The sequence below is a fragment of the Lepisosteus oculatus genome, chromosome 11 (assembly GCF_040954835.1).
Source record: "Lepisosteus oculatus isolate fLepOcu1 chromosome 11, fLepOcu1.hap2, whole genome shotgun sequence".
Classification (NCBI taxonomy): Eukaryota; Metazoa; Chordata; class Actinopteri; order Semionotiformes; family Lepisosteidae; genus Lepisosteus; species Lepisosteus oculatus.
The window spans coordinates 25691835-25836013 of record NC_090706.1 but is presented as its reverse complement, the minus strand read 5'-3'; the positions used below and the strand labels follow the sequence as shown (position 1 = coordinate 25836013).

At 38.0% G+C, this 144179-nt stretch overlaps 7 protein-coding genes across 14 annotated transcripts; 4 read left to right on the top strand and 3 right to left on the bottom strand.

The window, feature by feature from the left end:
* The first annotated feature begins 39380 nt into the window (after positions 1 to 39380).
* On the top strand, positions 39381 to 44466 carry nudcd2 (NudC domain containing 2). Its single transcript, XM_006631873.3, has 4 exons — positions 39381 to 39718; positions 40134 to 40182; positions 40565 to 40716; positions 43433 to 44466. Exons 1-4 carry the CDS (start codon positions 39530 to 39532, stop codon positions 43514 to 43516), a joined length of 474 nt encoding a protein of 157 aa, XP_006631936.2. The 5' UTR covers positions 39381 to 39529; the 3' UTR covers positions 43517 to 44466.
* A 579-nt stretch (positions 44467 to 45045) lies between these two features.
* Positions 45046 to 55157, bottom strand: ccng1 (cyclin G1). 2 transcript variants are annotated; one of them, XM_015349465.2, is made up of 7 exons: positions 55137 to 55157; positions 50126 to 50386; positions 49433 to 49686; positions 49080 to 49158; positions 48288 to 48386; positions 47103 to 47310; positions 45046 to 46846 (listed from the first exon to the last, which is right to left on the bottom strand). In XM_015349465.2, the coding sequence occupies exons 2-6, from the start codon at positions 50384 to 50386 to the stop codon at positions 47119 to 47121; spliced, it is 885 nt and encodes a 294-aa protein (XP_015204951.1). In that variant the 5' UTR covers positions 55137 to 55157; the 3' UTR covers positions 45046 to 46846; positions 47103 to 47118. The 2 variants fall into 2 exon arrangements, with proteins under 2 accessions (XP_015204951.1, XP_006631876.1); XM_006631813.3 differs by lacking the exon at positions 55137 to 55157 and adding an exon at positions 51054 to 51275.
* Positions 55158 to 57629: 2472 nt separating this feature from the next.
* Positions 57630 to 87771, bottom strand: septin8a (septin 8a). 5 transcript variants are annotated; one of them, XM_015349461.2, is made up of 10 exons: positions 87466 to 87771; positions 80212 to 80326; positions 78485 to 78680; positions 76880 to 77066; positions 74867 to 75028; positions 73921 to 74017; positions 71434 to 71602; positions 70466 to 70598; positions 69915 to 70105; positions 57630 to 59677 (listed from the first exon to the last, which is right to left on the bottom strand). In XM_015349461.2, the coding sequence occupies exons 1-10, from the start codon at positions 87493 to 87495 to the stop codon at positions 59512 to 59514; spliced, it is 1446 nt and encodes a 481-aa protein (XP_015204947.1). In that variant the 5' UTR covers positions 87496 to 87771; the 3' UTR covers positions 57630 to 59511. The 5 variants fall into 5 exon arrangements, with proteins under 5 accessions (XP_015204947.1, XP_015204948.1, XP_015204949.1 ...); XM_015349462.2 differs by having other exon boundaries at positions 57630 to 59674; XM_015349463.2 differs by lacking the exon at positions 87466 to 87771 and adding an exon at positions 80743 to 80850.
* Positions 87772 to 88820: 1049 nt separating this feature from the next.
* Positions 88821 to 92212, top strand: sowahab (sosondowah ankyrin repeat domain family member Ab). Its single transcript, XM_015349430.2, has one exon. The coding sequence runs from the start codon at positions 88978 to 88980 to the stop codon at positions 90613 to 90615; it is 1638 nt and encodes a 545-aa protein (XP_015204916.2). The 5' UTR covers positions 88821 to 88977; the 3' UTR covers positions 90616 to 92212.
* Positions 92213 to 95846: 3634 nt separating this feature from the next.
* Positions 95847 to 136194, bottom strand: shroom1 (shroom family member 1). Of its 3 annotated transcripts, XM_015349616.2 has the most exons (9): positions 135992 to 136194; positions 132275 to 132324; positions 107293 to 110033; positions 106755 to 106807; positions 102866 to 103519; positions 101631 to 102188; positions 101172 to 101322; positions 100545 to 100817; positions 95847 to 98374 (listed from the first exon to the last, which is right to left on the bottom strand). In XM_015349616.2, the coding sequence occupies exons 3-9, from the start codon at positions 109885 to 109887 to the stop codon at positions 98120 to 98122; spliced, it is 4539 nt and encodes a 1512-aa protein (XP_015205102.2). In that variant the 5' UTR covers positions 109888 to 110033; positions 132275 to 132324; positions 135992 to 136194; the 3' UTR covers positions 95847 to 98119. The 3 variants fall into 3 exon arrangements, with proteins under 3 accessions (XP_015205102.2, XP_015205103.2, XP_006631934.2); XM_015349617.2 differs by lacking the exon at positions 132275 to 132324; XM_006631871.3 differs by lacking the exons at positions 132275 to 132324; positions 135992 to 136194 and adding an exon at positions 130768 to 131024.
* A 126-nt stretch (positions 136195 to 136320) lies between these two features.
* Positions 136321 to 138894, top strand: gdf9 (growth differentiation factor 9). The gene is made up of 2 exons (XM_006631870.3): positions 136321 to 136716; positions 137154 to 138894. Exons 1-2 carry the CDS (start codon positions 136368 to 136370, stop codon positions 138086 to 138088), a joined length of 1284 nt encoding a protein of 427 aa, XP_006631933.2. The 5' UTR covers positions 136321 to 136367; the 3' UTR covers positions 138089 to 138894.
* Positions 138895 to 141627: 2733 nt separating this feature from the next.
* uqcrq (ubiquinol-cytochrome c reductase, complex III subunit VII) lies at positions 141628 to 143175 on the top strand. Its single transcript, XM_006631810.3, has 3 exons — positions 141628 to 141734; positions 142537 to 142707; positions 142987 to 143175. The coding sequence occupies exons 2-3, from the start codon at positions 142554 to 142556 to the stop codon at positions 143079 to 143081; spliced, it is 249 nt and encodes an 82-aa protein (XP_006631873.1). The 5' UTR covers positions 141628 to 141734; positions 142537 to 142553; the 3' UTR covers positions 143082 to 143175.
* Positions 143176 to 144179: the final 1004 nt, after the last annotated feature.

The following is a 144179-nucleotide window of genomic DNA, read 5'->3' as shown; positions in this document are numbered from 1 at the left end:
ATGTGACTTAACCTGTTGAATATAAAGCCTGGTAAAAATCAAGAAAGAAACCCACAGAAAGGAGCTAATATGCTGTGCTCTATCAAGTGAGCAATACCTCTGTGTGACTGGTTTGCTAGAGCTTGTAATAGGTCAGTCCACATTTTTACCATCTTCGATGCTCAATGCCAGAAATTTCAAACTTGGTCAAATATTACATTTGGGCAGTCTGTCAATGACTGGCCATGATCTGTGAGGCTACGTGTCACAAAGTCACACCAAAATCATGAAATGCTAATCAGTATTGATGAATTGAACTGTCTCATCAATAAAATGTCAGCAAGCAAATGTCAATACTGATATGTGAAAGACTGTCATTATCCTAATTACATGCTTCTTTTCAATTGCTGAAAAGTGATAACCTTTCTTGACACTAAGTATATACAGTGTCAGCAATATTTTAAAACTTCTGTGACTACCACTTCTTTCCAGTTCCATTACTGCAAGAATATTAGATTAGTTTCAGAGGAGAATAATCCAGTTTGGGATTTGTGGTGTAGAAAACATACTCCACACCTATCACACACCCACTGTTGTCAAACTGGAAGGCCTAACATCAGGCAGCATAAATATTGAATACATTGGGAGCAGAAGCAGAGAATGCCTCAGATTAAATAAAGTCCTGTACTTATTAAAATTATTTTATTTTTTTTTAAAGGATGACTTTTACATTGCAAGCCTAGGGTTTGTATACATAACACATCCAGTGCTGTTTTTGTTGAAGTAAATAAGCTGTTTGTTCACCTAATGTATAGTTTCTGTTTCTTTCTAAACTATAAGTTTAGAATAGATGATAAAGTTACAGATACTAGAATATATAAACCTAAATACATATTTATATAATAAATGCTTAAATGCAAACAATATATGTGACCTTTACATTAAGCCTTAGATGCATACTCTTAAACAATTAAGAAGATCTGCATAAATTATTAAATCTAAACGCTATAGTCTAATTTCAGTGAATGGCTGAAAAAAAGCAATATGTTCTGCTTAAATTCAAGTACCATAACATCAATCATAATGATAATTTTTTGTCATGGCTGTGAACAGTACTGTGCAATAATATAAATTATTCCAATTTCTGCAAACTTGGTGTGAGCATGAAAGCCTTATGAGCTAATGCTGCTCCATCATTGATTCACTTTCAGTGATGTCCAGACACTAATTGGGAATATGAGTGCTATGGGAATTCATTATTATGTCCAAAGCAGTGAAAGTATAATAGGAACCTGAACAAAAGAAAATTAGTAAATAGTCAAATAAGATTAGAGAACAAATATATTCTGGCATGGTGCTCTGTGTCCAAGTAAGATAAATGCAACACATTCTCATCACATTTAATCATAACAGTAGCAGGTGCTAAAAGAGGATGAAAAATCAGACTTTCCTTGAAACAGGGAAGAGGACTCTCTATCTAAGGAGAGGGGAAAGCTTGCTTAAACTGTTTAAAGATTCCTTCATTATCTGAGGTTTTGATAAATGACTCAACTTACATGATCCTTTATTCAATACAAGTACTAGCAGAGCTTGTGGCCTATTCTGTGCAAAGCTTTTGTAGAAAATAAGGATGTGGTCAGTGTATAGTACTGGCTGCCACAAGTGCCTGCACAGAAAAAAGCTCACTCTCCCACACTCTGACCTAATTAATCTTTTTAGCACAGAGAAAAATAAGCTAAGATGCTATCTTCTAAGTATAGGTGTTGCCAAACCTAAAATGTATAGCATGTCTGGAAATGTTTGACAGTGAAAGTGGAACATCTGATGCAATTAATATTATGATGATATTTCGTTACAGCAACACCACTGCCTCTGCGTCTTCTGAGAACATACAACAGCTTTTATTTATTACTGATGCTCTGTCTGGTCTGTTGTTGGTACATATCTTGAGATACTGTACTTTAAGATACAGAAGCTTCTACTCCTGTGTCCAGGGAAAGCTAATAAACTTCTGCTCTGATCCCTCCTGAGAGAGACAGCGCACTTTCTAAGGCTGCCTTATGCAGGAATACAATGGGATCAGTCACACCAGAAATCAAAGCATGTGCAGTAAGAATTCTGAACTCACAAGGCTTGCAGCCTGACTGGAAAATAGCATGTTAAAATTGTAAAGGCATGCCTAATGAGGAAATAAGAGCACATGAATAATATGGACTGCACAGCTGAATGCAGCATGCTGTTGGGAACAGCTTTGTATAAATGTTTCCAACTGCTGTTGTCTTCTGCTTTTCAATTGAATTTCACCAAACATTTTACATCCCTCTACACTGAATATTCCAAGAGTCCCAGCATAAGCAAAAGGGCTGAGTACAAGCTGATCCTATACTAGTGTCACTTGGAAAAAAGTAACATAGGCATCTTTTTCAGAAAGTAGCAAGTTCCGAACTCACGCTGAGAAACCTGTAATTTATTGTGATAAGACTGGAGGACCTCAGCAAAACCTAACAAATTGCACTGAATTATCAGATGGATAATCTAAACAGGAGCAGCACAGTGCAATTGAGGCTTTGCTGCTTCGCAGAGCTGGGTCCCTGGGTTTAATTCCTAGGCTGCTATCTGGGTGGAGTTTACACGTTCTGTCCATGTTAGTGTTTCCGCTGGAGATCCTGATGTGCATGTGTGTGTGTCTGTGTCTACCCTATGGTGGACTGATGACCCATCCAAGGTGTATCCTGGACTTCGCACCCATTGCTTGTCATATAGGCTCCGGCTCAGTCCGTCAGGGATCGGAGTAGCATCTCTTGAAAAGATGTAGGACAACATTCACATCTCATTACTGTAGCTGCTTTAAAAGGGATCTAACATGGAACTTTCCCTCACTGAAGAAAGTGGAGCTGATATACTGCAAATGCATCATCAATCATTTCAACAAAAAAGTGATCACATAGTGTAACACAGCATTCATACCACATAAATGCTTGTATGAAATTAATATCGGGTTGTTAATATCAGTACAAAGTTAGAGATTTGCAAGCAGACTGCAGCAGCACTGAGCTATAGTTTCTATTGTACTGTAACACGGTATACTCAAAAGTCAGATTTACACTTACCTAACAGTTCTGTCATTAAAACTGATTACATTCATACACATTTAATTAGAACAAATTCAATTTAACACAGCTGAAATGCATTTAAAAGCTTTTAAAATATCAGGAGTGTAGTCCTGATATTTTTTGTCTGGCAAATGAAGAAAAAGAAAGATGTTTAGAGGTTACATCGATAACAGAAATGTTTGGAATTTACAGCAAACAGATTCCTTAACTCTAATGGAATCTAATTATGACTAATATAAACTGATATTAATAATTCAACCCTTAAGCCCCACTTTAACAAAAGAAATTGAAACAGTTACTGTGCCAGGTGTGTTACACTCTGACAGTAATTCAGTTATACCTCACCTTTCCCTGTGCAACAATAATCTGAAAGCTGATTCAAACTTCCACCCATTTAAATGTGAATAAATCTCTGTGTTAAAATGAAGGTCAGTGACCTCACTGCTTAACTCAAGAGCCTCATCACCTAGAATGTCTGAGTGAACACAGTTCATCTTTTTAATTAGCATCGACCTAGCCCCCTTCCAGATATGGCTCGAAGGAAGGTGTTTAATTTCTGAAACACCTGCTTTATCTTCACTTGACTTAGGGGCAGCGGTGACTTCATTTATCACCTCTTCATTATGAACTGTCTGGAGAAGAAAAGGGGAACCATAAATCACATTTCTGCAACTACCTGTACGACAATCTGCAACAAAAATCTTCTGTTAAATAGGTGAATAACAAATAAGAGAAGCAGTAAGAAAATGCTGGTATATAAACATTAAGATTAGTTCCTCTACCACACACCTTTCTTTGAGTCGATCTACAGTACCTGTATGCCATTATTCTGATATAGTAAACCATAGCACAACACAGTGTGTACTGTGTCCTCCAAATTTATACAATGGACACTAGACACTGGCCAATGTAGTGAAAAGTGAGAGATTCAGTTTCAGGAGCTCTCTGACCTTAACCACAATATTGCATGCCATGCTGCATGTTTTCTGTGTATTACTTTCCTTTTATGCCCCCGGGAGAAAATAGATGACTGGGGGATTCTTTATAGCTTCCAAAGAGCAGAAGGTTACTGCAGAATTTTATAAGTAATTTCTTAGAGGTGTGAATAAATGTGAACCTGGAATTCTCCTTATTATCTATGACAAATACAACTCTACTCTGTGCAATTCTGTTATGATTGCTGTATAACATTATCACACTGGGGCCCTGGGTTCAGTTCCTGTAATGCTATCTGCATGAGGTTTGTATGTTCCCTCTGTGTTCACATGGATTTCCTCTTGGTGAACCAATTTCCTCACAAATCCAAAAACACACTTAATTGGTGCATAGGGAAAATTGGCCCCGGTATTAATATGTGCTTTTCTGTATCTGTGTGTGGCTTCCCTGCGATGGACTGGCATCCCGTCTATGGCGTACACTGCCTTGCTCCTGTTGCCCGTTTCCATCCCTACCACAACCCTATGTGAGATAAAGCAATTAGAAAATTGATGGATGGAGTATTACAGTCCTTTAGGTGAGAGTCATTATTCAATCCATAACTCATTCATTGTTATATGAGGGGTATGAATAAATCAGGAGGGCACTGTATATATAAACATCTGAAATGAATAAAGCAGACAAGCTGCTCATGTCAAAGTGGAAGCACCTCAGGTGAAGAATGACTTTTGTTAACATGCCTCTGGCTGCAGCAGACTTTCTTTCTCCCTGTTATCCAGCTTCACCACACATGCTCCTGATTGACCACACATGCTCCTGTTTGGCTGCCATTAGAGCCTGCTTGATTTAATATTAGTGCCTCTATTTTAGGTCAACCGTACAAAATGCACAAAGCAGTGAACTTGTGAATTAGCAATGATATTGAGCTGAACTGGAAAGGGGTATTGCAAACAGACAATATTTGCCTTTCTTTCTTAGCAGGTACATTCTACAAATCATGGCAAAAACGTAGATTCTTTGCTATTGGATGATATAATGATTTTCATGAAGCAGGTTTAGTTCTTTCTACACCAGAGTGACCTGTGGCTCTTTGAAACAGGTTTTCTTTTCAACTCAGATCTTACAGGTGTAAATATACATGTAAAAGACCTCTTTGGATGAGTTTACCAACTTCTCCCAGCTCTTCAGGTGCTAGTGTTTTCAAAAGAAAGCCTGCAGATACATTGAATCACCTTGCATTAGAAACAAGCTATATTTCTTTCTTTACACTTCTTCTGTAACGAAAGCATTCTTTCCGGACCCTATGCAGACGACACAATCCAGGGTTCAGTGAGAATACACGAGGGGAAAAAGGCATGCAGGAAGCGGGGATGAAAACGGGGGCATGTCCATGAAGTGCTGGTGGTCGGGGGAGGTGTGGCCAAGGCAAACGATCGAAAACTGAGTCCAATGCAAAATCCTGGACGAAAGCAAAAGGTCCAAATCCGGGCGGTCCATCCAAAACTGACGATTAAAAACGGGAACAGGAACAGGAACTTAAAACCATAACGGAGCCAGGCACATCCAGGTCCTGGGCTCGCACGATACGGGAACCAATAAAGAGCCCCGAACTGAGTGGGCTGGAAGGTGGCTGGAAAAAGGCTGGAACAAAATAAGGTCTGAAGTGAAAGAGCCAGAGCGCCCTTAAGGAGGAGAGACTACAATTGTGACATCTTGATATAATCATTACAAATGGTGGTTATTGATGAAAAGTATGATGCCACAACAACGTCTTAGTTAGAAAGAAGTAATAAGTAGAATACACAGAGAAAGGTCCACCAAGGTTGCAGGTAATGAAGCATTAAAAATATATTTTAGTACAGATCAAATAAGATGAGTTGCAACAACTAAAATGAACAGGCTGATGAACAAATAAATGAAAAGTAAAGATGGTGAATTCTGCAAAATCAAAAGTATCCGTTGATTACACTGTCATTTCTCTCAAATTAATTTCATGCACTTGGGATTGACACTCCTTTGTGGACTGCGCACTGCGAATCCATTAGTAGTCTCAAGCAGAAGAAAGGCGAGCTGGATTGAAATATTTAATAAAAAATTAAATTGGTAGAGAGCAAAAAAAAGAACTCTAATCACATTCATGCCTCCTTTCCATAAACAATCTTGGCAAGTGCTGAAAGTCTCCAATAATTGCAAAGAAAATGCTATAAGAAACTTCATCTTGCACCTCTGCCCCATTTATCAATTTATCTGGGACTGTATTTCTGACATAAAATAAACAAAGCAGCACATTTTCCTACCGAGAATGCTCCTCACGAGGATATTCAATTATTTAATCTTTTACAGAACCTTTTTATTAACCTGTGTAACTGTCCCTGTCAATTTATGGGTAAAAAGGTCATTCTCTATCTTTACTTTAAGTTAGCATTAGATGCTTCTAGATAAATCAAAGTGACTCTTAGACCAGAAAAAGCTCAAGCCTCAAGATAAGATATGAACAGTGACTATGGTATATCTAGGAGAAAAACATTTGTTTTCAGTCAATTCATTTCTCAGTCATTAATTAAATGGTCATTAATACTTTTACTTCAGGTTCATTTCATTATGCACAATAAAATCTTGATTAAAACAATTTCCACAAATTATCAGAAAAATCAATATACTAAGCTGTGGGAAATTTTGTTCTGTGTTGGGACTTCATAGCTTTCCTTTCTTACACACTGATTGGGATCCTACAAAGGATCTTATAGAATGCAGTAAAGGGTCTTGTACAAGATTCTATTGATCCTGAGTGTGTTCCTTTTGCATGATCGTACAAGATTTTAAGCAGGGTATGGCACAGTTTTCTGTACATAATCCCTACAAGTAAATTCAGGGAAAGCAGACGTAGTAAATTTCACATGGACAGCTGCAGTACTGAAATGCTGCTTAGATGAAGCAAAGCAGCCATGTAAAAGGTATATGCATTCATACAAAAATTGAGTCACATAAAAACCATTGGAATTGTGATTCATGTGTTTTTATATGTTATGTGGATTGTCACAGGTTCCCACAGTGTCTTTAATTAACCCCTGTGTTCTGGTTTAATTATTTTGTTTAATAATGCTTTATAAATAACTCTCTAATCATTGTATCCACCCTGATGAGCAAAAACCTTACTACCTGTCACAATAGGGAATACATTTTTATATTCTTTAGAGACTGCCTTTCTATCAATCCTTTTTACCCATCGGGTTTGACATGACCAAATTTAATCCTGGATACAGGCACAGCTCTGATGGACAAAGCAAAACAAGAGAAGATGGACTCCACAAAACGCAATGGTCAGCGTGGAATATTTCATTAAAAAATGGAAGAAGCCAGCAGTTTTACCCAAGAATAGCGGAAACTAAAAATTCCAGAGTGAGTGGAATGTACGGGAAATTATGTACTTGGAACAAGCAGATGGGAGAGCAATGAAAAGGTAAAAACATTCTGGCAAAGAAAAGACATGACATAATACAGTTTAAATAAAGCTTGAAGGGAAGCACATTCTATTTTCAGTGCCGCATGTCTTTTTGAGAGTGAAGCAAGATAGCTCTCATGAATATAAATAACGGATCATGGCAAAGGGTTAAGAAAGCTGACACTGATCTGAGAAAGACTTTTTCCAGCAGGGTTACAACACTGTCTCTAGCTCCTGTGATCCCTCTTGGTCTGACTCTGTGTCGTCTTGCAAAATAGTGAATTCCCCAAACTCTTCTCACTCACTGGTTTCACTGCAGCCCTGAGCAAATCAAACATTCACTTTTTGTCCCCGTTCATAGCTTATGGTTTTCAAGCAGCCTTCTTTTTTCCCTTTTGAATTAATTTTCAGATTAATCTTCAGGAGCATTGATTCGCTTCTGAATTTTTTCCCCCTGGTCTCCCCAGTGAATTGTGTTGTGCTAATTGAGCCTGTGAAGCGTTGCCGATACCTGCCAGGAATAACATGCGTTTTAAAGTTACAGAGTCTGACACTTAGACTAATACAGCTCCTGCTGTCTTTCCTATTTTGAAACTCATTTACCCTTGCCTTTTACAGTCAGTGAATTTAAACAGAGTTTGAAAAAAATACAATGAAGTTACACCCCACATATTTTAGACTGAACACAAAACCTTTGATCTGCTTGTAAAACTTTCCCAGTTCCCAAATACAGGAGATATTTTTTTTGCAATGACAATGCAGTATTCCAAAGAAATAGAACACATTGCTAAAATGTGACCTCTAATGTTTTATTGACATTTGTTTGTCATAAACCTACTCATCTCCAACACTAAGTAGCTCTAGTTATAGCAGTTTTACTGATTAAAAGCTTCCCTTTTATTAGGAAACATAAGTGTGAATTTAAAAAGACCAGAATAGGATTACCAAACAGATGGTTTCGAAGTTTTACATGGAACTATGATATTTCTGTCCATTAAAAAAAAAACATTGCCAATCATCAAAACAGATGGAACTGAGAAACTAAAACTTAACTTCAACCAATTATGTCAGCAGTCACTTCTACAAATGGTGGTTGCAATTATTTTAGTTTTTTTTCTGGACTTTGAAGTTTCTGATCAGACTGATTTTTTCTCATCCCCAAAGTATAAAGATTGGACTTCCAAGTTCATTATTTTATCAAGACTGGCTACAATTTCTTTGCCTCCTCCTTTAATTTAAACCCCTTTTTAAGACTGCAGTAGAGAGTTTTTTCCTCAAGGTTGCCTTGGTTTTACGAAGCCTGTTTTTTTTAAACGAGTTTGGAACCCAGGAAAGGAATAAAGATGTGCTAACTCCAGCTAATCAGATCCTTATGATATTCCTAACAGCCTGTGTGTGTCAGAACAGATGTGTGTTTAAATTGTCTCTTCTTTTAAGTCCAGTGTAATCAAGTCAAGTCAGAAGTGATACAATGTCTCCATTTTGCATTCTTTCAAGTGTCAGCTAAGCCAGAGATCCGGAGACAGCACTGTACAGCACTCTTAGTCCTCTTCTCTGTTGTCTTACCTCTCTCCCCTGACATCTCAGCACCTGGCTTGACATGTGACTCTTTCCTCTGCTGCTTCTTTTTTCTCCTTTCTGTTTGCCTCAATCCACATGCCTTGACACTCTTTGTTTTGCCTCTCCAGATAAAGATTTTTGGAATAACATGAAGCCGCTATTAAAAGTAGCTGTAGACTTAATTAGCCTAACTTTGAAGCGAAAAGGCTGCTGTCAGTGGTGTGCGAAAGCTGCAAACTAAAGTTCATGCCAAAAATCTTCACCCGCGGGGGTAGATGAGGGCAACGTTTTCTGAAATCATTACAGAGACTTCCTTTCTTGTTTTGTAAAAGCTTGCTTACAGAGAGAGAGTATATGAGGATTTCATATAGTTTAGTTTGCTTCTTTCTTTTTTTTCACTTGCTTGAACTGGAATTTGTATGGACATCCAGATATTTCATTTTGAAATAAAGTACTTACATGGCTTCCTTTAAGGAACACTAGATCTCATTTCTCTTTATATAACTCGTTTGAAGAACCTGAAAGGCTTATGCTGACTTTTGAATCATGCAGGAGGCACAGTGTGTGAATTAAATTAACTCAAGTTAAGCATGCACTGCTGCTGCCATCTACTGAACAACCAGGAACTGCATTGCAGCTGGCTTGCATCAAGATTCCAAGTAATATTTCAAATAAACCACAACATTTCTGGCTTTTTAAGTGAAACCTCTCTTAGGTTCTCTAGGATATAATATTAATGCAAACCGTGAAGGATAAAGTAGAATAGAAAAAATACTAACACCGCCCTAAAACAAATTGCATGTAAATGTTACATAGTGCACCCATCTGAACATAGCCCATATTTACAATGATGACACTAATTCTTAACTGTGGCTTGGGAGCCCAGCAGCACTGAATGTTATCCTTATATGAGCTTTAAGTCTAGTAGCAGCTGTCTTCTGCCAATTAGGAAGCACATGATGAGCACTCATCTCTCCTGCCCATAGCAAGTATTCAAGCTTAGCAGAATAGCTAGTATGCTATTCTATGCTAATCTGCCTGTGGATAAGAATGCAGCCAGCCCCGTAGTAATCAATTTAGACTTAAATATGAGCTAAATGAACTTTGGGCGAAAACGTAATAATCCGATGGACATCTTTGGGTCACAGGTTTCAAATCATAGATTTACTTCCAACCAATTTTTATTTTCCTTTTACCGTGTTCCATTTGTCATGAACCTACCAGAAAGTTGCATTTGTTTTTGTTCTTCGGAGGGCTCCATCAAAAAACTTCACCTTTTACACCAGTCAAAGCACCTTCATTCTTTCATCTGTTAAAGATGTGCAGTGTCTCTTTGCTTTCTCTAGGATTCCAGATTCGAAAGCTATAAATTCAATTATGATTGCATGAGTCATTCAGCATCTTTTTTTTACACAGAGTCTGGTACAGTTCATGAGAAGATAAATGTCCTTTATCTTAATTAACTGATAGCACTTGATGTGCTCATTATTGGAACACACCTGTCCAAAAGCACAAAGGCAGGAAAATAAATTGTTCAACAAATTGTCAGATAATTGGAGTGAAGAAAGTACTAGTAGTTTAATGTTATACTTGTAGCCTGATCTAGACAGATTTCCAAAGTCAAGAAGGTGGGCCTGGTAAGTAAGATAAGATCACTTTATTGATCATTTACAATTTCTGGTATTAGGAATTTGTCTTTTTGCATACCCCATCTTGCACTCCATGAGACACACAGAGAGGGAGAGAAGCTTGGGGTCAGAGCGCAGGGTCAGCCATTTATAAGGCACCAATGGAGCAGTTGGGGTTAAGGACCTTGCTCAGGGGCCCAATGGAGTAGGATTCCTCTGCTGGCTGCGGGATACGAACCAGCAACCTTCTAGCCACAGGCGCAGATCCTAAGCCACAGAGCCACTGTACCATACTCAGAATGGAATGGAAACCAAGGAAAATGAAGTTGCTGCTTCCTTTGAAGCAGAAATTCAAAATCCAGTGCCACAGTGTGGTGACTGGGGACATTGTGCTGGAGGAGGTAATAATAATAATTGCTTATACTTATATAGCGCTTTTCTGAACACTCCACTCAAAGCGCTTTACAGGTAACTGAGACTCCCCTAAAGCACCACCAATGTGCAGCATCCACCTGGATGCTCACCACCCATCAGCACAGTTCTCTCAACACACTATCAGTGGGAAGGAGAACAGCGATGAAGCTGATTTATAGATGGGGATTATTAGGAGGCCATGACTGGTAAAGGCCAAATGTGAAATTTGGCCAGGACACCAGGGTAATACCCCTACTCTTTTCGAGAAATGCCCTGGGATTTTTAATGACCAGGACCTTGGTTTTACATCTCATCTGAAGGATTGTGCCTTTTTACAGTATAGTGTCCCCGTCACAATACTGGGGCATTAGGACCCATACAGACCATAGGGTGAGCGCCCCCTATTGGCCCTACTAACCCCACTTCAGGCAGCAGCCGTAGTCTTTCCCAGGAGGTCTCCCATCCAAGTACTGAGCAGGCTCACACCTGCTGAGCTTCAGTGGGTTACCAGTTGTGAGTTGTAGGATGATATGACTGCTGGTCCTTTAGATGAGACATTAAACAGGGGCTGTCAATTCTTAGTCCTTGACAGCCAGTATGTTAGCAGGTTTCATTCCAACTCAGCTCTTAGCAAGATAAATCAGTTAGTTACTGGCATGACTGGATCAATTTAACTGTTTCTCACAGTTGTTCGGGTGCTGCTGTAATAACAAACTAAGACAAACAGCCCTGTATTATACCTACATTCAGGGCTGACAACCCTAGTTTCCTGGCTGAATTCACAATCCATCTTCCCAGAATTACACCAGAATACTATTGCTAAAACAATTGAATACAGGAGGGAATTTTGAGAAATGTCTCCACTTGATCTGCTGTGCAATGAGGCCATATAGAGTGCATAGTAGTACGTGATCATGTCACCCAGGTATGTGCTACAATTCAGTACTGGAAGGCATGGGTCTGCCCTGTTTGTAAATCTCTATGAGATCCTTTGGAATGAAAAGCACTGTATTATCACAAGATATGATATTATTATTCCACTTTTACTCCTATGAAAATAAAAGATAAATAAAACAGTATCCTATTCAGGCAGAGTGCATAAGATTTAAAACATGTATTGTCTACACTAAATTACTTCCTTCAAGATGTTCAAACTCTTAAATTTTGTAGTAATGCCACAAGTGGCCAATGTTTTACCAGATTAAAGACATCTGTGTCTACCGTAGCTTAGATCTTTGCTCTGCTTCAGTCTCAGAAGCTAACAACACTGAACATGATATCTAAGATCTCCAAGGACAATCTGATCAAGAAACAGGTGCTGATGTCACCCTTACTTCTGGGCCAGGATGTTTACAGCAATATGAAAGTTGAAAAATAAACACTCTCTAGGCTGGGGCCCTTGTAAAGAAGTTATTGAAACTCTTTTTGTAGGAAATTTCTCCTCCAATCCAATCCTTTGACCAGACCAGTAGTCTTCACCTTACAGGTTATGACAGCTTTTGAACAGATTGTGAAAAATAAGACTGTGGCAAAGATACAGGATCAGATACAAGGCAGGCAGGGGTGCTGGAGATACCGTGTGGAAGATACAATATGCCTTCTTAACCTTGTCCCCCAGCATCATGAAGAACATAAGACTCACGCTGGGTTGCTAGGTTGTGGATTTTTTCAGCATTTAATTATCTTCAGCTTTATTTTCTGTCAACTAAGCTATTGCATAATTTTGCTGTTGATCTTAATCTTGTCAGCTGGGTGATCGATTTCCTTACAGACTCAGAGGGTTAGAGTCAACAATGCTTTGTCTAATAAGATGCATTCCTACTCTGGTTCCTCCCAAAGATGTGTATTGTCTCTCTTACTCTTTGCTCTGTGTACAAATGATTGTAAGAGTTATCACCAGTGAAGACACTAAATAAAAGTTGCAGATGACTCTATTATTGTTAATTTGTTGCCAGCAGATGAGTGGGCTCATGGGCCGGTTGTAGACCGGTTTGTCACTTGGTGTGAAAACTATTTGAAGTGGAATGTCTTTAAGACTAAAAACATAGCAAGTGATTTTGGAAAAAACCCTCAGACCCCCACTCAAACCTTCATCAGGGGTGAATCAGTGGAGATGTTAGATAAACATAACTCTTTGGGAACTACTATGGACTGCTGTTTTTGAAAAAAGGGCTACAGGGTCTTAAGGAAGCTTAAAAACTTTGATCATTGGTTGTTGGTCATTTTTATTTAATCTTAACTTTTACCTGATTTGCTTGTTTGGGAATCTGAGGATTAAGAACAAACAGGGGAGTATTGTCAAACTGTCAGAAAGCCTTTCGTGCTGATCTTTCAGCCCCAGCCCACACCATCAGTTTCACGTTTTGTGTAAGGCATATTGCATTCTAGAGGACCCTTCACACCTTTTGTTCAATGAATTCCATGTTTATGTGTATCATTTGTTTATGTGTTTTGCTTATATTGTATGCCTATTGTAGTGTGCTCTCACGAGGCATCAGTTCTGTAGGGTTTGGGCATTTACGGGGACAATTATTAATTGTAGTTGTAAATCACAAAATGGTTCTTTTAATGGCTTTAAAATCCAACCTTGCGATATAAGTCAAACAACGCACACACACAGGTACCAATACATGAGGATACATTTATTAATACATAGAATATGCATATAAACCTAACAGATCTTATCGTGAGGGTTATCAGAATACAAAAGATATATATTCATTCAGTTACAAAGAGTTACATATATCAAGAGGACATACATTCAGTATATCATCCATTTAGACCGTTTCATAAATTAACTTGGTAATAACTTCTATATTAGATACTCAAAACAAGTACATAACTCTTAGGAATTAAATTGATATCAACTGGTTGGGATAACAATTGAATTCTTGAGCAGTAATGCAGTGAAGTTGAATACTCATCCAATCTCTGGGGATTCAGATCTCCTGTGGGATCTCTGGCTCCGTGCCAGGCTGTGCTGTGCGGCTTGCAATGGTGCGCTGCTGATGCTCTCTGAAGACCGGCTTGTTAGTTTTGGCTGAAACTAGCAAGAGTTTGTGCACAGGAGAAAAGATGACTGTGGGTCCCAGCAGATCAGGAAGAGGACCGGTTCGTTCCTGATGAAGCACTAGTTCTGAATAGTTCCGACCTGTTCACGATGGTAACCTCGGGAGGATCCTCTGGTTACTCTCTGGCAACCTCCGCTCTAGACTCTTAGAACAAAGCAAAGTTCTGGTACTCGGACACACTGGGCGTTCCATGGCTGTCCGGGCTGAGTCTCATGATAGTCAGTAGGCTCGCTGCAAGAATGTCCTGCCTTTGGGAGTCTTTCTGCTCCTGGGCCGTCTTGCCCTGGAATTCACTTACTCTGCCCTGAGTCACTTACTCTTGACACCTAGGAATGCAGTCCAGATGTCCATCTGGCACTCCCTAGACAGATAGGCACCAATGGATGACCATTGATCATGATAGCTAAGTGCATCCTCATTTGGGAGCTGTCCCTTATCAGCCTGCATGAATAGTTTCTCTGTGGCTGCACCACAGAGATGAAGAGAGCGATGGGGCCTCATTTGGGAAAGCACAGCAACACTTAATTCCTGTATTTTAATAAGCCTTGCCGCTACATATCCCCCCTTTTTGAAGGTCACGAGGTCCTGAGGCATTGTTGCCTTCAAAACAAAACAGTGTTAAGTGATGTCCCTTGTCATTAGAACATTAACCTTAAATGTCCACATTACTCTTCGAGAATTCATACCGGAACCAGCATTGGATACAAACATGATGAATAACATCTGGAGTATGTATAAACAAGGTAGGAGACATCATCTCAGTCTAGGAATTACACATCAGGAAGTTCACTGTCAATATCTGATACCTCTTTAGTAGGCAGATATTTGGGAAGAAGTAACTTCCTTTCTTTTGACATGCTACCCTTGACTCATTTGTGCTACCCGGAGTCCATCTTGATGTAAGAGTACAGCATTCAGAGTACACTGTCAGTCATGATCCAGCTACCCAGCAGCAGTGTTACAATAACACCGGTTCCTGTTCCCAGACCCCTGATAAACCACAACACCTGTGTTGGGCACCTGCTAGAGTGGTTTGGAGGTTTGTTCCATTAAAACGAACTAACTACCTGTACCTCTTCAGGGCTTACTGTTTCTTGGATTTCTATCCAATTCAATAGTTTGGCCCCTGAAGGCCTCAAGACCTCAAGTTTGGTCTTATATTGTCTGGTTCCAGACCATACAGTGTTAAGTCCAAGATGCACTATGGCCTCCTCGGGAACTTGCAGGAAACTGTTTTGATTAGGTAGCTGCATTGTGGTAGCTGTATCATGCCTGTCACAAGTCATAGTGACAGTTAAATTCGGTGTGCTAACCAGCCATTTACTTCCCACCTGCTCTTCATGGGGTTCCCTCTGCCCGTTAGTAGCTTTACACCCTTCATTAGTGAATCATTTAGACACAGCCAATGGATAGCTTTGGTAGCCATACCCATCTCAAGACTTGGAACCGAATTCAATCTTGGATTGCCTTCTGGGTTAGCTACGAACGATGGGGTGGTTAACGTCACATGCTCCTCCTCATTCCTACTGAGAAGAGTGGAATCAAGTGGGTTGGGAATTGTGCCATGGCTAGACTGGCTACAGTGGCACTAAGCTCCTTTAACAGGTCTTGTGTCAACATTCTGACCTGTTGCACACAAGCATAATCCCACTGTATAACATTCCTGTATTTTAATAAGCCTTGCTGCTACACTATATATTTTATATATGTATGTGAGTGTAACAACCTTAATCATTTTTGGTAAATGTATAGATAGATAGATAGATAGATAGATAGATAGATAGATAGATAGATAGATAGATAGATAGATAGATAGATAGATAGATAGATAGATAGATAGATAATAATACTTTAATAATTTGGGGAGTATAAAGAGGGGGAATAGCATAAATCAAATAAAAGAAATGAGTCTAATGTTTCTTTACCCACACTCAGGCTGTCAGCTGCGTTATTTAAAACACATAGACCTTTGAAATGTCACTTTGAACAGCAGCAAAAAGTCTATACACAGGCTAAAAAGCTGAATAATGTGCATTAAGTTAGAGAGCATGTCTGTTGTGTGCGGTATACATTTACACAATTTGGTTGAATGGGTTGTTATGACCCTGATTATCCCAAGTGGCAGTGAATGAAATCAGTTAGCCCCCAGATGCAGTGCAGTATTGCAGTACAATGGACTGACAAGACTGCCTGGAACAGCCAGTCTACATTACCCATGATAGATGACTACAAAAGCTCATTTTTGTCTGACAGAAAAAAATGGTGGTTATGAAAGTCAGCGCAACACTCAGTGCCTTTAGTTATTAGCTTCCCCTTGAGTGCAATGGTGTTTAAGACCAATAAATCTGTCAATGACTGTCTCTTGGGTGTTGCTTTAACAGAGACATTGTCCGAAAACATACCTGGAAGGTTTTAAAACCTAGAAAATGTGCTTAATATCATGTTGAGGAACTACAAGCCTGCCACAAGCCTGGTAAGAATACATTTGAATTTCAGCCCCATACAAAACATATATATTTATATTTTTAAATAATTCATGTCTTCAGCAGAGAAAAGCCAAAAGAAAAAAGACACAGGCTTCACAAACGTGCAAGAGTGAAAAGACTGCATTGCAGAGAGTATCAGGGGTCATGACGATGTGTTTGAGAAAGACCGACAAACTACACCAGTCAGAGAAGCAGAGTCCTGGGAGAGTGGAAAGGTTTGCATGAGGGAAGAGAGAAAGCAGTCTAGTTCAGTATGCTCCATGGTGAAACAAATGACAAGTGAGCTGTCTGCTGTAAGCCTGAGAAGGCCTAGAAGTGACGTGGGAGAGTTCAGGATTTATACTCTACTATTGCACAGCCTGGAAATCCACCCTTAGGAAGGAGACACTTGGAAGCTGTTATATCTAAAGCCGAAATGTCAGCTTGTGAGTGTAAAGTGACAGGATCATGTCACCAGCAATACACTGTAAGGCTGGGAGGACATCACTGTGACACAAAGGGCTAGAAAGCATTCAGTACATGGCATATTTCTCCAAAGCTTGGCGAATTTAAAGTTTAAGTCTTGATGGCATTATAGTATTCTAACCAAGGGCTTATTGTCTTTAAGGCCAATGTGCTTTGGCTCAGTGAACCCTGTGAAGATCAATACCATCTGTCAATGACACACCAGGGTGAATGTTACCATATTCTGGACACATCAAGCACAGGCTCACCTTAGAAGAGCCAACATTCTCATTAAGCACTTATAAACAGTGTCAAAGAAAACTCAGTCTTCACCCGGGTTAGGAGATTGTCAAACAGAGATCTTTAATTCAATCTGCTAAAGGGGAGCATATCACAGAGGAAGAGGTTCCCCTAGCACTCAAGACATGCTCACTGGACTGAAGTTATACTTTCCTTTTTATACATTAAAAGTAGGCAAGACTTTAACATATCAAAGGAACCCAAGGGAAAGGGGAAGTGTCAGAAGTCAGACAAACAGGACAGGAAGATGCCATTTGGCATCCTGCAATCTGTTTAATTTCTCTGGCTGGCTGAATACAAGGGTGTGAAGAATCACAGGCTTTAGTTGCAGAAAGACAGTGGTCTTAGGTGCAGACAGAAAACCTTTCCCAAGCATAGTCACTTTCTTGACCATTTCTACATTAATAAATGCTTTGTTTTCAGATCATTATGCTTTACAATTAGTTCCTTACTTTACCGTACATAAGAACTTAAGAAGAGTTACAGAAGCCATTAGGTCCATTCAGCCCACTTAGCACTTTGTAGTTAATTGATCTGAGGGTCTTACCCAGCTGTTTCTTGAAAGACACCAGGGTATCTGCTTCAACCACATGGCTGGATGGCTTTTTCCTCACTCCTGCAACCAAGTGCATTCTGTTCTCAGTTTCAAATACACTTAAAACATCGTTTCCACTTCTATCCTATGATCTTCTTCCAAGATTTCACTTCTAGGATAAACAGAGACAGTTTTTCTAAGCCGTGTTCAATATTTCTTTTTTTAATTTGAATCACCTATTTATTTATATTGGTCCAAATATACTGCATATTTTTGTATTGAATAAAAATACTTCAACGTTGAATGGAGCCAGTTCTATATGGATGAAAATGTATGGATGTGTTGTACAGAATGTTTGTATAATTAATGAATAGTAAGGTTACAGGTCTAGATGTGAGAGCTCCTTTTCCAAAAACTGAAAATCCTTTTCCAGATGTTGAAGGAACCATATACAATACATTTAGTACATTTCTGGTGCATTTCTGTTGCATGTATAACATTAGAAAATTCTTCAAGATGAGAAAATTCCTTTGAAGGCATTTTTAGCTGTAAATGTGTTATATAGGATATTCCATTATGCATAAAATCATATCCCTATACTTTCAATATAAAATCACATTTTATTTCTAAAACTAATTAATAATGCATTGGTTGCATTTACAGTATATAGCACTTTTCATCCCAAAGGATTCCAAAAAACATATATTGGAGCGGACCCACATTAAAGAAATATAGGTTTGGACATTCGGGTCCAAAGAGCTGAGCACCACCTACTGCCCCAGCAATACCACATATAGCAGCAACCTGTTTTTTCTCGGTGGTCTCACATCTGAGTACTGACCAGGCCCAGCTGTGCTTAGCTTCTGTCATCTGATAAGACCCAGTCACAAGGTATTAATACTGCTTCCTCATCAAACAGCTTAATTTATCACATGCAAATGCTAAATTGAGGGTTGATGTAAGATTCAGAAAAATTGTAAGTTTGGAAGCTCAAGACTTTTATAGACATTTATAGTCATTTATACTGGTGTTATCATGGATTTATTCTGGCATTGTCACCACCAGGACATAGTCATGTTCAATGAGCCTTCTACAGCAACTGAAATACTTAAATCAACAATGGCTAACACTAGCCTCACTGGTAGATTCCCAACAATAACATAATACATGATATTTAAAGTCAATTGAACTACTCTGACATCAATCTAACAGAATTTGGCACAAAATCTCACAAAACACCAGCATGGGATGGCAAGAATACTGTAATAACAAGGGACCACACCCACTGTAAACGATTTCAAAGAGGGAGATGAAGCCTAAATCTAAATGAACATTTAAAGATGTACATTATCAACATGTAGACTATAAAAGTCAAAATGGTTTTTGCTCGATTAGTGATTATTTGATGTGAATTAACATTAAAGAAAGCTTTTCTAATACTTTTCAGAAAGTGTAATAATACCAAAACAGGTTCATAAAGTAAAACAAAACTGATGAAAGAAGGGCATGCTAAATTCTATAGTCATGCAATGTTTACATTCTCAAATCATTTATCGCCAGACCCATTAAGAGACAGTTTGGAAAAAGCATCAGAGCAAAAACATGTCAGTCTAGCAAAAGTCAGAAAAACACAGTCGTGGAACACTAAACCTCCGCCCAAAATAGTGCTACACTATTTTAGGGCATAAACCTAGAGGCTCAAATGTCTCTTTGCATTAATGGAATTTTATGCAAAGGGATCCCAGGTTCTTAGCCATTGCCATATCGTATCATCATCACCATTAGACCCAGCAAGTAAATAAAATGCATGCAACTTTACCATCTCAGATGCAACATCTGCTCTGCCAAAAGCCATGATTAGCACTTTCAGGTCTAAAAAGCTTTAACGTGAAACTGTAGGAGAATAGTACCAGCAGGTGACCTCATAATTAGTTTAATCTTCTGTCAGCTGCTGGTTCTCTGCTTTAAATTGCATTGTTCATAGCCCAGCAAATGTGCCAAGTGCACATACTGTACAGTGCCTGTTCAGACTAGCAACAATTTCAGCTTGTTACCAGTGAGAATACCCTTTAAAAGCACTCAGCTCTTTTTGTTTTCATTTTGGCTACTCTATCTCAGTCATTTCCGGTTCACTTATGTGTCTGAAAAGAGCACTTTAAGTTTTATTCATAGGTTTTTCAAAATACCTAGAACATTACTCAGGAACAGTCTTGTCCATATGAACTAGCCAAGTATCATATTTATCCAAGCCAGAACTGAGTGAATAAGCTGTAGGTGAGCTTTGATTTTGAAACCTATAAACAATAAGTATACACTGTTTCTAGAATGATCACGATGGTAACCTTTTTCTGTCTTACTTAAAGAGCTCTTTTAAAAGTATATAATGTTTTTGTTTAAAAAATCAATGCTTAGATTAGATCATAATAGAGTAAGATTATTTCACAATATTAATGCCCTTATATTTTATTATATGAATAATAATAGATTAATTGGCATCCCATCCAGGGTGTACCTTGCCTTGTGCTGGTTGCTTGCCGGGATGAACACCAGCTCCTCCCTGTGACCCTGAATTAGATTTTAAAAACTAGACAGATATATATATTGTTGTATTATTGTTGTATTATCTTCATTACTGTCTTACACTGCCTTTACTACAAGTATAAAATAAACCTAACAGGTGCTCTCGGGCAGGCTAAAAAATTAAAACTTCAGGGTTTTTTTATTTCAACACTCCTGAACCCACACAACACACACACACTATTTCTTTGCAGTCTTGAGCAATCAATGTTTAATTTGCATGTTAACACGAAATCATTCAAGCAGAAGAAATATTTATTTAGAATTGAAAGTCTCACACCAGCTGATCTGAAAGCCATTTTTGTGGCAGGTTGCATTAGGGACATCCTTGTCACATCCTGCACATTCTGCAGTTCTTTGTTAATCGGATTTAAGACTGATACTTAAAGCAGTTACTTTTGCTGCACGTAGGGATGAACTACAGTGCATTTTATTAGATATCCATTTACGAAGCAATAAAACTCCTAATCAGCTAACAAATGGGTGGATTACATGTAATTAAAATAAAAGTGATGCAAATGGTAAACAGCATAAATATCAGAGACTGTCTTGTTATTTATCTTGCTTTTAATTACCTACTGGTCAATTATTTTTAATTCTGAAGCGAATTAATGTTTCAATTGAATTAAATTACACTTAAACAAATGTTAAATTGAGCTACCTATTGCGCTTACTGGCTTCAGACAACCAAGATATACAACTGCTTCCACAGTGATTAAAGCATGTAAATAAAGAGCAAAGCTCGCTTTGCTGTTAAGGAGATACTATGCTAGTATCTTCTTTTATGACAAACTCATAAACCTTTTTTGTAGTGTGCAAAAAGAAACATTAGCATACAAATATGCCAAACAATCTCTTTTAGATCTACAAGTAACTTAGAATTCTTGGAATCTTTTTATTTAACAAAATATATCATGTATTATAAAAGCACATGAATGGAATGAGTGTAGTTTTAATGCAGCTGGCATTGAGGGCTCCTACGGTATGTGCCAATACAGATAACATACAACTGACCAGTCTGCTCAAATAAATCACTATGTGCAAGCTGAGCAAACACTTGCTTGTGACAAAGGCGTATGTTACTTTCCAACAGGCATGCATTATAATTTGTATTTACATACAAAATTTTAAACTGAAAAAATAACACCAAGGCTAGTTTTTCTACTCAATAATTTAATATTCTTTCATCAACCCATGGCCCTTCCTTGAGAGGTTTGTTCTGCTGCACACACAGAAACCTGGTTAATGACAGTGATTGATACACACTTCAGGAAAATTTTTTTAAAAAAACTCCAGGGACATCCCGATCCTAGGACATCAGTCATTTACAATGTACAGTAATCTGAGGAAATCCAGGAGCAGATTAAAACCCAGTGTTACTGAGGAGGCTGAAAGCTACAGACTGCAGAGGCACTTGATGGAAAATGATTCAAACTGCAGGAGAGTTTAAAGTACTTTCTTCAGGTTGTCTACAAATTGAAAAGCAGTTTCTGAAGATGAAGTGCTGAGATTGCAGTTGGCAATAGGACGATTCTATCAACTCAACTGGCTTTTTCAGGTGTTGAATCCCACAAGCAAAAGGCTAGCCACTTCACCAAATCTCCCCTTGCCTGACTAATCAGTTCAGAACAGTGCAGTGGCCCCTATTAGTAAATGTTTGATATGCTCTCAAGAGGTAAAAAAAAAGATCTCTTAGAGGCAAGTTTGAGCATTCTTTATTAGTAGTGCGAATTATAAATTTCAAAGAACATTTCTTCCTTCTTGGATGATGATTAGCTACTGGTCAGCTATTTCAGGTTTTGAGTTAATTAGAGCTATAATTAGATCACAGGGCACTCTTTTCTCAATCCTTTTAATTACCCTGTTGATAATTTGATGCAAGTTCTCAAAAACTTCTCAAAATAAAGACTTTTATTAATTAAAAAGTTGTTAAATCTACACAAATTTATTGTAGATCTTAATGAAGCAATTTTTAAAATTCCAAGGGTGGCTAATCATAGTTCATCAAGCTGATTGTTTCATGACACTATACAATCCCTGACACAGGCCATTAGAAAGCAATCGCAGCTTTGGAACCCAGTTGGTGAACCGAACTATGGCTCATTAAACTCCACAACTCAGCTCAATTTAAACAAAACAATTTTCTGTCCCCCTAAGACTGGAAACATCAAAGTTCCTTCTTAAGGAATTCTTTGAAATTAAAATGTTTTTGCTAATGTCCATAACACAAAAATTTCAAATACAGTACTGATGAATGTGGAGACAGATTTTGTGTAAAACATCTCTGCATGGTATTCTGAAGTCTAGTTTCTTGTTACATGTAAAAAAATGCCAAAAGTCCTGCTTGATTTTAAAAGGTGTCATTATCCTCTTTTAATATGAATTCTCAAGCATTCTCATTAGCCCTTATTTAGTTACAGGAGAAACTACAAACCGTGGGAACTCCATTGAAACTTCACTATAAGATACATAATTTAAAAATGGAATAAAAGAAAGCAATATTTACATTTTCAAATGTTTTTAAATGTTAAAACATTTGTCTCCATTTCACAAGTTGAGATACATACAGTAGTCCAGCAGTGTAATACCACAGTTCTATTCTATACAATATTTTGTATTAAGATACACCAGGATTGCCACCATGTAGCCTGATTTTATCATGTCTCAGAAGCTAAGAAACATGGGGCTTGATCAGTACTGGAATGGGAGAAACTCAGATTGCTGCTAAAAGTGGAGCTGGTGGGCTAATAGAGAACACCTTTTCCTCTGGGCCAGAACATCCAAATCAATGCTCCAGTATTGCACATGGGGATGCTGTGTTGCAGGAGGTGTGTTTAACAGTTAAAAATAAAGAACATATTTTTAATGTTAACATACAGTAAACATTACAAATATGAAAGTATTAGAGACATATTTTATGCAAGGCCTTCCAGTCTGCCAAAATATGGCATGTGGAAGTACTGCTGACAATCCTTAAGAATTCCACGATGAAAAATCTACTTGAATTTGTTTCTCTTAAATTCTGTGAAGAGCTAAAGGGAGGAGTATCTTGATACTTCTGTTTATTATTGGGAACACTGATTACACCATGTTCATATTTGTTTAGCAAACATATCTTTGCACATTCACATTGTGAAGATTCTAAAAAAAAAGAAGAGCTTGAGGTCCCTTCAGAATGACTTCACAGTATCCCGAGGATTTTTGACAGTCAGATTCTTTTCGGGGTCCAAATTCAAGGGTGAAGAAAAAGCACACCATTGCTTTGTACACCAGCTTTAAAAGAAGTGTCCTTGTCTTTGATCTCTTTGACTCCCCTTCAATAAGACTTCTGTAGCAGTTCTTGTGGTTATCACATGAATCTCATTCCTTTCAAATCACTTCTTGTGCCTTTCGGAGGATTTACCCAGCACCGCTTAATTGATGTAAATAGGGATAAAGCTGTCAGATGAAAGATGTCCTTTTCTTTGTAAGAAGGCTGTTTAACCACAAGTGATCTTCAGCAGTGCTTTCTTTTGAGAGATTCAAATGACACTTTTTATGCAATTTCTAAATAAATGTATGTTATTAATTGGATTATTTATATCTGGCATGCACAGGCATGCTGGAACAAATTAATCTGAATATTGTATATACTATATTGCAACCACAAAGCTAATTTGTATTTTCAGACCTTTTTGCTTATACTTGATTAGTATTTTCTTTATAAAACAATTGCAGTTCTTGGCACACCCGTGACCTGGTATTTGTCACTACATGAATCAGAAGCACCTCCTATGGGGACTGCACATTAAACCTAGTTGACCACTGCTGAACATCCTAACAGCCTACTCCCCTTTCCTCCTCTACTTTCACATTAAATGGAACCAGAGCATGAAAAATTATCTGAATTCAATGTAGTACTTTTTATTTTTATGGTCTTTTTCTGCTTGGTGAGAAAGAACTAATTTCTAATTAAATCCCTTTGAAATTTCATGAGGAAAAAGGTAAACTCCAGCCCCTCGAGCTGCCATCACATTATTTCTGTTATTCGTATTTGGTACTGAACAAGAGCAAAGCATTACCATCACCTTTTTCTGGTGAGAGAATTGCTCAGGCTCATTTCCTTATTTTCTCCCATTGTACAAAATGAAATTGGAAATAATCCAATCTCTCAGAAAATAATAGCAACCAAAACGCAGTCTGTCAGCACTGAACTGCTATTAAAAATCAAATAAAAAAGACATATTTATGAGAAAATTAGAATTTTGTAGAACAAACAAGCACCAGAATGCAAGTGCAAATGGAAATCAAGGTTCATAGAAATGCAAGTTAAGATGATGAACTCAGATTAGTATTCTGAATCTAAGATGAAGTCACACTTCCTAGTGCCAGCTAAATAACACAACAATCAGAGGGAAATTATCCCACAGAATAGGGAAATATTCCATGCAAGTGGCTCAGGGGGTGAACAGAAACTGTTCAATATTTATTGTAATTAGCTTTTGGTTTCATGTCTATATGTTAACAGGCCTTCTGCTGTATTACTCTGCCATGAGTCTATTCAACAGAAATGTCTCTAAAGCATAAGGACCAAAAAGCAGTCCATCACAGCAAAGATTCCCGGTCTGCTCCTCAGAATAATATTATTGCTCTGTGATCACTTCAGGGTCTCTTTAAGACAACTTGTGAGCTTTGAACAGTGTACAATCAAGTACAGCAGTATAACTGATTGCAGTGGAAAATGTCCATCTTTGAGTAAAGAAGAAAGAGTAAAGATTCTAATCAGGACACAATGTGGGATAAAATAATGTTTGTTTTAATACAGAAGTAAACCTGGTAACACAGAAAGAGAGAATCTGAGTGTGTTCGATATTCAACACATTATCACAAACATTATTCATGGACTTACAACATGTTAGAACACGTGCTGTAGGTGAGAAGAAATTTTAGCAGCACCCTTAATAAAACCGCTCTGTAACACACTCTAAAAACAGATCAGAAGGGAAACAGATCCCACATACATTCTGGAATTTCTCTATGTTCTCAATTCTCATCCAATGTGTTTAATTCCCAACCCAATCCCATACTTACATTTCCTTTCACAGTTTGTCAGTGTGTGACATTCTCTTTTCATTCCTGCTTCATTCCTCCATACCACAGACTTCTAACTCTCGCAGGTACAGCACTACGTGTCCTCAACATAAACTTTATGGGATAAAAGTGCATTTCCAGAGGTATTTCTTGCCAACGTGAAAAGTGAAGAGAAATGACACAATTTGGATAGAGTAAAACATGGTTTGTGAATTCATAACCGTCTATTTGGCAATAGCTTAATCATTCTAATGCTTGAAAGCATTCAATTCTACACAATGTTCCGGTTAAACCTGCAAACATGGGCAAAATTACCGTGGTCATTACATAAATCTAAGTGAATGAAATCCAACTATTCACAATGGATTGGAAAGCCTAAACAATAACATGTTCTAATCCAATACCAAAAATCACGCTTTTATATAATGCTATACTGAAGTAGTTTCGTCAAATAGTCAAAACATACAGTAGATCCAAAAGTGTAACATGTAACAGAATTCAATGTTTCAGGCTGTACCCTTTGTGGGCCACAGTTGATCAAAAATATATAACCATTTACTCTACAAATGATTAAAAAATACATAACTACAGCACTACATAATTTAGTTTCTACATGTCACACAGTTTTATTTTCCATCAAGCAAAAGCAATTTCAACTGCTTTTATCAAGGGAACCAGAACCTGTTTTCACTGTGCTGGCGTGAGGTGGGAGTGAAAAGCCATTTTTGTTGGCATGCTAAAACATCTATGGCACTGCTGAGCGAGCATATGGACAAGGCCTTGACGTGAACCAGCATGACAACATGACCAGAATGGAGTCGCGTTGAACCTATTTAAGGCAGATGTGTAGGAGGGAAAGCTGAAGGAGTGGAGGAAAAAAAAGGCAACTAATGGAACAAGCAGTATGCATGGATGCTCCTGGAGTGAGTGTCGGAGAAGGAAGCAAAGGGAATTTGGGAAAGGGTTCCTATTTTTTCTAGTCCTTATTTATACTCCTTTTAAAGAAAAAATGTCAGTAATGTCAGCCACTCGATCATGGCCGTGTCATGGGTTCGAGCCTGACAGTGACTGGGATTCCACAACTGGACCAGTGCCACCAGAGGCAGAGGTGGAAGAGTCTTCCAGCGGAACACCACCTACTACAACCCCTAAGGTTTCCTCCCAGATTATACACACACACAGTCAAAAAAGAAAAACCTGCATTTTAGGTTTAGAATCTGTGGGTTATTAATGGGACCACATGTAAGCAGTTTTTTGTGTATATTGCAAAAAAGTTACTAAATCTCTAAACAGTTCCAGATAAAACTCAGAAACTTCATGCAATTAGCATGCAAAGGCTAAGAAACACATTCCAATGTCATGACAAATGTAGCAAAGCAATGTGGTTTATATATTATTGGAAGTATCAATTAGCAAGTGTCCAGGAGGATAGTTGCCATTACTGAAGTTGATTGGTTATGCGAGTTCCACCATGGTGATCAGGTGGCTATATTGGTTTACACAGAAATCTCATTTCAGCGTAGTGTAATTGCATTGGCACCAGAATGATCCCTACTTGACTTTGGAAGAACCTGGCCAAATGGTTTTTATGTTCCAGGATGCCATTTGCCAAGCATTTTGCTTTCCCATTGTGAGCATAAGAAGTATGGCTGCAACTTGTTGCAAAGCTGAAGAAGGTTTAAACCTTTCAATTGATTCAATCGATTCATCAGTTCCCAGTGTTTTCAAGAACTTGGGTCAGGCCACCATTTTCATTGAAACAGGACCCCAGTGTTTGTCACAAATATTATGGCTTGTGTCCCTGTATGCCATATGACGTAGATCAGCAACCTAATCAGTTACAAACAATTATTTTAATCCTTATTGGCTTCCACTTTTAGGATTGCTACATATGCAGAATTTGGGGTTTTCCACATCATTGTTTTGTTTACTTTTTAGCATCACTGTGTTTTGGGTTTGCGCTTATTTTTCTGAGCTGCTGTGTAACAATGTCATTATTATAATTTGATCATCTGATGAAATCAAATAACACAGAGTGGAGGAATATTTGAGCCACAGAATTGTGCCATTGTGTTAGTATGTGTGTTGCTTGTATCATAGCTCTGCCTAAACACTATGATGCGTTTCTGGTGATAGTAAAATAAAACTGTGCACCTGTTTCTTAGATTTACAATCAGAATTACAAATCAGATAGGAAACCTTCTGGCAAAATACATAAAAAGGTATTAAAGAAAAAAAACTGTTAAACAGGTGGGAAAAAATATTATTGGTAATTAAAAGAAAACAAGACTTCCTTTAGAGTACAAAATACATTCAAGTACTGTATTATATGAACTATATTTGAAATGCAATTTATAGTTGACATATTGAATCATTTGATTGTACATCTTGGAATGAAATTTGTATTTGAAAAGAATCAGAAGCTTGTAAGCTTTTTTAAACATGCCATTCATGTGTCATTCAGGTAATAAATAAAAGTAATAAATTCTCTTGGTGGCATTAGTATTTGTGGCAGTAAATTATAGCCATACCAGACAATTCCTACATGCAACATCCTTTCAGTTTTCTTGGGAAGCTCAGATTATATTGCAAATTGCAAACAGGGTTCATTTGAACTGTGAACCAAAATGTGGAAATTTGCAGATAAATAAATAATAAACAAAAATGAAAGGGGGTAATGGAAATTTGCTGAGATGAAAGCCAGTTTGGCATGTTACCCCTAAGTAATTGATTCCTTAAGGACTGCACAGACTTGTTTTCCACTCAGGTACAGCGAGAAGGGCATTTTATGAGTGTAAATTAGCATTAGTCCCTGAAGTAATGACTACCATTTCGTGCACAAGCCTGCATATTCACTGGGCACAAACAGCATCAAGACAGAGATGTACAGTACACTCAGTAGAACAATGTTCTTTGCTTTGACCTCTGTAAGCCTGAGACTGTGAATGAGACAGATCTAATGTCAAATGTCTTTAGCTGCATATTTAGCTGCCAGTGATACTTGTAAGAATGTGCACGTTTCTCAGCAGAACACAACAGTATGTCTCTTTACTTGTCAAAGGCCCAGTATTGAAAAGGAATGAGTGTTTGGGGATGGGTTGAGGAGTGCTTGCAGACACTTCAGAGAAAGCTCTCAGTAGGCTTTTTCACACCATGCCCAATTTCCCCTACTGTTTCAGTCACTTCACAGAACTATCATAATTTCAAATTATTAAGTATGATATACATAAAGGGTGTTTTTAAAACAAATGGAAATGCAACATGTTTCATCGCAGCAGGGGCTCTAGGAAACCAGTTCTAAACAGCTCTACCTGCAAGGCAAGTATTGATTGGCCTCTTTTCACATTTCGAGCATTGTGGGTAAAAAGCTTAACACGGATACACAAGTCTCCATGGACAAATGGAAAGTAGGTTAACTTGCATTGACAAAGACAACAGATAGGACAGCTTGTCCTTTGAAAAAGTGAACTAAATTAACCAGACAGTGAACATCCATTTCTACATATGATTCCCTATGGAGAGTTAAACAATGTCATCTATTGTGTTAGCATCCGGACAGCTGAAGTACTCTCACTCATACAAAAGGCCTTGCTTGATGTATTTCAGAGGCATTCAAACAGTGAAGCACAAAAACCTTTAATACCCCACGAATGCCATTTATTATTGGAGCAGCCTGCCTCTCAGATGGAGAAAAAAATAACAGGGAGAAAAAAGTGTCCGTGGAATACAACTGTAGAATTCATTCAGTTACTTCCAGCACATTTCTGACATTGTGAACATCTCAAGAAGTAACATTGTTTGCCTAAATTCATTTAATTGACCATCATCATTTGGTGTTACAAATTAAAATATATGAATGAGTTATGTTGTAAGTGTTTAGTGTATAGTTTTATTCAATGCAATGCTTTATGATCCCAGTGGCTCCAGGAGATGAGTGAGGAATAGAGTGAAAGGCCTCACAGTGTTTCTTTAATTCAGATGGTTTCTGTAACATTCTTGCTGGTTCATTAATACTACTGAAGTAGGATTACAAGCTTCCATTTGAAACCTTTGTTTGTAATGCATTATCAAAAGTCATAAAAGTAGGGGCTTGTCATATCTGTCCAAATTTAATTTCCCCCCTTAATTCAATTGGTGATGTACCTTCTCACTAGTTCACCTGATCTGCTGTATGGTATAATGGCTGCCAAATGTCAACCAGGTTTGAAACACCTTGGGATTCTTTAATGTGAAAAGCATTATGTAAATGCAAATGGTTATTGTTATTGTTGTTAACATTATTATTAAATATGATTAAATGTAGGACATAAGAAAATGCACAAACAAGAGAAGGCCCTTCAATTCATTATTGGCAGCAGCCATATCACCCTGCAACTCACAACTGGCAACCCACTGAAGCTCAGCAGGTGTGAGTCTGGTCAGTACCTGGATGGGAGACCTCCTGGAAAAAACTAAGGTTGCTACTGGAAGAGGTGTTAGTGGGATCAGCAGGGGGTGCTCACTCTGCAGTCTGTGTGGGTCTTAATGCCCCAGCATTGTAATGGGGACACTAGACTGTGAAATAGGCGCCGTACTTTGTAGGTCCATAAAACTGAGGACCTGACTCTCTGTGGTCATTGAAAATCCCTGGGCATTTCTTGAAAAGTGTAGGGGTGTAACCTTGGTGTCCTGGCCAAATTTCCCATTGGCCTTTACCAATCATGGCCTCCTAATAATTTTCATCTATGAATTGGTTTCCTCACTCTGTTCTCCTTCCCACCGATAGCTGATGTGTGTTGAGCATACTGTGCACACTATCATCCACCTCATTTGTATGTTAGTAACTATTTCATCTGAGGATCTCTTCCAGGTGTCTGTTGAAAGAAGCCATGGAATCAGTGTTACGGAATGTTATCCACAATATACCCATGTGTTGTGGGTAAGCCATTCCATTCACCCACAACTCTTTGCATAAAGAAGTGCCTCCTGTGTTTATATTTGGGAAAATACTCAGAGGAATAAGGCCATTTATTATTTCCATGTTTTTAAGTTGAAGAACAAGAAATCTATCCACTGAAAATCAACTGCACAGTCACACTTCATGCCAAACACAAACATACTACAGCCAACACAACATTAAATGCACAAGATATTATTGGATGAGCCAGGCTCTTCTGTTGCCCAATTCATCACACTGTTCAGCCATTTGAAACATATTCAATTCTAATCCTTTCTATTCTCTCAACTATTTCAATATATTTTGTTAGGTGTCACACTTTTTAAAAGTTGTTTTTTTTTTAAAGTGGGCATACACTTAAAAGCTACTGCATTAAGAACTGTGGATATGTTTTCCTTTCGGAGACAAATTGCCCATTTTATCACAATCCAATCAAGTCATAGCATTTATCACAAGCAAAAAAAAACTGAGGCTGCTTCTTTAATTGTTCTGGCTAATTTAGCTCAGAGCTTCAGGGATAGAAAGAGGCAAAAAGCTGGCCTTCTTCTGTTCAGTTTTATTGTTTTTTTCATCTGGCTGTTAATATCTAAGAGTTAAATAAATAGAAGACTGAGAAATAAGTTTTGGGCTTTTTTATTGGCTATGAAAGCATGCTGTTAAGTGATTAAATGATATATATAAAATAAGAAAAACGTTTTTCCTATTGAGGTGAGAATACACACATGCTTAAAAGCATATGAACCTTTCTTCCACATGAAAACTTTCACATCTAAGACAAATTAATTTTTTAAAAAAACTTTTTATTGAGCCCCAATATTTAATGAAGATTAACCAAATAATGGACACAAAAACACAAACATGATTTGTGTATTATTTATTAAATCATTTATTTAACAGAAACTCAATAATCCTTATGTGCAAACGAATTGAAACTTTTAATTCAGTTAGTGGTGGCAAATCCGCAACTATGGCAGTAACCAAACATAATTTCTAATCAGTCTCTTACATCTGCTTTGATTATTTTTCCCGTTCTTCCTTACAAGCATCCTTCAACTGCTTCAGATTTGTTTCTTCCATGAAAAACCTGTTTCAGGTCTTGCAACCATATTTCTATTGGGTTGAGATCTGGACTTTGAAAGCACTTTGAAAGCATTCCAAAACACAAAACGTCTTCCCCTTAATTCATTCTTTGGTAGATTACTGGAATGTTTAGGGTAATAGTCATGTTGAAGAACCCTTACTTTGGCTCATCCTTAACTTGCAGTCAAAGGGCCCAATGTTCTCCTCCAGAATATCTTATGATTCTGAATGTATAGTTCCCTCTATGATGGTGAGTTGTCCAGGTCCATGGGTATAAAAGCAGCCCCAAACCATGACACTCTCACCACCATGTTTGAAAGTGCAGATTTTGGGATTATTCTGTTGGTGGGTTTTGCCAAACATGGCATTTTTTTGTTTTGGCCAAAAAGATCATTTGTAGACTCATCTGTCCAGAGACCATTCTTCCTGAGAGAAAGGTGTTTGATCCTGGTCACCGTCCCATGAATGCCGTTGCTATTCAGCTTGCGTTGTATTGGTGGGGTGTGAACATGGACATCAGCTTCAGCAGAAGAGGTCTGGAGATCCTTAGGTGTGGTCCTGAATTTGTTTTGGACATCCTGTATGAGTGTTCTTGTTCCTCTGAGGGAATTGAAGGACATCTACATCTAGGAGTGAGTTGTGGTCTTATAATTTCTTCATTTGTAGATTATTTGTCTTACAGTAGACTGATGAATTACGGAACATTTTGCTATGGTTTATAACCTTTCCCAGTTTAATTAGCACTTACAACACTCTTTCTGAGGATATATGTGGTCCCTTTAGATCATGGCATGGTATATAACACTAACTTGTAAGGGCAAAATGAAACTGACTAGGTTCCTTACCTTTACATAGTAGAGAGCTTCCTAAATATTGTCCTGGTGATTGACTCTTTGATTGGTGAGCTTGTTAACTTGTGTTGGTTAACTTGTATTTTAGGACCTGGTAGCTCATTGACTGAGCTAATGAACTATGTGGTTCACTTACGTTTTCTCATGCATACTTCTTTATTTCTTTTTCGATTAATGCATCAATTCATCTAAACAATAGATTTTAGAAAAGTAAGACTTTTGTTTGAACAAGCATTTCTTTGTAATATTGTAACATTTAAAGAACTACAGGAGGGATTCACAACCTTTGAAGCAGCACTGCATGTAACTGTGCTTGTACAGTAAGTGGTTTTGCTCACTTTATTAGGATCTGTTAGCCACTGTTTGCCCTTGTCCCCATCCTGACTTCACATGCACTTCCACGCTTCCACATATTTGCACAAGAGAGAAATCCCTGTTAATGGCACATTACGTTAAACTGCTAAACTTAAGAACAGTGAAGTGTCTTTAAATTGCCTTGCACTTTGCAATGTCACAAGCTCTTAAGCCGCTTTCTTGGCACTTCAGTGGTGATTTAGGAAATGTTTCATAAGGGACCTGCATCCTGCTTTCATGAATTAAAAATCCTATCACGTGTACCCTTCAAAAATGTGTCCAACATGAATAGAATGTTTCATACCATTTTAAAACCAACATTGCAATTATTAAAACTGACATCTATGTTATCACCATCATACACTAAATTATAAAACTTGGCTGAAGCAATAGAAACCGGTTTAAGTCGGTTATCTTTAAAGGTCTTCCTTAGTGACCTAAACAAAAATATTAACACTGTGCAATGTTGTTGTGTACTGAGGCAGGAGAAGGAAACTTGCAGGCTCATGCAGGAACAGTAGAGACATCCTTGTTGCCAAAATGTTGGGTACTGAGGCAAATGAAGGCAATTACTAACTACTGTATAAGAACCAAATAAGTAAAAGCACAAAACTTACAACCACATTCTACTCTGTACATACAACAGCACATTTCCAGTAACTAACTGCACTTTGGTATGCTAGTAACTATCATAGCAACATGCAGCACTGCACCTCAAGTGTCCATCACAATGCTAATAACCACTTTACATATAAGAGCCAATTTAAGAACACATCACAAATAAAATTGCAATAAGATAAGGCCTAACTATAGGAGAAACAAATGAAGTAAAAAGACAGGAATTTCTATTTGAAGATCAGCAGCCTGGATTCTGTAGCTCCTGGCCCCACCCAAGCCTGGTTGACATCAGACCAGCTGTTTTGCAATGAAAAAAAACACTCATTGCAACTTTTCCTGAGTAGAAGGCCAAGTGCAACCCACAGATCAGAACCTGAGGTGTGTGTGAAACTGTCCTGTCACGAACTGTATCAGCACCTCCGCGGATGTGCAGAGTGTGATATTATAATTGTACAGTGCATTTCAAGCTTGTCTCGTACAAAAGGAATATCACTAGAGGAACTTTATCCTCAGATGAATGCTATGTGGACTGGAACGACTGAGGTTTAAAGGAGAATTAGCCTCCCAGACAAACCTGCTCCACAATTATCCGTGGCTTTTGAATAAGACTTAATGAAACATCCAACCTTATAACGAATATTTTAAAGTTTTTTATGTGTAATTATTTATGCTTATCTGCAGAGACAAAGTAAAATAGTGACCTAGTTGCCAGTGTTAAAGCCAGGCTTAAAACATTTAAACAGTTCTTAATGCCCCCTGCATCTAGTCCACATTGTTCATCAGTCACCTGTGAGAACAAGTACACCTATAGAAGCTATTATTTCATGTTCTTCATGTTCCACATGGATAGACCTTAACACTGCTGTCACTTTAATTTGTGTGTGGTATGTTCACAATCCAGCTTCGGCGGGCTAATGCGGCAGTTAACTGAAGAGATCTATTAGCTGTAGCAACACTGCCACCTAAGTTTCTCTTAGGAACCAGGCCAGATGTGCACTGTATTATTCTTCTCTGTTGAAGAGCTGCAATAACACATTTTTCATGAGACAATTGTTTCATACCTGCTGCAGTATGGCACTTGGCTTTGGTGAATGCAAATATTAAATTGATGTCAAGGGTTATCCTTATTTTGTAAATGACTATTGTTTGTAAATATTAAAATTAGTGCTTAAAAATACAATTGAAAAACTACCACAAATATGTTTGACTGACAATTAATGTACCAATATTTTTGCTCAATTCATTCATGTTGACGATATTCAGATTGGAAGCATAAAGACTTAACAACATAACAACTTCATAACACCTTTTCTATAGCTAGGAGAGTGAGTGGAAGCTGGTAATGAGAAAATATAGATGTCTGAACTATAAAATCTACTTTCAAAGTCTTGGAAAAATGTGGGTAAGGGAAAGTTTACAACTGTTGCCAAAGGAATTATATCTCTGATTTTACTTATCTTATTCACCCAAAGACCAAACAGTGTCACATCTTTCCAATCACTGTGTCAAGGGACACCATTCAAGCGCATACAATAATACATTCTTCTGGGTATTAAATACTAACGTTTGCTGCATTGTAATAAACTTTCTTAACTAAATCGGCCAAATGAATTCCAAAATCTCCTTCTATGTATTGGATAACCCCCATCAGCTTTTTATCTGAAATAATAAAAACCTGTGAAACAGAACACTGAAATATTATTAGACTTTCATGGGAATTTTGGGGAAGGGAAGACAATATAATAATAGTTTTGTTGTCACTATATGGATGACTCACATTTTAAACGTAGTGTACTTTATCTTCCAAAAATTCCTCTAATCAAAGACAGTCCACAATATGTAATAATCGATCTCTAGAGCTAAATATGTAGATAGACTTGTATATTGAGTCTTATATATGAACGGCCCTTATTCTTTAGTTTATGGCGCCCTCTAATGGTTAATCTGAGATTCATTCAAACAGGCAAACTATGTAAACAGCGCGAAATATTCGGCAAATTTAGGTTTGGAAACGCATATCCAAAATGGAACCTTAAAATTGTTCACTTAAAATTATATTTTATGAAAGCCCAAAAAAGTTTACGTTTTCCCAATTGATGTTGTTAACAATGGTAAGCAAAGACCCTAAACTATACTAAACATTAAAAATACTTCACTGTATGTATATATTTCGGGGGAAAAAAGTGTATGGATACACACATTAATAAATGTTTGATGTGTCACAATTCATGACTGACCATGACACACTTTTAGTGGCTTAAATTGCATCAGTACTTAATCACCTCATTAAGGAAATAGTGTATTGGGCTGGAGCAGCACAGTGGTGCAGTGGTTAGCATAGCTACCTCACACCACTTGGGCCCTGGGCCCTGGTTTCAATTCCCAGAGTGCTATCTGTGTGGTGTTTGCATGTTCTCCCTGTGTTTGTGTGGGTTTTTTCTCCCACAATCCAAAGACATACTGGTTGGTTAATTGGTCCAGTTAAAATTGGCCCTATTGAGAGTGTGTGTGTCTCTGTGCACCCTACGATGGAAGTGGTGCAGGCATGTGGAACGATATTCTATTTGTTGTGTTCAAGAGACAAATTGATGGGGAGGTCTAAGTGTGATTGTCTGGGCAGGAGTGTCTAGTCAGTACAGAACTCCCTGCTTATAATGATTGATGGCCGCCTGACTGCACAGCGCCACATTGTTCGTGTCTTGTAATCTCACTTGCTGCCCTTCCTGCGGGCTTGTCTGAATGTGACAACATTCCAGAAGGACAACACGCATCTAACAAAGACTTTCTTGCAAAAAGAGAAGGTGACAGTTACGCCACGGAACCTTGCTTGACAGACGTGAGCCCCACTGAACACGTGAGGGGTGACATGTGGTGTCTAAAGCTCAGAAACCTGTGAACAGGCACAGGCTTGTCCAGGAATAGAAATGAGAAACAATTCCACAAGACAGCAACCTGGTATAAAGAATGTGTCACATACGTACAGCTTGTATTGCTTTTAACAACACATAGATTTCACAATCACTCCATGTTGATCAACCCTATTGATGATATCAGCATAATGAATTTATCTCTATCTTGTCTGTGCACTAAAATGTCAGCACCCCAGCTACAGCTGTCAATTTCTTGGCAACTGATGTTTTCTATTGTCGTTCAATGTATTAATGTCTTGAAGCTTTAACTGCTTTTTTTTCCTTAATATATATTCCACTTTCAACAACAAACTATCCACTACATATAATTATCACTTCAGTGGACCACCATGTTTTTGGCTTCACATGGAACTAGAGATCCGATAATATAGTCACCTATAGTCACACCTCTTGATTGGCCTCTCTTTCTGTCCCCTGCTCCCGCCTCTCACTCCTTCCCCCTCCCATCCTTTTTTCTCCCGCTACTTTACCTTTGCCTACTGCCCTGTCTCTCTCACACCTGAAGAAGGCTCGATGGCCGAAACGTTGTGTTCTCTTTTTTCTTTTTTTCAGCATGGAATAAACCTATTACTTGTTCCTTTGCAGCCTACGCATGCTGACGCAGCTACCCACCTGATAATATAAGTCATGTGACTGAGGCTGAGATAAAATCAAAACCTAGACGTGTCTAACAAAGTCAGTTGCAAATCTCAAGGCCAATGGCTGATGGCAAGTTCAAGAAGTCACTAAACAGCCTGATAAACACCATCATGCACATTGTGGTTGCTTGCTGTGTAGATGTTTTGTTTAATCAGGGACTAATTCAGGCTCCTGGGCTCCTTCCCCAAAACGCTACTGTGGGTTTGGTCTTCCCTGCAGCACGAAGAATGAATGATTTAATTTATCGAATTACCTGTGCAAGTTATTTACCATGTTTTGTAATGATATCTTGCATTTGATGAATAAAGAATTGCAATTGCTTAGGTACAGTCCCCATAAAACATTATGAGGAAGGAATGTTCACTTTTTTCCATGTAAATGAATAACTAGACACACTGAGACGTCACACACTGGAACAGAAAATAGAAAGAACTGCTGCTTTTCAGAAGCTCATCTTCAAACCTCATGTGATCAGAGCATTTGAACAGTTTCCATAAGTTCTCACACCTGTACATGAAGATCATGATCATAACAATTATTTTTTCAATGATGGACATTAATGTAGTATATAATTATACCATAATATTATATAGAAGCAGGTTTTTTCATACTAACCATTGTATTTTACATCCTACATTTTGCAATGCAAACATCCTAAGCTCATCACACTTTTAAATGAGTGCAACACTACAACATTGAATACTTTTGGTTCCCAGGAAGAGCAGGATGTCAAGAAACTCTTACTCTTCTTTAATTTAAGTAATTTGGCTTATTTATGCAAAGTTCAGGTTCTGACACTGTAATAAGCCTGTATACCACCTCTAGTGCAATTCAAAGCAAGAGCATGCTGTGAACTGAATTAATGATTCAAGAGCTTCTCACATCACACTCAGCAGGAAACAGCTCTTTCCACACTTTTAAGGTAATCAGTTAACCTCTGGAGGCAACAATAAGTGAAATGTAGCATTTCCCCAGCAACGATGAACGCAAAAAATCAAACAAGCCCAACAAATTATAGTGATGAACCAGAGCTTGTAATTATGAAGAATCCTATCCCTAACCCCTCTCCTTATTAAGTCTGGTCCATAAAAGAAATCTGAATAAAATTAATAAATGTATCACAGAAAACACCTCCAAATATTCTTTTAAAAATAAGGCCTAGAGGTTAGTAATAATCATTCATGTTTTAGCTGTAGTTTATTGTCTGCAAAACTTTTCAAAGGTTCTTGGTCCAGTATGTATTGTGTAATTAAATCCAGATAAATATAAATATTTAAATAAATGTATACCAACGCACATTAATTTTTTAATTAATACGTTTTCTCCATGGGATTTCTCTTACTAGTCATCCATTTTCAGACTTTTGTTCTTATATTTAGATAATGAAAGTCTAATTGTGCTCTAAAACAAATTGCATTGAAAATCACCCACCTGATATATTCTCTCCAGCTGTAAGATTCCTGCTCTTCAACACTTCAGAGTGCTAACATTCACAATACCAGTCCTGAAAAAGTCAACATTGCATATGGGGATAAGCAAGTGCTGATTGGAGAGTCCTAAATTGCTTCCCTTTATATAGTAGTGGTTAATTACCTTCATAAAAATGAGGCGTAACTAAATGCATTAGGAGAAACATGCCATTTTTTACATTTATGTTTAATGTCTGAGTGTTGCAAAGTGCACTATACATCTACAATATACCTTATTACCCTCCACTTCTTGGAGTGCCACAGAATATTTTATGTAGCAATGTGACTAAAAGAGACCGCTGGATTGCAGATCTTGTGAAAGAGGAGGCTATTTTGTGTAATGTTTGTATACCACAGATCAGCTCTTCTATTGACAAGACCACTGGGGTTTCAACGTCAATGATAGACCCCGTGGCATTTTTGAATGCACCTCCAGAGGAGGCATGATAAACCTCTCACTTTACAAAGTCTTTTGTTATTGAAAAGACCCAAGGCTATTTTGTTGCTGATAGGAATTCTGTTATCGATAGTACTCTTGCTTCTTGTTTTGATAAAAGGAAGCCTCGAGGCTCCTACCCTACAACACATGCAAAATTAGAGGAAACACTGCATATTCTGTGAAAATCTGCATTGTCTAAGCAAAAGGAATACGTTTTGCTGATGTTTTTTCACGTGTTTTACACATCTTGTTCTCCTGGAGAGTGGTAACAATGTATAAGGTAAATAACCATCCGAAGCTTGCATAAAAACGAGCATCGCTTAATACCATAAACATTAGATAGCTTTCGCTTTGGTTGTTCCAGTGTATACTAGCGTAGACGCCAGACTTAGAGCTCAGATTTTATCAGTGCTCTAAAACTGCTTGTAAATGCAAGCACCGCGTCTCAAAAGACTACATTTCCGGGAACGAGCACGTTTCCGCTACGTTCATGTGACGTAGAACGTTAAATGAACTCACTGGCGCGTCTAGTGACGCATGTTTCTAGATACAGGTTATGAGGTGACTGCAAGTTTTAAATGGAAAGAAACTGAGATATTCAAGAAATATTTCGTTTATTCTTTTGTGAACATTAGCGCGTTAGCCAGCAGCACCAGGCATGTCGGTCCATTTTGATGAACGAAGCGGGGTGATTCCCTGCAAAACCCCATGGGGTGCCTGGTATCAGACCATGGAGGAGGTTTTTATTGAAGTTGATGTTCCTCCGGGAACTTCTGCTAAAGACATTAAGTGTAATCTCGGCAGCAAACAAATTGAGCTTGCTGTAAAGGGACGAGACGTTTTTAAGGTAGGGTTCAATCGAAATGCGTCATCTTCTTCCCACGATTTGACCTGGGATCCGGGTTATGGGCAGGGTTATGTTTTGCTGTCAAGATTTACCAAATCATCACAACGCACGACTGCTCAGCATGATGTCATTGAACTCTTCGGGACCCCAGGAATGTTTTATCTTCCAATTGATAACAATACACCTAATAACAATACACTTTCTTGGACAGAGACACTTCACGACACTTAATGATGCCCATCCCAGATAAACTCCTAAACGGACACAATTTCGTAGTCCATTTTTTTTTTTATTCTGAAAACATTTTTACTTCTTTTGAATCATTTGTCTTAAAGTCTTTCAGTTGCTTTGGACTTTAAACGTTGCGACGTTAAAATAGGAAATGCATGTTATTGATTTTTAATATTTCTTTTAGGGAAAACTGTTCGGTTCCACTATTGCAGACGAAGGAACCTGGACATTAGGTGAGTCATCTTATTTTAGACGATTAAATTGAAGATCGAGGTTATACAGTAAAATTATTTCATCTTTTTGCTTAAAAGACTGAAATAGAGTCAAGAAGACGTTATTTAATCTGCTGCAAAGTTACTATTAAACTGCTTCAACAAATATATTCATGTGTATGTTATATATTATATATTATATAACAAATAATAAAACGCCTTTGAGTTTTGTATTTTTCTGGAGTTGCCGAGTAGGTCCGATAACTAGGTGCATTTTTCATTAAACTGCAAAATTGCAAGTAGATGCATTTTCCATTAAACAGTCTGCGTTGCAATCAAAATATTGTGTTTTGACTATTCAGAAACAGAAATACATTCTGCTTGTTCTTCCGTGTGTTATCAGAGGATAAGAAGCTTATCCGGATTATTCTAATGAAGTCCAATCGGGAGGCAGGAAACTGCTGGCCTTCGCTGTTGGAGGGAGAGTACTGTGCGGACCCCTGGGTGCAGGACCAGATGCAGAGGAAATTAACTCTGGAGAGATTCCAGAGGGAGGTGAGAATTACGGATCTATAGGATTTTTTTTCCTGAGACCGTCAGTACTACATTGTTGTGCTTGCATTTAATATAATGCTGATTTGTTATGAAGCTCAGCAGGCTTGATGGTATCTAGACTGGTGCTGTCCTTTAGATATTCTGTGGTTCCGTCAGGGGCTTGTGGGGAGGGCATTGCCTTGCAGCAGTGCACACCTGGCGGACTGTCTCCTGTGGTAAGGCTGGGATCAATGGGTTCCAGCTATTTACTGAGTGCCTGCAGACTTGCATTAATATTAGTAAGGTGTGCCAGTCTTACATTCAGTGCCAGCTGTCCTAGCAGGCACTGTGGAGCTCAAAAGATAAGAGGTTAGTACCCTCCCACTCACCTGTCTGGTATGGCTGTAGGGAGTTCAGTAGTGCTCTCTGTTTGCATTTAACGTGTCTATGATATCAATAAAAGCATAATTCAGACAAAAGTCTGGTGCTACCATTTAAATCACTTATCGGAAGAACATTCGCTTAAAAACCATTTAAAATAATGAAAGCTCTAAACCAATCATTAGTGCATTTATTGATTAACCATTACCTGTCCCAATACGTGAGAGAGGAAATCCGTATAAATGCACATCTCCTCGAAATAGCCATGTGTGATGATAGTTTATGTTTAGCTGTGAACATCCAGCTACAGTGTACACCTAAACACCAGAAATGTTAAGAAACCTGGCTAGCATGCCAGTATAGGACAAAATAAGTTTTGGATGGGAATACTCCTAATTTTTTAAACCACATATAAGAATAAGTTCATGTACAGTTGCAAGAAAAAGGCTGTGAACCCTTTGGAATTACCTGGATTTCTGCATTGATTACTCATAAAAATGTGGTCTGATCTTCAATTAAGTCACAATAATAGACAAACACAATCTACTTAAACTAATAACACACAAACAATTGTACTTGTTCCTGTCAGTACTGAACACATCGTTTAAACATTCACAGTCTAGGTTGGAAAAAGTTTGTGAACCACTAGGCTAATGACTTCTCCAAAAGCTAATTGGAGTCAGATGTTCCAATCAATGAGATTGGAGCTGTGGGTTGGAGGTGCCCTGCCCTATAAAAAAGACACACAAAGTCTGGTTACTGACAGAGCCTGCTCTTCTCAAGAAAGAGCTGTTCATGTCCGCCATGCCCTGATCAAAATAAAATATCAGAGGACCTTAGAAGACGAATTGTAGAGATGCATAAAGCTGGAAAAGGCTACAAAAGCATTTCTAAAGGCCTGGGTGTTCATCAATCCACAGTAAATTATCAATCCACAGTACTGTTGCTACTCTCACTAGGAGTGGGCGTCCTGCAAAGATCACAGCAAGAGCGTAGAGTGCCATGCTGAAGGAGGAAAAAGAACCCTAGGGTAACAGCAAAGGACCTGCAGAAATCTCTTCAACTTGCCAAAGTCTCTGTTCATGTGTCCACTATAAGGAAAGCACTGAACATGAATGGTGTTAATGGAAGGACACCACGGAGGAAACCACTGCTCTCCAAAAAAAAACATTGCTGCACGTCTCAAGTTTGCAAAAGACCACCTGGATGTTCCACAACTGGGACAAAGTTCTGTAGACAGATTAGACAAAAGGTGAACTCTTTGGCAGAAATGCACAATGCTATGTTTGAAGGAAAAAAAGCACTGCATACCAACACCAAAACCTCATCCCAACCATGAAGCATGGTAGAGGGAGCATCATGGTTTGGGGCTGGTTTGCTGCCTTGGGGCCTGTATACAGTAGCTTGCTATCATAGAGTGAACTATGAATTCAAAATTGTATCAAGAAATTTTATAGGAGAAAGGTCCGTCACCTGAAGCTTAATAGAAGTTGGGTGATGCAACAAGGCAGTGACCAGAAACACAGGAGTAAATCAACAACAGAATGGCTTAAGCAGAAGACAAGTTGTGTTCTGGAATGGCCAAGTCAGAGTCCAGACCTCAACCCAATTGAGATGCTGTGGCATGATCTGGAGAGAGCTGTTCATGCAAGGAATCCCAGAAATCTCAATGAACTAAAACTTTATTTTGTAAGAAGGAATGGTCTAGAGTTCCTCCTAACCATTGTGCAAGTCTCATCAGCAGTTACAAGAAATGTTTGGTGGAGGTTATTGCTGCTTAAGGAGGTTCTATCAGTTACTAAATACAAGGGTTTACTTTTTCCAGCCTGGACTGTGAATGTTTAAACGATGTGTTCAATATTGACAAGAAGTACAATTGTTTGTGTGTTATTAGTTTAAGAAGATTGTGTTTGTCTATTATTGTGACTTAGTTGAAGATCAGACCACATTTTTATGAGTAATTAATGCAGAAATCCAGGTAATTCCAAAGGGTTCACATACCCCAAACCCTTTTTCTTGGAACTGTATGTACTGTACTACAGTAATAGTAAAACTAGTTTCATCTCCTGCTTTATGTGGCATAAGCTTTCTTTATAAATTCAGTAAAAGATTGTGTTTCCTGATTTGAGATCCATTTAGTCAGATATAATAACCAAATACTTTAAAAAAAAAACATTAGGAACTGCCACAAAACAGATTACCAGTGAGTTTTCACTATACAAAACAATATACCAATAGTTAATATTTCTAAGGAGCAGCCTTGCTTTAGCTCAGATATCATAGACAAGAATGTGGATATTGTTTACAATATTCTGAATGCCTACAATTACATTGACAATATCTGTTTTTCCTGCAGAATCCTGGATTTGACTTCAGCGGTGCAGAGATTTCTGGAAATTTTGCTGGCGGTGGACCAGACTTTTCCAATTTAGGAAAATAGAATTGCAGAGTGGTTTTTGCGGATGAAGGGACTGATGTCTTGTGGAAAAGGAAAGAAGCAAAGAAACTAAAGTGGTTAAGAAGCCCTTCCTACAATGTGGCCTTCCTGAGAATGGTTCATGGGAAACTTAAAGATATGCCATATGAGCACTCTAAAGAACAGAGGAAATGAGAACCATATTAAGGACGTTCTGTGTTAGTGGCTTATTTTGTATGTCAATTTATTACACAAGATGTCCAAACATCAAATATCAGGAGAGTAGGAATGTTTTTTGTTTTTCTGCCTTTATTTTGTGTATTACAACTCCCAGATTACTTCGTAAGGTAGTTTCTATTTTTCAACTATATAGCAGTACTAACCTGCATTCATTTTGACTGTTTTAATTAAATTCATGAAGTTATTTAGGCTCTGAGAATGAAAGAAAAAAACAAATTTGTTTTACGATATGTCCATCAACCTAATGTATACAAAAACGTAATGGAAGGATCTGCATAAGGGCTGTTCTTTCTATTGCAAATTGAAACACTATTAGGTTGGGCAGAAAGAAGTTCTGGCTACCCTTCCTTTTTTGCATTTTGATTTTAAGGAGTATTATCTTCTAAATTAAAGTATAAGGTAACAATGAGACCTTAAACTTTTGAAACTATTAGTTTCTTTTAAACTGTCAAAAAGATGTTTTTGCAAAGCAGTTTCAGCAGTGGAAGATTGAGCCTGTATGAGATGCATCCAAGATCAAGGAAAGTGCTCCCACCTTTGTATCTCAGAATTAAGTGTCCAATAATTTAGAAATTAATACTACTTTAAAGGTGAAACACTTTCATAAAATGTCAAATTAATTAAGCAAGCCATGTGTCAGGATGGATCTAGTTTTTCCCCAGAAGATGTGCACCAGATGTAAAGGAAATGCTTTCTGCACAATGGTGTACAAAAATAAATTTGCTTCAATTTCAGTTTGGTTTTTCAACATTTCCATGAAGGATGATGACTTTTAATTGGAACAAAAATCATAATATGAAAATTAATCAGTTAAAATGGAGTAAAACCATGAACCGCAATTAAGATAAACAAAGCCAGTCACGTGAAGTGCAGGTTGAGAATTATAGCACATTTAATGACTAGGAGTGTACCTGCTGTGAATGTGTGCTGTGTGTCCAAGATCTATTGCATTGTGAACACACCCTTTCACCACACTTGCAGTACTCCATGGCTGCCAATGAAATAGTAGGGGGTACTCTCTCGTGGGTATACAGGGTTCATACACCATTATTCCCAGGTACTGCCCAAGTATGCTAGGCAATATTGTCAAAACTACAGTGACTACAGTATGTGTTAGCATTGCATTCCTTCCACTCCCCCCCACCACCTGCAAGGTACTGTCAAGCTTCATATAAAACAGGTGAATCGCAACAAGAGCTTCAAAGAAACTCATCTACTTTTTTTTCCCCTCAGGTTTATTTACCCAAATGAAATCTGCAGTCAACATGGCAAAAATCAGCCTTGTGTGTATTTCTGAATGACAAGACATCTACTGCATTTCAATAAGAGTTTATTGAAAGGTTTACACTTCAAAAAAGTCATCATCAGATCAGTCTTTAAAGAAGCCACCATCACATTCTGCAGTTAAATAAGAAAATGTTCACACAGTACTGCATTGTAAAGCCATCATACCTTAATGAATACATTAGAACAGACTGCCTTTATATGGCAATGTGGTTGTAACAATTTTGTGTTTAGGACCCTTAGTTTGAAAAGAGGATTTCTCCATTTAGGAGATTTTGCCAATTTTAGTCCTTCAAAATAAATTTTAAAAGGGGAGCGGTTTACTTTTTTCTTGCCATTAGGCAACTGGAACTTCAAAGTCAACACGTTAACTGAGCATTTTACAATATCTCACTTTAAACACTCAGAACTCCATTTCTGCTATTCTACATTTAGTTTAAACCAGACAAATCCAATTTTGAGATGCATTTAAAACATGTTCTGCTGTACTTCAAATAAGGTATTCTCAAAGGTTTTGAAGTGGTGTAACCAACAAGACTTTTCATTAACAGTTTCCAAAAAACTTAGGCTACTTTTCCTGTACTTTTCAAAAATAAAAAAAGTTGTTAGTGTAACGCCTTTCATGTTGCAGACTTGTGACAAGCAATTACAGGACTATTAAACAGGCACTTAACAATAACAATAGCCCAGGCTCAGAGCTTTACATGTACCCTCCACATATACATTAAGGATCACTTTCATTTTCCTTAATCTGGGGGATACATTGCAGTGTAATAGAGAAATGAAAAAATATATATATACCTTAGGGTAGGAGTGTGCAATAGGCTTGTTCAGCTACCTAGGTTGGAAGTTTAAGGGTTTTGGGCCCGGTTTCTTGGTTCCAATGTTTTAAATCACAAAACCCTTCTTCCTCCTCTTCCACATAGTGGACTGAGGACCTAGGTGGTTCAATACTTTTAGACCAATCACCAGTGCCAAGGCCTAACTTAATAACCATAGCACCGATTTCAGAGCACATACATACACATAATACAAGCCTTCACCCACTATAGAACAAGGTTCCCCTGGTCTTGTCTGACATTACCAAAAGATGTCCTTTACTTTGTAACTGAAGGTTTGACATTGAGACAAAAGATAAATAAACTACTTTCCATTTTGGCAAAAGATGCACAGAATGTCATTCACCTGGCTTGTTTGCACAGTGTAATAGCAGTATTGTCATATTAAGTCTCAGGTATAAACAAGTTTAAGCAATTTCAAAATATTAAAAGTAACAAAATGCAAATGCTATTTGTGTGCAAATACTGCAAAACATTAGATTTTAGTTTTAACTACCTGCTTACATTTTTTGTAAAGCCTACCTCAAAACTTAAACATGTATTCAATGATTTGAGACAATATAAGTCATGCCCAGTTTTTTTTTTTAACCTCACAGGGTTAAAAAAAATTCACAGCTTTAAAATAAAGGGTTAGCTGGACAGACCCTGATTAGCACTAGTACTAGACTTCCTTACCTAAATTAAGATTAGCTTGTCCAGAGCTGGTGATAATCAGGGTCTGTAGAACCACTAGGAAATGTTATATGAGACTTCTAAAGTGTTTCCAATTAAGACTGATCCCTTTAAAGCATAAAATGTGGTACTACTACAGAGACCAAATCTTCAAGTCTTAATGAAGCTGACCATTCTAGAAATGATCAAAGCATATTGAAATACTTTCCCTTTCATAGTTAAACTTCACTTTGCTGTAACTAAATTAGTAATGTCATAGTAACGCAACTAGCAACTATCTTTTTTCTTTTCTGCTGGGAGAGAAAGCATTCTTCCATACCTGCAAAAGTAAAAAAAAAGCAAGTTAGTATTTTTAAAAAGCCACATAGACAAATTATGTTAAGAGGCTTTGATGAACAGGGATCTTAAAAAAGCTCCATACTATGAAGATGCTACCTTTAAGCTTAAGACAGGACCAGACATTTTAACCTTTTAAATGCAAATAAAGATCTTTAATACTTCTTAAAGTTGAAATTGAAAATGTATTTGGGTGGGGCAGGCTGCAGGATCAAAGCCTCTTTATAAAATAAATTTACCTATATTTCATCCATCTTAACAGGCTGCTTCAGGAATTGTGGGCAGATGGGCGATCCTGTAGTAGCTGTGTTTCAATTGTCTTGCAGTCCGGCCTGATACAATCCACCTCAGCTTGTGGTTGTCTGGCTTTGTGCACTTTGTAGAGGAGTACTCAGCAAGGCACTTTGCCACCATCTCTCTCACACAGATAAGGTCCCCCTCCTTAATCTAGAGAAAAACAGTGATTGACAATTCGATGTTTTCATTAATATCAAATTTGTAAGTTTTCAAAACTGTGAGCCTACATGAAAAAGCTTTATAGCAACTCCAGCACCTTTTCTACCACTTCGATATGGAAAATCCCACTGCACTATGGAAATATACAACTGGATCAGACCATTCAAGCAACTGTCTCAAAAGGTTTCATTACGGAGCAGTATTAACACTACAAAAAATGGATTTGACATCCCAGAAATATATATATTGATAAACTTCATCAGATAAAGAAATAGAGTCTGAACTGGCTTAAAGTATTTTACTACTCTACAATTAGAAACCCTAAAGATTGCTAAATCAAATACATTAATACATTATCAATCAAGGCATGCCTAGATAGGCTGCAAGTTTAATCATGTTGAATAATTGTGAAAAGGCGATTTCAACTGAAAAGTGTACATTCAATATTTTTCCCCAAACTTCATCACTCAGACTTGTAACTTTGTGAATTAACTGACTCAGGCTCATTATGTAGGTGCTTCAGTAGTACTAAATTTCATCTACACATCCACCAGTAATTCAGTCTCAAAAGCAAAACGTGCAGCATTTGACTCAGCTGCTTTAAAACGATCCTTTCAGCTACATGTTCTTGAAACATGAATGCAAGATTAGCAAAGGATCCAAAACTTAAGACATAAATTTCCCATCAACACTGATATTCATATTACTCAATATGAATAAGTGCTGGTGCCTCTCACTAAAAACAAGGAGAAACCAAGTGATTCAGGTAACAAAAAGACTTGAACATGGCACAGGAAATCTTAGTTGGTGGCAACCATTCTATCACACAGGATGAATATGATGCCATTGACATATCCACTTCAGAAAAACATTTAGAATTTAGTTTGTGCAAAAGCTTAGGTTACAGTTTATATTCAGCTCTGTCCCCCCAGTTCAATGCCTTCGTCCAAACATTCCTTGACACTTACATTGGAATACTGCTTGAGGCTCTGGAACTCTTCTGTCAGTTCATGGAGGCTTTGTTCCTGGATCTCCAAAGCTAATACAGCCAGTGCAAGCAGAGAGGGCTGTAAAAAGTTACTGATTAGAGCTTTTATCAAGACAAGACTGAAGCTCAACCTTTATCAATACTGAAATGCCAAGAAAATCCATAAGAAGCAAACTGATGAAATGCCTTCAACTAAAACACAATCTAAAGAGTTTGAGACTACATGTGTAATCTCCACTAGTCCACAGATGCATTTCAACTTATCTCAAGCACATTTGGTTTTAACTGCGAGGTTCAAGTACCTGGAACTAAAAAAAAACAACTATACCTAAAATTGCAACTTGCATACAATATCTGTGAGGCATAATTACAATAGGTCTAAAAAAAACCTTACAATATAGACATCAAACAGGTCAGAACAATTTATAGTTAAGATTTAAAAGCAAGAGGAACACTGAACTATGGAAATTGACGGTGTCCCCAGACTAATCTAACAAGATTCACTACATTTACCAGCAAAATGGACAAACATTACATTTGCTACATTTGTACCCAAAGTAGAATCTGATAAAACAAGAGGTAAATGCTTGAATATTCTGCTATATTCAAATAGCTGACAGATGCTATGGTAGTACTATATTGGCGTGCATTAACCTTAACAGCTTCTGAAACTTTTTCAATTCAGAAAATAAGTTACTTCCTTTAACAGGAAGTTAGTAACAGTAGATAATGTCAATATAAAACTTTAGATAACTAGCAAAGGTTCTCTTACCTTTACTTTGGAGAAGGAAAAACAACAGTAGCAAGCTTTCAGTTGAGCTTCTAATCGTTCAATGTTCAGCATCTTCTTTCTAAAACATGAAGAGTGAAAACCTTTAGAAATCTTGGTATATCTTAGACATAAAGCATTCATTCATTAAAGGGTGCTTAATGTATGCACTTAGTTAACAGACAAATATTTTTAAACAATGCACAAAACTAATACAGTAATATTTTTTCCTTTTTTCCCCCCACAAAACTTGTTTTGCATTTATTTTAGAACCAATGGCTCTTTAGGTTTCCTATTCCAAAAACAAAAAGAGTAGCACTCTAGAACATTCCTTGCTATTTACACAGATTCTGTACCTCTCAGCAGGCATCTGCTCAATGACATGCGAGTAATACAGCCTCAGGAAATGCAGAGAAGTTGTGGCCTTTGCCTTCCAGTGCAGCTTTTCCAGAACAATCTTCTCCATTCTCATCATGTCCGACACAGTAAACCTGTGCTGGCTTATCCGTATTAAATCATTGGCCAGAGGAATATTCTTCTCATCCTCAGACACCTTCACAGCAATGTAGAAACAGCAGAGTCCCACACAGGATAGATGTTTAGGCTGCACCTGGACAACAGAGTTGTACAATTGTAAGTCATAAAAGCAAGAAGAAATCCATTTTAACAGGTTAAAAAAAATTTTCAAAAATAGCAAAATGCCCAGCACTACCCTTCAGTTTCATTACTGCTTGTAGACGATATGGATCAAGATTTAAGTTTGATGTTCAGGAAATTATTCAGATGGTGCAAGATATTAAATGCAGAATTTAAGAAAAGTGAGTGTGAAAGGACGTGATAAACTTTCAAACACCAACAAGAGCTACCAGCCAACATTAAGTCTCAAGATATTAGCTTGGTGGATACTTTTAACACAGTTTCAAACGGTGATACACGTTTTTACATCAAGCATCAATGAATGGTTTGCAAGCACTAAAACACCGGCACACCACCTACAGCAGGTCTACAGCAGGTCTACAGCATTTTATGGTCAATGAATCGACGCATACCTTCATCTGAGCCAGGAATCTATCCAGAAGGTTCACCGCCAGAGAAAAGCTCTCTGCACTGAAGCCGAAGAACCGAGTCAGGGACAGCAGCTCCTTCACCTGGAAGTCCCGGAGCGCCGCCGTCATCCTGAGCCCGTTGTCCTGGGCGGACTCGATGATCCTCAAGCCGCAGAGCTTGGGTTGGTACCTGGCCTCCTGTTCTAGAAGCATCTTCAGCTGGACTGGAAAAGTCGTCTCGGGAGCCGCCACCGTGTCAATCATCTGATGCGGCAAGAAAAGTAAACGCCTTTCGTAAACTAACACAAACTCCGTTTGACATACTTCTTATTCCTATGGGCCATGCATCTTAAAGACGGAAAGTCAGAGGCGTTGTATTGAATGCATTTCTAAGAATTATAGAAAAGTACTTTTTAAGTGCCATCACGACCTTCAGCAGTGCCCGTTTAGACATCGAGCCTGGATAAACAGCTCAAGTTAAAGGCTTTCGTTACATAACTTAAAAATTGCAGGGGGACACTTCCAAAAGTGTCAAAACTCAAAAATACCATAGAATAGACCACCACTGTCTTGAGTAAATAAGTTGATATAACGATCTCCCCGCTTTCAACAATAAAACATCGATTTTAAAATTAATTTAACGACTAGCAAAAGGCGCAGGTCTGCGCGTCATCAGACAGTGCCCGTCTGAGAGAGCCTTGTCGACTCATGTCTGAACATGCCCGACTCCACTCAAGTCAATGACGGCAAAGGTTGTTACTGAAAAATATACAAATTTGTAAAACGTTCAAAGTAAACCTACATTTAGAAATCAGCGTTGAGGTTTTTAAGCTATTCGACATTTTGATTACGTTCATGCAGTGATCCGTCAACCAATTCTTACTGTACCACATCTTTAAAGAATAAATACAATATTTAAGTCATAACTTACCTCTATCCTCACTGGAATAAAAAAATAAGATGTGAAAAGCTGGGTAAATACAAAGTAGGTTTATTCCTTTTAGCAACTTTGTGAAAAAGTCACCTTTTCGCAAAGGTAAATAAAAATTGCACTAAAGTACATAAATATGTGTAAGCATGAATTTATTGAGGAGCCGGTGTAACCCCCAGAACTTCAAACCCCTGCACACTCCCTACCCTTGGCTAAAAGCAACAAAATGTCCGTCCTTACTTATATATAAAGTAGTAGGGCGGGACATAGCTTCCAAAACCATCCCAGGGAGCGGTGGGATTGGTCAAAATCGTAGTAATACGAGTCTGTATTCACCACTTATTCGCTAACTAAACTATCAATCAGTGTAAATTGCGTCTTCATCAGAACTGTACTGCTCATGTGACCAGACAGCTGAGACAGCCACAGCTGAGATCTGCAGGCTCATACTACTGCATATTCAGAGGCATATCATATCAGGCTGGAATAGTCTGTGCCGTACAAGTACAGCTCGTCAGTGCTAAAGTAGCATGCATTTCCAACAGCACAGCTGTGATTCAAATTAAACGCTGTATGCACCCAGAAAGATTTTTCCACAAACGGTTCCTTCCCAGTTCAACTATTGGTAAAAAAAATAGTTTAAATAAGTTATAATGTAATAAAAAAAATTAAAACATATTTTTACCTTCTCCTTTTACACCTAAATCTTCTACAGTTTAAGGTTCATTGTTCAATGGTCCAATTTTCACACACTTTTGATGAAAGATTGTAGGATGCCACCTTCTCTCTGTGGACTTGCTCTGCCTTTCTAGACCACAATGCAAAGCTTTCAAGATCCTCACCGACCCTTCCCACCCTGCCTAACTTGCATTTACTTCTCTCCCCTCTGTTCTGTTACAGCACCTACCTGGAGTAGGTGAGGTGCAGAAACGTTGCACTTTGAGATCTTGCACAGTATGTCATTACTCCATCAGGCCTCACTGTTATTTATCATGCGTTTAGGATGTTTGTTCTTGTGCTGGGTGGAGGCTATCAATTATCTGCTTTATGTCGCATATTTGCATCATGTGTCTTCAATTGAATGAGCTAGCCAAACCTAATTCCATGGAACTGGTTGTTATGGCAATAAAGTATTGAACTTGAAAGACTATTCAAAATCTGTCTCCAGCTCTTATTTTCAGGCCTAATAGAAGTGTAACTATAACTATAATACACTCTCGCTGTGCATTTTAAAGAATGCCACTTGTGGAATTCTTTAAAAAACGATTTTTGGATCTTTCAGAAAACAGCATATTGAAAGTTTGATATCAACAAAATACTGTTAATGGAATATTCTTGTAGGTTATACTATCTTAATATATATTTCATGCAGACTTTTACTATATCTATTTATTATTTTCCTATAAATTACAGTTTTGAGGAGAATATTCTTTTGCAATGGATATAATAAAAGATTTGAACACTGAACCATTTTTCACTGCTCATTGGGAACCAGCTAAGTGGATGGCTAAGAATTCATGTTGTGTTACTCTGAAAAATAATTCATGGTTTAGGTTTTCAGATTAAGCCGTCTCTGCTATGCTATTTTAGGTTGTACCATGTGTAATCACTGAGACGAAGACCTTGAAATCTGAAACTTTTAGAAAGGCCACAGCTGACAGTGAAGCACGTCTGGAAGCTGTCCTGCTACTTTAGAGCCAGGAGAACAGGCTGTAGCCCATCTGCCCCAGCGCCAACAGACAGAAGATCACTGCACAAATTAAATCGGTGTTCTGTTGTCATATGAAGTGACCAGGAGGTTGCAAATAAAATAAAGAATGCATCCAGCAATCCAGTTCTTGCATACATTGACTTTATAATCAATAGGCACACTTTGATGCAGTTCTTGCTAAGCATTTGTCAGAAAATTCAATTACAAACAAATAATATATACGAATTTATTATACTGCATGTGTCAGTAACATGGATGGTGCTTATAGTTAGAATATACAGTAGTCAAATACAGTTTCACATTCCTCGTAATTCTTTGACAGAGACATTTTAAACCTGAATTGTGTGTGTATGTGCTTACTATACAATATGTCTAAAATATATATATGCCTTATGCGGAAGTTGCCTTTCTTTTATTATAATACTTTGCATAACTTCAGTGCCTTCACCAGCTTGTCTGACCGATTAACACAATTCGAGCCCTGAGCTTGTTCCTGAAACAACTCACGTAGCCCAGTGACGACAGTGTAGGAGGAGCCAAGCTGTTCAAATATCATACATATATTGCCACAAACTGGCGTACGCCTCTTAAGAGATGGCTGTTTTTGTTTTGATTGTTTAGCTTTCCACTATTCCTGTATTTTTCATCTTTTTTTTTATTGTGTTCCGTAATCAGAGGCATTTTACGATGTGCCAGAGTTTTGGTTCGGAAGCTGTACAGCGAAATATTCCAGATTTGTTTTACGATCAACAAAAGGTCCCTTCTGCTGTGTTGTAGATTTTCACCCCTTTGTTTATGACAAAATGGACGAATGAAGAGAGGTTTAACTTGAAAATTTTAAATGCGCCGTAGGTCGGAGGATATTTTCGTGATTCGATACGGAGAGGTAAGGGGGATTTGTTTTCTTGAATTGTGGCTTTTTCATATCAATGTATAGGTTATGGGTGTATATACATAACCAAAGAAATCTCGTCCCGCCCATTAGTAGGTATGTACTGTACTGTGGTTACATTAATGCTAAAGAATCGTTTCTGTCATAAAAGTACTCATATGAATAATTAAAATCGTTTTAATCTTGCATGCAATATCATAACTTGTTTTCTTTTTTGGTATGTGCGCATCTCTGTTTTGTGGTGGTCTGTTCATGCATGCTCTACTTATTGACAATTTGAGGGTTAGAATGTTAGTAAATTCTTGGTGCATGACAAGACATCGGTGTAATTTATGCAACCATGACATCGGTTAGGGAAGAGAGTGCGGTTCAAATTTCTTTCTTACTCTTATTCTTCCTGTGTTAGTCTAACATTTGTTACGCTGGCTTCTCACAATACGGGTAGTGATGTTACCTACGCGGCTCTACTACAATTATTATTGTCGCAATGTTGTTGCAATTATTGTTATTCGCAGCTCTTTCACTTTTTCAGTTCAGCTAAAAATATTTTACCAGAATGTTTTTCAGAAGTTGAAAATTTAAGGCTAGTCTTGAGGAGTTGAAGTAAATCCGCAGAATTAAACCAGGGTGCTCCAATGCAACATGCAAATTACTACAGCAGCCTACTACACGGAAATGTCTAATATTTGATAAACAAATATTACGAGGAATATAGCATGCATCGTTCAACTTCTTTCTTGGTTTTGTGTAGGGAGAATACAGTACATAGAAACTCGTTTAGCAAACTGCGTCCTCCGTTAACCTACTAAGTCAATACGGTGAATGTTTGAGTGCACCGGACAAATTTTACCCGCTGTTTTTGCTTTTGGGAATTTGGAGGGTTCCTAGTTTATAAACGTATTGATTTTTCATAGATCTAAATTTTGAATCTGTCCGTGGTGTAATTGTTTAGTCCGGGTACTACAGTGATGAAACAGTAACTACTTGTTTCAATTCTAATGAAAAAAAGAGGTTTAAAAAAGGAAAGGCTGCTTTCTTTCCTCTATAGAGCAAAATGCTGATTTGACTGTTGAGCCTTAGCTAACTCTGTGACTAGTGAAGGTTCTGCAAAGTTTGAAATCGGAAAATGTTTCTCATGCACAGGAAATCACTGACAATTCTTGATAAAAAAATAGCACTATTTAGTTGTTTTAACTTTAAAACAAAGCAGAAGATGTGATCCACTTTTGGAAGACCCTGAAATTCTCGCGTTTTAACGCAGACTGGCTGCTCTTTTGTAATCATGAAGTTTCGGTTTTCCTTGTGAACAGTTTGCTTGGCAAGGGGAATTCCTTGACCAGATTATGAAATGAATGTCACGATTTGAAATTAAAGGAAACGTTCTGTAATTTTCGTGAGTGGAGAATGTTCTGTAAAAAACATGAGAGCCGTAAAGTTCAATTTTAGATTTTTTTTAACACACTAAGTGCGGATGACGTACCCTGTCACAGGTAGCTGTCCCCCAAGGGAAACCTGGCCAGTCCCGGGGACGGTGGTACGATGAAGTGTCCTACAGGATCAGACGAATGCCGACTGGCAATCCTGCTGGAAGACGCGCTTTCCCGAGAGTCCCGGCTCTGGAAAGCGCCAGTCTTCAAACACAGCAGATCTCAGGTGAGCTCTATCTTCTCCTAATTTTACGACTAGTAACGTGGGTTGTCTCCTCTGCATTTGTAAAACTAGAGATCCTGTCAAGATTTAATCGGAGATAGTAATTATTTCAAAGTAAAGATATTCTGCCTACTGAAATGTGAACGTTTACGCTCAGAAACTAATCGTTATAATAGTAGTTTCAATTCTAAATCTTAACTGAGCTCAATGACCACAGCTGTCTCTAATCATAATCGCCATTGTAATATTGTTTCTTGTTTTAAAAAAGTTATTGTATTAAATGAAACGAGAACATAAAAAGTAAAAGGTTTTTGTGCATGCAGATTAAAGAAATCTTTCTTCTATAGAACGCTATTTATTTCATACAGCACCTATGTTATTTGTACAAATAAACACACGTATCAGTGTTCATTTATTTTACACTGCCTGTGGGGGAATCAACCTGGATCGCTTTCAAAAGGATCATTTATTGTTAATACGTTAAGGTGCAGACGTTTTAAGTTTTTTTTCTGCAACGTCTGGAATACCCATGTTAATGATTAACACCAAAGTCTGATGTTCAGGTTTTTTTAAAAGGATTTTGTTTCCTTTGTTTGATTTTTATTAATTTTAAGTACACACTCTCTCATGCACCATTCCAGATTGCATAGATTTGTTAAGTAAGGCTGTATTTTCTAACTAATTGACCTTGTGGTGGACTTTTTTGTTCTCTTCTAATGATAGGGCACAGATATCTCTCCATCTCAATATGAGGAGGTGGTTTTGTGGTTACTGGAGTTGGGCACCTTCTTTAAATACTGCCCAGAAACCTTTGCACTTGCTGTCTGCATTCTCAACAGAATGCTAGCATCAGTCAAGGTAAGTACTTGGTCTCCTCATTGTACTTCATGACACAGACATTCAATGAGCTAATGTACATTGAGCATTATTGCCAAAGGTGATGAGATTTTCAATCTTTTAATCCTTTTTGCTTAGTTTCAATTTGCACACTATTTTAGTATGAACTGTGATTACTTTATTTCAATGCATGTTAAGAAAATACCATATAGTGGTTAATGCTGCAATTTATCAAACTGTGTCTTCCTTTCATTTACAGGCACAGCCAAAGTACCTACGCTGCATTGCTGTCACCTCCTTGATTCTTGCTGCAAAGACCAATGAGGAAGATGAAGTAAGTTTACTTAAAAATACATTTTCATTAAATCTTCTGAAGCTTACGTACTGTGGCTGAGCAAACTTGATCTTGAATTTGAATGTCTGAAGAATTCCTTACATGAACAGACGGCTTCAGGTCCTGCAATAACAATGGGGCTGAGGTTTGGACAGTCAAAAATGCAAAGTCTCTTCTTCGGCAGTTCTGTTGTATATAGGATTGCTTTGCCACATAACTCACGTTTAACTCAGCCTCAGCTGATGAATAGATGGCCTGACATTCTCCTCCAGAATTTGATGCTCTAACACTAACAACATTGTTCCCTCAATGATGGCAAATAACTATGGTTCTCCTTTGACCATGTTTGTCAGCATCTTTCTAGGAAGACAGTGTCTGGTTGTTGCGAAACATAACATTTTTCACTGTGGCCAAAAAGATTCACTATTGATCACCTGTCCAGAGATCACTTTCAGTAGTTTTGTGGGTCATCCAGGGGCTCTTTGGCAAACTTGAAATGAGTGGCAATGCTCTTTTTAGAGAACAAATCTTTCTTCCTGACAATCCTCCCGTGAAAATCCAACACATTCAATATTTTCCTGATGGTTGAGGCATGATCACTGACATCAGCCACACTGCGAGAGGCTTTCAGATCCAGAGGTATCACCCAAGGGTTCCTTGTGTTCTCCTGGGTGATTTTCCAGGTTCCCATTGGGGGATCTTGGCAGGATGGTTGGTCCTGGGTAGAGTCACCATGGGCCTGAGCATTTTCTATTTCCAGACTGACATTTCTTTTCTGAGGTCCTCTGGAAACTCTCTTGATCATTACCTGACGCCTTTCCACTAACCTTTATGGTGAAGACAAAACTCACAAAGTTTCTGATGAAGTTATAGGACAGGGCTGCCCAAACTCAAATTCAAAATGAATCACCTGAGTCTAATTAATGCCTTAATTACGCTAACTAAATTAGTGCTTTACTTTTATTTTACATGCACTACTTCATAAAGATTCATATTTTCTGTGTCATACACTTTTTTTATCTAAAAAAACATTGATTTGGTAAATGTATAAGCCCTTTTGATTACTTAAAAGACTGCATCATAGCACAAAACTAGAATTCTCATCATTAACGAAAAGCTGTTTTACATTAAAAAAACATGTAATACAAAATGTATAGTTCGATAGAATCGCATTTATTGTTTTGCTTATTGTTTATATTTCTTGTAATAGGTGATTGTGTCAGTTAAGGATCTTGCAGTGCAGAGCAGATGCAAATGTTCACCAGCAGAAATTCTAAGGATGGAGAGGACCATTCTCAACAAGCTGCACTGGGACCTTTACATTGCAACTCCAGTCGACTTTCTTAACATTGTAAGTAAGAACAGTGCTCCTTTCTGGTTCTCTATGAATCGAGACTGTGGAATAAAGCTTAAAAAAAGATTAGAATACTTTTTTTCGACAGTGGTGCTTAAATACTGATGGAGTACAAAGAGAATCTTGATTGTTAATAATTTGCATAGGTAAGATTGAATGTCCAATCTAAAAAATGGGTCAGTAGCCAAAGTGAATATGCTGTTTTTCTCTGCTATAGCTCTGCATTTAAACAATTGAATCTGCTTCTCTGTAACAGGAATTTCACACTCATAGTATACTGAGAGGCAATAAATAAGCAACAAATGCTACAGCTTCCAATTCTCAACTGTTGTATCTTTAATGCTTCTATCTCTACAGGGAGGCCACTTTAGTAGTTCTCACATTAGATTTATTCTAATTTGTAAGCCTTCTACAGTGGATAAGCTTTACAAAATAAAATGATCTATTTATATGAACATATTCAAACATTTATATAAGAAAATAAGGCAGTTGGAAATACTTAGTTCTTTGACTTTTTGAGGGGGGGATAATGCATTAGTCTTTCAGACATAATGTGATAACAGGTACTGGTGCCATCAGTGCAAAATGGGTTATCTGTATTGCTTCATTTATCAAAACCTGACTATTTTAACCACATACAGGAATGCTCAGCACATAAGTTTGAAATATGTTAATTAATTTGTCTAAATTGGATTGTTGAATTCACTCTCTGGTTGCAAAAAAACAAAAAAATCTCCCAAACACCTGAAGTTGATTAAGAGAATACTGTTAAATAGCTAACTTTCATCTTTAAAAGGTTTAAAATACTTTCTGTTAGACACAGGGGTGTCATTTTTCTGCATTTCAAACTTTGTAAGAAAGTCTGACATTTCTAGAGGATTTTGCAGAGATGGCTCGGCAGCAAGAGTTAATAAGTGATCAAAAATTGAGATTTGTGTTTCATTAGCCAGGTTTTCCTCTTGTATAAACTATATCTAACACCCTGAATAAGCAGCAGGATCCACCTTATGATATGACTGCTGTTTTTATATAAGAATAAGCTAAGACACTTTCCAGACATTATTAAATTACATTCCTTACAAAAGAGGTTGCTTTCATCATTTAGGGAATGTGATCCTCCCTCCTTTTTAGAGGTAGACGCCTATGAGTTTTGGCCAATCCAGTTAAAGACTTTCAAATTTCTAACGTTGGCCTTGATGATAAACCATCCCACCAACAACCACAGTTCTCAACCTCTGTCCAGTCTGATAGGATCCTTAGCTGTGCAACCTGTAAACCGAAGTACACATGGCTTATTCGCTAAACATGTAAAGCTTACAAAAGCCAAAAACCATTTTGCAAAATTACAGAACGTAATAGTAAGACAATAGAAACAAGTTTGGCAAATACAAACAGGCTGGTCGGCAAGACCAGGATTCCAAAAATATGTAGTCTTCCCTTGGTTAATTTACAGTGACGGTCCAGACAAGTCGATGGACAAGTACAACATGTAGCAAAATGGGAACGGCGTCCCACCCCCCAGCTTGGATGTGAGAGACACAGACGGGAAAATGAAGCAAGGAAGGGCCTGAATAACGTTTGTAGCAATAGAGGGTGGGAGATTGCTGATGGGTCTCAATTTCATTCGCAGTTCCATGCCATGGCGTTGTCCAGCCACCCCCGTCTTCCTGGCGTGCTTGCTCAGAAGATCCCTTCCCTCCAAGCCGAGCTATGGACCAGGCAGGTGCAGCACTGTATGGCCTGCCACCAGCTCTCACAGTTCAAAGGTTCCACGCTGGCCTTGGCAACCATAACTTTGGAGCTGGAGAGGCTGACTCCTGATTGGTTCTCTGTTTTTACCGATCTGCTGAAGAAAGCACAGGTAGGAGTTTACTGATATTTATGTACATTTTACTGACATTATGTAACATTTGTAACAGTTTAAACAGAAATGTTGTGGATTGCATACATGAAATTTCCCTTTAAAAGCTAGGACATTGGCTTTTTAAGGGCAAATGCTTGAACGTGTCACTATTCTGAAGGTTAGCTCAAAAGTGTAAGACCTATTGGTACAAGTAAAGGTTTATTCCATGCTGAAAAGAGAAGAGAAGAAACAGTTTCGGCTATTGAGCCTTCTTCACTATCTGAAAAAGGCTCCACAGCCGAAACTGTTTCTTCTCTTCTCTTTTCAGCATGGAATAAACCTTTACTTGTTCCTTTGCAGCCTATGCATGCTGACATAGCTAATTAAACTTCTGCAGACCTATTAGTATTACACTTATTGGCAGAGTTGTTCTCAAGTGCCTTTATTTTCTGTTCCAGATCGACAGCACTGAGCTCATCCGTTGCAAAGAACTGGTGGATCAGTACCTCAGTGGTCTCCAGTTTTCTCTTCCACCCAACACGGTGTACATTTTCCACCCAGCTAACAGGGACGCTCTGTATTGTGAAAGAAGTATCCCAGAGCTCTGCCCCGCAGTCCTCAGAAAGCGAGCCACACAGCCCAGTCTTCCAGGCCGTGTACTGTGCCAGTTCAGGAAGGCCGAACAGCACAATGGGGAGGTGGAGGCGGACGAGTTCTATGATGGCTTCAGGTGCTTGTACAACGAAGGCATAGCCGTGGAAGTTGGAGGGAACGATACTGTGAATCCCCACGAGGCCTTGCAGGAAAACGGGTCCCCATGCCCTCCACTTCAGCCTCCAGTCAGCTAAGGCCTTCCTGGGAACAAGGCAGAGCTGAGGGGAGCAGAAGTGAGGGCGTGCGCAGCCTGCACACAGACATTGGTGCTTTCTAGTCTCTGAACACCATCTTCAAATTCGCAGGGAGTCGCCCCACATTCAGAAACCATTTGACATAATACTGTTTCTTTCCAGCTTGAATTCTGCATCTTCTGCCACAAAAAAAACATGTTCAATTTCTAGGTCAGAGGCTCCAGCAAGTACTTGTCCTTCAAAACAAAGAGCAGTAAGCCTACCACAGTGGAAAATGCTTTGTGTGTAGGGAATTATTTTTTTAAGTTGCATCCTGATTTGTAGCTTTATATTTTTACAAGAACTCTTGTAGTATCTAGGATGTAGATTTCACTGGGGGAAAAAAAAATCCAAATCCTTTAATACTCTTCTGTTTTCTAAGACACTCCAAAAGCTGATTATAACAGTTTTTAAGACTTTTAAGAAGTTTGTTTTCTAATTTCATACATCATTTCTACAGATAAAAACATTTTGGACTAAGAGGTTCTTTCTCAAGGTATGTTTAAAATCCAATATGAGGATGAAGGTTTGTTTTAAAAGTGGCAAAAGAGTGCCAAAACTAATGGTTAAAGATATTAAAGCTACAGTACGTCTTATATCTTACCATGTAAAATATTTGGAGTATTTCTAGAGATCGTTATTTTTATAGATTTTTACTGCTCTTGATTTATTTCTTCAGTTTTGTTTTATCTTTTGTTTGGTTTAACATTGCTTTATTGCAGACCTTCTTTTTTCCACAACTATCTGGTTAACCATTTCCTTTTAAAATGGCGATTCCTTTTGAAAGCCTTTAAATTACACCTTTTAATATTATGGTGTAGAATCATAGTATTGCTTGTTTATTATACTGAAAAAATGTGATGCTTAATGTACCCAAATATTACTTTTCATAAGCTAAGTACGTATGTGGAAATTGTGAAATGTATGAATCAACTTGTCTGTTTAGAAAAAAAAAATATATATATACAAAGGCAGCTAAAGACTGTTGCAGATTGCGTGTCCTGTTAACAAGTATGAAGTTGCACAGGAATATAAATAAGATAAAAACTGTACCACTGAACTAGATGTTTATTACTTCCTCCCTTTATGATGGGACCAAAAACTATAAAAAGCACCTTCAGTTTGTTTTATAATATACTGTGAAGTTCATGCCTAATGTTTTATAAAGACTCTTTTCCTTTGCCATTTAATGAATAAAAATGAATTCACTACAGATTTGTTTCCTGAATGTTTACTTAAATGTGACTTTTGGGTATTTAAAATGTTCCCTGCTTTTACACATTTACAAAAATCACAAAGTGGAATTAAAGCTGTATAAAGTGTACTGTAAGTACTTTGAGTGCACCACAGTCATACAGTACATATCCATTTTCAAATACTCTACACTGCTTTATTTTAATTTCCATAAAGCAGCTCTAGAGCAGTCAGGCAAGTCCTGGACTCTTTCAGGTTTATAAATCTGAAAGCAGGGCATGTTTGAAACTTAAGTATATTCAATATTTTACTCATCAGTATGATAAGTTAAATATTTAACAATATTTTTAATCGCCGAAGTGTATCAGCTCTTTCTAGCAGAAAACCAATCATACAAACTATTACAAAAAAGGGAGTAATGATTGACTGCCTATGGAACCTTTTGTTTTGAAAAAGGACATTTTTCCCAAGGGAAAATATTATGATCAAGCTGAGCAAATATTTCCATGTTTACATTAATTATAAATCATCAAATCAAATACAAATGAACAGTTCAAAAACAAGTTTTTATTGGTAGCAAGCATAAGAGATACAAATCTGGACCATTTTGGTTTTTAGCCATCGGTAAACGGTGGCCAAAATCAGTAGGGGGCAAAAGATTAAGATGCATTGATTTTTTTTTTAAATCTCCAAAATTGTCAAAATTTTCTTCCAGGTGTCCAATATATTTTTTTTCTTCTCAAAATGAAAGTATTGCAGTTTTTCTTTATGGTATACCCACGAAGGCATTGTTTGTCAAGTTGTGTTTTTAAGTGAAAAAATGAATGCATCTTTAATCTGGCAATACAGTATACAGTATGTTAACAGCAAGTCAAACTATCAATCATAACCCTTCCCACTTCAGGAACTCAAACGAGACTCTTAAACACAGCAAGGAAAGGCTGAATGTACTCAGCACTGATGTACAACAAGGTGAAGTCACAATGGAAAGTGCTTATTGCTCAGGAATGCTGGAACCTTCCAATGCAGGAGTGGCTGGGAAGCTTAAAACTGCAATGTTACAGTGCATGACATCAGGCTATTACAAATCCAAAGCAATACAAAAAAGCTCAAACAAATGCATCAGCCACACTGTACATTATGTACTTAACACTTTACGAAAGCATTTTTAAGTGTAGGAGAAAGCTTTGGCCACATAAAGAAAACATTTCTCAGGAAACCACGTTCTCGTGCATCAGCAAATGAATTTGGAAATGACAGGTCAGCAGAAACCAATCCGAAGTCTACAGGAAGCCCACTGGAGGGCACTTTCACAGGAAGCAAATGGCAAGAGTTTTAGTCTGCAGCATTTACACCAGTTAAAGTGGTGAATTAATGGAAGCATAAAGGCGACAGCACCAAATGTAACTCCTTCAGCATGTGGCGTTTTGGTTTTAATAAATCTTCTAATTAAAATGTCTTCCTGATGTTAAGGAGCACGCACTTGGAAGACTAAAGAAACTACAGAAAAAAAACAGAACAGCAAGTCAGTGACTAGCACATTGAACATAACTTAACAGATGGGCAGCACACGAGGCATGCAATGAGTCTCAATATTGTCTTGTCTGCATTAAATGTGCAGTAAAAAGTTATTAATGAAGCAGAAATGCAACATAAGTAAAAAACAACCTGACTAGCTAATGAAATACATCCAATTATTTTTAAAGGCTCTTGGCATGATTATGAAATGGATAGGAAGTGGTAGCTGATTGATGATGAGCAAGATACATAAAACACATTTCTGCTGTCAAGTTCCTGGTTGGGGAATTACCATGGTCTTGAAATTATTGCTTACATAAACAAACAAAATACTTTTGTTACAGTTGGGTTTAAAGATTTATTTTAGAATTGCTAAGGATATACTGCACTATACTGTATATCTTCAAACTGTAGATCTGTAAATCTATCCTCCCTAATATGAGATATCTAATATAAATTAATTGCACCAAGGGATTTTATAATGTAACCTGTGATTCTAAATGTGGAAAAATAAAAAGAATTCTGCCAAATTAGAAAAATCTGGAGGTATAATCATAATAATCATAATCATTCTAAATGGCCAGAATAACATAACCCTGAACACCAGGTTTGACTGGTAACACAAGCTTGACTAAAAATAACGTGGTGGGACATTTTAAAACTAACCATACCCTTTAGTAAATATCAAGAGAGAGAAAATGTGAATTAGAAACAAACCAAAACAAATCATCCTACATGTGTCACACAGTTGTTGTAAAAATAAATTACTGTATAAATTTGTTTGAAAAGAAAGTTCTGCATGTCTAAAGCGCAAGCAAAAATTTAAGAATGCATCAGCAGTCCCTTAGACAAGTCTACTTTTGAAAAGGATGGGTACAAAATATGAAAGGGTGATTAAATACAGAAGGTTGCATATATAGTAAATTATGGTCAAACAGTTAAAAGCAACATGATTTTATGCACAGAAAGCCAGAATTTCTTGCTCCACATTTACACAACTGCAGGAGTAATATTTTAGTTAGGACTTGTATTAGGTTGCTTTCTGTATATATGCAAAGTAACACCCAGAGAAGCTGGTGAAGAACAAGTGTATATAGGGAGCAATAAAGCAATGTCACTCATTCATTCATTCTTCACTGATAGCAGCATGCCTGCGAAGACAATCATCACCGTGCAGGTTTGCCGTCTGCACTGAAAGCACTTTACTAATCATTTTTATTTTATTTCCTGTCCTCCCTCTTACCCGTTTTGTGCCATCCAGTTTGTATTGGCTAGACAACATGGAACAGAAACCGGTATAAATTCAAAGGTCACATTTATCCCTTACCATAAAATTATGTAAAACCACCTTACACATTGCAGGAAAAAAAGAATAAAGACAAAAGGCTGTTAAGCGGTTTTTGTCTGAATGAAAGATTTACTACCCCCGACCGAAAACAATGCAGGAAACACGCACATTACCACAATAAGAAAAATAGAGATGAGTGATTGATAACATAACAAAATCGTTTATTATGATTGTACACCATGGAGATATTTTACAGTAAATACGGACGTGTGCACCTTTATCCTGTAAATATGTCATTATTAAAGGTCTTGAAAACAAGCATGGCTGATTTACTTTACAAATAAAATATAGATACAAAGAAATGAGCCATTAAACAAAAAATATAGAAACTGTAATTATTCATGTAATGCCATAATGTATGGAACTGTAACATGCATTATACTGCTCAGACATATTCCCTAAAAGGGCAAATCTATCCCCCCCCAAAGAATCTTGGTTACAAAAGTAATTCTCCTCAGTGTCATTACAAAAACACAATTCAATTGCTAAGTGAATATAAAAGTGATAGAAAAATACATATATAACAGTGGAGATGAAGGGAATTTGAAATGTTACTCTCATTACTAACTTCTACAAACCTTTATATAGAATACAAAATGTATAAAGCTAAGAGTGATTATAAAATTATATCCTTTGTGCAACACTCTACACCCACCCCTCTTCAGCATCTTTACTCACAAGATAAGCATTTTGATTTTGCTGCATAATCTTTTCTGCAGATTATCTTTACTAGCAAATTATTGTGGACTTTAAACATTGTTTGCAAGAGCAGGACACCAGAAAACAAAAGAACACCACCATTGACCAGTAAGATTGCTATCGTAATACGCATCCAAAAATTCAGCAAGAAAGGGTTCATAAGTTAAAGCTACAGAGCAAGCGATGGCAAAGACCTACTACTCAGTTTCAAACAAGGATTCTGCCGAGTTAGTGAAACTTCAGCCATTAGGAACAACCTGTACAGGGGAATACTGAATTATGGAATGCAGGTAGTGTAAGTAAAGTGAAGAACTAACAAAGAGAAATGTCTAGAAACGACAATGGTCCCGTTTAAGAAAGTGATTAAACCTATTCTTCCATCCATCCATTTTCTAACCACTTCATCCAATTCAGGAACACAGGGGTGCCAGAGCAAGCACTGGGCACAAAGTGGGGTACACCCTGGACAGGACGCCAATCCATCGTAGGGAACACACACTCACACCAGGGCCAGTTTTCCCAGAAACCAAGTTACTTGCCTGCATGTATTTGGACTGCAAGAGGAAACCAGAGCACTTGGAGGAAACCCACTTGAACAGAGGGGGGGAACATGCAAAACCCCGGGTCCGGAAATGAACCACTGCCCCAGCATTATGAGGCAGTAATGCTAACCACTACGTCACTGTGCTACCCATAACAGATTCTTAAATGACAAGTTTTTCTCATAAGCCAGTTTTAACTATATTAACATAGGTGAAATGTTTAGTACTAGTGAATACATAGGCCCCAATTCAATATGAACCATTTTGGTTAAAAAGGTCCTCACTAAACTTAATAAATATTGATGTTACTGGACACATCACTGATCTGCATACTACATTTGTAAGAACTATTTGTTGCACACTTTTACTTCTATAGCAAATACATTCTCCAGCAGGTTACATTCTTTTTATACAAGGCCCTTCTTACAATTACATAGAAATTTTATTTTCCTATTTCCTGAAAATATATTCCAAGGGAGGAATACCTAATTCACATGGTACACAATTTATCAAACAGTATCAGTCATGATTATATACTTGTATAGCAAGTTATCTAGCCAGAATTATTTTGCCATATTACAGTACGTCGAACCTGAGTTACTTTAATGACTGTGCTTGGAAATAATCTGAAATACTGAGACAGGTTATACAGCGCAATAAGAATTGTGATGTGATCTCTTTAATGTTGCAATCAGAAACTACAACAGCACTCCTAGCCCTGGACTATCCTTGCTTGAACTATTTATCTGAAAGAAAAATGGTTTTGTAAAGATCTTTGAAGTCAGTCAAAACCTAGCACAAACCTAGCAAATATTAAATCAGCACTGTCAATGGCATGTTTATTGTGAAATTCTGATATCCTGCAACCCTCTAAGACTCCCAGTGCAACTGAATTTGTTCCCCTGTATAAGAAATACAAGTGAAGAATTAGGACATCAGTGATGTTGCTGAAAAATTCATAGGGCATCTTCACTTCTCAGTTCATATTATGACTTATTTTATTGCATTGTAACACTGGCACCTTGCACCACTTGTCTTCAGAGAACTCTTCCTATCAAGAAAGGTCTTTAAATACACTGAATACAGAGTATGTGTTCAACCAAAGTTCTCCAAAAGGGCTTAATTATATCAAATTAATTAAGATATTTCTGTAGGTTTAAGGTGTAAACAGAGTGAGTCAAAAGCCACTTGGTATACTCACACATACGGACGGTAAAACATTAAAGAACTTAAAACATGTTTTCATGGAATTTGATCAAATGATGACAGGACAGGAAATTAAAGACTAGTGTAATTTTATAAAGCATAATAACTTCTTATTGAAACTGGATCAATTCAAATGTCTATGCTTGAGCTGGTATAATAGTAAACAGCACATTCTGGTGTAAAACTGACATGGAGCAGAGTTGGGAGGATGTACCTGGATAACAAGTCCCTGTCAAAGACTGGGGAGTCCTTCACGGAACAGGACAAAAATATTAAGTAGGGTAAAATAACATAATTTGATTCTTCACGCCTGAGCGCTAACATTACTCACTCCACAGCAACAAAAGCAGCCTCTTCGGGGCCCAGTATGTAGCAAAGTTGCATGGCTGAGTTATTTATTCATAGTAATGTTGTCTTCATTTTATTTTTAGTACAAGCAAATACACAAGATTTTCCTCCACCAAAAAATAAAAGAAACTAGGCTCAAGCTACATTCTTCCTCCCCTACATGTCCTCTGAGCGCTGTAAACGGTCAAACCTCTCATACTACTTACAGAATCTCAATTTCCTATATAGCTTATATGTACAAGATAAAATCAAACAGCATTGTTATTTTCTAGTGTATAACAAAGTCATAAAGTAGAAAAATGCGATTTGAAGTATAATTCTTAAATATAACTAAGCCCTTAAGACATCCACAGACCTGGATTTGTTAATAAAAAAAACATTAAAAAGCACCAGAGTAATTCATATTCTCTAGACTTGTTGTAACTAGTTGAATTTGGTGACAACTATAAACTCTGCTTTATCCATAATCATCTTGTATTGGAATAAATTACAGGCCTGACCTGGCTCAGATTCTGAGGCGCTCTCTACTGATAAAGACTTTGAAATGTCCTCTAAAGAAATCTTCCAGTATATGGAAATAAGTGTACATAAACTTTATTTCTTCAATAAAACCCTTAAGTGTATGACATTAGTACCAAGAAATAAAAAATGTTACCCATTTTATCCTCTTCTCTTAAATCAGTCATTACCAGCCATACATAAAGGAAAGCCTAAGGCTTAAATGAAACAGAAAAGGTGAAACTCTCGATAAAATGTCCCAATTGACTTACAACATTATTAATCATAGAAAAAAGCACATAAAGCAATTATCACCCATTGTCTGTATACAAAGCAACTGTTCTTGCCTCCCACAATTTTCTTTGGTCCACTTACAAAATGTCAATCAATGTTGGAATGTCAGGAAAAAAAAAGTTCTTGTTGTTACAGTGATGGAAGACAAATCCATGTCCGGCCTGGGTTTTCCTGTGCCATTAATTAACTGAAAGAAAACATGAAATAACACAAAAATTAAATAAAAACACATGAAGTGAAATTAAAAAGATAAATCAACTGAAATATGGAGTGCGACATAAAATTAACTGAATGAACTTGATCGTTTTAAAAACTATTATGGTTTTCCCCACATTTTAAAACTCAAGACAAAGAATTAATGAAAAAGTGCTGTTGTTCTGAGTTTTTTTGCATGTTATATAATACTGGATATATGGATTTCATTTTATCAGTTAATATCAGTTTAAATAAATCAAACAATATTTTGATCATTTATGAATAAATGAATACATTTATATGAAAACATAAATCAAGGAACAATGAAGCCTGTAGTTTTACAATGAAAAGAAATTATCTGGCATTTTCTGCAGTGCTCAGGATTGATAAATGCCTAGCTTTCTGATCGCAATAAAAAACTCATTGCAAAATTTCCTCGATGAGACTATAGGTGGCGCAAGAAATATAAGTAGTTGAGAAGACCTTGAAAAAAAGCTGCATTTCAGAGTTGAAAATGATTTGAATTCTTAAATACTAAAAGTGAAGTGTTTATATTAACATGAATAAGGTTAAAACATCTGAGGAGCTGCAAGATTCCAAAACGTTTTACTTAATTTCGAACTATATTAGATTAGATAAATGGAAAAAATAAAAAAGACAGATTTGCTAAACCTTATTTCAGAAGGCTGATTGATAGGTGTATCAACAGTATTTGCTATACAAAGACCAATCACATTTTTAAATCTATATAAAAAGTCTAAGACTGGCATGTCCAGTACAACCAACAAAAACATTTTTAAAAATGTACTTGGAAAGATGTACTGTGCAATTTAATGATATTTTGACAAATTCATAACAGACGAAGCCGTCATAGAAATAAGTACCAAGACAACACTGCGTTGTACCCACATGAGAGCCTGGAGTGTCCATGCCAATAAAAGTTAAATTTTCCCTTACAGGCTGAAAATACTAAACTAAATATTAAGGAGTTGAAACTATGCACTTCTTTTAATTATCTGTTCCAGGTGTATAGATGAAAAACAACAATTAAATGCAAATGTAGATTTGTTTTGTTTCAAGAAGTGTCTCCAGAACCACACCTCATAGTTCAGCTGCCACGATTTTTTCTTTAAAGGCCTGGCTTTCCTCAGAAAAACAGGTATGTCACGTAACAGGTATTAAAACCAAACAAAATCTGAATCTCAGACTAATTTCACCATAAATGTAAAAGTGTTTCAGTTTTTTTTTCCTTTTCCAAATGGAAAAATATGAATCCCTTCAAAAGCCAGGACTTATTATTTTAATAATGGTATAAAGGGCAGAAATTGAGAGGCTTGTCTTGCATCAGACAGAAGTATCCACTCCTCCCCTGGTTCATCTGCACATTACACGTCCAGTTTTCATAGAGAAGAGACATTTGCTACTGTACGTGTTCACACTGGCCCCTCATGGCACAGCCCAGGAGGAGAAAAAGGAAGTGGGGAAAAAAAAAGAGAAGAGATAGGACTTACTTTTTCTTGTCCTTGTCCTTCTTCAGCGGCTGTTGTGCGGTGGCCTGCAGGGACTGCGCCTGTAGCGTCTCGGCTGCCACCTTCCGCCTGTTGAAGGCATTCAGCTCTTCCTCCAGGTCCCGGCGCTTCTCTTCCACCTTCCGCTTCTCCTCCTGGTGCATCTTCTTGAGCTGCTCAAACTTCTCATGCAGCTGAAAGGAGGGCGAGGAAATAAGCAAGGGAAAGAGGTCGACAGTTAAGTCAGGTCACCGATGAAGAGTCGCCAATCAATCTCTTGAAAACAGCTTCTCTGTGGACACGTAACCAAAGATAACAGTCATTAGAATTGATGAGTCGTAAATAATTTTTCAAACAGCTGATGTTCTAGCTTTCCATTTATTGTGATCCAAAACTTACAAAAATGGACAGTCTTTTGAACAAGCACGCGGACAGTCAATGAAAATGTGTGCCCAATTCAGAACAACACTCAATGCGACACAGCGCAGAGACAAAGCCGTTGTGTCTTGTGTCCCGAAGTTTAGCACTGGGCACACCCCACCTCCGTCTCTCACCTCTCTCTCCTTCTCCTTCAGCTCGGCTTCTGTTTCCTTCACTTTGTTAACAAACATCTGCCTCATCTCCTCCTCCTTGTGCTGGAGCTCCCCAAGGAATTCCTTCCTTTTGGCCTCGTACGTCTCCTGCAAGCTACACAAAACGAAGACATGAGATTTCTCTATGGACTCTGGCTGGTTTTACCTCATGAACACAGACAGAGATGACTGCTGGCATTTACTCCAGTGATTAAAAAATATGAGTGGGGTATTTCATTTTTATTTTTTTGTTATTTATTTTAATTGTCAAATTATTTCAGTCTTAAAACTATAAGTTTAATTTTGGTCTTTTGGTTTCAGTTTGTTGTGTGCTGGAAAAGGTTTCTATATTATTTGTCAGTGTGATCTGGCGGGTGTCCCTTAAACCACAACTTATTGATCCACTAACAGGTAAAGGCATCCATGAGGACTCTCTAATCAGGAAAGAGGTAAAACTGGGATATGTTTTGATCTTCTGTAATCATTTAAAATGTTTGATCTCTGAGAAAAAAATTGAGATTTGTTTTTAATTAACTTTTAGTGCAAGCTGTCTCTAGAGTTAATTTTCTTTTCAGACAAGTAAAGATTAGTACTTAAGGCTCTGAGTCTACTTTACCTGGATTACTCCAGCAAACCCAAAGGTATAAGCTGTGACCACATTTGCACATTAAAAAAACAATAATTGTAATGTTATGATAAAAGCCTAAGCTGAAATAACACAGTCATTTACAAGATGGAGGAGCTGTGTGAAGGGCCAGCTATCGAGGTCTGTGTCTTTGTCAAGATGGAGGAGCTGTGTGAAGGGCCAGCTATCAGGATCTGTGTCTTTGTCAAGATGGAGGAGCTGTGTGAAGGGCCAGCTATCGGGATCTGTGTCTTTGTCAAGATGGAGGAGCTTTATGAAGGGCCAGCTATCAGGATCTGTGTTTTTGTCAAGATGGAGGAGTTACCTGAAGGGCTGGCTGTCAGGGTCTGTGTCTTTGAAGCCCATTTCCTCCAGTTTGCAACGCCTGTACAGCTCATAGTGCCGGGCGTGTGTCTGCTCTCGAAGATCTTCCATATTTACCCGAATCAGCATCTCGCGAAGTTTCACAAAATCACAGTGACTCTCATTCTCCACTATTTAAGTCAAGACAAAAGAAGAAAAATCTTGTGTTATCTTAACATTTTGACATTCAAACTAATTCATACAGTCTCTATTACTTGGAAGTGAATTTTTGTGTTTAAGTGTCATATTATAACGGGTTAAATGGTAAAATGTTAAATGATCTTTAGAAGGTCACTACATTAAGAAGGTCTTCTTGTAATTTCTTCTTGTAACTTCTTGTATTCCCTGTAAACCCTCGCATTTATCTCATAGATGTCCTAAATTAGGACTTTGGTCTTGAGCTCTTTTTATAACTCCAGGTTGTTCTGAGGTTTCTGTGATTCCACTATGGGAGCTTGGAGGTCTTTCTTTGTGATGCAACAATTAAATAATGTTACACTATACACACTTTTTAAAAATATATTTTTGGTATATTTATTTTTTGATTTTATAAATACATAAGGGACAGCAAACACTGTTTTACACTAATTAAAATTCTTAATATTTATCATTTAAATGTAGCATGCATTATTGAAGTTTAATTTTATAATGGATACTTAGTAAACTCATATGACCAAAGATGTGATATGTCAATTTTTATGACTAATCACTTCTGTGGGCGATACCCCATGTGAAGGGGTACTTTGCAGTTTCTCCACAGAGCAATAAGGATAAAAACCTTAATAATTATTTAATATAACCATAAACCAAGAAGCTGTTGTAATGAGCTGACGCTGTTGTAATGAGCTATTAATGCATAATTAAATTATTTTACAAATTCCAGAAAGGAAACAGTACATTCTATTGACTAGCATTTGAATATACAGTGATCACTTGTGTTTTAGAATTTTCCAAGTACCAAGAAGTTCAGCTAAGTAACATGTGACCAACTGCTGTGCAAGCCTGATCCTTCTGATAGGATCTCACGATTACGGTTCTGAAGCTTCAGTAAATATACAGTGAGTTTCCTAAGCCTGATCCTGTCACGAAATGACCCTGCTTGTGGAGATAAGCTCAGTGATTAATGGGCTTTGTCTTGTTTTGGTTTACTCCTGTCAGATAGAGGAAAATCAACAGTTTACTGCTATTGGGATACCCTGGCTAGGCATTAGGCAAAGATTAACCAAGGCTCCATTTATTGGAAAGCTCTGTTCAGAAGATTAATTTACTTTTTTTTTTAAAAGTAAAGCCTCATTAAACCAGTTAAGTGGTCCATTCAGCTCCCACCCATCATAAATAGATGGTGTGTCCTACTAAGTTAGAAACTGTTATATCACCAAGGGAGGATTAATCCTGTTTCATAAGAGAAGATGGGAGAGCAAGAATTCTAAGTAACACCAATCGTTATTCTGATATCACTCCAGATGAACTTTACAATGTTGTATTTCACAGCATGTTGAGTGGCTTTTCATGCATTACATGCTTCACTGTTTTATCAGTTATATTTAATAAACATACATCAACAGATGGTAAAAAATACATTTACTGAGTGTACAGCGCTTTTTAAGTAATGAACAAAAGCTAGTCCATTACATAATATTGAAATGCTTACACGGAACATTTTAAATCTTGAAATGTTTGGGCTGCAAATACAACCAAAACTAATTTGACTTTTCCCCATTCTCCAGATACATAACCAGACCTCTTAACTTGCCGTAATGCAAACATACAAAAATCAATAGTTTGGCATCTGATTGCAACAATCTTATGAAAGCTTTCCTGCCTTGTAAATCAGAAAGAAATCTGGTGGCGTTTCTAATCAGCTTCCTTAAGACCACAAAGTGTTATTATATGAAGGGAGAGTGCCACTGGACCATCAATGAATAGCCCCTTATCAACCTAGCAGTCCATAACATGACATACTGTATACCAGCGCAAGATTAAACAACTAAAAAACTTATAATTTCTGGAAAATGCACTGTCCCAAGACAAAGACTTTACATTTATAGGGGTCATTAAAGTCTTTTGCATGAAGTTTTAATTACACATCACAAGACCTTTAACGTAAGCAGAGAAGAGATAAACCAGCAAGTCCTGTGAGCTCACATGATCTGTGGTGCATCTGTCATCAAATTCACGCTAATTGAATTAGGAACCCGATGCCGTTTTGACTCCAGTCAGAGCAAAGTAAGTCATAAAACAACTTTCCATTGAACAGTATCTGATTAATTTTGGATCTTGATTTTAATGCCTTTTAATATCAGTTCAAAAATCTGGCAAACTGCACCTAAAACCTAGCAAGACTTCAGTTTGACAAGTGTGATATTGTAGACTGTGCTCAAGTTAATAGCCCTGAGAAAATGTCTGTTCTAAAACTGACAAAATCCAGCATGGCTTGCAAAATACTTACCCTGAACAACTCCCCAGGGGTACTGTCTGGCTCTCACCAGTTTATTACCTACTTTCACTTCTTCTATGCTTCCAACAACCGCAAAGGGAAGATGTGCCTTTGAAATATATATTTAAAAAATTACCACTTTTCAAGAAATATCAATGAAACATTTTTTTTGTTCCTACTAGATAAGGAATCAACAGGGGGGGTAACAAACTATTGGATCAAATTTATCCTGCCACTTTTAAACTTAAATTTAAAAAGATTTCAAAATGTTCTGTGAATACAACAGTACAAATGTTTCAGGCTAATGATAGTTAGCATAGTTATTGCTGACTTTTCGTAAAAAATAAGAGTAATCCATAAACAAAAGAGAAATCACAGTCTCTTAAAAATATACCTGAAAAAAGTCAATTTGCAGGAGACAGTTTCATGAGTAAGTATATATGAGACTATTTATAAGCCTTAATATGCATTCCTCTGCTGCTCTGAGCAATAAATTCTGATGTAAAGGCAAAGTACTAATAACGATTGGCTTCAGAAACAGAGACTTGAGCCAAGAATGTAAAAGTAAACTTCTAAAGTAGTTTTCTTGGAAGCAAGGAAGTTCTTAAAGAGACTGAAAGAAAAACAGCCTTTCCTGTTTCACAAAGGAGCTGCCTACTTAGAAAGCTCATGTTTAAACCATTATAAAACTGTGGCAGAGCTTCATATACTGCCAGAATACTTATTCCATTTAGACCGAGATAATCCTCACTACTGATCATTTCCCAAAATCAATTTTTCCACAGAGTAAAAAGGAACAGATTTATAACAAAGGAAAAGCTGTGAAGGGAAACTTAATTCTACACTGAGCAGCTTCAACAAAGGCCTAGATCTGTCTTTAAAAGAGATGGAGGGTAAAGTTTACCAAATTGCTGAATGATTTATTTAAAACAGTTTAGAAAAAAAAATCAATACTTACATTCATTGATGCATTGATTTCTGTGACAGCTTCATCATCAGTTGGGAACTGATAAATCTGAACTCCATTGCTGACCAGCTCACTCATGATCTTAATTTTAAATTTGTGCAGTTCGCTTTTGGAAATAGTATCAGCTTTTGCAATAATGGGGATGATGTTCACCTATGCAGAGAACAAAAGGGGAGAGGATTACTTTTAAGCTATCATCATAGGAACTCCTTGAGTCCTCTGCCACACCACTGCAAGAACAGGCTGATACTAGAGCATATTTGTGAAAAGCCTAACATCAAGCTTTGCAGACCAATATCAAAAAAACAATAAATCTTTGATTACCAAGTAACTCATGAACATCAAATTCATGGCAACAATAAGGTAGATGCCACTTGCTTGTTTCCTATTAAAACTAAGTAGGAGTGTTACAGCACAGAAGATTATAGGATGCAATTTACCATCAAATTGATAAGATTCACACTACCCACTGTTGCAATAAAGCCCAATTCCATTATTCAGGATCCCAACCAGCACAGCCACAAACGTCTCTCCCCCCCTGTGTTCTGGCAAGCAGTACCACACCATAAATGCACGGACCACTAGACTTAAGAACAGCCTCTACCCTACTGCAGTAGGCATCCTTAACAGCTAACTGTAATGCCTCCGACTCAATACACATCTGCACTATGCACTCGCTTACTGATCAGCTGGTACTCCCGTGTATTTCTAAAATGTCTCCCTCTGCACCTTTTCTCTATTGAGAAATCAGATTCCCAGGTGTCCTGATGCAACTTCACCCCTGCTGCGTTAAAGAGACTACAGAAAGTTTTTGTTTTTTTCAAATGCGAAACAAATAGTGCGGTCATGAACCATTTTGTGAAGGGGCAGCACTGCAGCTCTCTGTCAAAATGCTGAAGCTGATAACTGCGACATTAAAAACGTGATCTTACAAGTCCTGCATGAATGTCCAATGTCCACTACAGTACATCTAACACTGGACAATGAAAAGAGGATATGTGTCAACTACAGGAGCTGTAGATTCGCTCGAAGATAATTCAAGAAAAATGCTTGTTTTTTGACCGACAAGAAAATTATATTTTTACGTGATCTGTTTAGGTTCATTTATTAAATATCAATACCAATATCAATTACTAAGCAACTAAACATACTCTCAGATAACCAAGAGAAAAGCTCTACTCAAGTGCGTGTCATTACATAGTGCCATATAATTACAGAAATATACTACTATTCTATATACATTGGGGATAAGTCATGAGTAGCAAAGATCTCTTTGGACTTCACTTGAAAAAAGAAATGATCTCATTTCCTTCTAAAAGGCCCTTGTTTCTTTGGCCTTTACCGTCTGTGTGGAAGCTAAATTTTGAGACATGTGGAACTATAAATATCCCCCTGGGCACCCCTGTATCCCAGTGCTCGGCGCCCCCTCCCAATACACGACGATTAGCAAAACCGCTCACGTGAGCCCCCTCCCTGTATTAAGGATATGACACGTATTAAGGCCATAAAGTCAGGGGCCCAGCAGCATCTGCTCCAATAGATTTTCGGGATTCCATTTAGAATTTCCTTTCAGCTGCACTAAAACCATCTAACAAAGTGAGAGGAATTCGGAAAATCCTACATAATGTAACCTAAACATCTGCCAACAAAAAAAGGACTGCCTAAATATGGGCAGCAGACACAGCTTGTGTCGGTAGTGAACAATCTGTCCTCAAAAGTTTCTGGACACTTGAAATAAAAACAACAACAGGGGTTAGAAAGATAAAATTTACAGTACATCAATTATATAAGTGCTCTGAAGTGTATGAATCAAGTAATTCCAATAAACCTTTACAGCTTACAGTTAAATCCTTTTCTATTTATAACATGACAACAATGCCACTTCTTAAAACAAATTAAGCAGCACACGTAAACAATGATGGAATAAAGGCAGTTCTGCTAAATTAGTAAAAGATGTTGAGCGCACACTTTTCTACGCTAAGAGCTGGCATGCTGCTTCAATACCTTGCTATCCAGTTTCTTCATGGTGACTAAATCCAAGGATTTGAGGGAATGCCCTGTCGGAGCGATGAAGTAAAGGCAGATGTGAATTCTCGTGTCATGGTAGTTGAAGAGGGAGCGCTTGATTTTCAGCTCTTCTTGCAGGTAGTTTTCAAACTGTGTGTCAATGTAGTCCACAATCGGTTTGTAGCTGCAGAGAGAACACAGCAGGCAAGATGAAACAAGAGCATTTGTTTTGAAGTTAACTAATATATCCCCCTAAAATCTTTTAATGTATTATTTAAATGCATAAATATGCTACTATATGTTAATAAACCTGTATGTCTACATCAAGTGTTTTACTCTCCTCATGTATAGGCAATAAAGACAATAATCATAACCTTCAGCAACAGTCTTCAGGAATCATTAAATTGATACCTAGGGGAAGCTTTATAATTACCATGTTTTATCTTTGCACTCTTCAGATTAATCATGCTAATGTATCTTTAACTTTTAGTGAGCCTTGAAATAAATATTTAGAAATCTGATACAGGGGTTATCGCTGAGGAGTAATGTGAACAAAACAAAGGAAAAACTGAACTAACACTATACTCTTGTAACACTACATTTTATGGTTATTCTATTAACTCCTGTTGAAATCAATGTAGTCATGCCTGTTTTGGGTTTTGTTGAATATTATTTGATTGCATTTCACAACTTATTAGCTGTTTTCCTTTAAGAGCTTCTTCAAAAGCCCCACGGGGAGTATCAGACAATGCACAATGTCAGACCGCTTACAATCCACAATCAATAACCTCATAAATTATATATTTCTAGACATTTAAAAGTCACAAGGCCATTCAAGCCAATCATTCCCTTCTTCTGAAAAATGTATTTTTTTATTTATTTATATGAAATAACCTTGGCTAAAAACAACTTGACTGAAATATACCAAAAGAAAAGAACCAATGTCCAATGTCTGATCAAAGCGAGAACAGTTGGTATTCACATTGCATTTTATAAATCAGTCTGCTAAACAACCATTTCTGCAAGAAATATTCCACAAAAGAAATCAATTTGGAGACTTACATGGGACATATTTAATATTCAATATTCAGTGACAAGTTATTCCAATTATTGACATTTTGAGTTTCTTCCACAGTCCACCAAAAGAAACTGCCGGGCCAGTCCATGTGGCAAGCAAAATATTTGAACATTCACAAAAATCCCAGTCTCATTTCTTTTAAAAAATCTATACAACACATTTTGCTTAAGAAGAAAAACTGTGTGAATGATCTCCTGCCTTCATATGTCGCCAGGCGCAGAGTAGTGTCAGGCCCTTCAAGGCCTTGAAACCAGAACACCACCCAGCTGGAGCTCAATGAAAGAATTCCGCCTTCTCAAAAAACATTCTAGCATCTTTTTTACATTTCAATATACCACCTGTTTCCCTTACCTGACTGGATTACTTTTCTGCCTTTATTTTTCCTCTAAAACACATTATACCACAAATGAGAGTCCGTTCTTTACTTCTGTATACAAAAAAGAATTTAGAAAAAAACCAAGCAGAGAGCGTACTGATGAATTTCTGCTCTACAGCTACAGCTTTTCACCGTTTTGCACACATACCTGTCCTCTTTATTTATCTGATCCCCGAACCCCACTGTGTCGACAATCGTAAGCTTCAGGTGGACATTGCTCTCCTGCAAATCGTATGTTCTGGGGCGTAAATACACTCCATTCTGATAGTGGCTAGCCTCTTCATTTTCAAACGTTGTGTTAAAAAGCGTATTCATTAATGTTGACTTGCCAATACCCGTCTCACCTGGTGCAAAAAAAAACAGACAAATAAGAACATTCTGCAATGAGAAAAGTGTTTGGAAAATCATTGCTCACTTGTAGATGTGAATCTTTTCTAAATCATTCTAACAGCAATTAAGATCAAAATACAAAAATTAAGAATGAGATGAGGCTTTTTCAATTCATCTAGCTCATTTGGGTCTTAGTACAGTTACAAGAAAAAGTTTGTGAACCCTTTGGAATTACCTGGATTTCTGCATTAATTACTCATAAAAATGTGGTCTGATCTTCAACTAAGTCATAATAATAGACAAACAAGATCTTCTTAAACTAATAAGACACAAACAATTGTACTTCTTGTCAATATTGAACACATTGTTTAAACATTCACAGTCCAGGCTGGAAAAAGTATGTGAACCCTTTTATTTCATAACTGGTAGAGCCTCCTTTAGCAGCAATAACCTCCACCAAACATTTCTTGTAGCTGCTAATGAGACTTGCACAATGGTTAGGAGGACTTTTAGACCATTCCTCCTTACAAAAAAAGTTTTAGTTCATTGAGATTTCTGGGATTCCTTGCATGAACAGCTCTCTTCAGATCATGCCACAGCATCTCAATTGGGTTGAGGTCTGGACTCTGACTTGGCCATTCCAGAACACAACTTGTCTTCTGCTTAAGCCATTCTGTTGTTGATTTACTCCTGTGTTTCTGGTCACTGTCTTGTTGCATCACCCAACTTCTACCCTGACATTCTCCTGTTAAGTTTCTAGATACAATTTTGAATTCATAGTTCCCTCTGGGATAGCAAGCTGTCCAAGCACAGAGGCAGCAAAGCAGCCCCATACCATGATGCTCCCTCCACCATGCTTCACGGTTGGGATGAGGTTTTGGTGTTGGTGTGCAGTGCTTTTTCCCCCCTCTAAACATAGCGTTGCACGTTTCTCCCAAATAGTTCAACTTTTGTCTCATCCATCCATAGAACACTGTCCCAGTGTTCAATACTAACAAGAAGAAGTACAATTGTTTGTGTCTTATTAGTTTAAGCAGCTTGCGTTTGTCTATTATTGTGACTTAGCTGAAGATCAGACCACATTTTCATGAGTGGTTCATGCAGAAATCCAGGTAATTCCAAAGGGTTCACCAACGTGTCCACTTCCTTTTTGAAGGATCTGAGACTGCTTTTACACCATGGTTGGGCAAACTCCCATAATTCTCTATGATTTGGCCCATCATTCCCTCTTAAAATCTAATCATTTTCCTAAGTGAAACTTTTTCAGATTTCTTACATTTCCTCCCAAAGACTGTATCCCACTACTGATTTTCTCTTGTGCACATAAGGTGATGCAAATGACAAAACCATTCCGTTTTGAATCCTTTTATTTCCAAACATCAAACATTCTAGGGGTGAAAGCAAAAAACTAAAAACTACATGCTCAAATATAACCTTTGCAAATGATACATAAGAAAAACAAGTATGACATTCAGGATAAAATGAATGCACAAAACAGATCTAAATAAAAAAAAATGAAAAGTGAAAAATCACCAACAGACTTACCTACACAGAGTATATTGAAACAGAACCCCTGTGTCACTGATTTACTGACGAGCTGATCTGGAAGACTGTCAAATCCAACATGGCCCGCAAGATTGAGGTTCCGTTTTTCTTCATTCTGTTCAAATAAGCCAAGCGGTACTTTTAAATGACACCCCAGAAACATTGCTTTTTCAGTCCCCCTCCTAAAACAACTGCTGTTAATTATGTCGATTATATGACTGTGTAATTAAAAATGAAAATAACTGTAAAAGTACAAAAACTGGATTGTTTTGATGCATTTTTTTTAATTTGTCCTCCTTTTAACCATTGTATCATTCATCAAAAAAAAAAGTCAGAATAGTACCAATTGAAACAACTGCAATTCTTCCCATCAGACCTCACAAAACCTAGAAAAATTCTTACAGCATTTTTACCCACAAAATACAGGAATACTAACATAGGCGAATTAAGAGGACAATTGAAATATTTAATATATTCATTCTGTTCATTTTCATACAATGCTTAATTTAAATATGAATAGCCTTAACACACCATAGAGAAGTGTAAAACTATTACTAATCAACAGTATTATATTAGAGTTTCCTTCTCATCTTTCTAAAAACCTGAACTCTTTTCTCAGGCTGGCAAGCCGAACCACTGTTCTGACACTGCACATTCCAATTACGCTGGTCATAATGTCACAACACAGGAAATGAAGATGTTAGTATCTCTGGCAAAACTCTCACAGCTAGTGCCTCAGACCCCACCCCCCTCCCCCATTCCTCTGGAATGTTTTTTTTTAAAGAAATGTGGGTTCCCATGAATAAGCAAGGCCAAAACAATCTGTGTGTTCCAGCTCCTTTAGTGATAAGTGTACTGAAGAACACAAGGGCATGTTTCTGCACCTCAAACTGAAACACACACAGATCCAGCAAAGGCATGGCCTTATTTTAAATAAAAGAATACACCTTGAATACATCTCACCTGCACTTATTAACTATATACAAAGTATGTATACAACTTTGGTTGAATTGTTTTTCAAAGGGCAAAAGCTGTTCCTTCATGGCCCCTGTCTGTGCAGCAGTGCAGCAATTGCATTGAACAGGCAAAATAACTAAAAACTGTTTACGCTTAAGAAAGCACATCTAAGATCAGAAGATATGAGGTCCTAAATATAACTATTAAACTATGTGTAATTCTATATATCCTACACGTTCAATCAGCAAACGATTCACTCCTTAAAAGAAGATCTTTTCCAAGGTCTTGAGAAAATACTGATAGTGTCTCACTGTTTGTAAAAACATATAAAAGCCTTTGCTTATGAGATTGCAGAATTTCCAAATGTTTCATTATAGACAGTGCATAAACAAAAGTGCATAATCAAATTAGAAAATAAATCTTTATTATTCTGGTACATTTAAGTGTAAAATCTTACTGTCCTCCCCTTGAGCTGTGGGATTGTCAAGCACAAGCATTCTCACTACATACTCAGTAGATGATGTAATCTGAATCTGCTGCAGATCTCAGACCACTCAGCCTGTTATGACTACAACACAGGACATACACTATCAGTACACTACCTTAGGGAACACAGCAATTTGTCCAAATTATTTCATCGGGCTGATTGATGACAGAGTAAAACACCAACCACTGTATTGCAAATGTTACCATCAAAATAGTAAGAAAGCACAAATATACAGATCATGACAAAGTAAGATTTTTAACTAGGAGAAAATAGAAAGGCAGTTTAATATGCATCTTTCTTAAAAACATTAGTCATGGACCTGACAAAAAAACATTGCAATTCACACAGTAAAAGAGCAGAATTCATTCTTGTATGAACTGGCTACTGATGTTAAATGCAATTAAATTTACAAACTAAAAGGAAGTCTGAATGAAGCATAGTAAGGGCAACAGGCTGGACTAGGGAGACCAAAGGCTTTTACACACATGAGATTCAGTTCAGTAACTAAACATCCACTCAGAAATCATTCATTCTTACTAACACCAAGCAGATGGATTTGCGGATTTGGGTAACAAGCTCATATCCTGTAAAATATCATCAAGGATAACAGCTTATATACCATCCCTTGAAACATATGGAATAACTGGCTCACTGAACTGGTGTGTACACAGCAAAATGCAATACTAGGGGAATAAATGCAAGATCCCATCTCAGGGCGAAGGCTGATGACTACACATGTTCACACCTGGTTGGTAAGCAGCAATGTGCACAGATGAAAGCTTAATCATTCCCATCCAGAGGGCCAATGAAATCAGCACGTTCAGGTGGGACGATCTCTTTACTTCCCACCGACTGTGGAGAATTCGTTGGCACCAGCTAAGCCATTCAGCTGCTCCATCAGACACTGATAGGAAAAAAATACTGCAATTGTGCACGTGATTTGATATAATGACAATCCAACCAGCCACCTTCCAGTAATCCTCAAAGGATCTAAATATTTATCCATTATACAACAAATCAATCAACTTGTATCAATTTCTCTAAGGCTTTTTTTTAGTTCTCCAGACTAGATAAGAAGAAAAAAAAGTTACACTGTGGTGTGAAAGTCTTTTCCTCAGTTATGAGTGAGAAGAAAAAAAGCCCTTTTGTTTTATCTTGATGAGCTCAGCAAAACCAAATAATGTGTTAGCAATCAATGGTGCTGAGGTCTTACAATTTAATTAGCTTTAGAGCACGGTCTTTGGTTCACTGAAATATACGTTATAGGCAAAATACAGAAAATAACCAAAGGCAATGTAGAAAATAAAAGACCATTTTAAGGATTTGGTAGTAATCAGAAAACGTTTGTCCCGAAACAGGCAAGCAAAGTAAATTGGAAGTTATATAAGTTATATATTCAGTATACCAAATCTTCCATAAGTCTTGTGTGCTCTTTAGCTGTATTTAGTCTAAGGTATCACATGATTAGAGTCCCATACACAGTCAAAGGAAACTTCAAGTTTTCTCTGTTTGGTTCGAACCATTACACACCCTGTATGTATTTGTAAAAGAAAGTGCATATAAACACATAACACAAGAAACAAATCTAGAAATCTAATATGAACAGTGGAAAAAAATGTTTTGAAAAAGGACAGTGTTGCATTGTAACTCTACCAATAATACAGTCACAGGTAACAATGACTTTCATTTCATATGGGGGAAAAAACCTTAAGTGTTTTAAGTTAATAGCAGCTGCAGGCATCTGTACTGACAGATCAGCCCTTGGGAATAGGAGAATCTGTCTCCCTTGGCCAAAGGGAAATGAATTCTTCTTGCACACATATTTGTTTCTTTTTGCTGCTATTTTTTTTATTTCATTAGCATAGCAGTTGTCATCTTATTCCATTTGTAAGACAATGAACCCATTCTCTCTGATCTATTAGTTCTTACCTCACCTGTTAAACTGAATCTCAATTGAAACTAACAGTTTAAACAGTTCAGTGCTGCCCTCCACATCCATAACAAAAGTGAAACCTTATTTCAATACCCTGCCTTGGCGCTTAGACATTCAGTAGTAGGTGGTGTTTAGCCTCATGAGTTAAAAACACCCGTGTGATGACCTACCTACTATAATAAATTCATGAAAAGGGAGATGAGTCATCCATATTGGCTGCCGAAGCAGAAGAACTACCCGCTATGCATAAGGAGAATCAGTTTTTGATCAGTTTCCAAGTCATTGTAATGCAGTATGAGGGGGTCTAAAACAAATCAACAGTGATTGCAATGAGGGACTCAGCAATGCGCTGTGATGATAGGTTATTTTAACATGAGCAGAGAAGAAAGTTACTGTACAAAAAGACACCACTACATTGTTCTTTCAGAGTGTATTTCTAGTTCACAAAAGCACAAAGGCATTATAATGCATCTTTAGGGGGACATATACCACTTTAAGAAAACTCTATAATTCTTGTGTTGTCTGATTTTTTTTTCTACCTGCCTTCTTGATACCAGTGCAGTGGCATTGCATACTATAGCTATACATATTTCATTTAAGCACTATTCTTATATGTACAACTACATTTAGTACTGCAGCTATATAAGAAGATATATTTTAAGTCAGATTAAATCTTTCTAAATGGTGACCAGCCCCAGGTGAATTCTGCACCATAAAAAAAGAGATGACACCTTCTGTGTGATAAAAGCAACTACATTGAGAAACCCTAAATAGAACATAAAATAAAGCTAAAAAGATGCATGCATCAAATAGAAGTCAATTGGTTGGAAGTGCATGTGATTGGCATTATCCAAACATGATCCAAATGCTCTGTGCATGTTTTTTTTTTTTCCCCTTTGACAGATATGGGAACTACGACCGAAATACTCCTGGTAATGTCACATGGATTCACTGATGCTGTATTCCAAGCCCAAAGAAGAAATCAAGAATCCCAGATGAAATTACATTTTAGAATAAAATATTTAAACTGTAAGAAAAACAGTCCAGATATTGTACTTAGGAACTATCCCAAGCAATGTAGGAATTCAGTGAAGAATCATAAGTAGCAAGTCACTCAGGGCAAAGAACAGGGCACTGTACAAACTCAGCCCAGTCTGTCAACTAACAATCGCCTATTCTTCTGGAGCTCTGCAGCTCAGCACTCACACAACAAAGAAAGATAATGAATGTTTTCTTCATCTGTTATTTCATGGGGTCATTAGATTTTCGTTCTCATTGACTACCGACATTAATCATGGAGATATTGCCATACTTAGATGCAATTTAGTCTGTCCACCTAGAGATTAGACAATTGTGAATGGTAGTTGGAATACTATTATTTCATATTTTTCTCATTTTCTGTATCTTTTGTACTAATGATATAAGGACCTTGAGAAAAAACATTTGGCGATTGACAAATTCGTAAACTTATTTGATTAAGGGGAAAAACCATACTGAGAATTAAATAGTCTGGAGATAGTAAGTAAATAAGCACATACTAAGATCTGCACATCACTTCCCACCAATTAGCTTTAAACAGTCTTGATTTCTTTGAGAGCGCCATCAAGCAGATCTAACGAGCTTGTTACACACTTCAAATGGTTTCACAACGGGCAGAGCTGTTTATACCATATGCTGTGTAAAAAAAGCCTTTGTTCCAAGATGACTTTAAACATTAAGCAAATGTAATCTGGAGTTACATTGAAGAAACACTTCAACAAAGCAGCGCTTGTCTGATATTGCTTGTATTTTTGTTAGCTGTGAGAACTACCAATCTCAAACTTGGTATGTGGTTCTGAGACAACTTCCCATCATGTGAAGGTACAGATTTATCTGTAAAAAGTTAACAGTTTTAACTGCCTTCACCTACAATGCTGAAGGTTGTTGATTTCACTCCTGCACAGTCTTCATCACCCCTTTTTTCATATTGCGAGCTAAATTACCCCCCTGGTAAAGCAAGATGAAGCAGGACCTATCCTTCTGCTTCACAGTCTCAAAGCCTTGCAAACTTCCTCCATTTAGGAAATGTCCGACCACTAAAAATGTATGAAGATTGTTTATGATATGTTTCTTCTTGTTTTACCTTTCATCCTCTTTCAAAATTTGCTTATTATTGATGACCACAATAATTGGACTAGATGGTCTTAAATTCATATGCCTCGTTATAATAAGAGACTTAGAATAAAAGCTGTCATACCAATCTTATTCAAACTGCATAAAAGCTTTTAAAATGATGTTACAGTGATAATTTCGCAAACTCAAAGCAGTAGGAGATAACTCACATATTTCTTTTCACAGGAACTATGTTTATAGCAAAGACATTTTGATGTAGACTTGGTGGGGGGCAAGGGAAACTCTCTTTATAATCCTAAGCGGGCAAATAACGATTTAAGAATTGTACCCTTTATAATACTGATTTTTGAATGACATCATAACATACACACATCGTTAGCTTCAATTCTGCTTAAAATCAGTACGAAAGTGGAATCAACTCTCTAACCTGAAGGTGAGTAGCTTGATGCTAATCTATTAATCCACTTAATGCCTGCAATCCGGCAATTCAAAAGAATCTCTTTTGCGAATGCTTAATGTCAAAAGGAAATACTCGGATTTTTTTTTTTTTTAATCGAGTCATCACATATGGACCACGTTGCAGGCCAATAGTCCGCATCACTATGCTTTACTAAGATTTATGGTCTCAAAAAAAGCAATCTCCTATTATAGAACAGCTTCACTGTGACCCCAACCCTCTCAATCTCCAGTCCGATTGTAATTTGAAGGTCAATGTGTATTATGTAATTGCGTTGAAAGATTTGTCTGTTTTTAAAGTGTGCGTTTCCAGTTCAGAAGCTAATCAGGCAGGCACTATGGATTTTAAACAACATGCTTCCTTACTTGACATGTTTTATACACAAATTCTGACTACAGACACGATTAATTTAGACGCCGTTAATCTAAAGAAGGCAAAACACTGATGAAAATGAAGGCTGTTTTCACCCGTTTCCATGCATAATGTATGGAGATAAGGTGTGTCTTCCACTACGTTAAGGAGATGATTTAAATAAGATACTTTTCAACGCTGCCTTCATTCAAAATCTGCGTACCTAACCACCGAATTACATTGACAGAAGATAACAATATACGGTTTTATCCTGTGTAATTTGCTTTAGAGGTAGTTTTATTTACGACTAGTAATCATGATTTCATCTTTTAAAGACTATACGTACATGTGCGCACGGTTTTCAATGCGCAAAACCAATTGTTAAACTTTAACATAAAACATCACTTTAAAACAGCACAGTCGAATGTCTAAACATTTCAAAATAATCACAAACTTAAACATTCAGAACCATCATTAACCTAATACAGCTAAATTTATAAAACCTATAAATTTGCCTGCTTTACACCTATAATTTTGTCAGTGCGTACAGTACAAGCTAACGGTTTTAAGGGAACACCTAATTTCATTTTAGATCTACTGGATCTCCAGATACTGAAAGCTAAATTTTTCCTATAACCATCCATTATATTAGTCCTGCCAACCCAACAGAGCACAATGCCAGTAACGTAGTAAGGTTATGGTCGGATCCACACAGTAAATGACAATTATCTCCATTCAGGCCTGATTCGTGCATCTAAATGTATCTTAAATATTAAAAACACCAGACTACTAACACATCAAAATCAGCATTAATGTGAATCGCTACTACTACTAGGCAAGCTCGCTACTGTATTTCTTAGGCTAACTGGCTGTGGTGAACAACGTTAAAGAAAACCCGAAGGGGAAAATAATTACTTGTCCAGCTCATCTATGAATTTCTGATGAATGCATACTTACTGAAAATCTGTCTATATCCGTGGCAGCCATTGTAGTATGTGTGAATATTTGATCAAGCAGCAGAGCAAACAGGGGCTGTCTCCGTCTTTCTCTCCCTAAACTGACACAGTGGAACTGCTCAATGAATCCAATATGGCTACTTCCTGGATACTCCCACTGTTAAGGAATACCATTCCCACAAGTCGGAGCGTTTTATGTCGGGACCGTTTGTAATTTCATCATTCAACCCGCCAGAACAGATGTGCTGTGATGAAACAAGAAAAAATGGCCAGGCGGTTGAGTTCTCCACTTTCTGGAAAGACAACAGAGCCCGGGTTATTGTGTGATGAGGCGAACGTCTCGCCCCAAGCGTTCCCGGGATCTGTAGTTTCCTGTTGGCTCTTCGAAATACATCAAAAAGTTTGAGATTTGATAAGAGTCCAAGATGTAGGCCCGTTAACAGCTAGTTCTGAAGAACAAATTATGTTTCCATTTTTACACCAGTTTCATTGCACACGTAATAAGCCTATTTAAAAGTCCAGTAGATTTTCTCTTAATTGCTATTCCTAGCTACAGGTATTAAGACCTACTTTGTATGCAACTTCTGTTTATATAACACGGTTTATTTATTCAATATTTTTATTTAGTTTTGAGTAATACTTTAGAATGGGTGTTTCCCATGGAAAACTATTCCAAGTTTTTCAATTTTTTTAAGGCCTTTAGATCTTTAGACCGCGTTTAGATAACAATAATGCTGAAAATACTAATGGTTACACAGAACACAAGGGTTCGGCACATTGGTTAAATGCAATATTTATGGCCAATTATTTTTTTTTATTTTTGGGAAATGGAAAAAAGCATACATAGCTCTTTAGTTTTAATAGTACTATAATGTATATCCAATATTTTCTGCAGCATCATCTTCAGATGGTGAGACGTTGCTCGGCCAATGTAAATTTGATCAAATCGTGTAAGGTTTCTTTTTTCAAGCCTACACAAATCTTCACGATATTTGGGGCTAAGGCGATTTTTGAGGGAATCCTACTAACCTACGACAGGCTACTGCTCTGAACAATTAATTCCCATGGACACTTTCAAACTACTCCATCACACTGATTGCAAACTTTTTTTCTGATGTTGTTCTTTAATATATGTATGTATTTATTTTGCACGTTCAAACTTATTCCCTGTTTAATTCTACTGCCTAAAGTTTGAAAACTGACGTAAATAAACTCAATTTACATATTTTAAAGGCCTCTAACAGTGTTTTTAAAAGCCAATACAATAGACTACACTTACCAGAAAGCACTGTGACGCGAAACACCCTCCCTCTTTCTCTCTGTTATCCGCATATATTATTCTAATGAAGCCCAGATGGGCACTCTCCCCGGAAACTCCAGGTAGATCTGAAGACACCAACTACAGATTGCGTGATAAACAAGCAAGTAAGGAAACTTGGTTGAACTTGGCATGTGTTTTCTGCACTGAAGTCGTTATTATTGTAGCAACAGTGTATCACACAGGTGTGAAAAAATGGATGTGATTCTGACTCAAGACACAGTTTTAAAATTCCTGTTGGACAGGGGCGGCAAAGCTAAAAACTCCGATATGCTGAGCGAGTTTAAAGGTCTACTAAACTGCGGCGATCCCGAGGAAAAGAAACAAAACAGAGACCTCTTTAAAAGGTTTGTGAACAATGTCGCGGTAGTGAAAGACTGCGAGGGGGTTAAATACATTGTGATCAAGAAAAAATTGCAGCATCTGGTGAAAGAGGACGCAACTGTGCCCGCAAATTCCAACGCAGAAAAGAGGTCAGAAACAATAAGTGAATTGGCGTCACCTACTACAGGTGAAGATCACAGTGGACAATATGAAAGTGCTGTAGGTAAGACCTTGTCTTCCGACCTTGAAAACAATAATGTGACAATGCTTTCAAGCACCAACGAAGGCTTTTTAAAGAGAAATTCGAGTGATTCGTTCCTTGAATTGGCGTTACACAGAACTCGGGCTTCGTCACACACCCCGGCAGCGGTTCTTGACGGTAGCGAAGCCGCTTCTATGAAAACCACACAGGACAAGCATTCAAAGGCTAAGAAGTCCACATTTTCTGCGGACGTCGGGTGCGTAATTGAAAAGACTGGGAAGACCGGTCTTGTTTTCGCAATTGTGGCTGTGCCCGATCGTTTAGCCCCAAACTCACAATCACAGCCGGATCTTCCTGCTCATTACCAGGAGGAGAAACAGGAGAGGTCATTGGTCAGAGACACGTTAAACCTAGGCAACCAAAAACCAGTTCAGAAACCCTATATGCTTCCCCTCAGAGTTCCTCCACCCCAGATAAATACTTTATCTTCTGGTGAGGAGAACAAAGAGAAACTTCAACAAAAGAGCCCATTAGAGCATGAACATTACAGGTCGCCTAGAACCAAGAGGAGACAGCTAGAGGAAACTGCCGCTCCTAACTCACCATACTTGAAACGCGTTTCCAAGATCATCAAACCAGGCGAGGATCAGGTGAGCTCGGATGGGATACCCCTGGACCCGGCAGAACACGAGTGGCTGGTGAAAACGGCAGCAGGACAGTGGACCCAAGCCTATGGCCTCCTCCTGCGGGACACCAGTCTGGCAGGGAAGAGGGACTTCATGTCTGGTTTCACGGCCCTCCACTGGGCAGCCAAAAGTGGGAACAGCTGCATGGTGGGCAAAATCATCGAGGTCTCCAAGAGAGGTGGCACAGAGGTTGATGTGAACGCCAAGACCTACGGGGGCTACACACCACTGCACATCGCTGCCATACATGGCCACGAACAGTTACTGGCAACGCTAGTCCAGGACTATGGTGCGAACAGCCACATCCGAGATAACAGTGGCAAGAAGCCCTATCAATATCTGCAGAAAAAGGTGTCAGCAGAGGTCAAAGAGTTGTTAGGAGACCCCCACATAATGCATCAGGATAATATTCAGAGAAGAAGAGAAGACGAGGACCGGTTTCAGGAACACCTCAAAACCTTTAAGAGCCAGACACTCAGCAGGCTGTTCAATCCTCACTTGGGAACTAAAAAGAAACATGCCAAGCAAAGGCCAGGCTTCTATTCTATTAGTGAGGAACAGGATGAAGAGCGGAAGGGGGGTATGGTCAAGCGCAGACCTGTGTCTGAGTTATTTTTGTAAGTAAGCAAGCACTGATGTCTCAGTGGATTCCTGGACCGGACTCTATATGGGGAGAAACTTTTTTTTTTAAATTATGAAATGTACTGTCAGGATAAACAGCACATTTTAGCACAGGCTTTTAGAAGACTTACAAGAAACTGGACTTGAGCTGGTGTGATGATATTTTTTAGGTGCATTCTTTGAAGTTCATGCCTGTCACTGGATCTAAAGGTTGGGAAAAGGGACAGGGAGCACAAAGAGAATGGGAAAGCTAGCTTTTAGTAAGAGTCAATCTGCCATGCAATGAAATTTATGTCATAAGTATTTTTTATGAACTAGTTAAGAATTTGCCTTGTCTGAGTGTTTTGCAATATCTGCTACACTGTACTCATTTTGCTCACTTTTAATTTTACTTTTTCAGAGGACCACAAACACCACTCATACAATATTAGTCTTAGAGTTCCAAGTCCAAATCCACCCAATTTTGTTTTATTGTATACCACAGGGCGGAGCACAGATTACAGATAGGCTTGTATAACTTACTCTTTGTCTTGTGTTATACCTGAAATATTTAATTTCAGTATAGTAATGTGAATTGGTTCAAATATTTTAATATCATTTGGCTGTGGCATTTCTTTATCAATGACAATAAAAGTTTAAATTTTTAATTATTTTCTAAAACATCTTGTGTTCCATTGCCACATTTTATTATACTTTTTTCCTATTATTTCAGTGTCTTCCTTGGATAAAGTTCAGGAACCGTCTGGATCAGCTAGATATATTAATTTGTAGCATAACTGACATTAGTTATGACCTAACAAGAGATCCTTTGCTGGAGTGAAATGTAGAATGATATGGACCACATTTCATAGAAGATGCTACCCTTTTATTAATGCAATTAACCAGTGATTATTTCAGTTGTTGCAAAGGAAAACAATACTAGACCAATAAGGATCACGCTGTTGAACTCTAAAATTAAACACTCATTCTGTGCCAACTCAGTCATGGAAACACACCATTTAAAAATGTTGTATACTAAATTTAATGTATACTGTGCGACAGTAAAAACTCAACAAACTACAGTTAGAACAACTAATGTGTTGTGTTTTGAATGTCTACTTTTTTAATGTTTAGTTTAGGTACTAGTTGCTAAGCTATGAAAAATATTTTTCTTATTCTCTTCTTTCAGATTATATAAAACACCAGGGAAGATGGGCCTTTTAAATACTGACAATTTATAAACTATTAATGATGCTTAGTGATTTATATGAATGTGTAAAAAAGGGATACATGATTTTACTGGGGCTATCAAAAAGGCGCAACTCCTAGCTAAGAACAAAAATGAGCTACTGTATATTAACCAAAACTCAGAGATTAAAGTAAACGTGAGGACTGTTTAGGGACAGTAGATCCAAATATGAATGATAATGTGCTTTTGGAATGGAACTAATGAGAAAAATGTCTGATATTCCAGATCCATTGATTCGTTTCACTTTGGGTATTAACATAATAAGGTAATACAATGGGGTTTTTTAATTGTATGTGCTTTGTTTCTGCAGATAAACAGTGAGATGATAATATTCATGCGAGGTCAGTACAGGAAATGTTCAGGTATAATGCATCCACCACTTTTCAACCACACCATCCCCCACATAGAGACACACTTTTCCAATTTTTCAGGCAAGCACTTTAGAGTTTATTGTATGAACTTCTGTCCATTTCTGTAACTGTTTCAGCTCCTATAATATTTTGTGTTTTAGTGTCATGTTATACTTTTGTAAAACTGATAACAACATTAGCAACCTATTATTAAAAGATTGGAAAAAGTCAGAAGATTATTTTCATGTCATAAGTTCAATATCTTCTGCAAAATTCAGTTGCGTTGTATTGTATGTGCTGTTCTGATTGTGTTGATAGTTTTGATTAAGGTGCAGCATGGCATGTATAGGCAAAGTGTGTTGTTTTCCCTAAATTCCTGTCTTCCCTCTTGTTTGATTATGTCTGAGCTTGAAGTGGTTGTAGGAACTGTGTGAGAGGGCTGGAAAGAGAGGAGCGCAGGTGGGTGGGACTTGTGGTGCACTAAATGCAAGCTTGTGAATTATTTTCCTTTTTTTTATTCAATAAACGTCTGACTTGAACTAGTTTTAATCATTGCACATCTACCTCTTAAGTAAGCAATAAAAGTTTAGAAAGTTCACAAGACTCCATTCCATTCCAGATTCCTGTGGAATCGCGATATGCAAGAAGACAATGAACTATTCACAGGCCCAATTAAGAAGAGAACAATGTACGTTCCAGAGCTGCTCTACATCGGTTTTTCTCATACGGTTTTTAAACATATGCAGGAGAGGTTAATTCATTCCAATGGAATAGATACGCGATACAAAACACTGTCAGACAACATGAAGAGCTGCATGCACTTCTCTGCAGACTGAAACTACTTTGGAAGGATATCGTACTGTTTTACATATATTTGATATATAATCTGGTATGGTGAAAGTACTGGACTGGTGAATATTTTCATAAGATAATATATATTTAAATTATTTTTTTATCATAATTTAGGGAAAAAAAAGTAATTCTTCTAAAAATCTCCTGCCATTGCTGAAACGCATAAGGATGTGTTTCTATGTGAATAGTAGCCCTTCTTTCATACTCAAGAGTCTTACTGTCCGACGTGGACCACCTCTGCATTCCCTTCACAGTTGGGCTTGTCTAGAGGGCCTGTGCCCTTGCATATCTCTTGACCTGCCCGCTGGCTTTATTTTTTTTATTCTTTTCATTATTTGACTTTGCCAGACTAAGATCATCAAACATAAGAAGGCTTAGAAACAAGAATCAAGTGTTCAATCCATTTGCTAGCCAGTTGCTAACCGATCCCAAAATCCAAAATCCAGAGTTGTGGTCTAAGACAGTTCCACAGCTCCTGAGAACGTGTGGCCTATTTTCAGTATTAAATCTGATTTGAACATGAAGTTTTCATGAAACAAGAACAAGGAAAACTGAATAATGATACACACACTAACATAACGAGAATGATTAAATATCGGTTCAGGTGGGTAGTTGTGTCAGCATGCGTAGTCCGCAAAGGAACAATTTAAAGGTTTATTCCATGCTGAAAAGAGAAGAGAGAAAATGCAACATTTTGGCTATGGAGCATTCTTCTGGTGGAGAAAGACAGGGCAGACAGCAAAGATTAAATAGCAAAGGAGAACAAAAGCTGGGAGAGTGGAGGAGGCGGGAGCAGGGGAGAGGCAGTGAGGCCACTCAGGTGGTGTGAAGTGGAGAGAGGTGTGAAGTCAAAAGAAGATTACACGAAAACAAGTCTGTCATTGCGAGAAGGGGGAAGGATGAGTTTTGTTAAATATTGACTTATACATTGACTCATTTTACAGAATGGTCATTGTTGCTTAATCTAGTTTTTTTTATTAACATCTCTCATGAAAGACAGATATTGCCTTAAATGTATATAAAAATGAGTCATTAGGTCTTCAAGTCTGTGAAAGAATCATCAGATGGAATTATCACCCCAGACTGACAGTCACAATCTTTGTGTAGGTAAGAACTTCATGAAGTGTGTGACTTGTTAATGGCCACTGAGTTTAAACTGATTTGATTAAAGAGATTTATTCACTAGGAATAATAACACTGGAGAATTAAGTGTACTAAAAGGATTATTTAGTCCAAATTTGACTTGACCTGCTTAAATCTAACCTCATGGCCACAGGACAAGGAGGCTGGGACCCCTAGGCAGAGTGAGGAGTGACCAAGGGGCAGCTGCAGAGGTGGAGGTGGGATGCAAAAGACATGCAAGGAAGGGAATGGGAATAGGTATAGTATTTATAATGTTTTAGGTGAGGAGATGATGTCGGGGTGATTAGAAATTACTAATAGCTGAGTGTGATTGAACTTGGCTGTTGTCATCCCTCCTGAACTTGTGTTATAAACTCCATTTAAAGATCGAGCCAATTTTGGTTTGGCTGCTGAAAACTGCAAATCCACAGTAAACGCAGCATAGCCACCCTGTCCCCTGACACCCAGTACTCTGCACTATCCGTTTTTCTTTGATTAGGTCATCAGCCTTGGAGGACATTTCTTATTGCAAACTCTATCACTCCTTAGAAGAGTGAAGCTCTCGTTGACAGCTTCATTAATGCTATAAAAGAAAACGTTGCCATAAGCAAATATAACACACATTTGTGCCATAAAATAGAAAACGTTTACATTAATAATTATTCCTGCATTACTGTAGTTGGAATGAATATGATGTATTTACGGCATTTTGTCAACTTTTAAATTAATTTTCTGAATTTCATTTCAGCTTTGACCCGTCCTCTGTTTCTTTGCCAATGTTGAAATTAATGAGAACACCAAATTGTTTGCCATATATATCCATAACATTCAGCTTTATATATATAATATATATTATGAGTATGTTTGTTCTACAAAACCCGCTCCTGCGCTCCAGTCGAGTTTCAAATACCTTCAAATGTTACTAACAGGGCGCGGTGAAAAATATTCTGACGTAATACAATAAGTATGAAACCTAATGAACAACCGTGTATCTGCAAAGTGACGAAAAACAGAACATGTGCTCATGCAGGGGTGTTTATACACCTGCATCTGTGCCCAAACTGCAATGCAGTATGCTTGCTTCGTACGGTTTTCTGAAAATAAGGAAAATGTCGGTTGGGATGAATTGGCACACTGTGGTTATCAGGACGGTTCGTCTCGCAATCCTCCTGTCACTTCTGATTTTGTCAACTCCCCGTGATGCCGGCTGGGAGCTTAACTGCTGAATCGAAATACACAAAACACAATGGCTGCCCTGTACGGCTATCAGCATCGTCACGTAGCCTGCGCAAAAATGAATTAGACCTGTTACAGCCAAGACATTCACCTAAACTGGGAAGAGGTGTTGCGAATGAAATTCAGCTGCAGGCGTATACGCATGATATAAATTCAAGTAGGTAGCTGCGCAAACTGCAAAGGGAAAAAAGGTTTATTCCATGCTGAAAAGAGAAGAAAAGTAACACAACGTTTCGGCTGTGGAGCACACCCGAAGAAGGGTGTTGATATGATGCGTGAAAGTAAGATTTAAGATTACTGGAATTGGTCAAAAAAATTTAGCTAAGTGTAGCCATAGCTTTCATAATCTGACCACTTTTAATTTATCTTTTAATTCAGAGGGTGAAGAAATTCTCTGTTCCAATGCAGAACTACAAAACGCACAGGAAACAGAAGTAATTCACTTTAATTTGTCAACAAATGTAATTTATTCACATTGTAACAAAAGTCTCATGTATATATTATAGTTTTCATACGACAGATAAAAAGCCAATTCAAAGCACAAGACCGACTAGGTGCTTTGTACAGGTTTCTGAATCAAGCACAATCAAGCTAAATTAAACAGTCTGAGAACTACATGAGAGACTGCCCTTCTCCCCTTATGAATCAGAAAAAAACAAAGTCATGGACATCATGAATTACACATCCATTAATCGGTAGCAACTCATTTAAACTTGTGTGATTCAAGAAATGTCAGAAATAGCCATTTGGAAATCCACTAACTTAGAGCTTCAGGATACCAGCTCCAGCAAGAACAACCCACAAACACAAAATGCAGACATTATACACATATATAACCCTTATAAAACAGGACAAGGAAATGGCGTGGAGCAGTGTGAAGAAGTTGATCTGTCTTATTTTGCTGGTGTTAATTTCGTTTGGGATAGTTGTTCCATTTACCCATATATCACATCCTATTACAGTGAATGCCACAGTCATTTTTATAATTATGATAGTTCATCATACTACTGAAATGATCGCTCATGTAGATATTATGCTGAAATATGAAGTCAGCACTGTAACAAATCATGCTACAAAGGTGTTTGAAATATTTAGTGGTGAAATACACATATATAGTATTGCATATTTCAATATTACAAAATATTTTAAATTCCAAAACACTTTTGCAGATATTGTGGTCATCACACTTTATCTTTTGGCCCTGGAATTATAGTGGCATTTTATTATGTTACTACATTTTCTCCAGAGTCACATTATAAAGAAAATCCTCCTATGAACTATGGGATTAGTCCCTATATTGCTCTAAAATAGCCTGATCAGACAATTCTATCTAAAGACAGGATTAATGATAGATACAACTAATATATTTAACAGTTTTTTTCCTTTAAAATAATACAGCAATAATTAGTTTGACATTCATTATATAATTACAATAGCATTATATATATATATTTTACTTTGATTTTTTCCCATCACTAGTTTATGGACCACAAAGTTTAGGGTCCTGAAATCAATGTAATTTAAAATTAAAAATCTCATTTTCATATGGAAAAAAAATCTCAATGAGCCAGACATTGTTTACTGATTACAGATCCTTTTATTGAATTTCTGATCCAAGTGACCAAGACACTTTTATTTACAACAAGCTTCACTTGGATGGATGTGTGGCTCAGAAAATGAAATATAACCACAGTGAGATAGCCGTGTCTAATCACAGTGTGATATAGAACTACACTATGTCAAACCCTTCATCCAACCAAATTTAAACTGGGCTGTTTATTTATTTTTAAATCACACACCATTCTGTATGAGCAAGCAAAGGTACAGAAAATATCATGCACAAAATGCTACGTTGTTTTTACAAAAATATATGACAACATTGCTCTTAAGAAGGTGATTCAAGTCAAGACAAAAGAGGTGAAAGACAAAATGTCTCCCTGTCTTTGTGCATTAAGGCAGGTGAGTGATGAGCATATACTAAGTGTCGTTACTGTGCTGTGTTAAAAACATCAGGTTCCGAGTCTGCTATGAAGATGTGCAGCAGCACTGGAAATTAATAACAGCAACTGTTTTCAACACATTCAGTTCTGGTGCCAAGTTCAGTGCTTTCCACGAACCAAGTTCCATGGATGCCTGGCTTTCTTTGAAGCTCTGTGTAGGCAAAATGGATGATCATGGGCATTATTCTGCAAGCATTTTTGCAATTATGCTGCCTCAACAATATCCATTTCTATTGAACAGTGTGGAAAAAAAGGAGAAATCTATCAGTTAAAATGAGCTTAAAATAAATAAAATACATGTGTATTTATGATTAATACAATAAGATCTGAGTGTATCAAAACATGAACACTTGCAAACGGATATCTCCATATAAATTACAAAAGTGCCTTTTAAACCAAAATTCTAAAATGTTTAGTAAGATATCGACATTTGAACAGCTCAAAAATTAATTATGCATTCCTTCTTTGTTCGGCAAGTAAAAGCCTTCCCAAAATCTAGAATTGTACAGCTAGTTATAATAGTATAATTTCCGTTGAAGGAAAATTGCATGTCAAGGAAGTGCCTTAAATGGATGTTGGAAACACGGAGGGAGAGTGTCAAACTGTTAACTACAGCCTCTGTGTGTGGTTGTAGTCCACCAGCAGGAGGCACTGTGCCCTGGAAATGGAGTGGATGGCAGAGGTCAGAAAAACAGTGGCAGCTTGGGGACAGTGGTTTAGAAAGGCATGCTGCTGCGAAGTGACTCGAGCTGCTCTTCACCGATGCGAATCTTTTCCTCCAGGTCTTTCTGCTCTATTAATAGCGAGGCTTTCACTTTGACAAAGTGCTTGTAGTCCTGGAGCTGCTCCTGGGTCAGGTTCCTGGAGAGGATGTCTGACACCAAGCGCTCCCTGCGGTCCAGGTTGTCCTTGAGATCTTTGGCGTCATCCCTCTGCTTGCACAGTAGGCGGTGTCGCTCATCCAGCGATTGCTACGGGACAGAAAGTGTTGCAAAGAACATGAATACTTGACATCAAATAGTAAAGGTCGTTTGGTGTTTTCCTCTCTGGTTCACCTATAGCACAAACCCGAAGAAACATCCTAATGCTGCAGAAGGTACAAAATTGATTAATCAAATTATACAGCCAAATCATAATGTATTGGGCAGCATTCATTTTCTATATACCTCCATATTGGGAGGTAATTGGTTTAACATTAAATCTCCACAAAGTGAAAGAAAACAAAGGGGTATGTTTTAAGAAGTGATACAGCGACCCTACAGGAAGAATTATAGGCGTTGTTTCCCAATAGCAATACATGATTAGTGTGAATTGGTGAATGATAACTGCACCTTGACCATCCCTTGCACCTATGCGAACTCTCTGCTGAGAGAATCTGAGGTCTCAGTGCAGAGTTATTGAATTATTTTATTTATTTCTGAAACAGAGCTTTAAATGACAAAATCGCAAAACATTTATCAACGTTCCATAAGTTGATTAGGCATTCCGTAAAGAATATATGCTAGTGGTAGATATGCAAGCTTCACAATTATCCCCATTAGCCGGGATATTTTTTTTTCTGAAGTGATTGACTTTGTATGTGCCTCATTAAGGTCTGACTACAGAAAAGCTCCTGTATTAGTTAATTGTATCTAAGTCATATAATTATTTTGAATACCCAAAGGCTAATATAACGTGAGCATTTTTCTAAATGTTGCAAAACACCACTTTAGTTTGGATTATTAACAAATACGTACTCCTGAATAAAAAAATATTTTTTAAACTACTACATTTTAAAAACTACATCAAGCAGCCATATCACTCTGCAACTCACAATTGGCTAAAGCTAAAGCAGGTGTGAGCCTGGTCAGTACCTGGATGGGAGACCTCCTGGGAAAAACTAAGGTTGCTGCTGGAAGAGGTGTTAGTGGGGCCAGCAGGGGGCACTCACCCTGCGGTCTATGTGGGTCCTAATGCCCCAGTATAGTGACGGGGACACTATACTGTAAACAGGCGCTGTCCTTCGGATGAGACATTAAATTACAAAACCGAGGTCCTGACTCTCTGTAGTCATTAAAAATCCAAGGGCGTTTCTCAAAAAGAGTAGGGCTGTAACCCCAGCATCCTGGCCCTTACCAGTTATGGCCTTCTAATAATCCCCCTCTATGAATTGGCTTCATTACTCTGCTCTCCTCCTCACTGATAGCTGATGTGTGGTGAGCATTCTGGTGCACTATGGCTGCCATCACATCATCCAGGTGGGGCTGCACATTGTTGGTGGTGGAGGGGAGTCCCCATTACCTGTAAAGCGCTTTGAGTGTAGTGTCCAGAAAAGCACTATATAAGTGTAAGTAATTATTATTAATTACTATTGATGTTTCCTCAAATCCATATCTCTAGTGTACCGTCCTGTTTAACCAGAAGGTGGCACTCTCGTAATACAGCCTTCAGATTGAAACAGGTTTCGATGAGTCACTTCAGAAACACAGAAATGTTAACCAAAGTATCAGGTAGGCCAGTTCTTCCTTCAAGTAAAAAGTAATGGTTTATTCCATGCTGAAAAGACAGGAAAGGTTTCCGTTCTTTTCTTTTCAGCATGGAATAAACCTTTATTTGTTCCTTGTCAGCCTACGCATGCTGACGCAGATACATACTGTACTTGAACCTGTTCTTCCTCCTACAGCTTTCTAGGGTAATTCCCTTACATTTTACTCATTAACATTACAAAGACAAAGTAGAATTTCTTTTCTAACTTAGAATCATCATATATACTGTATGTCCATTCTAGCAGCACCCAGCAGTCCATTCCAGCAGCAGAACTGCCAATTAAGTGTCCACATGGGGGAGAATGAAGACATTCAGGCTCCTCTGACCTGCCAACTCACTGAATCAGTGTTATTGTAACACTGCGGTACTGTGCCACAGTTTCTGTGCTAATTGTAGGAGCAGCACATCCCTCATTGACAACTGTATGGATGGAAAATTGTTTCAATTGAATTGATCCTAATACAAATTAAAGTAATAAAAATATGTGCACAACTTTTTAAGCCTTCAATGCCTTCTGTGTTTATTTCAGGGACAGCAAGAAAGGCGTTTTCTTGTAAAAAGCATTTGTAGAGATGAAAGTCCCCCCCTGATGTTTCTCAGATGAAACTAGCCCACCTTCTCCTCGGCATCGGTGAACTGGTCGACGGCGCTCAGGGCATTCTGCACCCGGGCAAGGCGGGCAGACAGACAGAGCAGTAGGCTGACCACTTTCTCTAAGTCGCCAATGAAGAGTGTGTAACGCTCGTATTCACTGGGCTGGCAGCTGTCCCTGACCAGGGCCTCCACAGCACTGCCCAGCTCGCCGTTCGCTCTCAGCTCTTCCCTCAGCGCTGACCGCTGCTTCTCCAGCCCCTGCAGCTGGTGCTGGATGCACAGGATCAGCTCCTTCTGGAGAGACCAGGGCAAGAGGGCCTTTTAGAACAGTTACAGTCACCCCTCATTTCAAAGCCTGCTTTTATTTCCCAAATCAAAAAAGCTGAAAATACTATCCTATATGCAAAGTGTCACAAAAGCTCTCAAGATGAGCAAATTACCTGAATGCATGACTATGTTTAGTATCCTTAGCTTCTTTGAGAATTTGAGTATGCTGTGGTTTAGTTCTTAGTATTTACTTGTAAAAGACCTGGCCTTTCATAGTACAGTATGATGTAGCAGGGATGGATGTACTACAGATTTACTTCTGTTCACTGAAAATGTCCTGGTTTTAATATCTAAGAAAAAGCTTATCTGGAAGTTAATCACCTTCTTCTCAGTGATGTCATTCAGCTCACTGTCCTGTGAAAGAACAGTCTCCTGTGTGGAACTATTCCCACTATGAACCTCAGAATTCCAGTTATCAGGGTTTGGGGGAGTTTCCAAAATCCTGGATCCAGCATTTCCTTCGACATTGGAGCTAAAAAATGATAAAGTAAACTTAAATTTGAGCATTATTTTGTCATGGAACCAAAAATAAAATCACTGTCGCCTGTATTTTTGTAACAAACATGCCAAATGAAATGTACTAACTGTTCATCACACTGGTTTGACAGGTGTTTCTACTTTAACGTGCAAAGGAAACTAAACAAAAAAAACATCATGTCCAACCGCCTGTACTTCATAGCTTAACTACTGTGAAGTAATGGTCCTGTTTGAGAAGATTTTCCACTTTTCAGTTACTGAATCAATCACTGTTCAAAGACAAAAACATTAAATAATAATTACTTCTCCCCATTGTGTGATCTGCAGGCTCTCTTCCTCCTGTAATGTTCCTCCATGAGCAACGTGTCTTCGGACAGCAGCTGCTCCATCAGAGTCACGGTTGTCCTGCGACTGGATTTGGGAGCCAGAACACTAGCTAACGACTGATCCTTGGTGACAATCACTTCCACTAGCTCCTCCCACTGCCCGGGTTTTGGCAGATGGGGTTTTGCGCTGGTGGAGGGACTGGGCTGCTCTTCTGAATGACCCCCCTTGTCATTTTTTGCCTGTTCTTTCTCTGAATTCTGGACCTGTTTCTCTGCTGGATCTGTAGAGGTGGTGGCTAGCTGTTGCCCAGTGGACTGAAGTGAAGGCAATGGCGAGCCGAGTTCATCTGCATCACTTGCTGCTCCCTCTTGAAAATCTTCAACTGGTGCCCTCCCCAGTTCCTCTGCTGTGGGCCAGGCACTCGGATCTGTTGTTACTCCTCTACCGAGAGAGACTTCTGGACTTCCAGATTCCTGCTGGTCAACCATAACATTTTCTAATGGCAGAGTCTGAAGTGTAGGAGTAGTCTTCATTCTGTCAGAAAAACATGCAAAAACAGAAAGCACAATTTACACAAAGAAAGCAGAAACCAGTGAACATCAATCACTAAATTATGTGTTGCTTAGGCATTGAATTAATCTAGAATCAAATCTGTTTAATATCATGAATTTATTGCTGCTAGGTCAAGCAAACATCTGTCATTATATGAAATATTTAATCACATGAGATGTACAGGACAGGAAACATTAAGATTGTTATTTTGAATAGAAAATGCTTATTTAAATATACTGCATGTGAATATATTTACAAAAAAAATGCTTACAATCTCACATAGTTTATATTGTATGTCCATCCATTTTCTAATCACTTTATTTTGTACAGGGCCATGGAGAGCTGGAGCCTAACCCAGCAGGCAACAGGCACAAGCCAGGATACACTCTGAATGGGGCACTAGGGCAGATAGACACACACACACACCAAGGCCAATTTTCCCGGAAGGCATTTTACTTTCCAGTATGACTTTGGGCTGTGGGAGGAACCATAGGACCCAGCGTAAACCCATACAAACAGGGGGAGAACATACAAACGCTACTTAGATTATGCCCCAGAACTGCAAGGGTGCAATGTTAACCTCTTCACCACCCTATGTTGTTTGGAAGAGTTGCAATTCTAATACTGTAATACACAAATGATAAGAAATGAAAGACAACCTGGTGCAGGACGTGCTCTCCTCAGGTCCGTTCTCAAACTGAATGTGCAGGTGTGTGCTTGTCGAGGCTACAGACTCCCTTTCCGGCGTGCTTCTGCAGTAGAAGGACTGTCCTGAGGGACTATCAGTGTAAAACACACTGCTCTCCACAGAGTCACAGAAAAGGGCGCTCATGTTGGGTGACTCAATGGGAGTGGAGGAAGTCCTGCTCTCTGGAGAGGAGGCCAGGTTTGGAGGCTCCATGTCAAAGTTAAGGGGTTCCAATGACTGGGAATGTCTGCCATTGGGTGTGGCCCCCAACAAATCGTCACTGCTCCTCGAGTGCTGGCTTGTCCCTGTCTTCAAAAGGTGCCGTTCTGAACTGTGGCCGGTTCCTGTGGATTCTTTGCTTTCTCCAGCCTTGCCTCGGATTTTCAGTTCGGCTTCCCAGGAAAAGGCTGCGTTTCCCTGCATGTGCTCCGATGCCACGTGCCTGCTGTGGATCTGGTCTAGCTGCTCCGAGCTCTTGCTGAGAACGGGAGTCGCAGGGACACGGGAGGTGCCAAGCTCCTCCATGGATTTGCCTCTCTGTGTCACGGTGCGGCCTGGTCTGCCCTCAGCTGCAGGGGCTCTGGTGCCACTTGACGCCAACTGACCTTCAGCTTTCTTTAGGGAGCTAACAGGGAAGGAGAACATAAGCTCACCAGCTGTAGCAGCAAACCTCGTGCAAGGGGTGCAAATGCGTTGTGATTTTTTCTTTAATAAGGAAAACAGTGACTGTATCTGCTCACCATCACATTTCACGGATTGTACTTTTTTCCCCCTTGTTGGGCCATCAGAAATCCTCAAAATCTAGCTGTGTTAAGCGGGCAAACAAATTAACAACTGGTTCAAATTACAAAAGTCAGTCACTTTTATAATAAAACTGATAATTGAATAAAAGTGAATTTCCAGAAATAAAATACACAACTGGAAACTCTGGGATGTTTGAAAGAAAATAGTTTATAGGTTTCATGTAGTTTAGAACACTATGGACACCGATGTATTCTGTTCCTCTAATTTCATGTAATGTTTTATTTAATTGAAGAAAATGCATCTGAGTAATTTATCAGATAAGAAAATCACAATAGAGCTTATCTTCATAAATCTCAAATATTTTAACAGTAAAAAAAAAATCAACATTTGTCTATATACAGTGCCCTCCATATGTACTTGGACAGTGAAGTAAAAATGGCTATTTCTTCTGTATACGTAAGCTTATGTGGATTTGAGACGAAGAGCAAAATTACAGAATGTCACCTTTTACTTCTGCATATTTATGTACTGTTTTAGAATAATAGCACTTCTTGAGTTCCACACTTATATGCACCTGAAATGGAAGGATCGGATAATTTGCTACCAGATGTTTCTTATTCGTCAGGTGTTTCCTGATGCACTGATTGTGCACATATAAGAGCCGTGAATGTGCAGGATTTGGCCTTAGCTCTTCACTGTGCTCTTTAGAGTTAGTGGGCCAAAACCAGCATGAACACTAGGGAACTGTCTGTGAAGGAAAAGTAAGCAATTTCAATGCGGAAAAAAAAGAATTCAATCAGAACCACAGCACAGAAACTGGGCGTTATAACAGAAGTATAAAGGCTACACTGCAAGAGACAATCCTTCCATCAGCATCAATAAAAGAAGGGCAGATTACAATTTGGTCAAAAGTACAGAGATGAGCCAGTATATTTCTGATACAAGGTGTTATGAACACGTAAGACAAAGATAGAAACCACTTCATCTGTGAAACATGGTGGAGGTAGTGTCGTGGCTTGGCCACTTCTGGAACTGAATTACTCACCTTTATTGATGTTATAACTAATGATTATAGCAGCAGAATGCCTTCAGAAATGTACAGAAACGTCTGCTTATGTACAAGAAAATTCCAAACTCATTGTCTAGTGTTAAAGGTTCAATCATCCCTAAAACAAACACATCCAAGACTGACTCCAAAAATAGAAAAACCTACAGGTGCAACTGAGGAACGATATTAAAATTGTTGTGACAGAGACAGTAGAGATAGTACACGACAGCAGACGCTGAAAATAAAGCAAACGTTTTTTCATTACTATAACAGTGCTATATACTGTAGCTATAACTTTTACTAAAACAGTAAAAGAGCTGTAAAAGATGAAAGAAAGGGTTGGTGAGATAACATGGGATTAAAGCAAAAGATATTACTGCTAAATCCATCTAAAATATATTTCAATCTGAACTAGAAGAATGCCTCCTGTATGTATCTAAAATGGCATTTTAAGACACAATGTTGTTTTACTAGAATTCTTTGAACAGACAACAAAGTCAGTTGATAATTCTAATGCACATAATATGATTAGAGGTCCTGAAAACAATAAGAAGCCCTCATAAAAGATTAATGCTCAAAATAAAATCTGTAGGAATCCAAAGCAACTGATTCACATTGATTTAGAAATAGTCAATGAATAGAACATGGACCAATTTAAGGGCATAACCTCGTTAATAGGGCAGATGTAAGCAGTGGTGTTCTGCAGGGATCCACTTTAGGCCATTTTCCTCTCCTGAACTTTATCAGTGATTTAGATTGTGGTATAACTAGTGGATTAAATGTTCAGTTTGAAATGATGATTTGGGCAGCCACTTGGCAAATGAAATTGAACATTGAGAAGTGCGATGTGCTCCACGCAGGAAATGGAAGCAAACACAATCCCTATTACATGAGTGATTGAGAGTTACAGGAAGCTACATGTGAAAGGGATTTGTGTGTTTATGTAGGGTCTTCAATGTCTTCATCAAGACAATTGAAGGAAGCGATAAAAGAGCAAACAGAAGGTTTGGGTGTATGTGGCAAAAAAATGGGTAATTTAAATCAAAGGAACTTATGCTCAACCTTTACAATGTACAGAGCCCTCATTGAAAAATCTGTGTTCAGTTGTGGCCACCATATCACACAAATAAGGATCTTTTAACCACTGTTTTATGGAGAAGTAAATTTGGGTTTGAATGGGTCAGTAACCCTCCCATGTCTCCTTCCACCTCTTGTTAAATGCTGTACAGAGATTGGGGTGGATTTACCACGACAAAGCACTGAGTCTAAATAAGAAGAAAGAGAGCCTTTAAAAAATGGAATTCTTAAAATATGTACATTTCATGCAGGGCATGATAGATTCCAAAACTTCCAGTAAAACTCTGCTGAGCTGCATATTTCCTTTGGCCCTATGGATAAATTGTGCTTTGTTTTTTTCCTGTTATTTTGTGATCCAAAGCTCTGTCAGGATTTGATCACAGCAGCTCATGGGAACTAACTTCAAAGCCACACATCACCTCTCCTCCAACAGCGGAGAATTCAGGAGATGGCAGGAGAATTCAGCACTATCCAGGTCCTAAGAGAGGTGACATCGCCTTCTGTCCCCATGCCAGGTGAACCCTATTACATCTGTACTTGCTGGCCTGTAACATGGTGAAAATATACATATACAAATGTGTATGTAAATAAAAGGCAAAAGTCACACACTGTGATACTGCCTTTTATGCACCAGCTGAGGACATCAGGTTGCAGGTTTTGGAAAGTACAATGTATGTGTTTCTGCCTTGGAAACAACAACAAAGGATGTTGCTTGTGTACAGTACATCTTACAGAAAATAAGAGTTACTCAGATCCCAGGAAGTCATTTTTCAATCTCTGTACGAATGTGTGAGAAAGGTTACAAACGAGAGGTTATGCGGTCCATGCATGTTTTAATTTAGAACAACCCGTACTGACACATGCGAGGTTCAACAAGGGTAACTCATGTTTATGTGACAGATAAGGATGTAAGGTAACCAGCTAAGGCTCTGGAGTAAATAACACGCAACCTGATTATGACTTCTGTTTAATATTCCACAGCTTCACTCACCTGGAGTTCCTGGAGTGACTGACTGGAGATGCTTTATGTGTGAGGCTCCCAGGCTGGAACCAGATTAAAAGAAATTACATTAAAAAAAATACCCAATGCATTAATTAATGAGAGCAGAAAGTAGGTAATTGTTTTTTAGATACTTGGAAGAAACATACAACCAAACATACAAATTGTTAACTTCAAAGCTAGGAAGAAACATACAACCAAACATACAAATTGTTAACTTCAAAGCTAGTAAAACTATTTTGGCAGAGACAGCTAGATTGAAAATGCTGATGTTTTAGGCCCTGTTCCTAGTGACCCCTCACAAAAACTGATTAATGTTCTGCTCAGTAGATCTTCTGTTCTGTTGTTATTATTTATTATGTTTGCAATGTAACACTAGATTGTTTGGTGTTATATGTCATAATATGTTGTCTGCTGTACTGTGATTGACTTGAGAGAGAATTCCAAAGCACATGTACATATGGCAATAAATTCCTCTACAACTCTACTTCCATGGATAGAGAAGGAAGTGAAAGAGTCATCAGTGCACCTGTAAATTGGTAGGCGATGGTGTTGTCCGAGATTGATGGAAGCCTTTTTGCTCTGACTGCTCAAGGAGACTTTCCACAGATATAGACAGAGCGTGTCCTGTTGTTTCAAACATCTTCCTGGGACTTGCACTAGTCATCTTCTTCCAGATGGGCTGGCAGCGGGGTTCGACAGGATGCATGGTGTCCGACTGGGCATATCTGATGGAACTTGAGGACGAATCCAAGACACGCCCAGCTGACAGTGGTCGGGTGAGCTTCTTCCTGGGGACAGCATTCTCACAGGTGGGCCTGGGCCCAAATTCCAAAGGTTTCCCAGCAGTAGAATGCCTCATGGCAGGATTCTGTGAAGGAGGTTGTTGGGGTTCTGCTTTTTTCTGTCCAGTCTTCCGCTCCACGTACGCGACCAGGGCCTTGTGCTGGATCTGTTTCAACGTGGACTTTGAGATGCTTGAGGCCGACATAGTTCGGCCTCTCATTTCAAACATCTTTCTCCTGGCAGCAACCAGACCATACTCACCGAGGTCGTCTTTGGACAGTAAGCCCTCCCCCTCATTCCCCAGGGACTGCTGCTCAGAGTGATGGGCAGAACCCCCCAGCTGGTTCAATTTCTCTGGCTCGGAGTAACACAGCTTCTTTTGCTCAGGTGTGAGCCTCTTTCTTCCACCGATCCGTACTGCCTGAGGCTGAAGAGGATTTGAAGGCTTCCCAGTTTCCCTCTTGGCCGGAGGTTCTGGTTCCAAAAGCACTGGGTTGTCTGATATCATTTGAGAAGTATGCGAGAGCGAGCCTAATCTTGAGTGCATCACTGAAGGCCGCTCCTCAGCCCTCTGTTTGATCCTGTGAGGCCAGCTGAGCTGGAGGTCCTTCCTCTTGAAAGAGGTTTCCCTTAGGACCTTGGTCTGGGCATCTTTTAATCTATCCTTGTAGTATTTCTTGTAGAATTCATCCGTGGAGGACCCTGAGCTGCTAAAATCTTCACTCTGGGACTGCTGTAGATCTTCAGCCACTTCTTCCAGGTTGTGGTTTCTGGTCCCAAAGTGGCACTCATCCCTGGAGGTGGCTTCTGTGTGCTGCAGTTTCAAAAAGGGAGCACTGTTGCATCTGATCTCTTTCCACTTCATCTTGGCCCAATTTTCTTTTGAGGTTTTGAATGCAAGAGCACCTCTGCTCTCACCTGCAAGACGGTACAGCATAGGGGTTGTTTCTTTGTTGATTTTGTCATTGGCTACTTCGCCCAAAGGCCGCCTTGTCATTCTTTCTACACAGTCTCCTCTTTCAGTCTTCACTTGGCCTGTGCACTGAGTGGGAGGAACTGAGTCCTCGTCGTTTGGATCCGGCAGTGGGACACTGTCCTCAGGGCCACAGTAGAAGATGTGATGGTTGCTACTGTGGTGCCAGCGCGATCCAGATCCTATCTCCCGGCCCTGCGGTTTCTGGCTTTGATCCAGGATATCAGAGGTATTAGAGATAGGCGATGCACTATGCATGTTTTTATTATGATAAACACCCTCTCTGTTTTGTGCTTGTAAACCTGGGCTCGTCAAGCCACTTTTATTATGAATTTCATAACTCCGCTGTTGTCTGTGCTTCGCATTGTTGAGGAGTTCATCAATGGTGCTAGGTGCTTTTTCCTCAATTTCCTTATGTGCAAGAAGGTCTTCTGGAGAATGTCCCATGCAATCTCCTTGTCTGTTACCTGAAAGGTTGTCTTTCACCCTGGGCACAGTGGGTTTACACACACCAGTGACAAAATAATATTGCCCCTTGTGTTGGATGTTGCCATTGATGGTGTTCTGCTGCAAATCCCTCAATTGTGCCTGTTCAGTAACGTCGCTACCATACGCAGAGTGGCATTTATTGCTTTGATCCTCCGAGTGGCTGCCTGTTCCACCAGCATGCCATTTAAAGGATTCCTGAAGTATAAAGGATGGATTGCTTAAAATATGAGCCAACTTTGCCTGCTCCAAAGTCTGATCCGCACCATCTCGGTACACTGGGTCCTTCAGATTAGACTCCGAAACCCTGCGGCGGTAGACTGGGTCAGTTCTGGGACAGGCAAGTGCAGGATTAGCTGTCTGAGTCCTCTGAAGAAACGTCTCTGCCAGCTGGCCGCCAGGGCTCTGATACGCGCTGCTGTTCTCTAAGTTTCTGATGGTTATGAAACTGTCCAGGCGGGATGGTGGCTGTGGAGGAATTTCCCTGTTTCCCTGATCTGAGCTATACTGGCTGCTGAGGCAGGAATCCTCGTGACACTGATGACCGAGGACCTCTGCCGACCTGTACAGGTGATCCGCATTTCTGGAACTGGAATTGAGGACATTTGGATTGTAGACAGCCCTCACGTACTTCAGGTCCGTGTAATGTAAGCTGTGAGGCTGCATTTCATCTGGTAGAGAGGGGGAGGAGTGATCTGGAGCATTGGAACCTCCTGAAAAGGAGCTGTAAGCCGAGTCCCCTTTACCATGGTGATGGGTAAACTGGTCTATACTGCTTGTGGCAGGAGAGAGTCTACAGTCACTAGAAAGGAGGCCCAGTGGGTTCAGGTTCAGACTGTTCATGTTTTCAAACTGGACGTCATGGCCAAAGGAATGCATTGGGACTCAGGACAAGAAAAGGGCCAAATCTTGGCAAGGCAAACAATCCTCCAATTTAGTCTTCCAGGAATGTCATTCTGTCACTCTTTTCAAAGACATCATGTCCTGTTCAAGATATGTCTGAACACATCATTCTGACTTTTCCCCTGTCAAGAAAAAATAAATATTTGACATTTATTTTTGTGATCATTTACTTTTAATGACTGTAAGATCGGTGTACCCATCTGTTGATGTCTCTGTACCCTTACTGACTTATAAAACAGTGTCTGGACTCAATTCCAAGCATGACATATCTACGAAAAAGACTGCACAAAAAATATAACGGTACTGTTTCTGGATTCTTGTATCTTGTGGTAGATCGGTACAACCAGAAATGTTTTTTAAGCTCACTTACAGAGATTTTTGAGCATTTTTACCAGATCATAGGACAAACTATTTATATTCAGCTCCTGGGGCATGTGACAATTTCCTAACATCCAAGGAGCAATGCAGCTGATAGAGAGTGCCTGCTGGGTTCTAACACTGCACGCTGAATGCTCCCAGAGAATGAAATGAATACGGCCCAATCTCATTTCATCTCGCAATTGCACTCAATTCAACCTTTTAGAGGTCCTTTTCAATCCGCCCCTTTGTTCAGAGGAAGACCTTGTTTATTTAATTGTGTCCACTGGTTCCGTGTCAAACTTAATCACAACAATTAAGATCATCGCTGAAACAAAAGGTTAAGATAGAAAGGAACCTTCCCCAGTTTTCCCATTGTTAAAAGCCTTTTCTTAGGTCAGTTAACTAAAAGGCGAAAACCCATGCCAAAATTGTCAATTGCTGTTTATAATTATGCTTCGGGAATCTTTACTATTTTTTTTCTCTACAAAATACTTTGTCAGCAGAGGAGAAAGGCTTGTGGATTGGCTTACTGTACATAGTAACAGATGAGCAGATCACAGGGCCTTAGGAGAAGGATTAATGGGGTCGATCAATTGAGTGACTGATACAGGTTGAAAAGAAGACAGGTTTCGTAATCTTGCTTTTTTCATTATGCTTTCATCTTGGTTTATTAGAAAATGTAAACATATAACAAATGCTCACAAGTGGAGAAAAGAAAACAGGTCTGCAAAGGCCAGGCTTAAAATTTGTATTACTGCTAGTATAACTAACCGATACGTTTACTAAATAATTACTAGTTTATTATTAACATAAAATGCAAATCAATAACATGTACATAAGAATAATTACAAACAAGAGGAGGCCATTCAGCCCATTTGGTAATTATTAGCTACTTTATCCAAGACATTTCTTGAAAGAAGCCAGGATATAACTTTAACAACATGCCCGGGTAACTTGTTCCACACTCCCACAACCTTTTGGATAAAGAAGTTCCACCTGTTCTTGGTTTTAATCTCCACTTGTGCCCTCAGGCACACATTTCACTGTTCATTCTGAAGAAGTCAGCTGGGTTGACTTTGCCAGAGTCTTTGAGGAATCTGAATACTTGTATCAGATCACCTCGTACTCTTTAGTGATTAAAAAGGTTCACTTCCTTCAGCTTGTCAGCGTTAGGCATTCCTTTAAGTGCCAGAATGTGTCTGGTCTCTCTTTTCTGGGCTGAATCCAGAGAAAGAATAATTTATTTTAGAACATGGTGACCAATTTTATGAAATATGAATATAAACTCTACTCAGGTTTCTTTATGTATTCTTCAGAAGAAACATACTTGCATATAATATGACACTTGTATGGTGATAAGATTTATTCTCACTATAGGAATAGTAAGTACCAGTAAAAAAGAAATTCCTGAATCAAAATTGTAATTTTAGAAACAGCCTAAAATGTAAAAGAGGAAATTTGTAGTATTTAGGCCCTTCACACTTTATTACTCAAAAACACAGGATGATGCAGGCTGCAGGTTGTTTATTGTCAACATGTAGGTCCTTTAGTTGTGAGGTAATACCTTTGCACTGACATAGATCATTGTAGAAAGTAGAAAGTTAACTTAAATTAAAGGTAGAGTAGAATGCTTTAATGAAAAGCCTAAATTGTAAACTGTTTCCCTACATTAATAACAATAAAAAAAGTTAATCATTTTTGGAATAGAATTACAGGGAAATTAAGAGGAGATCTATGAGCAGGAAGCATTTACTGAGTACAAATATAGTATAAATGGATCTTGAATTTATGACAGCATGTAAATACTGTACCCAGTTATGAAATGTTTCCTCTGGAACTAAACCAACTTTTGAATATTAAGCATATCTCCCCCTTCATTTCAGGTTCTAAGCGCTTTACCTTCGTACACTGGTCTACAAGAAATATTTGAAGGGGAAATGCAGTCCCAATTTCTCAGACTGGTTAAATCTCAGTTACAAAATAAATTCATTGATGGTATAGAAAAATTTAATAAATTACAAAAAATACAAAATCGTGAAGTTTGTGAAAGGACTGTAAGTCTCCATGTTGTCACAAACCCCTGGTCTCGCTACGGGTGAGAGTTCCCACAAATTGCGACATGAAACAGCCCTTCCTGCTCACTAGTTACTGCAATGACTAATGTATTGCAATGTACAAGCAAATAAGAACAGGTTGTGCAGCAGACATTTCACCTTAGAAATGTTACAACATGATCTGCATTCGAATAAGTAGTATTTGTTGGCAAAAGCATCTCGAAATCGAGAGCAATATTTCTGTTGGATTCAAAGAGATGTATTCACAAGCCTGCTTGTTAATAATGTAATGGGGCCTTTTTGCAAAGGAGCTTTTGTTGCCTTGTTCTGAATGTCAGAATATGGAGCCGTGCATACCTGGAAACTTTCTCTATTTTGGGATGTAAATTCAGGTTTTACAAGTTATTGTGTACATTTTACTTTTATGGGGGTTTGAAATGCCAATTCTTTCTAATACCAAAATATAAATATAAATATAAATATTGCAGTTCCCCTTTAAACTTATGGTGAAATCTTTGATGTCGGCATCAAGCATATGGCTCATGATATCAGATAAGTTTTCCTATTTTATCTCAGAATCCACTCAGTGCCATTCGAGTGGTTTCCAGGGAACAATGCTTTATCCTCTGATCCAGTGGCTGATCTAATAGTTTTATCACTACTAAGGGTCTAGTTTCTTCAAAATGTTTAAAATCAGTCCTCTCTCAGCCACCCTCATTTAGGATAGAAAACCACCCAAAATGGTAGCCCTATTTAAGACCAGTATGGTGCAATACTTTCTCTTCGTCTACAAACACAGCCCACCAGCTAATCCCTTTTAACCCTGTGAGTGTAAATCATTTATTTTATTTTTCAGATGGATTAAACACACTTTGGATGCCCTGATACTATTGCATACTGTATGTGCACTGCAGGGGCTACCGGCGTTACATTTGACCACATATTGAATGGAACACCACTTTGGCAGTTCCTATTCCTGACCCTTGCTGTCACAAACATTTAGGGTGTACCCAGTACTTAATATGGGAGTGTCCTGTTACAGAGAGCTTTTGGGTGTATGTACCTAATGTGTTTTTTAGAGGCGTGACTATCCTGCTGAGCCCCACTCAGAAGCACTACTTCTTGTTGACAATTCCCAAGTAACTATCAATTTTTAGGCACAATGTAATTTGTTCACAGATCTAACTTCAGTCCAAAACAATTTTACATGATTGGATACAGACAGACTCTCTTGAATCACACTTGGGGGGCCTTAATTTCCAGAAGTACAAGATGAAAGATGTATATCTAGATCATATTTTGCTAGTGCGAGATGACCATGAAACTCTGAAATACTTTGAGATGTCTATTTCTCATCCTCCACTTGGGGTAGATTTACCCCCATCCTCTTTTCTTTCTTTCTTCCTCTCTCTTTTTTTGGTCCGTGTCATATTTAGTTTTTAGTGTTTAGTTTTTTTCAGAATTCCACAAAAAATATTTAAAAAAACAGATCAGAAATATTTTACCCACATTTTAATGTATGTTCCCTGCTGCGGCTACAAAGTTTAAAATACAGACAAAGGACTACAGACAGGATTTCTAGTATACATACCATGATACCGGTGGTACTAAGATACCACAGTTGAAATACCTATCATTTACAGGTGGATAATACACGAAAAATGTCCATGTACAAAATCCTCTTAATTTTGGATGTTGAACTTTTAGTTCTAGCATCGTAATGGAGTGAATTGTGTAGGCAGTAATTAACTGAATAATGAATTGATTTGCAAATGGTCTTTTTCAGAGCTTTGCGTGTCTCTCTGGAGCACATTGCAGTACATGTGCAGACAGCCAGGGCTCATCTCCTCACATTAGCGCACAGAAGCCAGTAAACTGGAAATGACAGAGTCAAACGTGATGGCAGAATGGGCAGAGGGAGAGAGCTGTGACAGCAGAGGACATGCAGAGGACTTGAGGCTTTCACCCTGTTTCTGTTTTCCACAAATAATTCAGTCCTGCTCTCGACATTGGCCTCAAGTAACATTATTATTATTCTGACTTATTCTACTGTAAAGTACTAAGTAAGGCTTAATGATCCACTTCAAATGTGTTGCATCCCACACATGTTTTGTAAGAAAATATTTTAAGTAAGTATTTTCTTTCTGCTCAAAGGCTTTTTAGATGAAACTTACAAAATAATGCTATCTAGGGAGAACACAAGCTGGAATGATATGAGACAGATAGCCTTATCTCTTTAAACATCTCAATCTAGCAAAATGAAGTATTTCTCACCAATATTTAAGTTAATATAAACTCTCTAAAAGTCTTTTAGTTCCAAATTTAGTAGTCTTATACGAGAATGAAAAATGTTCTTGGCCACCCATGCTTCTTTTCAGAGATGTAAGGATATAAAGAAAATATGTTGACCACTTTTGCCTGACCTTCACTATCAACAGCTTCCCATGTTTTGCAGTTTAACACTTTAAGAAAACAACTAATGTAACTATCATGCTTTAACACAAATCCCCAGCATTTCACAAAGTTTAATTTCCAGTGTGAATTATTCCTATTTTATTTTCTAAAACTTGCATATACTCACAATTCAACTACAAACTTTAAATATAAAATATATGAACTTATTTTGTTGTCCTGTTTCCAATTTGAACGATATGTTTATCTCTTACCTTGCCCCAACAAGTCTCAGGATGTGAAACCATGTTTTGAGCAGAGTTTTCGCCAGTCCAGTCTTGAAACTAAACAAATCAGACTTTCCTAAGTTTTTATTGCATTTAAACACAAAGGAAAATTAAGTCGTGTGAAAGCCAAGTGGAAACCACTGTAGCACGCCTGTGACGTCCGCCTTCCAAATATACAAAGAGAGCTACAGAAGACATATTTCACCGCTGATACTGCTTTCTGAACAAAAAAAAAACGCCTCACATTCCTGGCTGGCTTCAAAGAAAGAAAGGCCTGGTACCATTCATTCAGAGCCAGGGTACAGATGGAGAGCAGCCAAGTAGCTGGGGCAGGGAGCCCTCACTCGGGCCTTACAAAGAGACAAACGAATGCTATTCCAGATATTGGGGCCCCCTTTTTATTGCTTAAAATGACGTGTTCTTCCACCCCATAAGGTCCCTTAGGAAAAAACAAACATGGTTCATGTCCCGCCTTTTCCAGTGGTCTGGGTTTAAGATCGAATTCCAAAGATTACACAGTGAAATCTTTCTGAGCCCCCCCTCAAATGTTATTGTCAACAGTCCAGCATATATTATAATTTACAATGGGCTTTGCTATTGTTTTAGCTTTTATGTCTTTGTACTGTTGCCTATTCATTGTCCTTCACAGCCATTCTATGGTAACAGAGGGAGAGTTGCTATGTTTTACTGCAGCAGAATCTATAGCCATCTTGAGAGCGACATAACAGGTTTGCTAAACTTGGACAGGACAAGCAGCAATGGTATGAAGTGCCCCAGGTGAGATTAACACTTGTGGCATAACTAGCTCGGCAACGGGAGAAGAAATGCAGAAGAATCCAGGAAGATGAAAAACAAAGCAAGCACTTTTAAGGGAGATACCACAACTATTTATTTCTGAGAATGCTAAATCCTGCAAACCAAATCCTCAAATCCTAGCAGCAACTTAAATGATAATAGCTTAAGCTTTCTACATTCAGCTTTAGAGATGTTTTCAGTTAGTCACATGATACTCACACACAGAGTTCAACTCCTGACCACTACTGCTTTTATTATGTGGATTCATTCCAAATTACAGCCTTCCAACTTTTCTGTGTCCTTAGGGGCCACACCAGGCATAGAAATGTTCCTGCTGTTTTTATCATGCTCACTGACTTTCCAAAATGATCAGAACAATAGGTGTAAGTCCAGTTATTTCAATAGACTGATTTAGAAACAAAGCAGATAGCCAAATAACTATGATATTCTGTACTCTGTCTTTACAAGATTATTGCTGTCTCTATTTCAGTCAGGTTCTCTCTCAAAATAACCGAGGACTTCCTTCACTGAAATCTCTCCAAAAAGATATACTAGAACTAAGCCCGTGTTATGTGACCTGCTTATGATAGAATACAGCAAACACATACTCAGCAGGGTTTCACCAAGATTACCATTGTGAAGAATCTCCCAGAGTCACTTTTCACACCTGAAAAATGACCCTGACCACAACATTCACTTGTAAATGAAAAAGACAGGTCTGTTGCTTTCTGTCACTGACACATCAGCTAAAAAAATTGCAAAACCCAGAGAATTCTGGCAAAACACAGCAAGGTCATTATTGACTGGGAGTTTTTAATGGTTTTCCTATTGCCTACTAATTGAAGGTAAACAATGTTTTCAGATGACACAGATGTAACTACTTTCCACAAAACCAACCTCAGATATGCCTTTTAGAAAAGACTGGAATGCAATTGTTAAAAACCTGGAGGTGTTTGAGTTCAAACTTGTGTTAAGCAGACTTAACACAAGCCCTGAAGGAATTCTCAGAGTGTGCTTCAGTATTTCAGAGAATTTATTTGCATGGTTAAGCTTCATTCCGCATGGTACCATAACAAGACACAGTTTAAGGACCAAATACTGGTTTGATTCAAAACAGAAAAATTAAGAAATGACTAGTAAAGTGATGTTTTTATTGTTGCACATCTAATTTTTCGGGTGCACTGGTAATACAATTATTTGGACTGTTTAGATAGATAAGGTTGTTTAAGGAGATTTTCTAGAGACCCAAACAATATATATGCTACTATATATAAGGTCAACAAAAAATGTTATGTAATAGAATTGATAGAAATGATTGTGGAAAGTGTCTAAATGATAGAAAAAACATACTTCATTTAGAAACACCTGACAAAAATATTTTAAAGCACATCTCTTAACTGAAATTTGTTGTATATATAAGTTGTTACCCATGAAACAGCAGATTTTCAATGGAGGTTGTGCTGAACCTTTAGCTGGGGTTCATTTGAGAAAGCTTTGTTTTAAGAAACTGTGCACTGACAGGTATGTTCACTTGATATTAAAATAATGTTTTAGGATTCAGAATATTTGACAACTACAACTTTGATCTCACAATTTGTTCCATCAGCTAAATCACACTGAGTAAATTTACATCCCACCTTCTGCATTCCTTCTAAACTAGAAGAGCAGGTTGTCCAACGGATTACCAAGTTCCAACACAGAAGAGAAACTTGCAGCTCCCACAAACCTGCATCATCACTATTTTACAATTGTTTATTTTGCCAACGTTCAGACTACTGGCCTGTAACAGCACTGCAGTAGTCATTCCAATGTAACCTTTGGCCAGTATGCCTACCTCAAGAGAGCAGACAATTCAAATTTGCCTTTAGTCATGAGTAATGTGATTAAAGAATACTGCAGCTGTCAATAGCAGTTTTGACTGAATCATAATAAATGCTCAAGCAGAGAGATTAAACTCCTGCCACCTTAGGCTTTTCACAATTCACTTGGATTTATACTGTAAATTAAAATGTGCTTTTGTGGTGTACTGGAACCCTCAGCAAGATGCGTGCCAAAAAAGCTATGGCTACACATTAGTTCATCAGTGACCCAATCAATGCAAAATGATGCCTTTGTATTTCTAAGCCCCTGGGTAGTTTAAGCAACCCTACGGAATGCAGTCTCTGTGCATAAGAAATGTCTTGGCATTCTTACAGCTCACAGCTCAGAGGCTGGCCTTACATTCCACAGGGGAAGGTACTGTTGTCATTGCAATCCTTTTCTTACCCATGGAGAAGAAACGACTTCTTTCGAAAAGGTAAAAAATGTTTAGGTGAGATGAAAAGGGGCATTAAAATGTTGCTACACTGGTTCGTATCAATTTCTACAGACTAGAACTGCTGTTAAAAGGTTTAGGATGCAGTGTATTTCTGTGGTTAATAAAACAAAAAACCTAGCTGCCCATATGCATTAACTGAGAAGGTAATTGTTGTGTTTCTTCTGGAGCATGTCAGCGGACAACTGATAAGTAGGGCACACAGCGCATGTAATGGAATTAGTACAGGCCAATATTTAACTTATTTAAACACTGAAACCTTTAAGCAAAAACTTCACAAATGCCTTCTTGAAATATAAACACACTGCAAAACTGCCTAGTTTAAGCATTTGGTTATTTTGACTACTTTAGCGAAGTAAAAAAAGTAATTGAGCCACTATGTCTTATACACTTACACACATAATTTCTGTATGTTTTACAAATGAGCCTATTAATTACATTTTATAGACCTGAAATGATAACCTGTATGTTTGAGAAAAATCACCATATAAACATATAAAATGTATTCTTTTATGAAATTGCACCTTCAACAGAATAATAAACCAAGTGTTCTCATTGAATTAAGTGACAGACTTAATCATTAGTATAAGCTCCTAAAAAAAAACATAAAGTGACTAGTTTGTTTGTAATAGTAAAAACACAGCAGGTAATAAAGCTCCAAACAAAACAGAATAATTGTGCAAGTTACTCAAAACGTCATTAAATATTTAAACAGGCTGCAAAACCTCAGTTGTAAGACTAATAATTTGTAACACAGCACTCATGCTCAAAAACGGAGGAAGGATAAGACAGAGTTTCCACTTGAGTGTGTCAATGAGTCCCTGCCCATCATTCAGCGCCCTCTCTGTAAACTCAAGGTGTCAAAAGAAAAGCTGCCCATGTAACCGGGAATCTGCCTGAAAGGAAGCCCAATAACCAGGGATCACCCAAAGTCAAGAGCAGAAGAAAAACAAACAGCCCCCACAACCCCTCTCTAACAGAGGACCCACTTCTCATAGTCCTGCAGGGGTTAGAGAAGGTGAACTCTACTAGGTTAGCAAGCAGAGTGGGCAAATCAGAACATCAGTTCAAAGCCTATAAAATATGCTCAGCACCCCTTGAAATCTCTATCATGGCACCCAATAAAGAATAAACATTATTTCAACTATTGTCAGCAATGCAATTTGCTGACACATGACACATACAATAAAAATGCTGAGGCATTAAAAATATCCCATACTGGTATCAATAAGCCCTTTATGTTCATGCAGAAATTAACCCAGAACCCAGAAAAGAGCTCAGGTAATGGATGTCATCTACAGATTAGGGCTACAACTTTAAGAAAACAATGACTAGGGAGAGGAATCAGCCATGCCTGAGAAAGGAGACAAAAGGAAACTCCGCCCTCATTCTGACAGGTGGTTGATACAAGCACACGGGCTGATGAAGGCAACGACATCTGAATTGGACTCTGTTCATTTAAATTATTTGTTATTGTTATTTCATACTTGGAACCGACTGTTAGAAGCCCATGGGGGAACTCAAAAGAATTTGTAAGCCTGTTCCCTACCTGCATGATTACATTAAACACTAACCAGACCTGTGGCCGTGATTCTGCCACACCTGTCCTGTTGCAAACAAGAAGCTGTGGGAATATCTAGTTTGCCAAACCCAGCCCTGTATAAACATGGAAATCCAGAGTGCATTACAATTCCTGCGTACATGAAGGTGAGCTCTAATGATGAATGCATACAAAACAGAAAGATAATGGCATGTGTGATATTAAACTTTGTTATTGCCACTCTCATTTGACACCAGCGAAGACAACTGAATTTTGAAAAAGTGGTTTTGTTGTTAAACACTTATTCAGAAAAAGTTGGACCACTGAAACAGTTGCTTAAACTTGCATTCTGCTGACGAATTATGGCCCAAGTTTAGAGTGACAAATGTCATTTGATAATAAAATTGTAAAACGTATATGGTCTTTTATGGACATATTCTGAGTACCAGTCTTTGATGTACAGTAAATGTAAATAGGTCATTCAAAATGACACGCAATCTGGTAAATTCACAGATGAAAAGTGTCAGGGAAACTACAACCTTTTTAAGATACGTTTTGGTCAAAACTGGTTCACTTTTGATCACTCAATCTAACAATGTGCAGACGCTAAAAAACAGAAAACAAACATTTTCAATTACATATTTCTCTAGTTTTCTTACAAATTCTAATAATATAACAAAAAATAAAATACTTTAAGGTAGGTAATTAGATTTTTCATTTTACCTGACAGAAAAATGACAAAGGTCTATGGGATTTTTCCCATTGCCCATTTTAACTTATTTCATTTGAACTATGAGAAAGAAGAATAAGGATATACATTTTATTTAAAGGAATAACACAAAAAACTCGAACTGTTAGCAGCCAAAGAACAAAGTGTATTACTCCTTAATTCAGGGTACAAAATTGTCCAATGTTGCTGTTCGCCATACAGAGCCATTTCTAGTCAAATAACAGATGGAATTACTGCCTTGTATGGGAACTTATGCATTTTAATGATGAGGGATAAAAAAAAGACATGATTAACAAGTATGTCACACTTCAAAATTCAAGGTCAGATGTCCAGTACTTTCCAAATATCTTTAGTAAAACAAAAAACACTTATCTCTCACTATTTTTAGTTCCATTATTACAATCTCTAGAATTATAAAAGTGTAAAATTAGTAAAGAGGTCAGTCGGCCTTTTAACAGAAAGCTGTGGAAAAGATAAAGGATGTTTTACTGCATTAGGAAAGAACTAAGATTCATTATTTGTCTTGACAATAATTAGTTTGCTCAGCAGATCTTGATTACTTATTGAGCAAAGTGTGTCATGGGAATTTCCTTTAAAAACGGGAAAAGAAAAGAATAAATAATGCAAAAGATGGTGAAAAGATTAAACAAGATTAGATAGATATGTATATTTAGCAATTATGGCAATTATAGACAGGTTTTTTTGCATGGTGCTTTGCAAAGTTTATATTACCCAGGCTTCCTCAAATATCATTTATTGCAAGTCAGCATGCTGGCAATTATATAGCCAAAGGAATTCTAAAGATAAGCTCAGGAAAGTAAAGCAAATACTGCTGGTACATACTGTATTATGTCATGCATTTCCACAAGACTAGCTAACACCTTATCACAGAGCAGAGATCAAAAACAAATATTTGCTCCAATTCTAAACATTCCACTTTTCAGACTGAGGTTTGAAAATGCAATGAATAGAATCAATTCTGCTATTTCTGGCCAAAACCTTTTACACATAAGATACTAAAAATTGGTTAATTTTGAAGTATTAATAAACTGACAAAATAGATTTTTTTTTAAATCCATTATTACAAGCTATATACCTGACATTTTTTTAAATTTGAAAAAAAGCAAGCAAGTCATGTCTGGTATTTGGTTGTTCTACTTTTGCTGGTTTCACATGGTACGATACAACCAATAGGAATATTTGATCTGGATCAGGAATGGGAAATATTTAGCATGAACTCTAGAATTACTCATTAGATGGTTCAATTTCACTTTACAGTTCAAATGCATTACTCAAGATGTCCTAAATAACGAATACTTTCGCAAGGCAATACTTTCTCACAATGCGAAGATGGTAAGAACTGAAAACTATAGCGATGCTGTATGGTGTCTCACAGCATAGCCAGAAAGCACCTCCAACAACAACAATTCTCACCTTACATTTATCACCTCTCCACAGAATAAGAACATTTCAATATTATAAACGTTTTTTAGTATCTCTTACTGCAATAATGGTATTTCTCCAAGTAGCCAGCATCATTACCAATGCAGACACAAACCTCCCAGCTATTAGATGACATGAGAGTAACGTTACCTGTGCCATTCTAAACCACAACTACATCTGATTCCACATTCAAGTTTCTCTTCCTTGTAGCCCTTTCTTATTTTCTGGTGCGTATGCTTTCAAGAGTGATCTCTCTGCTTTTTCCTCCTTCTCAGTTCCTCAACCAGCTGTCTGTTTATCCTTCTCCATATGAAAGACAGCAAAGTGGTTCTACAGTTTATTCCTTAATCAGGTTAATAGTTGACAGGGGTTATAAAATATTTGTTTACTTTCAGCTCATATTTCTTCCACTACATCATTCAGCTATTTCTGTCTAAAGTATTCACCTTCAAACTACATAACTCAGCACAGTTCCATAATCTTCAAGAATTTGTTGGTTCTAGTTTAGGTTACTTAAATGTTCTAGGCTATTTTTTCCCTGATTATGGTCATGATACAATAGATACAATATAAAGCTGTCCCTTTTCCAGCAGCAATGCTGTATGCTAAATGTTATCTAACTTATTAAAAGTAGGACATTAATTAACAATGGATTCTCATCTAGTATCCCTCTCACACAAGGTGAAAATAAGATAGAAAAAAGTCAAATCCACCCACATGAAGTCATACAGGAGCCTTATAGACTGAACCTTAAATGATAACTGACGTACTGGAATAACAGAAGAATTTAAGTGAATTGTCTCATTTGACTTATACTAAACTCACAAACTCTTGGGCAGTTGTGCTAGTGCCAAGGATCTCAAAAACACTTATTTTCCTGTCAGTGTCCTTCACAGCCCACAGTGTGATGAGGACAGGCAGAATGTCAAGACCCATCTCCCAGTCTGCTGAAAACAGGTCTGCTGACATAATGTCGACATGTTTACCACAGCCTCCTGGCCTTTCTGTTTTGCTTTTCTTTCAGGCTGTGGTTAAAACCCAATCTCAAATGTTTTTTTTTAACATTCCTAGGGAATGATGCCATCCCTTGAAACTAGATTCTCTTCATCTCAAAGCTAGCCTCTTCCTAGGATGGCTAAGTATCGTCAAACATCACTTCCTTTCACACCTTACACCCTCCTCTTCTCTGAAACTTCATCTCCACACCACTTAAAGTTCTGGCATCCATATATGAAAGATCAGGTGCTGTATAATAGTCCATGACTTGGCTTTCCTTCTATACATACTTGGTCTCAAAATGACATTCTTAAAGAACAATTATCCTTACGAAGCACTTTCAAGCTCCCCAGTAGAGTGTATATCTTCACACAAGGAAGCAAAAAGCTTATATTAAAGAGCCAGGGCAAATTACAGTGCCTCATAAACTGTGAATAATTAATAAATAATACTTTTTAGACGACAAAAGCTTTTTCTATTGTGTTATCTGATTTCAGCCAACCACAGAGGTTCATTCCCCAAAACAGATATTACCACAAAAAAAAATTGCTGCCAGTCGGAAAATAGTACTTTCTGTCTGAAGATTATACTTTGTAATTCCACACTGCCACAGCGGAATTCTCACTGAACTTTGTAACAGGGAGAAGGGAGGAGACAGATATCTCCTAGGTGGGGGTGATTGGCAATTTTAAGAGAGATCAACTAAAACACGGAGTCTCTGTGCCAAGGAAGGATTTGCAAGGGTGCAAATATTTGTCACTGCACAGAGGGGCACGGCTACGTTGTATATAAGATAAACAACACTGCAAACAAAATCAGGGATTTTGTTGGAAACATAAGCAAAAATTACAATCCGTTGATGTGACATCCTGGAAATCCCTCCTGAATAAGGTTAAAACAAAAGTTTTATCTCATCAAACTATTGCCATTAAGCTACTATGACAGCTCACAGAGGCCACCTTTTCATTTTTACTCAAGCAGCCTTTTATACCCACTGGGAAACACTGTGCTCCAAAGTGTGGAACATCACTTATAGCACCAGCACCACCGAACAAGAGGCAGAATAATAAAAGACAGGCAATGCTCTGGGTGGAAAAATAAAGCCCCGTGATACAACAAGAGAGCCACCAAACAGTGGCACAAATGCCTTTGCTTCTCTTGGTCCCCATTTCCAATCTGTGCAAGCTCACTTTTCACGCACAGTGCATTTCACCGAGATGCATGTGAGGGTCTGCTCAAGAGATTCCGTAGGTTCTGTAAAGCACTTTGTGAAAGTATGTATGGAATGCATATCTAGATGATTAGAGATCATGGAAATCTGGATCAAAAACGCCAAAACCATGCAAAGAATGAGTGGAAAAGTGTGTTCTTCCATGGGATACTGACTGATCCGATTTTTATAGGGCTTTTTTAATGGGTATTTTAATGAAGAAAGAGACAAAGGGGTTTGTAAGAACACCTCCATATAGGGAACTCAATCTGTTACTGAATTGCACTATGATGTATCGATGGACACTTTTATCCAACATTTTTTGTATGATCAAATTAGAAATTTTATGCAGAGTACTGTCTCGCAATGTTGTGACTGTGTCACAGATTTCTTTTTCTTTAAAAAAAGCTTTCCAATGGCAGTCCCTTAATATATCAGCTGTTTAAAGCCTCATTTGTTTGACATACATTATATTAAACACACTTCAGTGCTGATCACCTCACACAAAGTAAGCATGAAATTTCAAATATTCAGTTCTCCTCTGCCTGACTTCTTTGTCATTCTTAATCACTTGCCAAGACGGAACCTCTTCAATAGACCAATTGGAAAGAGAGGCCTGCTGTGCACAAAAATCCAGTCACATCTAATTAACAGACTGTTTGGGCAAAAGATCAAATATTTTGTGTAACACATCATTTCATTTTTGTACAGACCTATCTAATATGAATGTTTCCCACATTCCTAGAGCGTCAACTCTTAATGTATTACAAAAAAGCAAAGCATGCCATACCAAATTCTATGTACTGCTGTGAACTCTGAGGAATCTCAAGCACTTAATTGAGAAATTATACTGTAATCGCCGAAGTACCCACATAAGTATCCTTCAGCCTCATGATATCAGAACAAAAGGCCAGCCCATTACAAGAAATAAGTAAAAATATGATATCAGCTTCAGGACACAAAAAAAACAACTGCAAAGCACAGCCATGTAGAGCACAAAAACAAAAGTATTTAAGCACAGACTCCAACAACTCCAAATACAATACTGTAGAGTCATCATCGCAAAAATCGCATAAATTCCAAATCACTCTCCCAACTCCCAATCTCATGAATCAGAAAATGTGATCTCACAGATAAGTTTCTAATATGTACTGTAACTCTCGACATGGTGAGTGAAGAAATGGAAAGCAAACGTTTTGGCTGCAAAGAAAGCACACAACGTTGCACAGTCCAGATGAACAGTATTATATATTTCAACAAATTTTGAACCTGTAAACTTACAACAGCTTGTCTATATAGACCAATAAAAAGTTGTTTCTAGCCAGTGCTTCATGAAGAGACCAGAACATTAAAATGTCTTGCAAGAGGAAAACTGCCTTTCTTGGAGTCATACTTTAAAGTGGAAATTTAAAAAATGCAACTTGCATACTTTTTATGTCTACATGTTACTGTTACTAATGGCTGAGACACTCTCCCATCTCACTAGATAACATTTCAGTTTGGCAGTAATGTGAAAAGTAGAACAGTTTCACAAATTTAGCTGTGTGCTTTAAGCATCCAATCCATGATGCACAAGACACTCTATTTGCGGACCAGATGTGCAATTAACAGCAAATCCTAATAACAGGACATCTTATTTCTAGCTGTAACAGGTCAAATGAAATTTATAAAAATGAAATATATTGTTACACAGATTAAACCATCGCATTACTGCTCTAATGCACAAAACACAAAAAAAGTATGTTTCATGCTGGACACACACAAGTGGAAACAGTTATCTATGTACAGTATGTCGAAATGCTCAGACATACTCAGACATATATCTGACAAATGCAAATTTCTGACACTAATTATGGGCACAAATATTCAATTTCAGATGCACTAAATACGCTTTGTAATGTCAGCTAACTATAAGACATCTTATCAAGACAACAGCTTGTAACTCCTTTCAGCCCTATTCAGTTAAAAATATTTTCTTTCATTGACAGCCCAATTGGTGAAGAACAGCCATCCTTTAAATTCTGTCAGTGACTTTAACATAGCAGCAGCTGCCACTCAAATTATGCAATAACAAACAGCATTACATTCATTAGTCAGCCCAAGGGATTACATTTGGCTTAAGAACAATATCATTTCCATACCTCCTCCCTCCTTATCCAACTTTTCTGGTTCCCTTCTCTCCAGCTTCTCTCTTCTTGACTCAGCATCCCTCAATAAACTAGTTACACGCACCACATCTATTTTAGATCCTACTCCCACAACTTTATTTCTCTTCTCTCTGTCCCATTGTCCTCAATATTATAAATGAATCATTGAGCATTGGCATTGTACCAACAGTCCTCAAAACTGCTGCCATTACCCCCGTGCCAAAAAAGCCTAACATGACTCTAGACAATCTTAACAATTTTCGCCCCATCTCCAACTTACCCTTTCTTGCAAAAATTCTAGAACGTGCTGTCACATTTCAGTTACATAACCACCTCGTGGCAAATAACCTTTTCAGACCCCTCCAATCTGGCTTCCATCAACTTCACAGCACAGAAACTGCCCTGATCAAAGTCACTAACGATCTTCTAATAGCTTCTGATTCTGGTTCTCTTTCTATACTCATCCTTCTTGATCTCAGTGCTGCTTTTGACACGGTTGACCATGACATCTTAGTTTCTCATCTTGAGACTGTTTGGAGTTTCTGACACTGCTCTCAAATGGTTCAATTCTTACCTCACTGATCACTGTCACTTTGTCTCTCTTAATGGGTATAGATCTGAAATTGGTCTCGTTAAGTCTGGTGTTCCTCAGGGCTCAATACTGGGCCCCTTGCTCCTCAGCATTTACATGTTTCCACTTGGTCAGCTTTTAAGATCACATGGCCTCAGCTATCATTTCTACGCTGATGATACTCAAATATACATCCATACCAAAACTGACACTGATGTGGCTGTCTCTATTCTATCTAATTGCATCACTAACATAAAAACTTGGATGACTCAAAATTTCCTTCATCTTAACTGTGAAAAGACTAAAGTCATGCTTATCGACACCCCCCATCAACTTTGTAAAGCCAATCCTGTAACCCTATCTGTAGATGGTTCTGTACTTGAGCTTCAGTCTAAATTGAAAAACCTTGGGTGATATTCAATTCTGGCTTAACATTTGACCCAATACGTGCAGCATATTGTCAAAACATCTTTTTTTCACCACAGAAATATCGCTAGACTACACCCTATGCTATCACTAACTGTGGCTGAAAAGCTGATCAACACATTTGTGTTCTCTCGATTTGACTACTGTAATGCTCTACTCGCTGGGGTATCTAAATCTACTTTGAAGAAACTGCAGTATGTCCAAAATACAGAACCCAGGATCCTGACCAGGTCTAGTGCAAGTGATCACATTACTCCTATCCTGGAGTCCTTGCGCTGACTTCCTGTCAAATTCCGTGTGGACTTTAAAATCCTCATGCTCACCTATGAGGTTCTGCATGGTTTGACACCACATTACCTCACTGAACTATTATGGCCTTACTCCCCAACTCGCAACCTTCGGTCTTCTAATTCTAGTCTCCTAACTGTCCCCCAAGCCCGTCTACATTCTATGGGTGACAGGGCCTTCTTCTGTAATGCCCCCAAGCTCTGGAACTCTCTGCCCAAGGATATCAGAGAGTCACCTTCTCTAAACTCCTTCAAATCCAGACTCAAAACCTTCTTCTTTAAAAGAGCCTTTACTTAACTGGTTCCATTCTTCACCCCTCTGCTTTTCCTGGTACCACCATCCACGGTCTCCTCTGTATATTGCAATTGTGTTTTATCTTGTGTATTCTTTTTATTTATTGTTCTCATTCTGTAAAGTGCTTTGAGAAGCCACCTTTAAAGGTGCTATATAAAGTTTTATTATTATTATTATTATTATTATAACAAAATATGAATGTAGGGTCACAAGTAGAAACTAAGAGGAGCTGCATTTTGGAGACATTCTACAGATCCTACCTGTCAGCTATGTATGTCCGGGTAAATGGGCCCTTATTTACACGTTTTCATAATGCCCCCAAACTAATGTGTTTGGGAAATATGAGGAGTCTATGACGTACTATTCTCCTACAATCCCCAGATGTGCTTCGAGTAAACTTGCTTTTCGAGCATTAAAAGTGCTAAGATACGTTAGAGGGTATCTAATTATCTCAGCACTATTAATGCTGAAAAGTGATTTTTCTAACTGGGGATGGCAGCAGCAAAGAAGACTATTCTGACGATTTGGATAGAGCCTGCTCATTCTTCTTTTGTTTGGTTGGGATATTTACATTACATTTTTCATCCACAGAGGTCCAAGGCTCATCCTCACCCTGCCACACTGCTATTGATAGAGTACTATAGATCCAATGATTTGGCGTTTCCAATTCCTTGTCTAAGTATGTTTCACCCCCTATGTTCCTATTTATTTCTCTTTTTTGGCCAAAACACTGTAATGCACATTGTGTATCTCTGAAAGAAAAGTACAGTACGCTGTTTGTTTGTTCTGTTATTGCTTCTGTGTTTATGGCGGGGTTTAAATAAATAAAATTAAAAGAATTGTTAAAAAAATAGGAGACAATTCTTCACATACAGACTCTACCTAGTAAAGGTGATGAAAATTTCAATAATGGATCTTTCATGAAGAGGCTAGAAGAGTTTTTGAGACTACTTAGGCCAACTATTCAGAGGGTATTAGCCCTGGTGTCCTGCCTAAATTGCACTTTGAACTTGCTCCCCCTAAACTACCAAATTCATCTAGCTATTTTCTAACAGCTTTGTTCAACTGAAGGTCACAGGAAAGCCAAAACCTACCAGCAAGTGAAGGGGACAAAGCAAGGTACACCCTGGACAGGATGCCAGTCAATCACAGAGTAGACTCACACACACTCACACCAAGACCAATTTTCCCAGAAGCTAACTAACCTACCCATATGTATTTGGACTATGGGAAGAAACCAGAGCAACCACAGGAAGCCCACAAGAACACTGGGAGAACATTTTTAAATTAAAAATGCTCCCTGCAAGTTTAGAAAAAAACCCTGTAAAAAATACCTACATTGTATCGAGAATTCTACTGAGATAAAACTAAGAGAGATCTCCTAGCAAGTCTCTGAGATGGTTACAACCTTGGACAATAGTGTAGGCACCATAAAGTGCTCTGGCTGTCATCAGCTCTACCAGAGAGGACACAGAGGGAGTCAAGGTTTGCTCTGCACAAGCTATTCAGTTTCAGAAAACGGACAAAACCGGGGTTTCCAATTTCTTCTAAATTAAACCACAACAGTAGTGTCATTTTTTCAGCTACTTTAAATTAAACATACAAAAGTCATTAGCTGAAAAAAGGAACTCTACATTATTTAGCAAGTAAATGCTTTGCATTTATTTGACTGTGAAGGCAAGTTATTAAAAACACAACATAGAAGTTTTTTTTTTCAACCATCCGTTCAGACTAGAATCCCGTCATGTTTTTGTAGTCTTCTTAAGCAAGCAGTCAATTCATTCCACGGGTAAATTTCAAACAGCCAATATTTGCCTAATTTGCCATTTTAAGCAGAAAACCTAGAACAGCAAGGAACATTTTTAATTATGGTTGCTCAGCCGTCTCACTTTCATTGGCATTTGGTGTTTAAACTAATACTCAAGTGCTACTAATCGAACATTTTTAGGAATCAACTGAAGCAAAAGCTAACTTTAATTGTGCTTGCAGATATCTTCGTAGTAGCTCAGATTTGGAAAAAGTTAGAAATGACAACCAACCTACAAAACAGTCTTAATAGGAGTACAAAATGTAGTCAGAAAACGGCTACTGACTTCAGCCTAGGATATGCTTCGTATTTCTTCAGAAATATACGTAAAGCTTAACGGCATTCGAGATCAATATCTAAAAATGGGATATAATGCTAACTTAATTTAGACTAGATGCGCGGCTATGGACAAGAATTCTGCAAGGTGCATGAATTATTTCTCCGTGCTCACGTCTGACAAGTGAAGGTGCGATGATCAGTTTGTTTTTATACTGTATACGTTCTAAATGTAGCGCAGAATAACCACTGAACTATACAGCTGGAGGACTATAATTTTAACTAGGTCTAAGAAAACCAAATGAAAACAAGTACTGTATGATTACTTATGATGCACCATTCTAATGTAAGGTGGGAAGATTTCAAAAGCGTTTATTATGGGTTCAATGCTAGTCTGTGTAGACCTTGAACTTTGATATACGTTTTTGCGATAGACAGACGGAGCTCAATCGCCTTCTTCTTCTCCTTTGCTCACAAAAAAATCTTACAGAGATAGCTACATTATTTAGTTATGTAAGAGGAAACGTTTTATATGGTCACAGTTTGAACCCAATATGTTCCTTCCTTCTCTGAGCTCTCTCGCTTGAAACTCATTTGTATAACGACCCGCTTGTTTGAAGAGTTTCGTTCGTAGAAGGATATCCTGTTCTAAAAGACAAATCTATTCTAACAAAACAATGAAACTCATAACAATGATGCTGAAATCGGGATAGTGGGTTTCTTAAAGGAAATGTTTACAATAGCATTTATTAAATGTTAATAGTACTGGCAGTTTACATACTACTTTTTCGTCTTCAAAATAATAGCGCTCCAACAAGATCCAGTTTTACTGAAACTTTTGACCCGAAACCGTATCACATGTTCAACAGAAAGCGCGACGAGTAGCGACACACTACAAACACACGATAACAAATTTCATAAACATACCTGGAATTTGCTTTTAAAAAATCTGGTTTCGTGTTCTGACAACAAAAGACGATAGCTGTTTTTTTTTTAAACAAGATCAAGCATTTTTACTTTTAAGTTAAATTAAAACGGCAGAATCCCGTAGACCTGATGTATACCTTACTAATAAACTTAAAAGTTTCGGTCTCTTTCGTTCTCTAAGTGCAGCAGTAGATCAGTAGATCTTGCAGAAAACTGCGGCTACCAACAGTATCAGTTTTCACTGTACTTCTCTGGCAGGAGCACAAACTCACAAAGGTAACCGAGTTACCGCTGAACCAATCAGCCACAGAGAGGCGGGGACAGCACTGTAAAACGATGTTGGTCCCGGGGGTTGAGCATTGCTTCAGTAATCCCGATTTAAATGACCTGAACATATGATTCACATGCTGTTATGAGCAGGAAACATGCTGGGTGTCTGATGCAGACATGACAGTTGCAGCTTATTTGCACTTTTAAGACCCGAAGGCAACAAACTATAAAACAAAGTATCGCTTTTGAGCGTGTTGTGGCTGTGTTAATGACTCAAGTGTTAATGTTGTTAACATTTTTTCGCTGGTAATGGTAAACTCTCTGCCAACACTGTAAAGTTACTGAAGGTCATACAACAGGTTTTAAATCGACATTTTCTAGCGTATCCAGAATTAGCTGAAAAGCCCGATATTCCATCCTAGCCTGGAGGGTTAACGAGGTTGGTGTGATCCTTCTTAATATTTTCACCATTTTATTTCCGAATTAACCCCAGAGGCCACGTTTCACACTCCTTTTCTCGCTATGTAAACATGAAAACGTACGAACAGATGAGATAAGTGTAAACACCAACCCAAGTCTGGAAAGAAACTGTTTATTTTACAACCACATGAAGTACTGGCAAAATATGAGTATGGTTATACTCAGTAGTGCCCCTCTTCGCCACCCTAAAGGCATAAAGGCGTTAAAGCGCTATGTGAACAAAACGGCTATCATGTTGTGTGAGACTACAACCTGTTTCTGTCGTTGGACCATAAAGCATTTTTTACACCTGCGGTCTATACTACACCAAACCTGCCGCCAGCTTTGTAGTAAACCTGTTTTCTGGAACTCTCTCATATACATTTGGCAAGAAGCGGCGAAGGGCACCAACCGAATATGTTAAATGTCTTAAACCCACCTACCTTTCCAGTGTTGTGTTTTCAGAAGAAACAGATGCTCTTTCCAAACTTGGTTATTTATCTATATACACTCAAATAGCGAGTTAAATGTACAGTCACCGACATTCAGCAAGATACTAGCATATATATATACGAGTGCACAAGAGCAAAAGCAGTGGTTACATAAATGTATCAGTACGTATATCACAGTATAAACACTTCAAAAATGACATTCTTTCCAATTCTCCCAGGCTACCTAATCAGCAGTTGCAAAGCTCTGACTGCTACAGCTGAAGTACAGAAAATAGTCGGCTTCTTAAATTAATAATGAAGACCTATTTTTAAACTGCAGCCAGTACCTCCATTAACAGGCTCCCAGACAGCTGCAAATGGCATTCAAGGTTTCATCCTACAGGAAGAATGACAAGGACATAAATATTAAAATCTTTCAAGACCGATTCCATATCAGCTAATGAAACATTTCAAACATATTTTGAACTTGAACACGTTACTGACGATTATACGTAACAGAACATGGGACTGAATAATTTTGGCCTATTCAGCTGGTGCCAATGGCCACACTCCTAAACATAGCAACACTACATTTCTCTGTTGCACAATGGCGCTGTAATTACTTTGCCTAATTAAGTTAAATAACCTTTGTACATGAAGGCTATACAAACTTCTTTGAATATAACTTTTGTTTGAGCAACGCGTGCAGCCTCAGCTGAACAGTATTTCTAATTCTACAGAGCCAGTGGCGGTATTTAACCTATTAAAATAAAGTCCCCTGCCTAACAGCTAATGACAGATCCTGTATCAAATCGCAATGCCATGTTCCTTATCAGGGGCACTGTCGCGAAACAATCCAACCACTGTGCCACTAAAAAGGAGTGGGGGGTTTTATGTTTTTTTAAAGAAACCGTGTTTCAGATGGAGGCTCGCTAGGATATAACCCTGATTATTTAAGCACAACAGTCAAAGCTTAAAACTAGTCTTAACATAAGAATATAAGATCGACTCAAAATGGCTTAGGAACTGCATGATGTTCATATTTATTGATTGAGTTTTTCTAGTTGTTCAGATTATGAAACCATCGAATCAAGCAGCTATTACAGTTCGTACTGTCTAGACGAGCACATCTATATCTTTATGTTCAAGAGCTATTGCGTTGAGAAATTTAATTCACAACTGCCTTTTCTTATACTTCCAACAGATGGCGGTCTGTGCAACGCTTAACTACTGCGATTCCAGAGATATGCGCACAATCACTTAATTTAAGTGATTAATCGCTTTACAAAAAGTTACTTTAGCATCATAAGAACTCACATCTTCCACTGTATTTGTTATGCTTTGTTTAGCAAAACATATCCTACATAATATTTCATCAGGATAAGGAGGGAAACGCGTGATTTCATCACTTTTAATAATTAATTGCGGTAATGAAAACAGATTGATTAAATATTACAATGATTAAATATTTCAAACTTGGATCTCCAACATTTAAACACGTTCTTAGTTTTGTGTCACAGTAAGAAATTTAAATATTCATGTTTTTGGATCCTCTATGGTGTACAGACATAGCACAAATAAATGATTACACAGATAATGCAAGACAAGTATCCAAATGTATGTTTTCTTAAAAGGTCAACATGTTTCAAGTGAGTAAAGAAAAAATGGAGATGGCTTGTCATTTCTAAATATTATCATCTCATTTTTAATAACCAATGAGTTTTGACTCTGCTTAACAATTTGGCCTGAAACCCATGAGGGTACGTTTTTTGGCACAGTATGAAAGAATAAGGTTTACTCTTTTTTATTTGATAAATGTCTAGGACTGAAATTAAACACCTGCTTAAGTATGAGGACAGTCTGAAAGACACATTTCTCTGTTTTTGTAAGCTATGAAATGTCAAATGCTGCCATGCCAAAGTTCATCACTATTCACATAATGAACCTCTGTTTCAGTATGGACACATGCAGCCAAGACCCCAAACTGCTTAGGATTTAATTAACTTCTTGTTACAGGCAGAAATAGTTCGGGTTGACATTTGTAAATTTAATTAAATGACCTTATATCACACAGTGTGATCTTCAATGTCTAGGAATATTACTGTGAACAACAATTCACAGAACACATATGAAACCTCAGAGGAGGGAATACAACTATATATATACACACACAAAAATAGTACATTTCTTTTTGCGTGATTTGAAGCACCAAATACACTACATTGCCTGCGAAAAGACCATGCCTCCTCCCAGTGATCAGGTGTTTTGCCTGTCTGCAGCTGATGTGAGGAAGGAACTAGCAAAAGTTAACCCACATAAGGCTGCTGGACCTGACAATATACCTGGATGCGTGCTCAAGGAATGTGCAGCACAGTTACCTGATGTTTTACAGACATTTTTAATATCTCCCTGTGCCAGGCGGTCATGCCTGTATGTTTCAAGACTACCATGATTAAACCTGTGCCGAAGACGTCTACTGTGCCCTGTCTCAATGACTATCGCCCCGTGGCACTCACACCACTTGAAGTGAATTATCTAAGTGTCCCTGGATAAGAAGGACACTTGTGTAAGAATGCTGTTCATTGACTTCAGTTCTGCATTCAACACAATGATCTCCCAGAAACTGATAGAAAAACTGAGCTTGCTGAACCTTTACACCTCCCTCTGTAACTGGACCCTGGACTTTCTGACCAAGAGACCTCAGACAGTTCAGACTGGAAACAACGTCTCTAGTACCACGAACCCCCCAGGGCTGTGTACTCAGCACAGTGCAAATTACATCATCAAGTTTGCTGATGACATGACAGTGGTGGGCCTCATTAGTGACAACGACTGCGGCGACTGAGAAGGGCAAATCTCTTCCCCCCATACTATCCACATTCTATAGAGGTACCATCGAGAACATCTTGACCAACTGCATCATTGTTTGGTTTGGGAATTGTAAGGTCTCAGACCGCCAGTCCCTGCAATGAATTGTCAATACAGCAGGAAACATCGTTAGAGCCTCCCTTCCATCCTTTCAGGACATATACCACAAACACTGCACACACAAAGCCTCCAGACGATCCCTCCTGCAACCTCTTTGCCCTCCTACCACCTGGTAAAAGATATCGAAGTATATATACCATCTCCACCAGACTCCATAATAGCTTTTTTCCACATGCTGTTAGGCTCCTCAACACCCTGGTACCTACTGCACCTACACCAAATCTGGAAACTTAGTTCTTTTTTGCCTAATGTCAAGCATACTGTCTGATGTATTCTTTGCACAATCTTGTGAAGTAAATCACACTATGCACATTGCACTTTATGTACCCTGTACCCTGTCAGAAATGTCTATGTCTACATTGTCTATAGCATTGTCTTGTCAGTGTCTGTCTTTGCACCGTAGACCTGGAGAACGATATCTCACTCCTCTGTATATTTTTATATGGCTGGACTGACAAATAAACTTGAACTTGAACTTACCTCTGTTTAACACAGGGATCTCAAACCCAGTTCCTGGAGGGCCCAGAACCTGGTGTCTTGACATTTTTGTTCCACCACAGTTCTCTTATGTAGTTGGTCCAATGATTTCGTTAATCACTAAACTGTAATATCTTTAATTGCTAAACATGTTTTTATTGGTTAAGTACATTTCATGATGTGAATGTAGTGAGTAATCACTGTAAATGACTTGAAAAAAATCCCATCTATGTTTAAGACATTAACTAGGCGAAGTGTTTAACTGACTACACAGGTTGAAAGAAAAAGCAGAAGACACTAGGCCCTCCAGGATTTGAGTTTGAGATTGTCTAGTTTATAGATAAAGAATCATGTAGAATAAAAATAATATGATATGTTTCCTGCATTTTAATTTGTAATCTTAATAACAAGGTCTTTCTATATTATCGGTAACCTCTCATTAGCTGTAGAGAAGCCCTGGTCACTCCTGCGTGTTTGTCGGCTTCAGTGCTCACGAGCTGAAAATATGCAAGTTATTTTACTATTATCGCCGATTCTGTCGCTGGTTAACTTGATTACAGCTACAGTACTGGCAATGCTGGAACAGATATGAAACCCACCGCGATCAACCGGTGGAAAAGTTCACCAACGTTTCAGAAATCTTGCTGTAGAGGTTTATATCGAGTCCTGTGATCTGCAGTAAATTTGATGAATGCAGAGAGCTGATCTGCGCATACAGACTGCTTATTAAATGTGAAAACGTATCTTTAAATAGAACTAGAAAGCAAACTAAACACTAAGGTTGTCATATTCATCCACCACAAAACAGCGAAAATCCGAGGACGTGCCATTTATCAAGTCCAAGGTTTTGTGATTAGCGAGACTTCGCTTAATTACTCACACCTGACGAGTTTAAAGCGGCGCAAGCACAGGTTAGCTATTCCTTGGTGTTGGTCGTGGAGCTCTCTATAGACTTCCATTCATTGTTTTAAAACAATGGGGATCGGTCTAGCTCTTTGTTTATTTTCTTGCCTTGTTTTATCCGGAGTACTAGGTGTATATGTACCCAGATCATCACAAACAACTGCAAGTGGCTCGGACGACGAACCTAAGGGTTCTTTTGATTATCATGGTAGCATACTGTCCTCACTACTAAAAGCATTATCCGAAAAAGACGACTGGATAGATCCTACGCCGAGACAGAGGCCCGATTCCAAATATGTCTCATACATGAAAAGACTGTATAGGATGTCTGCGAAACACGGGCCTCGGGGTCATAAAAGTCACCTGTACAACACGGTGAGGTTGTTTACTCCGCGCGATGAGTGTCTGAAACGGGGAAAAGGTGAGCGATCTTTATCTAATACTTTGACTGTTAGTCTAGCTATTTTTTTTTTCCCTGAGCAACATGGTATTGGAAATAAACCTACTGACTTTATGGCTCGTCTGCGCTTCGCAGATTTACCGTATAAGTGGCTATATGTTAGATTTTCCTTTTTCGGTTCGGTTTGTTTTGCTGGAGGGTTTACAGAGTAATTAAGTCAGATCCCCGACTACTGAAATAGTTCTGGATGTTTTAAAGTTACTAAATACAATTTAAACTGCAGTCTGTTAATAATTTTCATTATGTCACTGGCATTGCACACTGCGTATGTTGAAACGACGCACGTTGTGGTTTTGAGATGCAACATTTTAAATATGCGTAAAATTCGTACAGATCAGTTTTATAATGGTAAAGCTTATGTATTTCTCTTAATGGTTGTTCTGGATTGTTTCTTACAGAGTTATTCACAGGAGACCTTTCTTATAACTTGGATCGTCTAAGAGCCCAGGAGCTTCTTCTGAAGTCTGTACTGTTGTATTGGTTTGACAAAGAAAACGTGAGTCAGCTCACTTCCATCTGCCATTTGGACATCAAAGAACAGGAGCTTCCTGACCAACAAGTGTGTTCCAGTGATCAGGGCTCTTTCAGCTTCCCTGTTCAAATTGAAAGGAGAAATCGGAGAAAATGGATTGAGGTTGATGTCACATCTTTCCTTCAGACCCTTATCAAATTCCACAGGAAGAGCATCCACCTGGTCGCCAATTTGACCTGTATTGGGGAAGGAGGAGGGAGAGCTCCTCTTGAGCTTTCTTTGAAGTCGCCGTCCCTCCTTCTGTATCTTAACGACACCAGTGAACTGGCTCATCAGCGGCGCTCCGTATCTGTCAACGCAGCGAAACCGGAAACCCCACGGCAAAGCTTAGACGCCGGCATCTTTGAAACTCAGTCCCGCCTACAGGTGGGAAAAAGGTCTTTGCGGACCAGAAGAAACTTGGTTCCAGGTGAAGCGGGTCTCCCTGACCCGACGGCTACGACCGTTAGTCTCTTTCGCCACTTTCAAAAGTACGACTTTCCAACAGATGAGTGTGAGCTCCATGATTTCAGAGTAAGCTTTAGTCAGCTCAAGTTGGACCACTGGATAATTGCTCCCCACAGATACAACCCCCGTTACTGCAAAGGGGTTTGCCCAGGGGCTGTGGGTTACCATTATGGCTCCCCAGTTCATACCGTGGTGCAGAACATCATTTATGAAAAGCTGGATTCTTCTGTACCCAAGCCATCATGTGTGCCATCAGAGTATAGCCCCCTGAGTGTTTTAACCATAGAAAATGACGGCTCCATTGCTTATAAGGAATATGAAGAGATGATCGCTACTAAATGTACTTGTCGCTAGATCACTAGAAATGGCTTAAAGAATTGGAAGGATTGGGCTAAATTATTTCACCACGACCGTGTCATCAACCTGTTACCAAATTGTTGTTGCAAATTATGGAAATGTCTCTTAAACTAATGGAAAAATAGTTTTTTTTATTGTGCACAGAGTTACATATTTTGAAAAGACATTGGGTAATGCTGCAAATAATATCTAGAACAGAAGAATTTACTTAAAGTAATTTTGTTTGCCAGAATAAAATATATATATATATTTTAGCCAAATGGGGAAAGTTGAATAAGATGGTAAAATGTTTTTTCTGTTATTTTGTTTTTCAGATGTATAATTTATTGACTTTGCAATGAAATGGAGATATTGTACATGGTTACAAAAGTAAGAAATTTCCTTTCCTTTTGATTTATCATTATGGATGTTCTTTTATTCTTGTTTTTGGTTTACTGTTTTTCATTTTGTTTTTGTTGAGGTTGGCAAATTTTTAAGTAAAATGTTCTGGACACTATAATGAGATTTTAGTCCTCTTAACTCTTCCAAATATTTTTACTGTGATTTTATACTGGGAATACAGATGGTTGTCTTGTGGACAACCGTGTTCTATTCTTAATGTCCAGACTTAAAGTTGTCTTTTTATGTGGACAACTAATTTGTCAAGCTTTATTTAATATTCTCAGCTATGAAATTACTGTAAATAGAATGAAAGCATTTAATTGGGTACATGCATGTCTTTGACATTATATATTTATATGTTTAATTGAGGTTTATAATGCCCATTTTTGGCTGATCATTTCTGATTTCACAACAAAATTAAGTGTAACAAACAATAATATATTTTGTAATATTCCAAAGAATAAATTTAAGCAGACTTTAACCTCTGTGTTTTCTCATTCTGCGTGCGGTAGTCTACTTCTTAAGCAGCACATTTGTAGGCAAGCATAGATTTACCCAATTGTCACATCCGTTTCTAGAAGGTTCAGTGTGTCTTTTTTCTAAAGCAACAGCAGGACCTGAGAAAGTGGGAAGCTAGTAAATTAGTCCTAGTTAATGAGTAATACCAGCAGGTCTAGCTCATTTAAAGCTGTCTGAGAATAAAAATTCTTACTCATACTGGCCCCCCCAGGAGTAAGATTGGACAGCTCTAGATTTAACTAATCCTCCCAATGTCTTATTTGGGTTTCCTCTACTTGTAAAATTGACAGCCTCATGGTCTCTTTATACCATATTTTTTTCACAGAAAATACATTAAAGGCAGAGTTTCTTAAGTCAACTAATTACATTCCTGCCTACTTTGTTGGCTTATGTATCGTATTTTTATATCTGAATACCTGTGATTTATGATATACTTGAATATATCAAGTATATTGTGAACAAGAGGGCCCATGTTTGCCTAAGAGCCAACACAGCCTACCACCAACAAAACCGTATCCCTACTGTCAAGCATGGTGGTGGGAGTGTCCTGGTAGGGGGCTGTTTTTCTTACTCTGGTCCTGGGCAACTTGACATAATTGAGGGAATCATGAATTCTGAGAAATATCGAGGGATTCTTGAGAAGAATGTCAGCCCATCAGTTCGAAAACTCAAGCTGGGCACAAAGTGGATGTTTCAACAAGACAAAAATCCTAAAGATTCAAGTAAGCCCACTAAAGAATGGCTTAGGAAGAAGACACATTCTGTGTCTTGGAATGGCCAAGCCAAAGCCCTGACCTGAATCCTATTGAAATGCTGTGGCAGGACCTGACAAGGGGCTGTTCATGCAAGACATCCTTCAAACCTCACAGAGCTGGTGCAGTTTTGTAGAGGAGTGGGGAAAAAATCCCTCCAGCGAGATGTCAGAGACTGATAATTGGTTATAGGAGGCGACTGTGCAAAGTTATACTGTCTTTCTCACCTGAAGAAGGCGCCACGGCCGAAAACATCGTTTTCTTTCTTCTCTTTTCAGCATGGAATAAACCTATTACTTGTTCCTGTGTGAAGTTATTGCTGCTGAAGGTGACACAAGTTATTGAAAAGGGTTCATTTACTTTGCACACAAGGATATCTGGTTTTATTTTAAATAGCATGGTCTAATAATCTATGAGTTCATATCCCTTTTTATGTGTGGGAAGTCTTTATTAAGGATATTCATTAAGAGTTCAGGTTCATATAATATCTCTATAATATCTAAATTAATGACCACCTTGAAGGGTTCACAAACTTTCAAGCATGACTGAATGTAGTATAGTGTTTCTTTTGAAGCTCAGTATTCATGTCACAGGGGGTTTTATAGGTGATCATCAATGAGGACGTACTCTTTTAGTTTTCTGTTGCTGCATGAAAGGACAGGTCGCCAGTGTAAACGAGAGTTTATTCCTGTATGACATCTGGTTAAACAAAGGACTAAAAATTAACTCGCCCAACTTGTATGGACAATACCACAAACTAAATAATCAAGACTAAACACGTATAATTTTGCGGAAATACGACACAATTGCTTCATATTTCTTGTTATGATCAACTTTTACGGTTTCTGTATCTTACACTGCCATTGTCTAGTGTTTAATGTTAATTGCATGGTCATTTTTATTACTTTTCTGTTATTAGCAGCAGCCGATTAATTAAAATGTAGCTTAACTGAACCTAACAATAGTCCTAGACATTTTTACTTACGTTGACATTAAGCACTCGATTTATAGTAATCGTTATGTTTGTGAAAACACCAGCAATATAACCAGTGTTATTGTAAAATCTAGTACAGTACCGACAAACACCACCACTATTACTCAATATAAAGTCGCGAAACCTGTACAGGAAGTGACGAGATACGCAATTCATTTTGCTCTGGAAGTTCTTATGTCCTTCAAACGAGGCTGGTTACACACCTGGTTTAAGGGATACAACCTTCTACATAATCAAGTTGATAACAGAAAAGTAGGAATGATGATTCCCTCACGAAGACAGCTAAAAAGAATGATTGGATGGAAATGTAATTATATTTTTAAAAAACGTAATACAATATTTTTTATAGAAATATACAGTGTATATAGTGTTATAGAAATAGAAACCTCAATCCCTCTCATCGAAAAAAAGAAATATTCATACTCTAGAAAGTATCTTACCTTAAAATGTTATCCATATCGATAATAACTAAATGAGTGAATTGGGTGCAATATGGTTGGGATAAGCCACTGATAGATCACACATAAGAATCTTAGTGTGATCCTCACTCATCCTGTGTCTGAAGTTGATGATACACGTTATGCTTAATGATGCTTAACAATGATCCTTTTCTATCGTTTGACTGAGACATTTTCCTTAGTATTGTTTTTTTTTGTGTAGAAGATGTCGCTAGTGCATCTCTGATGGCAACAGCATATCCGGCTAATGCTGCAAAATCTGTTGAAGCTCTATTCACTTTTGGAGAAGAGCTGGCAGAAATTTTCGATATCTCCGCATGTTGAAATGTTCATTTGAACTTTTAATTGAATCTAATTGTCTGCTCTCTGCTTTTATGTAACGAGTTTTCCCGTTGTCCTCGCAGCGAGCCGGAAATAATGTGAAACATCCTGAACACTCGCGAAGCATAGAAACCACATTCCGAGAGAAATGCGGTTCTGATACTTAAACCAAGACTGTGTCATACGTCAGTCCGCGGTTCGCCATTAGAGACAAGGAGGTAAGATGTTTTTAGATGTTTAACATGTAAAAAACTGTAAAACGCGAATAATAAGATCAGTCAATAGTATCTGCAGTCTACCGCATTGCTGAGTATTTTAATATTGTTTGTGTTTGGTTGACGACTTGGAATTCTAGTTTCAATTTTTCCGCAGATCAAAGTCAAAGCAAGGTCTTCTGGAGCTGAATAGCACGTCTAAATTGTAGACTGCAGTGTTAGTTTTTCGAAAGGAATCGGCCTACTTGTCTCCTTAAAAGATCCAAATGCCATTTTTCATACAAATGCTCATCATATTGGTCTGTCCTTTCACATTGTGTGATTTTGTTTGTGCTTTAGTTGTGACTGTAGTTGTAAATTGCACGAAAATCACACGCGGATTTGACACTAAATCGAAAATTATAGAATATCTAAATTAGTTTTAAATTGGAGTTTATTGAGAGGAGAGGGACTGTTTAAAGCCTATGGCCTTCATTAAAAACTACGTAACATAAAAGTTAATTAATGTTTTTTTAACATATATCTGCATATGTGTTTGGTATCCCTCACTCTTTTTTATTTTTGCTTGATATGATTGTCAGGTATTAAGACATTTGTATATTGGTAAAACCAAAACTAAAATATCAGTAATATCGACTGTGTTGTGGTTTCTTTGGGGTTAAAATTAGATTCAGACTTGCAGACGTTTTTTTTTTAATTTTAATCCGAGGTGATTATATTTAAAATTAATTAAGATGTGCATGGTTTTTGTTTTTTAACAATTGTTTGATGGACTGTGAGACCGAACATCACCTTTGTGTTCCAGATTATTTTCCTGAGAAAATGGGCCGACACTTCGGAGACCTGTCCAGAATCAGGCATATCATCACTTACACCCTGTCTCCCTTCGAACAGAAGGCGTTTCCCAACTACTTTTCCAAAGGAATCCCCAATGTGTGGAGACGGTTCAGATCGCAGGTGTTTAAAGTTGCACCTCGTAAGTATAGGTGAAGTTATTGAATTTCTCAGGTTGGAACTGCAGACGCAGATGAAGAGTTCTCTTTACAGCGAAACGCGATCTGAAAGTTGTTTTTTTTTAAAGTTCGAAATCGAGTTAATGACATAAACGCCTTCGATTACAGGATTAGACCAATGTTGTCTTTGGACTGCATGGAGATAAACAGTATTCCTGGTATTAACCTGCATAGTGGGTGCAGAATTCATGGAAATGAAAACGCTCACCTTGTAAAGTTATCTTTTCCCTGTCTTTCTATAGCATTTGTGCTGATGTATCTGACCTACACTTGGGGAAACCAAGTATATGAACAAGGAAAGAGGAAGAACCCAGCTGACTATGAGAATGACCAGTGAATTCCAGTCTAATCATCTTCTAACTTCACAGCCCTATTGGGTTATGTTTCATGTGTCCTTAATCTGTGCAAAATAAAGGAAATATTTATTACTACTCTGTCCGCTTGCAAGTATATGCATCATGCTTAGAACATATGACCACACAGCTTTTATGTATTGTGGCGGGGGGGCTAAAAGTAATTCAGAAGAAATGTTTACAGTAGGGTTTGAGAAAAAAATCACTCATATTTCAGTATGGCTATATGGAGTTCACTGATGTCTTATTTCATTCTATCCCACCTCTACCTCCTGGTTGATCAATCCCTTTTCACACTGCACACACAGAGGTAAATGTTTTCCCACTTGTGATGCTTTAAACACTATAAAGTTGATTTAATATTACACTTTCTTCCTCTGGAAGACTTGTTCCAGCTGAGGAATTTAATTTTTTTCTGTTTCATGGAAAGCTCAACACGTTCAGAACTGAGCTTAAGCTTGTGTTTGAAATACAAGGCTATTTGGCTCTATCTCACTCACTGGTAACCATGCCTTTCTTTGAAGGGGAAATCGTTGGAATGAAAACCACAGGGTAAAAAAATGATTGTCTCAATTCTAGGGGTCAGTTCTGAGCTCGGAAATTGTGGAATATATTGTGCCCATGTGTCCCTGTGGATTTTTTATAAGGTGCTTGCTTACATTTCTTCCCACTTACCAGAGCTATGCTGGCTGGGTTTGTTTGATCTAAAGTGACGGACTTTGACCCTGCTGAGGAGTCTTGTCATGTGATCTTAGTCCCATCTTGCATCCTGTACTTTTAGGATCTGCTCCAGCTTGCCTTTACTCTTACTGGTAATGGTGTGAGAGAAGTGCCTTGCTCAATGGCTTAACAGAAGTTCCCCCACCCAGAAGCTTAAGACAAGTTCAATGGCCCTAAGCAACACTTCACCTGCTACAGCATTAGCACTGTGCTCCATGTTTTGCTTTTTGGTTAAAAAAGAACAATAGGAATCCAAGGTAACTGAACATGCATCAGTAGAAAATAGTGTACCGGGATTCATGGTATTGACTTAAACTATTGTTAATGACCATGGTAATACATTTATTTTTAACAGTTTCACT

Bases quoted from the DNA above. Each gene is read 5' to 3' on its own strand.
- ccng1 (XM_015349465.2), bottom strand. From the start codon at position 50,386: ATGATTGACACGGTGGCGGCTCCCGAGACGACTTTTCCAGTCCAGCTG. The intron at 49,159-49,432 runs GTACAGAATCTG...TTCATGTTTTAG, and splicing joins GAGCAGATGCCTGCTGAGAG to AAAGAAGATGCTGAACATTG. The intron at 48,387-49,079 runs GTAAGAGAACCT...AACTTTTTACAG, and splicing joins TTTCCTTCTCCAAAGTAAAG to CCCTCTCTGCTTGCACTGGC.
- septin8a (XM_015349461.2), bottom strand. From the start codon at position 87,495: ATGGCTGCCACGGATATAGACAGATTTTCA. The intron at 78,681-80,211 runs GTAAGTCTGTTG...TTTTTGCACCAG, and splicing joins TTTCAATATACTCTGTGTAG to GTGAGACGGGTATTGGCAAG. The intron at 77,067-78,484 runs GTATGTGTGCAA...TTCTCTCTGCAG, and splicing joins CAGATAAATAAAGAGGACAG to CTACAAACCGATTGTGGACT.
- sowahab (XM_015349430.2), top strand. From the start codon at position 88,978: ATGGATGTGATTCTGACTCAAGACACAGTTTTAAAATTCCTGTTGGAC.
- gdf9 (XM_006631870.3), top strand. From the start codon at position 136,368: ATGGGGATCGGTCTAGCTCTTTGTTTATTTTCTTGCCTTGTTTTATCC. The intron at 136,717-137,153 runs GTGAGCGATCTT...TGTTTCTTACAG, and splicing joins GTGTCTGAAACGGGGAAAAG to AGTTATTCACAGGAGACCTT.
- shroom1 (XM_015349616.2), bottom strand. From the start codon at position 109,887: ATGCATTCCTTTGGCCATGACGTCCAGTTTGAAAACATGAACAGTCTG. The intron at 106,808-107,292 runs GTGCACTGATGA...ATCTGGTTCCAG, and splicing joins CATCGCCTACCAATTTACAG to CCTGGGAGCCTCACACATAA. The intron at 100,818-101,171 runs GTGATTAACTTC...TGGTCTCTCCAG, and splicing joins ATGACATCACTGAGAAGAAG to AAGGAGCTGATCCTGTGCAT.
- nudcd2 (XM_006631873.3), top strand. From the start codon at position 39,530: ATGTCGGTCCATTTTGATGAACGAAGCGGGGTGATTCCCTGCAAAACC. The intron at 39,719-40,133 runs GTAGGGTTCAAT...TATTTCTTTTAG, and splicing joins AGGGACGAGACGTTTTTAAG to GGAAAACTGTTCGGTTCCAC. The intron at 40,183-40,564 runs GTGAGTCATCTT...GTGTGTTATCAG, and splicing joins CGAAGGAACCTGGACATTAG to AGGATAAGAAGCTTATCCGG.
- uqcrq (XM_006631810.3), top strand. From the start codon at position 142,554: ATGGGCCGACACTTCGGAGACCTGTCCAGAATCAGGCATATCATCACT. The intron at 142,708-142,986 runs GTAAGTATAGGT...GTCTTTCTATAG, and splicing joins GGTGTTTAAAGTTGCACCTC to CATTTGTGCTGATGTATCTG.